Here is a 144,179-nt window from a genome sequence, read left to right as displayed (position 1 = left end):
GTCTTCCTCGATCTCACGTGGTCGTAGACTTTAAGACAAGTCGCCTACGAGAGAAGACATTCTCGCACTACACTCATGTAATATCGGTATTGCTTTTAACTTGTGGAAGGAGATATTTGTCAAATATGTCACGTCGCTTCTTCCATATCAATTATAGTGAGCACGGTTGGGTCCTATTCGTATACTAATGCAGCATTTCCCGTAAACCGCCGCATTGTTACGACCTGCGGTGAAGCTCGTTAAATCAAATTATGTCCGACGCTCTCATGTTCTAATGAGGCACCAAGGTACGAGTGCGCAGGCTGACGTCCGGCCGAGAGACCCTGCCTGCATACGAAGGCGCTGCGATGAGTTCGCTTTCCTGGTCAGTAATGTCCGCACGTCAGTGGTGGACAACTTCGTTCTTTGAGGTTTGACGCTAATCTTTCGAATCTTGTATTGTTTTTGCTATGGCAGCGGCTGTCAGAACAGGAAGAAGTGGTCTACTTTGGAACAAGGCAACTGGCAGCTTCTGCTCAAAATGAGACGTAAATACGGTCGGCATGATTGTGGGCTATAGCACTTTGTGCTTCAATTCCAGCTACTGGGTGGAATTAAAAGAACAGACGACGACCCTTGAGTTCGGCACCTACTTGAGGCTTTCGTTGTCGCCTTGTCGCGGAATACATCATAGGCAGCTGTCCAAGATTTGTTCATTTAAGTGGAATTTTGTGGAATCAATATTTAAGGTCTTCGCAGTTGTCCATCTGCGTCGCGGCCCACAACAGTTCCTGGGCATTGCGATTACTGTGTAATAACCGATGACATTAAGCACATATAAAACACAGCCGACAAAAGAAGCCACGCGTTTTCTTCCGCCATCTGCCGTAAAAGTACTTCTTTCAAGCGAGCGTGTTCGCTGGCATTCGGCTTAGCTTTTCCTTATGATGTGCCGAGGTTTACCGATGTGCGGCGCCACCGCTAGAGCATCTCAAAACTAAGCACACCACCGTGACTAAGCATGTCATGCGTCACCCACTGAAAACGCGCCATTCGGCACGCAACACCTTTTTTTTTCGTTGAGCGGCCGTGGTCGAGCTCGGGAAACACTTTAGTCCGGACAGCGCCTCCTCTATTTTTCTGTGCCTGGGCGAAGGAGCGGAGCGCAATGGGAACCGACCGTCGGCGTTAGTGTGGCTTTTAGCCGCCGGGCGCCGCCACCGAAGTAGACCCGCCGACGCGTCGTCGCTCGCGGAAACGAATGCCGTGGCTGCATTCGAAGCTGCTATATGGTTCAGTTTTCGGCTGTATTCGCGTTGTTTAAAGTATAATGAAAACTTGTAAACTTAAATCATGAAACGCTTGTCTTTCTGGGCAACCAGCCCATTTCGAAGGCATGTGTCTTTCGCGGCTATTTGATCGAGACGCTCGCGCCTCGTCTGCTAGCCCGATAGCGCGCGCATGCCAATGATGCGAGGAAAATTGTTTTGTCACTGTTACGTTCGCTTGACTGAGAGTCGGTTTTTGACTGTCTGAGAGTCGATTTTCGAAAGCAGCATTTGCTAAGAGCTAATACTGAAAGCTTGGGCGCTTAAAGTTCCCCGATGCGGGCTACCATCTACTGGTGTAGCACACTATACGCCAGCCTGGAGTTCATGCGCTAAATAGCATGAAATGTCACGAGACTGCTTCCAGGGATATACGTGATCGCCCGTTCTTTTCGTAAAGCTTTTGAGAATTACATTTGTTGCCACCAGGAGAAAGCAACAGCTGGTGCCAGAAAAAGAGGAACTATGACAAGTGATTCCACCATTTCAGAGCTTCAACCACTTAAATCATGGTGGTACGAAAAACAAACAAAAACAGCTACATATGCCGCGCGCTTCCTGCAACACTGACCGATGTGTGTGAACAGACGCTGTCGTTCAATTAGCCCTATAAAGCCGTAGTGCCGACTCTCAACTTGAGCGAATGTGAAATGCTTGAAAATGGCGCGGCCTGTTGTCATTTGCTTGAGCAAGTCGTTTGTATTCATCGACGGAATGTTGTAGCCTCAGTATCTGGCTCCTCAGGTATCTATCTTTTCTCTTCCATTTACCCTTTTCGGTAGTGAGCAAAGTATAGAGGCCGAATGGCTGTCGACCTGGACGCTTTTGTCGCATGGGGCAGCCTGCTCAGCCTTGTGCACTCATCTATTGTGACACTGTACATAATGATTGTCGTTTGTTTCGCCAGTAGCGCATTTGGTGTCCATGGGCTCCGATTTTTCAGCTTCGGGACCTAATGTTAGCGCTGCATGCACATGGTGGCGATCGCGAAGGAAGCGTTGCTACTGGTACTACATGCATTGGTTGACTGTTCGGACGCAACACGATCACGTTTAGGGATACTTGGCACGCTTTGTTGAGTTGTTACCTTCGGCTGCAAACGTGAAGAGTAGTCTGCAAAGAGTGACGCTACTGCATCCTTCTTAAGCCGCCGCTTCTTATTTTCTATGAAATCTTCGCGTCGACGGCTGCATATTCTACTGTAGTTTGAAGATGTATTAGGAGACCAATTATCCCGCCTAATTACTGTAAGCAACCTCTACCGAACACCAGCGGCAGCTGAAATTTCATGGAACGACAGCCGAACAATGTATTAAGGCGAAAACCTTAGATGCCTAATCAAACGCGAAAATTGACCGTCGGCGGCGTCAGCACGAGTGATTCAAAAAGTAATTACGTGATGACGTCATCATATGACGTCATAGATAATAAAATTCTGTGACATCATCGTGACGTCACATCACGTGACGTCGTCATATTACATTTTCGCTTGGTCAAAATGGGCCGATCATGGAGGCAGTGCATGCCTCCGCTGATGTGCCGAAAGCTTGCACTGCCTCCGATCCTTGAGGCTGTAAGAAAACCACGTTAAGCGCAGAAATATCTCGGAAGGAGGCAGGGAATGGTCAATACATTGACTGGAAGAAAAAGAAGATGGCTTTCTACTTTCAGTCGTCTTAGGTGAATGCATAAGGGACACTGTGAGATTTTTTTTTCTTTAGCAATAAAGGTAAATAAAAACAAGACAATCGTGATTTCTTTCAGTTCCATTTGCAGAGTGGAACACAACAGTAAGACATACTAAGGCATTGGGGTGGTTGCAATAGTCTGAAATAGAAAATAATACGCGAATACTATCAAACTCGAGTGCAAGTATCGAACCGGCAGCACGGACTGACAGACTGCCTGCGGAATACGTACAGCGGGGATGGAAAGACACGCGAACATGCGGCATCTGCATTCTTTGCTGTTTCGCATTTATTTTCAAGTGGTTATAGCTTGGATGATTGATGAAAAGACGACGTCATCCACGACACAATAAAAGACCATCTAGCATCTTTTTATTGCCACCGCGGTCAGAGCGTGATGAAAACAGCGCGCCTCTATGTTCGCGTTTCTTTCCATCCCCCTGTACATGTGAGGGCCTGCAAGAAGCACCAATGCAATTAAACTCGGATGCAAACACGAATTCGCGAGCTTCGTGATACGCGCGGCCGTTCAGCGCCAGCTTCCCGTAGTCTACTTGCACAGCGCCACCACGCGGCAGCGGCGAGCGGACGCGGAGCGCGCGCTCGACGGCGCGAGGAGAGCGTTCACCCGGGCACTGAAAAATAGAGGAGGCGCTGGTCCGGACCACGGAGCAAGTGACCCGGGCCTAGACTCATCAAGGACTTTTCATATAATCTTTGGAATCATTTACGCAACAGAGTGATCCGACAAGGCTTTATAATTTTATTTATCTCGTAGTATTTCGGCTAAAAGGCTTGCGCCCTGTATGATGTGTAACTGCGTTCCGCGGAATAAATCGTTGTTCGTTATGGTTTGAACAGATGTAAAAATCATGAGCCGCTTTTGCTGTCAGTCCCATTTCGGAGGTCGCGCAATAAGGTGTAGACGTCGTGGATGATGTAATGTTCGGCTCCTATGGCGCTTTTGTCAATGCCTCGAATAGGACGGTTGTACACGAGGTGGGCTACTGCTCCCATAGTTGAACTACTTTTTCTAAACGCAGGAAACCCCGAAGACGTCTTTCCATTGCCCTATTTGGATGAATACTGCGCGAGTTGGTAAACTAAAAGGGAGCTTTCCTGCGAAGCACGGTGTCCTACCTATATCTAAGCACACAAGCTTCTAACATTTCGCGTTCATCAAAACACAGCCGCCGCAGCCGTGATTGAAATCCCGCGGCCCTCGGGTCAACAGATCGGGCACTGCAACCACAGACAACCGCGGCGGGTACCCCTCTGTGTACTTGAAGTACCATCGATACTGCTCTGTTGAATACCGTTAAGTTCTGGTATTCCTGGTGCAATTTTCTTATTGACCCCTTTCCGCTCTATTGGTTTCATTGCACATGTTTTCTTTATCATTTTCTAGAAAGAACTTTTGTAGAGCTAAGAAGGCAACAAGAAAGAAAGGTGACTTTCGCACACTTTTGTGCAATCTCTCTTTGTGTGTATTTGTAATTTTCAGAAGCGCCACGCGGTACCATTTCGTCCGAACCGCCACCATTCTGAGCTGTCTTTTTTGTAAGTAAGTGGTAGTGCGCCTGTCAGTAAAGGGCGGTCTGAACGCGACAGCGTTAAAGAGCTTGTTTCGCAGAAATCGTGGTCTCAGCTTCGGCGTCGGTGTCGTTGTTTGTGAGCGAAAATTCAGCGTTTTCCGTGACCGAAAGAACGAGAAGGGTGTAAATAAATTATATAATAAAAACCTTCGGTTTGAGTGAAAATTGAACCCAGGCCTTCTTCGCGACAAGGAGGTCGGTCTGCCACAGAGACACGCCCGTTTTTTTTTTTATTCTACAGAGCCACGCTCTTACTTGTAACTGCTTCGGAAGAAAACACTGTATCAAGGTAGTGGGAGGAAGGGTTGTCAGCGTCAAAGAGGCGCAAAATAGCGATGAATTTAGAAAAAACCAGCCAAAAAGTAGCCAACATGAGCCAAGGGCTGTAAAAGTAGCCAGAAGTAGCCACGCGTGGGTGAAAACAACCGCGACGTTTTTACTTAAATGAATAAATGCAAAAGTCTTTGGTGGAAATGCACGTAAGTTCTGGAAGAACCCTTCGAAGTCATAATTGCTGAGATTACAGCATAAATTGTTAACTTCAGCAATAATTTCGTGCGGTATGACGAAGTTTCTTGCGCTACTACAGAAATGGCACTCTCTTCACATGTACTGCGTAATTTTCCTTAAAAACATTAGAAGTACTAGCCTTGTGACAACAATAAAAATTAGTGCTGCATCAGTGTGCTCAAAATCACAGTTGCTGTTACTGAAGCATAAATTGTGGTCACATTCGCAATCGTATCTCGCGTAATCACGGGGACTGTGTAGTTAATATTTCCGAGTTGCAGTATGTGGTGTCGTGCACAGTGCATGCCTACTTGTGAGCAATTACGAACAGAATTAATCGGATATCTGGTTTCTAATGTAGATAGCTTCCGGGATGATGCAGAGCGCTTTCCATTGTCCTGTGGACTTCCAATTAGATTATGTAGTCACGTTCAGAATATGTTGTCTGCAAAATGAGGCGCCATGCTACAATTCATATGTTTTTTTCCTGAGTCTCAGCCACCTATTCAAAAGTATTTTATAATAAAGTTTGGAAGCTGAAATTCAATTTTGGGAGCTGGAAATACGCCTTGGTCCCCGTGTTTTCATACCGCTTAATTGAAAGCGAACTTCTGCGACACCCCAAGATATTGATAATTTGATTCAAATTGAGCGAACAAGAAAGTTGCCAAAAAATAGCCAAGTAGCCAAGATGTTTTTCGGCCACCACCGGCCTATAAAGTAGCCAAATCGGCGCAAAGTAGCCGAGCCTGAAAGCCTTGGTGAGAGGAGTTTCCTTAACCTATGTTATGTTGCGTAGTGGCAGAAGCGTCGAATCACGCCAGGCGAGAAACAACTGGATTTGCGCAACGTGCGGTTGTTTTAATGGTCCATCCATTACAAAGTGGTCTGAGATATTTCATCATTATCAACATCAGCAAAAGAGTCAAGAAACTCAACAGCTGAGTAGGCTCCCGTGTCTCCTTACGAAGCCTTAGGGGGTCTTTGGATGATTCGAAAAGAGATGGCTGATCCATCTATCATAGGAATCGGTGTAACACGAATGTGAAACGTGTTGTCACAGAAGTAGTTGATTATTTATAGTGCATTGGTATATGAGAGCTTGTACAATGTCTACTATTGTTTGGCAGATATAGCACCGGTTTATGTGGACTGGAGTTACTGTGTATGCTACCTTTAGGCAGCAGAGTTGCGCATAGGTCTGGCTAGCAACCACAGCTGCGCGATGATGTCGCACTACGTTTTTGCATGCGACATGCCTACCGTGTTGCCGATAAACATGTTTGGCGTGGAGAAGACTGGCGATAATAAACATTGGCTGCCGATGAGTTGTGTTGATTGAGTTCGCTGCAGCGGCGGCGTCGAGAAATACAAAAAAATCACAGCATATCCACGTGCTGAATGATGATGAGTGGGGCGAAGCGAAGTCGCGCTGCAGCACGGCGATGGCATTGGCGCGAGAGTGGTCCTTCTTGATGGAAGTTATTGTGACTAGATTGTTTGAGAACCACAATCTGTTGCACACACCGCAACTATGGCCGAAACTGTTATCAAGGAAGTCCCACTGAAAGCGAGCCCGCCTGATGCGTTTTGCAGCCACTTCACGTGCTCGCACAGCCTCGGGCTCTGCCTGCCGGTACGCGCGCTTTCCCTCCGCTTCACGGTCCTTCACATTTTGATGATCCGATTCGCGCCGCAGCCGTGCAGTTTCGGCCTCGCAGGCTCGAACGGCGAGGTCTTCGCGCCGCAGCCATTCAGCTTGTAGAGCAGCTTGGCCTGGCGGGCTCGAACGGCGGGGTCTTCGCGCCGCAGCCGTACAGGTTGTCGAGCAGCTTTGGCCTCGCGGGCTCGAACGGCGGGGTCTTCGCGCCGCAGCCGTGCAGCTTGTCGAGCAGCTTCGGCCTCGCGGGATCGAACGGCGGGGTCTTCTCGCCGCAGCCGTGCAGCTTGTCGAGCAGCTTCGGCTTCGTGGGCTCGAACGGCGGAATCTGCTTCGTGGCGTTGACGTGCAGCTTCGGCCTCGCGGGCTCTCACCCCAGGATTCTGTCTGCGAGCGCGCGCTACCGCCGCCTTCCGTGCCTTCCGTTCCGCAGCCTTGTCTTTTATCTGGCGACTCCGAGCTAAAGAGAAAGCTTGCCAAGAGGGAGGCTCATGGCGCGTTACTTCTGAAATGTTGTCTTCGGGTGTCGTTGAAAACACGAGACGTTGTAAAGAAGAAAGAACGCCACACAGGCGAACACGCATGAGAGTGCCACTCGTCAACGTAGTCTTCTTCTTCTACTGCGTACCAGAACGCGCGCTTCTCACAAGCTAGAGGTGGCTACTACAACGCTACAAACAAACGGAGGATGGGCAGACCCATGGCATAATGAGCTTCGCCCCTAAAATTGGCCCGAGCGTCAGCTTCTCCGCCTTTCATGGTTGCTAGCGGCGCTTCGAAGAGAGATGCGCAACTATGCTACACAAGGGTAGCATATACAGTAACTCTAATGTGAACGCACTCACGTTGACTCCTAGTGGCACATCTCCGTATCGACGACTAACGCCCATGATCATGATTTAACCCTTGCGGTAGCTGAAGTTCCTAACATATGCGTGGACATTGCATATGGTGAATGCTGAGCAAATATGACATCAACAAGCACATAAAAATTCGGCAGATCCCACGTACCGTGGAAATCGATGTTATGCGAAGCATGCGCGGGATGGTGACTGTGGCATAATTTTTCATGTTGAGCGAAACGTTACGGAATGACACTAGAGAAATGTGGAAGTGGTATAAACACACTCATATGCTGGAGGGTCGCATATGTAATATATAACCAGTTCTTTACATTTCCGTAACGATGCCAACAGCAAAATGGGTGCTACCAACACCAGACTCCGTTAGCTGATATGTAGGGCTTATATTCCTAAATACTGGATAGTGCGAATCCCAACAGCACAAAGAAGAAACACAAAAGCACAGGACAGGCGTTACTCGCAACTAAGCTTCATTCAGCAAAGTTCCCCTGGATATACAAACAGCCGAGCGGCACACGCAGGCGCACTGCACGTACGTCACAGTCACAGTTGCAATTGTTAAAGCTGCGTTAGAGTTGTTATGCTTATACTTATCTGTTATGACGGGAACGCACGCACGTTTCACGAACCTGTGTTTATCTGTAGAACGGATTCTTGACAGCTCTCGAACAAGGTTATCATCACCGTGATCAGTGAGCACCAGCAGCTGGATCGGGCTTGTTAATTGGATCCGTTCGTGATCGCGGCTATGAGGGGTCTAAGTGTAGTGAAGTCTCCTGGATGTCTCTTACGATGAAATGATCTATTGACGCCTCCTGTCCTGCACGTTGCAGCGAGGTCTTTTGATGCCCTGTCCACATTAAAGCCGTCTTTCACGCAGTATAAAAACCAGACGTTGTTGGGTCTTGATAAATCAATGTTGAAAACACCGGCAATGATGAGAGGCCTGGTTCTCTCGGCAGGTTTATTGTAGGAAGCATTGATTCCGGTTTTGGCGTAATCAACGTGGTCCGCGTTGCGGACCGTGCGAACGAGTGCATGGTAGTTGAGTGTCATCCAGGGGTGTTCTGTCGTCAGATTCCGCACTTCGCTTGTGTCCGCCACGGTGGTGTAGCGGTTACGGTGCTCGGCCGCTGTCCCGAAGGTCGCGGGTTCGATCCCGGCCGTGGTGGTCGCAATTAGATGGATGCGAAATGCTAGATGCCTGTACTGTGCGATCTCGGTGCGCGTTAAAGAATACCAGATGGTCAAAATTAAAGTCCCAACAATTATTATTATTATCACTTTCCTTGCGTTTCAACGTGTCTGTTCGCGTTTACTGTGTTGGTTGAGACTTTGTATGACCTGCGGCACATACCCGCATAACATAAACTATGGTATGCGGGTATGTGCCACACGTGACCGAGGGAAAGGGTTTCATGACGTACACGACAGGTATTTTGCGTTATTCATGTCATGACCAGTGAATCGTGTTCACCATACACTGATCCTCTGCTATGCGAATTTTGGTATATTAGAAGGTATGAAGGATGACCAGGAGAGCGCCCAGACGTAGGCGGCTAGATAGATAGATAGATAGATAGATAGATAGATAGATAGATACGTAGATAGAAACGCCCAAAGTGCCTGAGGTTCGCTAAGAAATGCTTCGCATTTAATAAACACTGACACTTCATATGCATTCCTTCAGAGCATCGCGGAACGCAAAGAGAAACGCTACGCGCGTCGTGTCTTTCCTCTAGCCTGGCCGTTAATTCTCACAGGGCGATCGGGGAACGCGGTGTGACAGCCGATGTTGAAGTACATTGTAGCGTTTCATGTGTTGGCCATGGCTACGCGCGTGAGTGAGAATAATAATAGGTGGTGGTTGTGATGTTGCAGCAGGCGGGGTTAGCCTGGCCAGCATGGCCGGCAATTGTTCCGACTGAGCATCTCCTGACTTGTAGTTGTCTCTCACCACGTGTTCGACAGCACAGTGTCTCGCAGGAAGACCGCCAAAATTCGTTGCACGTTCCTCCTCGTTGCCGCGGGCCCTTCAGGAAAAATTACGTCTTAAAATGTCCAGGGCCTATGACAACCTTTTTGCAAGCTGCGGACCATCGCTGCTCTTTTCACATCAAACTGCGGCCAAAGCCAAATAAAATGTTGAATGTGCTCGATGTCTCCACAGAAGGCAGAAAACGGGAAAGCGTATCACCCAGTCTTGAATGACCAAGCCGTGGTGTATGCGGAACCGGTTCTGATGCAGTACAACAGCGTCGCTTGTTCTCGAGAAAATCGATAGATTACACATGCTTGGTGTGGAAGCTTGTAATAATATTGATATCGGTAGTTTTACGTCCCAAATCACTATAAGGTTGGAGCGATGCCGTAGTGGAGGGCTCTGGAAATTTCGACCTTCAGCTGTTTTAAGCATGCACTGACATTGTGCAATACACGGGCCTCTCCCATTTCGCTTTAACCGAAATGCGACCGCCACGGCCGCAATTGAAACCGCGACCTTCTGGTCAGCAGCCGTATACCGCAACTACTGAGTCACCATGGCGAATATGTGAATGAGAACGCGCGTCGTGTCTTTCGCTTGTCCGGTCATTGCGAACCACGTGAAACGCTAGACTTCACGTAAGAGTTGCAGCATGTACGGGACGCACCGCCATTGTGTCTGAATTTTCGTATTGCAGGAAAGCTGCTTTGGAATGTTTTGCAACTCCAAACCCAGTCGGGACAAGAAAGTTTATCGTGTTTTATTCGTTTTTTTCTCTCCGACGATGATTGCCTTATGTGACAGAGGGACAGGGAGACGGGCAGTTTCCTCGTTGACACGTCATACAAATGTATGCGCAATTAAAAGGCAAGGGATGGTTTCGCACTGTTCCATAAATCATGTACATAGATGGAACACATTAGCATCGCATTTATGCCGTTATCAAGATCAATTCATATGGAAAGTTGTCACGAAAAGCGGTGGAAATCATATTGCGCTAGATATGAACACTCGGCTTACGAATGAAGCGTGACTGAATTAGATGGGGACAAATTATGAAAAAGTAGAAGCTAATGGACATAATTTCTCTAATACAGTAAAACTTCACTTCAACGAACTTCAAAGGACTCCAGGGAAAATTTAGGTAAAGTAAAAGTTCGTTGAACTGAAATAACAATTTTGCAACTTGTTATGAGGAGCTAAAGAATACATCAGTTGTTGAAATCAAATTCGAACCCTTTTATTTGCATTCATGCTTATTTGAATGTGAATTCCTGCCTATTTGTTATGTTTTGAAGAATGTAGTTTACTTTTTCTGTAATTGTACACTTAGGACAGCAGAGGTCATGAATTGAGTCACTGTGTCAAAGCTCTTTGAATTTATTTCCGGCACAACACTCAGCTGGGCAGGCAAGGACTTCACTATTTCCAAGTACATCAGTGCTTCTTTAGCTGAAATTCTTGGCGCTTCCTCTACAAGGGTCACTTCTTCCTCCACATCTTCTTCTTGAGGTAGGACACTTGCTACAATCTGCTGAGTAGACATAGTGGCGCAAGTCAACGCGAGAGTCACAGGTGACAGTTCTGAAAACGAAAAACGCTGTCTACGTTGCTAGTGTACTTGTATTAGTAGCCACAAAGAGAGCTTATAATGGGCTCTAGAAATGCCGACCTTCCAGCTTTCGCTGTGACTGTGCTGCACTTTTCTCACAGGCCTGGCGTTTTTTTAGCTTGTGTATGTGTACTAAGCGCACTTTTGAAGATGAAGTTGAATGTGAGTGTTTCCTCTTGGAATGCCATAGCGGTCCCGGACTAGGGAGCATGTTTTTTCCTTGTCATTCGCAATATCTAAACGTGAGACTTTGCCGCTGAATGAAAAATAGGTACGGCCTGCCGAACGCTGTTGTGCGCCGGTGATCGCGACAGTTGTTCCTCCCTCCGCCATGGCGCCGAACAACAATAAAGGCAACCCGCTAGGATAGGCGGCGAGACGTGCGCGCGCATTCGTTTCAAAGGTCTGTGTAGTCTCCTCTCCGTGACCTCTGACTTCATTCCGGCTATTTATAAGAAGACAGGCCAAGTGACATGCCAGTATGTTCAATATGAAAGCTTTATCAGCGTGCACACTTTCTTTTCCCCAATAAACTGAGCTGTGAGTGTGACGCTTGTTGGCCATCTTTCCCCTCGTCCTTGTCTGTTGTGTGCAGGCTGAGAACGGTTCCTTGAAGAATCGATACCAACTCGGCCAGTTTTCTACACATTTACATTACGGGTCTAGTACGTCATAGCTGATATACGCATAAAGTAAGGTTCAGGATAATACAGATCAACTTACAGGCGAGCTGCGTTGAGCTGTTGCCAAAGTTGTTTCTTGTTTCAAATGGAACAAAAATGGTGTGAAGTTGCTTGGTGATATGCTTAGGCATTTGAATCCTCCATCTAGTGCTGTGTACGCCGATAACTTGCGTGGCGCGGAGACTTTCTTAGAATGCGTGATTACTTCCTCTGCCTCAAAGGAAACCAGAAAGAAGAATTTTGCGCTACATAAAATACCTGTGAGTGAAATTGCTTAATTTGGTTTTGTTGTTGCTGCGCATTAGACTAATCAACGCACAACGAGGCCACGGAGTATGTTAGGTACCACCGCGCTACGTTCTTCAGCCCAGTCAGTGACATCGATGAGTCCGAAAACTTTACCCATTTTTCGATCGTAAACCTATTTCTATTCGATCGGCATGTCATTGACTGTGAAGCTGCAGAATTGCTTCTTTTCTTAAGGTAAACGGCATCATTCCACCAGGAGCCTTTCGAGCATTGAGCTATAGTAACTGCAGTTTCACAAGTGGATGAGCCACAAACTTCTGAAGATTGCTCCAGCAAGACTTCCCGAAAGCGTTCCTTGATCTCAAGTGGTCGTAGACTTTAGGGGAAGTCGCCTACCAGAGAAGACATTCTCGCACTCCACTCTTGTAATATGCGCCTTGCTTTGAAATTCTGGAAGGAGAAAGTCGTCGAATTTGTCACGTTGTTGTTTTAACCTTAATTATGCCGTACACGGTTGGGTCCTATTCATACACTAATCCAGCACTTGCTGTAAGTCGCCGCATTGTTACGACCTGCGGTGAAGCCCTTTGAATGAAAATATGTCTTGGCGCTGTCATGTTTTAAAAGGCTCCCAAGGTATGTGAGTGCGCTGGCTGACGTCCGGCCCAGATACCATGTCTGCATTTCAAGGCGTTGCTATGAGTTCGCTTTCCTTGTCAGTAACGTCCGCGCGTCAGTGGTAAACTTCGTTGTTTGAGCTTTTACACTCATCTTTTGACTCGTGTCTTGTTTTTGCAATGGCAGAATAGGAAGAAGTGGTCTACGTTTGAACAAGGCCACTGGCAGCTTGTACGCAAAATGAGACTTAAATACGGTCGGCACGATTGTCGACTACAGCACCTTGTGCTGTAGTCGAATACTTCATAAGCAGGCATCCCGGTGTTCATTTAAGTGGAATTTTGGAATTATCATTTAAGGTCTTCGCTGTTTTCCATCTGAGTCGCCGCCGACAACAGTTTCTGGGCACTGCGATTACTGTGAAATGTCTGATTACATTAAGCACGTATATAATGCACAGTCGACAAAAGGAACCGCGCATTTTCCTCCGTCGCCCGCCGTACAAGCACTTCTTTCAAAAGAGCGCGTTCGCTTGCTTTTTCTGTTTAGCGTTCCCTAATAATGTGCCGGGATTTCCAGATGCGCAGAGCCACCGCAGTAGCGTCTCGAAACTCAGTATATTACCGTAACTCGGCATGTCACGCATTCCCCCACTGAAAACGTGCAATCCAGCAGGCAACACTTTTTGTAGCGTCAGCTACACTTGCCTAACCGGAGCCGATTTCGCGTGGAGCGTCATGAGCCGTGATGCGCATGCGCGAGGATCAGTTATGTCACACAGCTGGGTCACCGGAGCTGGCATCTCACGCGCTCTCTGACACCGCAGCGCGCGGCTCGCCGCTGCTTGTCTGCGCGCTCAGGAGGAGTGGCGTCGTAGCCGCGGCAGACAAACTGGCGCCGGCGCGCGCAGAGTCCGCCACCGCCGCGCGCGACTCGCCGCCGCTAAAGCCCCTTGATTTCGAAAGTAGCGACATTCTCCTCCGCACGCGCGTTTTCCTCCTCAATTCTCCTCGGATTTCTCCCCTCTCCTGGCCGGCGCAGTGCGCACGGCACGCTGAACCCTCCACTGGCTCGCCGCAGCCGCGTTACAATCACTGCGCGCGCTTGTTTATTCGGCCCCTAGAAGCATTAAATGAGAATCTGTCCCTTAAAAACCGTCTTGACAAAAGTGGGCTTCCGATAGGACATAGTGACGAATATATTTTTTAAGACGCTGCGATAAATAGAAGCGGATGCGCTTCGAAAAAAAAAAGAGTATACCAACTGGCGGCAGAGCGGTTTTCTCCGTCGCCGCTTCGACCGTTCGTAACGCGGAGGTGTATTAAACGCATATAATGTAAGCAGCATATAGTAGAAAATTTCGTTCCTAAGTGTTGTCTTGATGAGCTCAAAGCAGAAAAATGAGCTCAAAGCCAAGAAAAAATGTGATGGTTTACTTAAATTGAAATGGTCGAAATGAGTGGGCGCGAAGCCTTTTTGTGCCAATGCCGCTGTCAGACACGTATGCCCACACGCACATACACACGCGATACACACACACGCGCACATATACACGCGATACAGACCAGACACACACGCACATATACACACGCGCACACACGCGATACAGACACGCACGCACGTACGTACCCACTCACGTAGACACGCGATACAGACACACACGCACATACATACACACGCGCGATGCAGACACGAACGAACGCACATACACACACACGCGCGTACACACGCGCATACATGCACACGCGATACAGACATGCACGCACATACATACGCACGCGATACAGGCACACACGCACGCCCGTACATACATACACACGTACACACGCCATACGCTCACCCACACACATACACACGCGGGTTACAGTCGCGATAGACACGAACTCACGCACATACACACGCGCGAATATACACAAGCGCACACATACACACACGTGCGCGCACGCACACACAGGCGCGAAGACATACACAAACGCACGCACACGATGACGCATACATACACAAACCTACGCACACGCACGCGCGCTCATGCACTCATACACACACACACGCAAACACGCGCGCACACGCGCCTACACACGCAAGCGCACACATGCACACATAGTGCTCATGCACCCGCACACACACGCCTGGAGGGTTCATGGCGTACGCGAGCAACTAAAAGCGCGCGAAGCTTTCTTGCGCGCGCTTTTCGTGATGTCAGGGTCACCTGACTGGGAGGTATCGCGCGTCGCAGCCACTCAGCGTTGCGGATGCGCCGGCTCCACGAAAGAGAGGGTGTAAAAAGAGGAGGTTTACGGCGCGGCGAGTTTGCGGCGGCGTGGATAAAACAGCGCCGCTACTTTCCAACATCAAGGGGCTTTAGCCGCCGCCGGTCTGCACTTTCCAGAGTTACATCGTAGCCTTGGCAGACGTATTCGCGCCAGCGCGCGCGCAGCTATTCGCCTTCACTGTGCAGTTGCCGTCTGACACTGTGCTGGAGCCGCTTGATAGCGCCTCTGACTGGCGTTTGCAGGTGGGTAACGCCTTGGAGAAGGAGAGAGCAAATGCTGCTCAACGGCGCAGAAGAGCCGAGAAGCTTATCTCATCGGATCCCGAAGTAGTTGCCTGGCAATTAGCGGTTCAGCATACGAAGAATGAACAGTTTTATCCTAGACAACCTGGAAAGGTAAGAATAATCAGCTGAACCTTTGCTAACGCTACGTATATCCTAGCATACCCGAGCTAAGCCACTGCAAATTTTTCTTTTATTGAGCGGCCGTCGTCGAGCTCATGAACAACTTTTACCAGGGCCTAGACTCCTCGAGGGCTTTTTATAACATCTTTAGTATCATTTATGCAACAAAATAATGCGACTACGGTTTAAAATTTTATTTATCTGCTCTTATTTCGGTTAAAAGACTTGCACCCCGAATGATGTGTAAGTGCACTGTGCGGAATAAATCTTGTTTCGTTATGGTTTGAACAGACGTAAATATTATGAGCCGCCTTTGCCGTCAGCGCCATGCTGGAGGTGGCGGAGTAAGGCAGGATGCCCTGGCTGTTGTGTTGTTTGGCTCCATTGGCACTCGACAACTGCTTCGAACGGTGTTGTAGACCTCATTCACTGCATTGGTTAATGCTCCCATAGGTAGAGAACATATTGTACCCTAAATATTTATTCCAAGACACACCGCGCCCCAATTTACTGCCGTATTATGTGAGGAGAGCGTTGTGAAGCGATTCAGTGAATTTAGGAACTGCTTTGCGCTCTTCTGTCGTAGAGTAGCCTACATATTACTCTATGTCGTGAACTTGTTTTTCTCAACTCAGAAAAGCCTGAAGACCTCTTTGCAATTCTCCATTTGGATTAATACTTGTGGACTTGGAAAAACTACAAGGCAGCTTTCCGACAACACAAGCACGGTTTCCAACTTATAAGCACACGGGCGTCCAACATTTCGCTTATATGAAAATACGGCCGCCGCGGCTGGGATCCACCCTATCCACAGACAACCGCGCTGGTACCGCTCTCTGTACTGAAGTGTCATCGATGCTGTTTTGTCGACCACCGTTGAGTTCTAATCAGATCAGCAGCTTCTTTTGCGAGAAATGTTATATTCCTCGAATATATGCGAGCAACATTTAAATAATATGTAAAATGTGATTTGTAACAATATACAAGGCTTTGGCAGCAAAAAATTAAAACAATTGCTAGTGCAATTTTCTGATTGATCCCTTTCCGCTGTATTCGTTTCAATGCACATGTTTTCTGTAACATTTTCTAAAATAAACCTATTTAGAGTTAAGAAGATAACAAGACAGAGAAGTGACACAATCTTTGTTATATTGTTTATCTAGTCTCTCTTTCAGAGTATTTCTAATTTTCGAAAACGCTACGCGGGGCCATTTCGTCCAAACCGCCACCATTCTGAACTGTGTCTCTTTTGTAAGTCAGCGATAGTACGCCTGTCACGAAAGGGTGGTTTTAAAGGGACACTAAAGAGGAACAATTAATCGGTTTAGATCGATAAATTGTGTTCTGAAAACTCTAATGTCATCAATTTCGCCATCACACGTTTAATAATACAGGAGAAAATCGCGTTCAAATTTCATTTTTAAATTACGCGCCGAAATCTTCCCGAGTGACGTCATGAATTTCAAAGTTTACTTATCGCATTTTGGCGCCATTGGCTGTAAAAACTTCCCCGAACATGGTATATTAAGTCTATGGCCCCCTCAGAGGACAATGTACATCATTTTTCCCGATTAGGAACTACATAGTCCCTAGTAGGCGCCGTCAAAACATGTGACGTCACGGCGAATGGTGCGGAAACTTAAAGGTGGCCTCGCCACCCACATTTTGTTTTTGCGCGTTTTCCCGCTTACTAAGCGTCTTTTCGCAGCAAGTGTGGTGTTTTTGGTATCGTGAAAGAGTACTTTACTAATATGAGAAAAATCGTTTTGCTCTTTAGTGTTCATTTAACGCGATAGCGTTAAAGAGCTCAATTGGCAGAAATCCCGGTGTCCGCATCGTTGGTTGTGAGCGAAAAATCAGCGTGGCCCGTGACCGAAAAATCGAAGATGCAAGTAAAATAAATAATAAAAATCTTCGGTTTGAGTGAGAATCGAACCCAAGCCTTCTGTGTGGCAAGCAGATGTTATGCCGCAGAGCCACTCCCCTACCTGTAGCCGCGTTTTAAGGCAACAGTGTATGAATGTCATATGGTGGGAGGAACCTCCTTAACACATTTATATTGCGTGGCGGGAGCGTCGAATCGCGTCAGGCGGGATTTATAGCGTAGTGAGTCCCTCGCAAGTGCAATTCTGTTGGTTGCCAAGGAGGGCCATAAGGCCCCCACGATCCATTTCCTCAGGGTCTCAATAAAGTTCGTCTCCCTCTCTCTCTCACGTTAACGTATGTTATATAGCGCGGTGGGGAGAGTGAAATAACGACCTGGGGTCACACAATGCGAATTACGTAACTAGCGGGTCGTTTAAAGATACCAACCCATTATAAAGACCCGGCATAAAACACTTTAGTCTTAAAGTTACAGACCGATCAGCTTACTGTCTGTTGTCTGCGAGCTGTTTACAAGCATAGTAGCTAATAGAACTAAGAGAGGTTAGAATGCATCAACGAAAGGACCAAGCAGGATTTCGTACGGGCTACTCGACAATAGACCACATTCACACTTTCAACCAGGTGATACAGAAATGCGCGGAATATAACTAACCCCTATATCTAGCCTTCGTAGATTACGACAAGGGATCTGATTCAGTCGAGATAGAAGCATTGCAGGCAAACCGGAATCAGGGTGTCAACTAACGATATATAAACGTACTGGAACAAATCTACAGCGGCTACATATGCACCATAGTCCTCCATAAACAAAGCATATATGCCATATGTGCCGGGCATCAGTGAACAGCTCTCCAGGATTCTTGAAAAAAAGGGGGCCGCGGTGATTCACAAGCTTGCGCCGACGCTCACCCGCTTGCGACCGCGGCCGAAGAATCGACCCTCTAGGGAGCAACACCAAGGCGTAGTGTACAAGGTGCCGTGCTCGGAATGCCCAGCCAGCTACATAGGTGAGAGCAAGTGTTTCCCAGAAAGAATTCTGCCCACCATGAGAACGACGTCAGGAAGATGGAAGTGCAACGCAGCGCTCTTGCAGAGCACTGTGAGAAGCATGACCATAAATCCGACTTCGACGGCGCTTCTGTTCTTGAAACGGAGAGGAATCTGGGAAGGAGGCTCTTGCTCGAGTCTTCGCACATTCAGAACACACCGACAAATTAGAACCGGTCCCTCAGTATACGTTCACGGCCTCCGAAACGTGAGGGAAAGGGAAATCCGGAGCCGTGGTGAAACAAGACGGGGAGATGCTTCCATGACCAACCTAGTCACCCCCTGAGGAGGGACCGAATCGGCCTCGAAACGTCGGGCTCTCTACAAATTTGGCTGGAGCCATTTCAACCTCCTATATCCTCCACCCAGCCAGAGAGATTTTTGTCGAAATGTTTACATTTAGGTCACCAATATCTTGTGATTTTCAAATGCGCAGTATGCTGTGTTCTGTGAAACAGTAAACAGTAAACATACGATTCAGTTCTTGATAATTACGCAGTTCGCATTACTTGCAATACGTGTTTAATAAAGATAACTGATACTATATCTCACAGCATTTTGCGTGCACCGCAGCATGAGCTCATGCACTTTTTGTACCCGGCTTTCCAGTTTGCATAACAATGAAATCGCGATGGTTCAAAGTAAGAACTGTACTCGCGTAATCGCGTTCTTTCAGCCATGTTAGCGAGATAAACGGTAACTCATTTGTATAGTGCGGAAAATATTCAGCCGTTCAGCCGGTAAATGCATTTTTTACTATAAGTATTCATCTCGTTTCTTCGGACAGTGCAGCCGCATGCACAGCTGCAGTGGGTGACGTCATTTGCAGTTTATCGCCGTCGCTACCAGAAGCATGTGTACAGGTACAATTTACGAAAAATACAAAAAGTAAATTGTACCTAGGCACATGCTTCTAGCAGCGACGGCAATGCCTAAGAGTAGGATTTTGGCATTAAAAAAAAGTCGACTTATGCGTGACAAAATTATGCTTAGCAAACTCTCACCTACTCTCTGCAAGCGAGACCCATCCCAAAGTACCTGCCATAGTTTTACATGTGTTTTTTGTTTGCTTCTTTCTATTTCTCCCACGTTAACTCTTTGTAACGGATATTATAACAGTACATGTTTCCTAGAAGAAAACGAAGCTTTGAAAACTACCCTGTTTACGACTAACGGCAATATTATGGGCGAACATGCATTAAATTACTCCACTACGTGCGCCACCTTCGCACAACGTGAATAATTTCCACTGTGGGAATACTGAAAATGGTTAGAACAAGGTGTGACTGTTAAGCACGTTAAGCAATGTATGAACCGTTGGGAATAAGTAAAAAAAAACACGCATCTTGTATTACCGCGTGCCATCACGTTGATTGCTTTAGTTTTATTATTACAGAAATAGTAGGAGGCGCTCATTATATGCATAACGAGGTTTTTTTCAGTAACGACGACTGAGCTGTTTCTTGATGGGACATTTCTCCATGGCTACCTTTGAGGTGAATATGCTGTTGCTCCGTGTGCGTTCATCTTGCATTCTTCTTAAAGGTGTTTAACTTCGAGGCAGGGTAGTATATGAACGACAGGAAATTGAATGAGCCCACAGAATTACACAAACACGCTTCATCTCGAACATCGCGGAGTCGAGAATGAAAACCGAAGGATGCCTTTCATTCAACATCAAAATAAACACTTTTAAGCGGTCAACCATACACAATGCCAAATGAAACACTGCCATTCTAGCTGTAGGCTACAATGTAGTTTGTTTGCAAGACAGACAACATCTTCACCACTTTCGATGACTCCCCCTGCGTTAGAGAGACGGAGTGCGTAAGTGTACGTTTCTGCGTAGGAAGTAGATGAGCGTACTGATCTGACCTTCATCCACGCGCCGCGAGTCACCATTAGTTCCATTCAGCGAAATCGCGTTCGCTTTGTTCACCCACTTACCGTTCGATGTCTACTTATGAAGCAAGCGAAAAGTGTCTTGTGCTCGGCGAATGTATATACTTTGCTTTCACACGCTTCCAAGTCTTCCTTGTTACTCCTACAAACGCGTTCAAGACTAACTGATGTCAGAGGTACCTACTATAGAACTTAGACTGCTCTTGGACATATTCAAAAAAATATGCAAGACACCAACATGGACACGAGAAGTAAACCCTTATGAAAATGTGAGACGAGTTCAAAAAGAAAGTCTAATGACTTCTGACATTTCAGTCATTTGACGCTCTAATGTGTCCCTTTAGAATTTTGTAATGTATTTGAAATGCCATTCAAAAACATATTGGCCAATTATTCTGATGCGTATTAACATGTGATAGTCTGATGCGGATTAACATGTGATAGTCCGATGCGTATTAACATGTGATAGTCTAGTGAGCATGAAACGACCTTTGACATCAACACTAATTTGATTCTCTAATGTATTTCTTCAGAATTGTTTTAATGTACTCATAATGTCATTCAAAAAACATATTGGCCACCGTCATTCTAATGTGTCCTTATGAGTGACTTTCTTGTGAGTATGAAACATCCTGTTTGCGATGACCCTCGGCCAAGCTTGTGCTTCGTGGCCAATGACATTCATAACATTCCTGAAACAGAACTATTACAGTGCATGATAAGATTTATGATATGTCCGGATGATAGTACGGAATCACATATTAGTTGTGCCTGACAATGTGTTTGCTGGTTGATACACATGCAGCCAAGCATCATACAAAAAGTGCATGTATGCACCTTCTACAACACTTGTGCTGTACAAAGACATTTCTCAACAAAAGAAAATGGATAAAAACATTTATTGACTGGGAAACATGCAGAGGTTAAATGAAAAAAAAATATGGTGTACACCTGTCATATCTTCGTTTCGTTTAATCTGTCTACTTAACATTGATGACAGATTGCTTTTGATGCGCAGGGTCCTTGTAGGGAATCCATGTATGTGTATCCATGCATGTGTATCCTGCACGAAAGATCGCAGTAAATATATAAGAGTTGCAAAGAAAACTTTATCCAACACATCGTGCACCTTAGAACACTTAGATGTACTGCCAAGGCCCCGTGCAGGTAGTTGACAAAAACACTTTTGTGAAGTTAGAGTTAGTCAAAATTGCATCTTATATCGCATTTCCAATCGAAACTTTCAGCAAATCCTGTTAGAAAACAGGAAAACAACACAGAAGGTCAAGTCCAGCATCAAGTATACATTAATGGAGTTACGTCTAGGGTCTTGTTTCTTTGATCTTAGAATTCCCTCAAAAAAGGTGCAATAGGTTCATGAGCAGGCGCAACATGTCCAAGCTTTTTGTAAAGATTGAAACAAATGCCTACCATAAAATATAAACTCGACCAGGCTCACAGGTAGAACGCTCCCATCTTCTTCTGCAAGCTGTCGTCTGCTTCAGTTCCACGAACAGGTGAGATCACCGGGTACATATGTAAAGGATACCAGAAAACATTCATGAGTTGGCGCACCACACAGACCTTACAGCTCACACACAATACATACAATGTATTCAGGCAAGTCTATGTTTATATACCAACAAGGGCCTTGAATGATGGACTCAGATTGCGCTATAAGAACAGGTATAAGCTGAGCAACGGCTCATGGCAGACAACTGTAATGGTGCCATTGCAAGCCGAACTTTCAGAAAGTTATGTACTTAGTAAACGCTATGTGGTTGGAGAACGCAGATTACCATATAGGTCATTTAAATGACGAAAATTACATCAGCTCTGCTACACAATATAAAATGCATAAATTGATAAAATAAGAGTATGTGTGGCCCATGTGCACACTCCATAATGCCGAGCTTTACATATTGTATTATATGATGAATTTGAGCCGTTTAGGAAAGTAATTCTAGTCGTGTTAAAGCCAATCAATGCCTGGAATATCGGTTTGAATTTGTAGTGCTGCAAGCCATAAAAAAAAACCGTTAACCACTTTTGCCAGCCTTCTCTCAACTTCTGGACACATAGTTACATATGAGAATTTAGATTTGTTTCCCCTAATAATTACTTCATAAAATTAAAGTAGCACTCTCACAATGAATGCTACGTCTTAGTCGCACAACCTGCAAATAAGAGCGCTTTTTCAGTTTCATGCTCCCTTAAGAAAAGCTCACAAAAGAAACATGAACTTTAGATAAGCACATAATTGAGGTGTGCTGTTGCCACCTCAGCACAGTGGATAAAAAGCTCTTGGAACAGTGCTGCTTAACCATTACAACAACTTCTGTTAATATAAACCAGTATGCTTCAGGAAACAATATAACGACGGGAAAAATATTTCACATCATTTTTCTCAAACACAAATATTGCAACAAAAGGCACCTTGCCAAACGCAACTAACTGGCATATTTGTCTTGAATTGATAATTATAAACATCTTGTGCTACTTCGAATTAATGTACACATGGTGTTAGTACCAGAATATAACGTAATTCACTGACTTGTATTATCTTCAAGTGGTTTCACCCAACGCAAGTTCGTTTCTCGTAGCAACGACCTTGCACAGTCAGATTAAAATCCTAACCATAGTGCAACTAACTTCTAACAAAAACAAGCGCGGTGCAGTAGTCGCGGAGAAAGCCACAAACACACGCCACTGCAGAGCACCGCGCGCGCATGTGCAGCCGCAGCGTGTTTTGATATCTTCCTCCCCGCGTACTACATGCCAATTATTACTGAGTTTCCTGAAGAGTTACTTCATTTGTACCTGCATCATGAGAAGGCTAGGCGATGAACGTTATGTTTAAAGCAGTTTTATTTCCGAAGTGATAAGCCATCGTACAAGTAGCTTCAGGCGATGATCTCGTGCAGTATACAGCTGTAGTCGATTTCAATAACTTTCGACGACGCTAAGAAGTTTACTTACGGAATCACAACTGGGCTACAAAAAAACTTGCAAATGATTCTTATTTAGGTTTACGATCGCTTCTGAGCGGCGGAATCCAAGAACGGGCCACTTTCTCTCCTCGGTCGCGGCCGCCTCCCGTCTACGAGAAAGGGCCATGCTGGCCATGCTCTCAAGCACTGCAGTCCTCCCCTCCTTCCTCACCTCCCCCACTCCGGTCCCCTGCGCCCAAAAGGACAACGCGAGTGTGACCCTCCCTGCGACACACATCGCGCAGGCGTCCCCAAGGTCATCCAGCTCCCGGAGAGAAGCGGCAGCGGCGCTTTTGTATGCCCCCTCTACCCTCGCACTCCAGCAAGCGGGAAGCGGGCGGGCCGAGCGACAGGCATTTTTGGAATAATCGAACAGCCAAGGAAGAAGAGCGCCATTACACGAAACGCTTGCGTTACAGAAGCGGAGTATCGCGCAAAGCAACGCGCCTTCATCCACCCGTTGCAGTTGTAGGTAGTGAGCACACATGGTGAATGCTTCATACGACCGTATAAAGTGCACAGAAAGCATTGAGCATAGCGTAAAACATACCTGTCTATCATCCTTCCTCTGGCCATCATCCCCGCAGAGTGAACACACCGCCCAGACGATCACACTCGGTTCCTGCGTAAAAGACGTCATGTAATGAAGTAACCTAGCTGTGTAATTCAGAAATATTCTAGAACTTACCAAATCAGGCATCCACTGCGCACTCTTCAGCTTTACAGTCCACAATGTACCGTACACTCGGCGACAGTCTTGTCAAAAGGCTGCTGTACGTCCGCACTCGCCGTCAGTCACGAGACTAGGACCTAGATCGTCTTGGAAGGTACACTTGATATTGAATCACGTAACCAACGTGCATAATCGATAAACGTGGTAACGAAGCATTGTAGAACACAGCATGGCACACACACAAACCGCGCGCACCCGTCAAACAACTAAAGCGCCCCCATCCCAAGGACAACTTTTCTTGGCAATGAAGGGAAGGCTACGGGGGCGGAGCTACTGCACATGTACTGCTCCGCGAAATAGTCCGGTTCGGCGCGCGTTTCGAATTTAGTTTTGGTTTGTGAACCTTCCGTACCTCATGTGACGGCCATTTCATTGTTCGAGCGGCCGCCCAGGCTTACACAGCCATTTGCTAGTGAAATTCGTCAGAAGCTCCCTCGGCGAGTCGTCGGGAAAGCTGGAGGGTGACGAGCGCTCACTTGAAGACGAAGGCGCTATTTGACTGTGAGGTGCACGTAAAAGGTGCGACGTTTTCACAAGTGCAAAAACGCGAAATGACGCTGCTTAAATCAGAACAAATATAAATATCTCCTTGGTGCGTGCTGACCCTCTCTTCAAACAGCGCTCCGTAGAAAATAAGCAATGTTGTTTTTATTTGTCACTGTACATACAAAAGTGTATTATGGCTTTTTTACACCCGTGTGTGCATGTTGGGAATGTGTTATGGCTGTTCGATTTTGTTATACAACTATACATTTTGTTTGGGGGAAATGAAAGTTAGAAATGGGCAGTTTTCAAACTCGCATCCCAGACGATGGTCCATCTCTGAGTCCTTACTCAAAGAAACGCTTTTTTTGTTTCAAGTTACTGCCCTCTCCCTGGATAGAAGAGGTAGGGATTATGATGGGAGGAGGAAATGGGTAGGGTGTGATAAGCGACACCCAACGTTGCACACAGAGGAGGTGAATGGGACAAGGAAGGAGTGAAGGGAGAGAGGAGTTGACGCCGTGGAGAGCGGGAGAGTCGCGTGGAGACGACATTACGAGGGGGGCGGGGCGGGAGAAGTCTGTACGCGACGTTGGGCCAAATCGAACTTTGCTTGTCGGCTGCTTCTGACCAGCGGTTGCAACAGCGAGGAGAGATAGAGACAGTAGTTTGAGGTTGGGAACAACGCTTGTCCGCGTATCTTTGCAACCACAACATTCTGTTTTGGACATATATGTAAGTGCACCATGCATAAGAACAGTCCCTAATTTTTATCACAACAACACGAACTTTTTTTTCTGTACGTCACCCATTGTCCACAGTTCCAATTCTTCTCCGCCCCCCAAAATCCTTCGCGACGCCGTGCGGGTAATCCCCACTCTCCTCCGTTAACTTCTACTGGAAAAATGGGCAACACGGGCCCCTGAGCGAGTGTTCGCAGTGTCACTTGATCATATCTGTTCATATTTGCATATGTGATCGACTCATGCCTTTTAAAATAAGGAAATGCTTACTTCTATATATGCGGCAGGTATGTAATGAACCTGCTGGGGTCGTCAGAATTCTTCGATCGCCGGTGCATGGGCGATATATGTAAAATATTTACGCATTCTACTGAAACACGATATTTGTGTACATTGCAACACAAATTGTTTATTGCTTGTAGTCTATTGTGATAAACTGATTTTACGGTGGCGATTAAGGCTTTTTAACTTCTTTGTTGTGATGCGCGTTTTGACATTAGGAACGGCAACTGAAAGTCTTGAACACTTCAGTCACCAGAAATTAAAGTGCACATGGTCATTTGACTCTCCGATGTACACCTAATGTTAAACGACATCAGGCTTTGCATGTCTAATGTCTGTCTAGTGACTCATTAGGAGCGCACCTAGTCGACACTAGACACTCAAGACTCATTTTCATAAGGGAAAGTAACACACCACAGCGTTCATTCTACTTCTTCTGTACCTGTCGGTATTTTGCGCTATGTTTTTTTAATATGGTCAAGAACTTTCACAAACTGACCCAGCTTTCGATTCTTCTGCAGAACTTAGACCTCGCCTGTGATCGTGCCGCGCAGCATATGAATAGTACGACGAGCTCGAAAACTCCGCAGTTTCGAAAACTCCGCAGACGAGCTCGAAAACTCCGCAAGAAACCGACTGAGATGTAACTGACGCCGCTGATGAGTCTATTTTGAGCTTAAGAGAGCGAATACCTATGAATGCGTATTTTCGTTTTTTGTCAATCCTCGATTTAATATGCAGTCGTTATTTGTCTGCAGGTGGCTCGCTATACAGGCTTGGCGATTGGCCCACAGTTGGTGACAGTAAGTTAGTTCACATACATTTCTGAGTGCCTGAAATTCTAACAAGAGAGAGAGAGATGTAATGCGGAAAGGCAGGGAGGTTAACCAGAAAACATATCCGGTTTGCTACCCTGCACTGCGAAAGGGGTAAGGGGAGACAGAAAAGTAAGAAAAAAAGGAATGGGATAGGAAGGGGGGGAGCACACGCACACACACACACACACACACACACACACACACGCGCACACACACACACACACACACACACACACACACACACACACACACACACACACACACACACACACACACACACACACACACACACACACACACACACACACACATACATGCTCATTTTAAAGAAAATAAAATAAAAAAACTCCGGTCTTAACTTTGACGACAATTTTTGATCGACGAGCGCTTACGCCAGTGAAAAGACGCTCTTAATATCACACGTCCTCATTTGCTTTGTTCACGAGGTACAACAGGCCAAAATGGCCCTTGCTGTTTGTGCTCACTTCAGTGCGATTGATGGTTGTTATCAGCTCGCATTGTGCGTAAATCTACAGTTTTAATTATTTTGCTGCCGCAAAACTTTGCTCTGGCGTCTTGTCGTCAAGCAAAATGTGTTCTCAGATTTTGTTTGTGTCTAGCGTGTGCGAAAGTGGACTGCTGACGCCCTCTAAAGGGCTAATGTGTACACAGTGTGTAGCCTGTAACCTCGCCTACAAGCATCAGAGGAAAGGTGGGTGCACCTGTTCAAGATATCAATCGCTTCTTGTTCCTGAAGAAATGCCTGGTGTACCTCATCATGGTTCTCACAGATGTAGGCAGGTTTTCATTGAGGCGCGTTGATCAATGCTAGCAGACCTCGCAGGTGTCGCGAAGATGCTAAGCCTATGATAATAGCTTCTGGAAGCAGGAAACAACAAAAACAGCAGCGCAAAAAGATTGACGCAACGAAAATGTTTTTCTCAGCAATCTTCTTTTTGTCAAAACGTAAATAGTCGGCACAGAATACTCGGACCTAGCCATGGGCCGTGTCCATCGCGTGCAGTGCACAGCAAGACCAAGTCGAAACATTTATATACTGAACAGCGCCGCACACACTCTCTCACTTCTGCGCTGCTGTCATAATGAGTTTCCAGCACTGCTCACGGTTTCACATTTTATGACCAAGAGTGTCTAAACGCTTTGTGCAGTGATAATTAATTTGTGCGCCGCACTCTTTGTCAGAGTTAAGGATAACGTCCATCTGGCGCCACCAGTGACATCGGGTGTTCCTGATGTGAGAAAGCACTTTAGTAAAGTGCAGACAAAACATCGTTAATTGGGCAGCTTCAGCCACTTATGGGTTAGTCACGCCGCACCGCACGTTTTCTGGCTGCTGAAATGCTGAGGTATAGGTTGAGATGATACAGGAAGACGTTATCTGCGACACCGAAAACATGTGATAGCGGGAAGCAGTGGCGCAGCCAGGGGGTGGCACACCGGGCCCTTGCCTCCCCCCCCTCCCGAATTTTTTTTCCCGTGGGATACAGTGCACAAAATGACACTCGACTACACTTATACGCCCTGCCCCATGTGGGATCAAGGAGGTGCCCCCCCCCCCCCGCCCCCGAAAGAAATTTCTGCCTACACCACTGGCGGGAAGGGAAATGAACGGCGGGAAATGACTGAGATATCTTTTTTACAAACGTTGTTTCGGCACAGTGTGCGTCGAATGGGGAAGATGGTTGGAGCGTACAATGCGCGTAATGGAAGGGAAGCAAGCAGGTAATGAGAACACACTGGACACAAATAAAATCTGAGAATGTATTTTTCTTGTCAACAAGCCACCAGAGAAAAATTTTCCTTCACCAAAACTAATTAAAACTATAGATTTACGCACAGTCCAAGCTGATAATAACCATCTATCCCACTGAAATTAGCACACACAACAAGTGTCATTTTGGCCCGTTATTTCTCATGAACAAAGCAACTGAGGACTTGTGATATTAAAACAGTGTTTTCACTGACATAAGTGCTCATTGATATCAAATTTTCGTCTGAACTGTGACCGGAGCTTTTTTTCTTTTTTTTTTGAAACTGAGCTTTTTTGAAAAAACTCGCTTCATCAACTCTTTTCTTTTCTTCTTTTGCGCTGCCCGTAGGATAACTATCTTTCGTAGAAATGTTGCAAGGGCTCTTTTCTACATTTGACTCTGTTTTCAATTTGCTTTGCGAAATAGGAAACACGCCAAAGCGCACCAAACTTAGCAAACTTTTAATGTGGGCACTGCTTGGCATTTTTTTTTTCAATTTTCTTTCGTTTTGAGTATGGCATAAAGAAAGCATGGGCGTAAATCAGAGTAATGCGTACTAAAACCAGCAAAAAATGTTTTCAACACAACGTTTCTAGTTCGCGTTAAATTCGGCCGTGAAAACCGAAAATATTACGGTGAGCTAAAACAGGACGCCCGCGAGGCCATATATTTTTTGGCGCGCTGGGAGCTTTCATTGGAAATAAGATTTCCTGTTCCGCGCACTTCGAATGTGCCCACATAAGACATAAAAACCAAGGCAAAAGAAAAATATAAACCGGACAGGCATGTTCGATCTTTCGTGACGATATCATCTTTCGAATGATTGCCTGATACCAGTACTGTGACTTGGGCTTATAAGTTTATTCATTCAGTGTTGCTACAGTACAAAAGGCTTGCGCCCTGTGTGAAGTGCTACTGCTTTCAACGCAAGAAGTCGTGGTTCGAAGGGCTCGAACTTACGTAAAAAGAATGAGCTGCCAGTGCGTTCAGGGCCATTGTGAAGGTTGCGGAATAAGGCATAGATGCAGTGGCTCGTGGATTCTTCGGCTCCATAAAATGTGCGGTTTCCGGTTTCGTGCGGATTAAATGGCTCGTTAAGCACTTAAGACATTTTTATGATTGCCGGAACACGTTCAACGATGCTAAGATTTCTCTTTTCTCGAATTTAACGACACTTGTAGTCTGAATCGTTCACATTTTGTTCTAAGCACAATGCGTCACTTTAAGACCATACCAATATGGAATGCGCTACGAAGCGTGCAACCACGATTCATTGCACTTAGAGAACGCTTGGCGCTCTCCCATTGAGGAGTACATAGCACTCTCTATCGTCAACTACTTTTTTTTTCTAAATACAGGATACCGCGAACCTAAAGCCTCCCAAAAAGACTGCATATCCATTAATAATTAGAGACTGAATACTGCTCTGCCACAGTAGAACATATAGACCACACAGGGCTCTAAATCATCTATTTTTGAGAACCAAATTACAAACAAATCCACGCAGACTCTCCCCTGGGAGATTTCTAAGGGATGCGTAATGAAGGAGTTTTATTCTAGGTTGCGGCCTTCACTAGAAGGCTGTTTTCTTGCGGCGTCGCCATGGCAGCTGCCGTCATTCTGATCACTACATTACACTCCCACAACGTCGAGGTCGGCCGCCGCTCTGTGCAACTCAGACGTCGGCCTTCAAACCTGGTCAGGCGTGCAAGCCCGTCAGGTGGCGTTGAGGCAAGGCCTTGACGTTCCCCCGAAGCAGACCTAATCCCGGGTTGCGTTAAACATTACCGGACGTTCGATAAAGTTGTATCCGTCCATCCACCATCAACCTGGCTTCTGCCATCTTCATTGTAGCATTCGGAGGCGTTTTGAACGGCCCCATGGTAGGCTCATACCGCAACCACCGATACGCGAGTTTGGCATTTAATTTTCGCGAAGTCGCAATTTTCCTCACCCGAGCAGTTCTACAAGTCGGCTTCACACGGCGTCCTACAGAACGATTTTATTCCACCAACATGGGATACTTATTTGAAGCACCATTATAGCAAGTGGTCTGCTTTTCAGTTGTTTTTAACATCAGCGCTGTTTAAGCTCGCTGTTTTGCCGTTTCTCGTTATCAAAAATTAGATCATCATGAACGGCTTCTGCCGTTCTAATGCGTGCGACGCAATAACACAGCCACCTCGCGCTGTCTTCGTCCTCTTCTTCATCTTCGGCTTCGCTCCCCGAACAAGTGCGCCCGGCGCGCGTACTCCCATAGGCGGGTAATGTCATAGTGGTGCGCAAAACGTCCTTCTTTTTTGGAAGAATAACATGACGGCGTTGAGGTTAGTATTGTCACTGTAAACTTATTGTTTTAGGCGTTTAAACAGTTTTCGCTGAACTAGTCTTCGTCTTCGCACTTCACTTTTCTTTCTGTCCATCGGAAAGCCGAGGCATCCGTCGACAGACAGGTAGCGCGATGGTGACACTCCAGCTAACTCCAGCCGTATAACCCACTGTCTGTTCACGAACGGAACTCGTTTATCGTCACTTTAAGCAGTGAAACTGTGCTCAGGGTTTTGATTGAGATGGCGGCGTCCAAGGGAGCGTTTTTCTTTCGAAGATTTAGTTGTCCTCCTAAGCGTCGTATGTTTTAGAACCATGGATCATACATTCCTTTTAGCCATTCGTTCGCGCATCCCTTTATCGTACTTTTGAGCACAATATTAAAGAAAATTGTATTAAGGTCAACACCTCATTGGCCATAAAGCCAGTCAGGCTGGAAAAGTAGCTCTCACTTTTCATATATTATCGATCTAATTTCAAGCGTTGGTTATGCGCCTCAGATTGTAGAACTGCGTGAAGCTCTTGTCGTGGAGCGCATCGCTCAATGTCTTTGCAAATCAAGAGCAATAGTTCTCCACGTGTCCGTAAGCACGTCGGAGTTATGTTGTTGCGTGTGGGTATATGTTCCGCGTCCGAATGTTCAATGCTGTATTCATAAAACTAAGAGCATGCTGACTGGACATTCTTTGTCCTGAAAAAGTGAAAAAGCCGCTGCTTGATATGTTTTTCGAGGCACGTAGTGAGGCAGTGCATTTCTTCGGGCAGTTGGCCTCCCCTTCCGAGCCTCTTTTAACTTCCGGCCACGCTGAAAACTTACAAGAAATAACGGGCGAAATGTGAAACGGAGCTTTCTAATTTGACTGCAAGGTACGCTATCCTATGAAGAGTTTAGTTTCAAATTGTAGAACTGTGCTGTTACTATGCTTAAGCTTTTATTGGCTATGCTCATTAGTGAAGATGAAACAAATCTTCGTCGGAGGGCCGCATAACGTGAAAAAATACTTGATGTACGTGTCTTTGCTTTCAAGAGCTAGAAAGCTTTCATGTTCGGGCAAGAGATGCTACATAGTCCATCGTGTTCAACAGTGTTCTGTTGTGGCCAGCATTGCAGACAGTCAACCAGACAGTTCAAAGACATCTTGAAGCAAAATAATAGCACATCAGTGTAGCCGTCTATACATAATACCACTTATGTTCCAATGCGAAGTTTTTTTATAAAATACGTCACTGCTACGTGACGCCACTTCACGTCGCAAAAAAGAAATCAATAAAAATCTCATCTCTTCACCTACATGTAGGGTTTTTCAAAGCTTGCAAATTTTTTAAAGCAAACACTAGTTTTCTTAGGCGATAAATGGGACACCGTTTTTAAGTGTGCAGATGTTCTTCACGCAGGATTTGCATACACTATTTTTAACCGCTATCCTGTCTGCAGAGGAAGGTGTTTTGCATCGGTTAATGAATTTGACAGTGCCTTTGATAATTCGCTTTCGGTTGATATTTAAACACATTCCAACACCTTAGCGCAGCCCAGCGCTTATTTACATTTGTTAATTGGAACATGTATGTCACAGATCTTAATATTGCTGTTCGAGCATAAAATTGTGTCATCGTATACGACGTCACATTCTTGCTTCTTGATGTGCCGCACAGCAGTGCGCTCCGTAAATTTTTCTTGAGAGCCAACATCACTTTCAGTGACCAGATTCATCGCCACAAGGCATGGTTATCACGGGAACTTGCAAATACGCGTTATCATACTTCAAGTTCTCATGTCACGTTTAAATTCATGCGCACTATTTATGAAATATGTACAACAATGTGCTATGAAATGTTGGGAATAAAAGGTGAGTCCGCATTTCTCAATCGCCACTTCCCCCATGCTTGGTCGTCGCACAGCTGCTGTTATTGTTTGAATTGTTCCCATGAGCCGCTGATTACAACAAAAAAGCGAAAATTAATTACAGTTGGCTACAGTATTTTAAATATATTCGTGCCTTAGAGCCGTAGGATGATCAAGCGACGGCTAGTTGCGACAGTGTAGACGAGCTTGTATCAGAAGAGGAGGCGGCATGCACACATGGTGCACACGGACGTGAACGCTGGCAATTCACTTGGCAAACGTTTGTGGTATTCGTTTTCTATGTAGAAAGCGGCAGTAAAAGTGGATTTCCAGATTTGTCAATACTTGAAAGCGAAATATTTTACGTTTCTTTAGAATTGTGTGAAAGTGTCGCAGTGGGTCATAGAACGGCGAAAGCCGAAAAGTACGTCCTGAATAGTGCGATGGCGGACGCTGCTCGAAATCCGATGATCTCTATTTCGGCAATACGAATTATCCACGAGCATCCTCCCAATTTTATATTGTCTTCCGAGCAAAAGTGTATGCGAGCCCCAGTCACACATTGTGAAGCTACGCCTGATAAGATTTGCACATGCACGGTCGGCTTGTGTTAACTTAGGTGCAATGGTTACCTGGATGCTATAGCGCCTTGCTTCACGTCTTTGCCTATTAAAGCCGCTGGATGATGTGCGAAGCGGGATTCCGTTGACGGAAGTACCGACCATAAGAAGAGCGGGGAACCCTTTTACTTGAATCATTGAGTAAAGACTTCGAGTTGCTTTACGGCCTCTTTTTGCATCCAACTCGTCAGTAGTCTCTTCAGCTGGCCGGGGTTTTACTTCATTCTAAAAAGACAGGGCGTGCAAACACGGACACAAGAAAGAAGTCAGGACACCACAAACGCCGACTAACAACTGAGTAGATGCACAACGGCGGAAAAGGAAGAAGGCACGAAAACTTATCTGCGCATGCCCATGCAACAGGCGAGCCTATCAATCCGGCACGCGTGGGGGCCTACGCGAAAGATAACTGTTAAGGCATTTGACTTCATCTTTATGCAAGTTCATCGACGGTTGGCTCACGCATGCACTACCACTATTCTCGATATGCCATGCCTCAATCATCAGACGCGTTTCTTCATTCCTATGTCGGTACAAAACTGCGCATTCATTGAATTTTGGCGTACACTTACAATCTCGTCAATGTAACGATATATTAGAAGGTGAGCCTCCGGTTAGTGATCTTTTATGTTCCAATAATCTCTGGTTAATGCAGCGCCCGTCTGTCCTACGTAGAAGCGGCCGCAGCTTAAAGGGACCTTATACACCACACTCGTACGGCAATCAGTGAATTTGTTGGTGTGTTTTACGAAACAAATATCGGTCCGCTTCTTGTCTTTTACTCGCTCATTCTTCCTCTGCACAGTGGCACAAATCTTACCTAGCTTATTGGCAGCCGTGAAAACAACATTAACGCCGTATCTACTTCCTACTTTCTTTAGCCTGTGAGATGCGCAATGAATGGACGGTATACCTACGACGCGTTTCTTCCTATCGCTTTCTGCAACCATGCTCGGACTTAACACAATGTATTTCTTTAAATGCTCAGCGACAGTGGCCACTGCATCACGGGGATAACCTACATCTAAAAGACGCGTAAGCTGTGCGTTAAAACTATCACTCATTTTGTGCTCACACGACTTGGTGAGGGCAGTCTTAAGGCAAGACATGGCAATACCGTTTTTGAAAACCTTCGAGTGCTTCGACGAAAAATTTAACTAGCGGTGTCGAAGATCTAGGAGCATACTGCCAGCACACGTGGTTCTTCTGAAACGTTAAGGAAATGTCTAGAAATTGTATTCCATTATTCTGAGGCACCTCTTTAGTAAAGGTAAGCCCTGCTGCATTTAATTCAAATTGTTCGCTCACTGAGGTTACCACGTTTTCAAAGCCGTCACCACAACAAAAAAATCAAGTAGTCGTCTACATAACGAAATACCGTAATGACAGAATTACCTAAGGCACCTTCCAAAAGATTGTGAATCTTGCTAAGGTATAAATTAATAAGAACCGGAGCAACCTTACAACCAATACATATCCCTGATTTCTGCACATAAACGCCTTCCTTCCAACATACAAGCGTCGACTTTAAATGCATGGAAAGGTTTTCTAGAAATGCCCCGGTAGAAACACCACATTTATCGGTGAAAACCGTCTCGTGCCCTTGTTCGTTAATACATTCATTAACACATTTTAACAAGTCCTCATGCCTTCACTGTCCTCATGCATTCACTAATTGCCGTACATGTGTGGTGTATAAGGTTCCTTTCAGCTGCGGCCGCTTCTACGTAGGACAGACGGGCCGATGCATTAACCAGAGATTGTTGGAACATAAGAGATCACTAACCGGAGGCTCACCTTCTAGTCTATCGTTACATTGTCGAGATTGTAAGCGCACGCCAAAATTCAATGAATGCGCAGTTTTGTACCGACATGGGAATGAAGAAACGCGTCCGATGATTGAGGCATGGCATATCGAGAATAGTGGTAGCGCATGCGCGAGCCAACCGCCGATTAACTTGCATAAAGATGAAATCAAATGCCTTAACAGTTATCTTTCGCGCAGGCGCCCACGCGTGGCGGATTGATAGGCTCGCCTATTGCATGGGCATGCGCAGATAAGTTTTCGTGCCTTCTTTCTTTTCCGCCGTTGTGCTTCTATTCAGTTGTTAGTCGGCGTTTGTGGTGTCCTGACTTCTTTCTTGTGTCCGTGTTTGCACGCCTTGTCTTTTTAGAATGAATACTTACCAACTAGCTCCGCTCTCTGTTATTCTAAGCGGTTTTACTTATTTGTTCCATTCATCTTCGCGAAGTGTAATTTAGGCTTATTTTAGAAACATCAAGCCGCCCCTTCTGGGTTATTTTTATGGAAAAAGAAAGCAAGATATTTTAATAGCGGCGTGATTGCCGAGAAAAAACGAAAGGTCAAAAAAGAAAAACAAAGAACTTGGAGGACTCATGGGCTACGCCTTCGAGAGCACAACGCGATAACGTAATCGGGTCTTCTTCATAACGACTTCTGAATCGCTACCCAGACTTCGCTACTCGATCGACATGTGAACTGTGCCATAAGAGAGAAGGAGAGAATAAAACATTTGTTCGTAAATAATTCTTCGTCGTTCTTGTGTTTGGACCTCGTATTCTGGAAGATCATTGGTTATTGCCGGCTTCCGGGCTCGGCTAACCAAAACTTGTTGCTGTTCTGGGTCCGAGCTGAACAGGACCGCACCCTACTCGACTATCGTAGGACTTTGTTTGGCCGATATTTTCGGATGCTGTTGGGCCACCATGTGGTACAACGTTCCCCTCTAGGGACAGTATTAACATTGCGGATTTTACGCTGTTGAATATATTTTGAATACCACATATGAATTAACAAATGCAAACTTTATAATTGTCGCCATGCGACCTGCATTGTCCTATCTAATTTGAGGTCAGGCAGGTGTACAGCCTGCGTCTATTCAGACAAATGGGTCGCTGAATTCCGAATATGTGCCGCGAGGGAAGGAACACCTGCGCCTGTTTCAAACTCTCTTGGAATGCGTGCATACTGCGAGTACATTTGCGAAGTAACCACTACGCCGTAATTTGTCATTCTGCGAATTAGCGAAATAGCCACTACGCGTCCGTAAGGCAATACGCGCACCTACGCAGCTGCGCATTTTTGTGATTCTGCTGCTTCGATCATGATTAACAATGTCCGATCACTTTGTAATGAGTGGGCCTTTCATCCACCCACTAATTGCGCAATTCACATGGCGTAATTGTACCATTCTGCCACACAATGTTAGCTGTTCAAGATGGTGGTTTGCTAGGCCAGTTGGCGCAACACATTGTGAAAATATAAGCGGAAAAAATGGCTAGAACATAAATTGACAGAGGAGACGCGCGATAAGAGTCTTTTCTGTGAATTCCTTTCTGTTATTCAGTTTTTTCCTCTGATAATTGCACAATACTAAATATGTTAGCTTGACTTCTTACCTGACGAGAAACCTACATAACGAATTTTTCCGATGAAGTTCCAAGCCCAGCGTTGCTCTGTGGCAGAATACTTGACTACCTCGCAGAATGCCTGGGTTCGATTCCGGATAAAACCTAGTTTTTTGTATCATTGCACGCGTTAGTTGCGACGGGAACCGGCGGTGGCGGTGGCCGCGGATGTCACTGCCTCTGAAATCGGCTGTTGTTTTGAGCTCATAACTGACAACGCTGTAGAAAAAGTTGCTGTTCATCCCGGTGGGTGATACATTCGGCTTTTGTGTTTATGGTCATAGATTCAAAATCTTCCATTGCGAAGGATTTTTATTTATTTAGTTTCATAAATTACTTATGTATAACGATACGTCATGTTGGGTGTCCGGATGAATCTACGGATTTCCGCGTTAGGTTGGGCTTATATTGCTTACGCAATTATTGCGATACCTTAGCTTCATTATTACTTGTATGCTAAATTTCATCTGATGTTATGTGCACTGCAAGCACAAGCCCCCTCGGAACTAGCAAAAATTCACCCTACAATGTGCGAGCATCAATGCTCAACAAAGGATCATGAAACGTAGCTTGCCTCTGCGAGGTGTCCTCATGTAGGCTGCAACACCGCATTGATGAAAAGAAAGTGTGCAAAGCTCTGTTTCTTAGATAATGTAGGTAACAGAAAAAAGATGTGAGGCATTGACACTTTGTCTCAGACAGACTTCTCCACTGTCACTCTGCTGAAAAGTATTTCCAGTACTTGAAAAAAACATCAATCTGGAAGCTCGCGCACCTACGGTGGTCCTGTAAGGTAACGAGGACGCACATTGCGTACATGTTTCTGGCTCCACTCACACTGACGACTCTTTGCTGACCCTCAAAGCGCGCAGTGCTCTCCCATAAATGAGCACTATCTCAGTTAAATATAAGAACAAACAAAAAAATACCAGCATATCCATGTGGTGAATGATGATGAGTGGGGCGAAGCTCCGGAGAGAATCGTCGGTAAACCGTGAATGTTCTGTGTAACGCCCCATCAATCATCATATGAAGAGTGAAAAACACTGTGTGTATATTACAAACATGAAACTTTTATTTTTCCTAATTAGATGATGCTTAGCTTGCGTTGTCCCTTCATAATCACGGCTTTATGGTCCGTGAAGGGAAGGGACAGCGGTTCTTGTACGGGTTGCAACTGGATATTAGAAAATACCAGGTCTATACACGTCCCTCGGATGGTCTTCTCGCCGCAGCCGTGCAGCTTGTCGAGCAGCTTCGGCCTCGCGGGCTCGAACGGCGGGGTCTTCTGGCCGCAGCGGTGCAGCTTGTCGAGCAGCTTCGGCTTCGCGGGCTAGAACGGCGGAATCTGCTTCGCGGCGTCGACGTGCAGCTTCGGCCTCGCGGGCTCTCACCTCAGGATTCTGTCTGCGAGAGCGCGCTGCCGCCGCCTTCCGTGCCCTCCGTTCCGCAGCCTTGTCTTCCATCTGGCGACTCCAAGCTAAAGAGAAAGCGTGCCAAGAGGGAGCCTCATGGCGCATTACTTGTGAAATGTTGTCTTCGGGTGCCGTTGAAAACACGAGACGTAGTAAAAAAGAAAGAACGCCACACAGGCGAACACGCACGAGAGTGTCACTCGTCAACGTCGTCTTCTTCTTGTACGACATACCACAACGCGCACAGTAAAGAAGAAAGAATGCCACACAGGCAAACACGCACGAGAGTCTCACTCGTCAACGTCGTCTTCTTCTTCTACTGCATACCAGAACGCGCGCATCTCACGAACTGGAGATGGTTACTACAAACAAACCTACAAACGGAGGATGGACAGACCCACGGCATAAGGAGCTTCGCCCCTAGTATGTTTCCGCCTCAGAAGTGCACTTCACCGGCATTTTACCTTTCGTCATTCAAGCTGTCTTTCGCTCAAAGCGTAAGTACTTCGGCTGGTGCTAATATTTACATTACACAAATGGAAGATAAAATTCGTCATTTCGGACTAATAAAACTTGGGGGTCGCTTAAGCTTCACCTTCAAGAGTGGAACGCGTTAGCGTATTCGGAACCCGTTCGCATCACCTTCTCATTTGCTTGCCACGCTCCACTCCTGGGAGCACACCTCAACTGTACCGCGAGGATAGGGACATCTGTGCCCGTAACATTGCTTGTTTTAAACTCTCTAAGAAGGCCTAGTGCAAGTGCAATTGGAAAGTGCCCTCTACGCCAAAATGTTTCATTTTGGCAAGTGGAAGAGTACCCAGTACGCGTGCGCAAAGCAATACGCGCACCAACGCCGCAGCACACTTGGTTTATGTCGTAGGTGATGATGACCATCAATTATGCCTGAACGCTCTGTAAATGGTAGTCCTCTAAACTACCCAATCGTTCCGCAGTGCACATGTTGTGATGCCTGCGGCGATATTGCGCTTAGGCCTCGATAGTATAAGTACAAACGCGACTGCTCGTTAAAGGGTTTTATTTTTCCGAAGCAGTTTCAAGCACTGGACTTGTAGAACATCTGACTGTCATGTGTAGTACTTGGGTTCGGTGCGGGCTTCGACCTCTGATTTTTATTCCTTGAATGCACCGCGATTTTTCGCTCACAACAAAGGCCGCCGACGCTGAAGCTGGCAAACTATTTTCGGAGGCATGGCCTGTTTCGCGCCATCGAATTAAGACGCGCAGGGTTCCCTATGCGTTCACTTAAGATGACTCGAAGTCGAAAGCCATGTTCTTTTTCTTCTCATTCGATGTATTTATACTGCCCCGCCACCCTCCGAAAGCTTTCTGCACCTAACGTGCTTTCCACTGCCTCCAGGATAGGATGCACCTCACGTGATATTGCAGTAATCGGCCCATCTTTGACCAAGCTACGTTGTCACGCAATAATAATATCTGGGGTTTAACTTCCCAAAACTACGATATGATCATGGGAGACGCCGTAGTGGAGGGATTCGTAAATTTCGACCACCTGGGGTTCTTTAACGTAGCTCAGAACAGTAGCGCAAAGAATCACACGGAGGGCACCTAAATCTTTAACGTGCCCCTAAATCTGAGTACACGGGCCTCAAACGTTATCGGCTCCATCGGCGTTATAATGTGATGTCGTCAGCACATAACATCACAGTAACGTCATCCTGACATCATAATGATGTCACAAGCTCTGGCAATCTGTGACATCATGATGGCGTATTATGATGAAGTCATCATGTGATGATATTTAAATGTGACGCATTTCTTAGTGAACCCAAGGCACTTTGAACTTTTATCTATCTATCTATCTATCTATCTATCTATCTATCTATCTATCTATCTATCTATCTATCTATCTATCTATCTATCTATCTATCTATCTATCTATCTATCTATCTATCTATCTATCTATCTATCTATCTATCTATCTATCTATCTATCTATCTATCTATCTATCTATCTATCTATCTATCTATCTATCTATCTATCTATCTATCTATCTATCTATCAGAAATAATCATATGCACAGTTTGTGCTCAAAACGCGCGGGGAAATACAGGCGACATACATGGCGTAGTTATCTAAAAAAAGTCCATTTTCGTTAATAAAATGTACGGCTACAAATTACCACCGTACAGAGAGCATTAACCAAACATAGCACGAATGGACCAAGAGCTTCGCGTAACTGGAAATTGTACTTTAATGTTGTACTTGCGTCACCGCTCTATTTCATTGAGTATACTTACAATTTCTGAACGGAAGAGAAATATACGAAAGAAGAAATAACATGCGCTGTGTCTATCAGAAAAACCAAGGCACTACATGGAGAAATGGTGCACACGTGTTTTGATATTCCGCGGTATGATAAAAAAGGCAAGGGTAGTTCTTTCCGACCGTGATTGCGTCTGGTAATTCAATGGTGGTATGGAAAACGTCCATCCTTTTGGGAAGAAGAATACGTAAGGGTTCCGGGTTCTAGTGTAACAGTGGGCTTCTGTGTTTGTGTGTTTCAACGGTTTTCGGTCAACTAGTATTCGTCATCGCACTCCACTTTTCATTCTGACGACCACAAATCCAAGTCATTCGTCTGAGAGCAGTTATACCGAGATGGTGACTCTTCCGCAGTCTAACTCAGTTCCGTTTATCGCGGAGAATTCGTTCGTCATCCCTTCAAACGTTGAAATTGTGCTCACGGTTTTGCTCGAGACTGCAGTGCCCAGTGGAATGAGTTGCATTCAAGGATTAAGGTGTCCTCGTCGGGGTCGTATGTTTTTGAAACAACGCTCGTTCATAATTTTTAGCCATTCTTTCGTGCACGCTTTCTCTTTGGAGCAAAATATTTTAAATAATAGGAAATCCCACAGCTCATTGGTGATAAAGCCGGTCGCGCTAGAAAAGTAGCTCTCCCTTTTCATATTTTGTTGAGCTCATCTCAAGCTTTAGTTCACTGCGCCTAGTCCGCCTTGGTGGAACAGTGGCTACGGGGCTCGGCTGCTGACCCGAAGGTAGCGGGTTCGCTCCCTGCGCGGCGGTCGCGTTTAGATGGACGCGACATGGTAGAGTCCCGTGTGCCGTGCGATGTCAGTGCACGTTAAAGAACACCAGATAGTCGAAATTTTCGGAGCCCTCCAGTACGGCGTACCGCATAATCATGTCATTTTTTTGGCACGTTAAACCCCAGATATTATTATTATTATTAGTGCACTGCGCCTTAGATTGTAGCATTGCGTGAAGTTCTTGACGCGGAACGCATCACTCAAAGTCTTTGCAATTCCTCTCGACGTGTCGATAAGCCCGTTAAACTTATGATCCTGCGTGCGACTATGCTTACCCCGCGAGATTGTTTAGTGCCCTAAGCAGAAAAAACGTTCTGGCTGTATGTTCATTTTAGTGGAGAAATGAAAAGGCGCCCGCTTGATTCGTTTTTGTAAGCGCGTATCAGGAAAACACATTGATTCGTATTGCGGGCCTTCTTTTAATTCGTAGCATCTTTTAATTTCCGAGGATGCTGAAAACTCACAAAAAATAACGGGTGAAATGGTAAAACGTGCTTTCTATTTCAAGGACTGCGATTATACTATCCGACGAATTGTTTGGTTCCAAACTTCAGCGCTATGCTGTTATTAAGTTTAAGTTTTTAGTGGCTAAGTTTACTACAGATGATCAAACATTTGTTTTTCCGCTGGCTGCACGACGTAAAAAATACTTGGTGCTCGTGTATTCAAAATCAAGAGGTAAAATATATATAGCGTTCACGTTGGGGCAGCAAACGCCATACAACCCTTCGTCTTAAGCAATACACTCTTCTGACAAGCATTGCAGACAGTCAACATCTAGATTTCAAAGGCATCTTGAAGCAAAACTAAGAGAACGTCAATGGCAATAATAATATTATCTGAAGTTTAACGTCCAAAAACAACGATATGAATATGAGAGATGCCGTAGTGGATGGCTCCGGAAATTTCGAGCCCCTGGAGTTCTTTAACGTGCACCTAAATATAAATACCCAGGTCTCAAACATTTTCTCCCCCATCGAAAATGCAGCCGCCGCGTACAGGATTCGATCTGGCGACCTTCGAAAAAAAAAAAAACATCAATGTAGCTGTCTATAGGTAACTTTTCTTGGACTCCAGTGCGAGGTTTTCCATAAAAGGCACCTCTGCAACGTGACCTCACATTTTTCCGCAATAAATAAATAAATAAATAAATAAAACAAGGCATGCTTTTCACCGAGTTAAAGGGTTTTTCTAAGCGTGCGAAATTTAAAGAAGCAGTAGTTGTGTTAATGAACATTCGCGGGAAAGTGTGACAGCCTTTTTGAGTGTGCAGATGTTCTTCGCGTAGGCTTTGCATGCACTATTTTTAACCACCATCCTGTCTGCAGAGAACAGTGTTCTGCATCGGTTTTTGAACTAGTAAGTGAATTCGTGAATTCCCCTTCAGTTGATCTCATTGCCTACACAGGAGCGGTATGTACAACCGATTAGCTACCCACTTGGACGTCAAATGACGCATATTTAAACGCATTCGAACACTTTAGCGAAGTCTGGTGCTTATTTTCATTTCTTAGGTATGACTTTTACGTCACAAAGGTGAACTTTGCTGTTTTTCCATTAAATTGGCTCAATATAAGAGGACAAATTCTTGCCCCTTGATGTGCTGCGATCAGAGGGATCGTATCTTTTTTTTTCAGACCCAACATCCCTTTCAGTGACCAGATTCGTAGCGACAAGGCGTGGTTATCACGAGAAATGGCAAACACCCTTAGCCATACTTGAAGTTTCCATGTCGCGTCTCAATTCCGGACCAGGATTAATCCAGACGTAGAACAATGTGCTATCAAGCGTTTAGAATAAAAGCTGAGTCCGCATTTTTCAATCGCCATTTCTCCCGTGCTTGGTCATCTCAGAGCTGCAATTATTGTTTGAATTGTTCACATGGCCCGTTGATTACAACAAGAAAAGAGGTTAGCCAAATTATTTGTAGCTCACATTACGGCTTTTATATTCATTTGTGCTTTAGTGCCGTTGGATGATCAAGCGACGACTAGTTGCGACAGTGTAGGTTAGCTCGTATGAGAAGAAGAGGCGGCATGCACACATGTTGCGCCCGGACGTGAACGCTGACAATTCACTTTGCAAACGTTCGTGGTATTCGTTTTCTATGTAGAAAGCGGCAGGAAAAGTGGAGCCATTTCGAGATTTGTCAATACTGAAACGCAAAATATTTTGTGTTTCGCTGGCGTTGGCCTGAAACTGCCGAAGTGCGTCATAGAAAGGGGAATTCGCAATGCCCACGAACTATAGGTGGCGCGCCGTGCTTTTCAAGATGGCGCCAGAAGGAGGCTCAACCCGTTTGTTAGCACCGGAACAGATAGGACGTACGGCCCGTGCCACTTTCACCGGATGAAGTCTTGAGCTGCTCTGAAATGGATATGAGACTAAAATACTTTCCCAAACCATGGAAAGTGCTATTGTACTCGCCACCTAATTATTTGCTGTGGTGTGAAAGGTTATATTCCAGCTCCGTTACCGTGCATAACGATGCTCTGCGAAATCCTGTGCGTGCTCCATAAAACCGCATGAACTAGAATTGACGTATGAGCTGAACGGAGCTCCGAGGTAGTACGTTCCGAGCCTGCCTGACGGATTTGCGGCAGTAGCAGGCCGTCAGCGAGTAGCGCTATCGCTTCTGCACGGGACGACACGTTTAACGTGGTGATGATTTGCAAACATAATACGCCGTCGTCATTACTTGCGCAGTCTGGAACGCGGAGTTACGTCTTCAACGGAACACAAGCATTTAGCATCCCATTCAGTAGCGCTTGTGTCACAGCCATGCTGAGACTCTAGCCGTGTGCAATTCACTTCACTCGCATGTTGCAGGTTCGATCAGCACGATCGAAACATGTATATCGAAAAGAATGCACACGTATGCTTTTCGCAACGTCGAAGAAGTTAGCCGAGAGGCGTGTATTGTGGCCGTACGTTCCATCGCTCTAACCATTGCGCTTCGCTGGTCGAGCTCGAGCGTGTTGGCGGCATGCGGCGCTCCATAATATCCACAATAATTGTGATACATGCAATGCACAAGAGGAACTATGCTTTTATTTTGGTCTCGCTCAAGGATATTATACATTAAATACAATCAAAGGGACTTACGAGCGTGAAAGAACATTAACGCACGAGAGCACGTGAAGTGCAACTCGCTCCTCGTGAGTTAGCAGCTGATCGTTCATCGTCGCTGTCACCCTCGGTTCTTTCTCAGTCATTTACGTCCAGTGAAAAATCCTCGTCGTCAAGATGGTTTCTTTCAACACCACTGCTAAAAGCAATCTGAAGAATTTCCTCCGCCGAACGACTTCGACCACTCCGCGTCACAAGAGAGACGTCTGGGCGCGGAGAACGTTTTGATCTCAGACCGGTCAACAAGCAAATCGCTTGCAGTGTGCTGCCACCGATCAACAAACGTACAAAAACAAGCGGCGCAGCGGTGGCTATGAAACCCAACACACTGGCGAAGGACGTCGTGGATGGAAAGCGTTCGCTCCATGAAAGGCGTCGAGCAGACGCGTCCTCTAATGATTGAAACGTCGCTCGCACGATTCGTAAGAACGCTTTGCTGGCCAAGGATAGAGGCCCTATTTTAATGTATCGCCAACTTGAGATTGCTCAGTTATACAAGAATACATCGCGAGCCCGCGCGACCTCCCGCGTATAGTGTTATGAGACTCATGCACTACAAGAAACACTGACCAATGCTATATGCAAGTAAAACAGGGTGAGCTTGAACTGAATATGTCAGACGATAACATTTAACTAACCTACATGACTACAGAAAGCCTCGCGAAGCTGATAGTATGTGTACGCTCTGGGCTAGCATTGAAAGCGCGAGTTGCCACGTATTTTCACGAAATCTTCGCGCCTCGCAAGAACGAATCAGATTTCTCGTGTCACGGAGGGCGCGGTTTGTTCAATTGATGCAGGGAACATGCAAAGTCGTAGTGTTCCTTTCTTGCCAACGCGTTAACACTGAGGCTAGCACAGCCGAACAAGGGAGCGATTGCGTAGTGCTGCCATTTTGTCGTCTACTAACCCTCCTCGAGAGGACGCTTCTGAATTCCGCTTGGCGGCGCGACAGTCTATGGGCATTGCGAATACCGAAAAACACGTCTATGCACGGTACGGTGGCGGGTACTGCACGAAATCCGATGATCTCCCTTGCGGCAATACCCATGTTTCACAAGAACCCTCCCATTTTATACTGTCTTTCAAGCGAACAATGTACACGAGCCTCGACCGTACATTATAATAATTGCAAATGCACGGTCGGCTTGTGCCAACTTTAGTACAATGGTTCCCAGACCGCTGTGACACCTTGCCCTGAATCTCTCTCTTGTATAGCCCCGAGGTTAAGTACGAAGATGGATCCCCTTGGCGGAATTACGGAATATAGGAAGAGTGGGGCCCCTTTTAATTCGACCTTGAATACAAGGGTCGAGTTGCTTTAAATGCTTCCTGTACTTCTACCTCATCAGTAGTCTCTTGAGCTGACCAGGGTTTCATTTATTCGCTGTATTGATCTTCCTGCTGTGCTTTTGACCTTACACCTTTAACTGTGAGTCGAACTTGAGGATGAGTCATACACCATGGTAGAGCTGGAACTCTTGCTGGAGCATTATATCCTGTTGGTAGGCATGGAGGGTAGGACAGGACTGTCTGACAAAATGAGGCACGAGGTCGATGTTCTGGCAGTGTGGCTAAATGATGAGTAGGGGCGCGAGGAAAATGCCTCACATGAGCTCTGGGCGCTTTCATTACGATATGCGTCTTGGCCGGGTAGTCGTTTGCAATCGCCATGGTGTTAGCTGTTGAGGAACATCCCGGTAGTCCAAGACAAACTCTAAGAGCCATAGCTTGAACGCTTTCTAGTGTGCAAATATTGGTTCTGCAGGTATTGGTCAGTACAGGCAAGCTGTATCGCAAATAGCCGAGAAAAAGCGTCATGTACAGTTTCATCATTATCTCTACTGAGGTCCCCCAGGTTTTTCCTCCAAGATAATTGAATAAATTAGCAATGACTGTCAGACGTCTCTTAGGTAGGCCACGTGATGCCCCTATCGATGATTACGCCTTGAAATCTGTGCGTCCTGACATAAGGTATGACTAGGCCGTCGATAGCTGTAGTGTATGGTCTCAATGGCTTTCGGCTTAAATCAATCATGCACATTTCGCTGGCGAGATCTTGAGACCTTGTTCATTGTGGTACACGGATACCAACGTCGCACCTTTCTGAAGCCTTGCGAGTACTCGAGGCCGTGTCACGCCAGATGCACAGACGCAGATGTTATCAGCCTACATTGATAACTTGACCACACTAGTAGTTGTTCCACAATACCAATGAGTACGAGATTGAAGAGAGCTGGGCTCTAGACGCCACGTCGAGGAACTCTACGGTACGTGTGATGCAGGGCTCTCGTCTCGAGTGCTCAAGCAGCTTTCTCTCCTTTTGTTGTACGAGACGTAGAGAGAGCATAGTCATCTATATTGTCACGTGGTCGTGACGAAGAAGACAGCAGTCAGCACGTTCGAGATGAAACTGTTTATTTGGCCGAACTTGTGGCCGGGAAACTATAAGTCAATCTACAGTAACACACTGATAGCGGCGGACAGAGCGTCGACCGTCGATCAACTGACAAGCGGCGAAGTGCGTCGGCTTTTATACAGGTGCTATCGAACTTTCCAGCGATATCGCTGTTGGCGGCGTTATCTCTCGACAAAGCTGGAACATTCTCGTGCGGCGCGCAATCTTAACGGATTGTTCCAAAACAATCGCGAAGCTTCCTACACATCACGCCGAGGCCTGCGCAGCGCGTTGCCCACACTCTTTGTGGGTGAAGCTTCAACTCATGAAATATAAGACTTGCGTCAATGCCCCCCTCTGAAAAAGCATCGTCTCGATGCTTAAAAACAGAACATGAATACATGCAATACTAAAGAAAACTAATAAAGAAAGCAAACATTAGAGTCCTCAGGTGCGTTAACGAGCATAGTACGGTTTAAGGCGCACCACATGCACGACCTCGGGTCGAGCTCGGCGCCTCTGAGAGTTCGTGATGCCGTCGGGGACAACCTCGTAGTCGAGTGCGCCGAGACGTCGAAGTACCCTGTACGGTCCGAAGTATCGTCGAAGAAGCTTCTCGCTTAGTCCGCGTCGTCGTATTGGCGTCCAGACCCAGACACGGTCGCCGGGCTGGTACTCGACGAAGCGTCGTCGAAGATTGTAGCGACGGCTGTCGGTGTGCTGCTGGGTCTTGATGCGCAGGCGGGCCAGCTGTCGAGCTTCTTCGGCACGTTGTAAGTAAGCGGCGGCGTCGACATTTTCTTCGTCGGTGACGTTGGGTAGCATGGCGTCGAGCGTCGTCGCCGGGCTCCTTCCGTAGACCAACTTGTACGGCGTCATCTGCGTCGTTTCTTGGACGGCCGTGTTGTAAGCGAAGGTCACGTACGGAAGGACGGCGTCCCACGTCTTGTGCTCAACGTCGACGTACATGGCGAGCATGTCGGCGATGGTCTTATTTAGACGCTCGGTGAGGCCATTGGTCTGCGGGTGGTAGGCGGTGGTGCGGCGGTGGCTCGTCTCACTGTATTTTAAGGTCGCCTGAGTTCCGCTGTAAAGGCGGTACCTCTGTCTGTGATGAGGACCTCTGGGGCGCCATGACGCAAGACGATGTTCTCCACGAAGAACTTGGCTGCCTCCGCGGCAGTGCCTTTCGGCAATGCCTTTGTCTCGGCGTAGCGGGTGAGGTAGTCAGTTGCTACGACGATCCACTTGTTGCCGGAAGTCGACGTCGGGAACGGCCCCAGCAGGTCCATCCCGATTTGCTGGAACGGCCGGTGAGGTGGTTCGATTGGCTGCAGAAGTCCCGCTGGCCTAGTCAGCGGTGTCTTCCGTCGCTGGCAATCTCGGCAAGTCTTGACGTAGTGGGCGACGTCGGCAGCAAGGCGTGGCCAGTAGTACTTTTCCTGTATTCTGGCGAGCGTGCGGGAAACACCGAGGTGTCCAGCCGTCGGGTCGTCGTGTAGGGCCTGGATGACTTCTGGTCGCAATGATGAGGGCACGACAAGAAGATAGTCCGTTCGAAGTGGCGAGAAGTTCTTTTTCAGGAGAACGCCGTTCCGTAAGAAAAACGACGACAGTCCTCGCTTGAATACCTTCGGAACAACGGCGGTCTTGCACTGGAGGTACTCCATAATGCCCCCCAGTTCCGCGTCGGCTCGTTGCCTTTCGGCGAAGTCGTCGGCACTTATAGTTCCGAGGAAGCAGTCATCGTCGTCGTCTTGCGGCGGCGCGTCGACGGGGGCACGAGAGAGGCAGTCGGCGTCAGAGTGTTTTCGTCCGGACTTGTACACGACGGTAATGTCGAATTCTTGAAGCCTCAGACTCCATCGTGCGAGACGACCTGAAGGGTCCTTCAAGTTCGCTAGCCAACACAAGGCGTGATGGTCACTGACAACTTTGAAGGACCTGCCATAGAGGTAGGGGCGAAACTTTGACGTAGCCCAGATGATGGCGAGGCATTCCCTTTCTGTTGTGGAATAGTTGGCTTCTGCCTTGGATAATGACCGGCTAGCATAACTGATAACCCTTTCAAGCCCGTCCGTCTTTTGCACAAGGACGGAACCGAGTCCTACGCTGCTTGCGTCGGTGTGTATTTCAGTATCGGCGCAATCGTCGAAATGCGCAAGTATGGGTGGCGTCTGCAGGCGTCGTTTAAGTTCCTCAAATGCTTGCACTTGCTCCGGTTCCCACCTGAATTCCACGTTAGTCTTCGTGAGAAGCGTGAGTGGTTCGGCGATGCGTGAAAAGCTTTTGACGAAGCGTCTGTAATAGGCGCATAAGCCGAGAAATCGGCGGACGGCCTTCTTGTCGGTGGGAGGCGCGAAGTCGGCGATGGCCGCTGTTTTCCGCGGGTCTGGGCGCACTCCAGACTTGCTGATCACATGACCGAGAAACAGGAGCTCGTCGTATGCGAATCGGCACTTTTCTGGCTTCAGGGTCAGTCCAGAGGTCTTGATTGCTTGAAGTACTGCCTCAAGCCGCCGGAGATGCTCGTCGAAGGTCGAGGAAAACACGACGACGTCGTCCAAATACACAAGGCACGTCTGCCACTTCAATCCAGCCAGTACGGTGTCCATGACGCGCTGGAACGTCGCAGGTGCCGCGCAAAGACCGAAAGGCATGACCTTGAACTCAAAGAGGCCGTCGGGTGTTATAAAAGCGGTCTTTTCTCGGTCTCTTTCATCTACTTCGATCTGCCAATAGCTGGTCTTGAGGTCCATCGACGAAAAGTACGTTGCGTTGTGAAGTCGATCCAGGGTGTCGTCTATCCGTGGGAGGGGGTACAACACGTCCTTCTTCGTGATTTTATTCAGGCGCCGATAATCAACGCAGAAGCGCAGTGTCCCGTCCTTCTTCTTCACTAATACCACGGGTGACGCCCACGGACTCTTTGAAGGCTGGATGATATCGTCGCGTAGCATTTCGTCGACTTGTTTCTTTATGGCCTCACGTTCTCGCGTCGAAACTCTGTAGGGGCTCTGTCGGAGTGGTCGAGAATTTTCTTCTGTTATAATGCGGTGCTTAGCAAGGGGCGTTTGTCGGACCCGCGAGGACGACGAGAAACAGTGCTTGTATTGCAGGAGCAGGGTTTTGAGCTGGTCTTGCTTGACCTTCGGAAGGCTCGGGTTGACGTCAAAATCCGGTTCGGGACATCTATTCGTCGAAGCAGGTTCGGCAGCATCGAAGAGGGCGAAAGCATCGCTGGCGGCTACACATTCGTCGATGTAGGCAACCGTCGTACCCATGTTGAGGTGCCTATATTCGTGGCTGAAGTTTGTCAGCAGTACCTTTGCTTTACCGTCATGCAGCTCGGCGATACCTCTTGCGACGCAAATTTGACGATTCAGGAGTAGTTGCTGATCGCCATCGATTACGCCTTCAAGGTTTGCAGGTTTTTCAGTGCCGACGGAAATAATGACGCTGGAGCGCGGCGGAACGGTCACCTGCTCTTCTATCACATTCAGTGCATGGTTCCCTGGCGTCGGGTGGGGCGGGAGCGCTTTGTCTGAGGTTAGTGTTATCGACTCAGACCTCAGGTCGATAACGGCGCCGTGGTCACTTAGGAAGTCCATTCCGAGTATCACATCCCTGGAGCAGTTTTGTAGGATCACAAAGCTCGCAGGATAAGTGTGGTTATTGATGGTGACTCTCGCCGTGCAGACACCAATCGGTGTTATCAGGTGGCCTCCAGCTGTCCGGATTTCGGGTCCACTCCAAGCGGTCTTTACTTTCTTCAGCTTGGCGGCGAATGGCCCACTGACGACGGAATAGTCGGCTCCGGTGTCGACGAGAGCTGTGATGCTGTGGCCGTCGATAAGGACATCGAGGTCGCTAGTTCGTCGTCTTGCGTTGCGGTTAGGTCGTGGCGTCGGATCACGGCTTCGTCGATTTGTCCCGCTGTTTCTACGTTGCGTCGTCAGGTTTTCTTCGGGCCGCGAAGTTTCGTCGTGAGGGCTCCGTCCGGTTTGCGTCGTGTTCTGAAGGTCTCGTCGTGTTGTCGTCGTCGGCGGCCGCGGAGGATCTTCGGCATTTCGTCGTACAGCAACCGCACCTCCATCGGTTGCTGCCCTTAGTTTCCCGGATACGGGCTAGGCGACCGGCCCCGGTTTGGGCCAGTGTACTGCCGGCGGTGCGGTGACATGTAGCGGCCGGGCGACGGCGAGCGGGAAGCTCGTCGTTCTTCCCACTGTGTTCCGGTGAGGTAGTCGTCGATGTCGCGAGGCCGTTCGCCTGGCTGCGGGCGCGGCGCGTTAACGGCGAATCCGCGTAGCCCCATCTGTCGATACTGGCATCGGTGGTATGTGTGGCCGGCTTCCCCGCAGTGATAGCAGAGCGGCCGGTTGTCAGGGGCACGCCAAACGTCGGTCTTTCGGGGGGCGCAGCGTTGTCCTGTCGGCGGGCGGTATGGCGTCGGTGGTGGTGGCGGCTGTGCCTGGCGGCGGAACTGCTGCGGCGACGCGGCGTCTTGACGTGGGCGAGGGGGTGGGGCGTTGCGTCGGGCTGCAGCAGCATAGCTCATTGCTTCCGGCTGAGCCTGCGGTGCTTCGGGAATTCCAAGCGATTGCCGGACTTCCTCGCGGACAACGTCGGCGATTGAATGCACTTGATGCTGCGGCGAAGGTAACAGTTTGCGCAGCTCTTCCCGAACAATCGCTCTGATGGTGTCACGCAGGTCATCAGACTGCAGCGCCTGAACCTCCCCGTAGGTCGTCGTAGGAATGCGGCGGTTGTACTGCCTAGTGCGGATTTCTAGTGCCTTTTCGATTGTGGTGGCCTCTGAAAGGAATTCCCAGACCGTCTTCGGCGGGTTGCGCACAAGTCCGGCGAAGAGTTCTTCCTTCACTCCCCGCATCAGGAGGCGAACTTTCTTTTCTTGGGACATGGCTGGATCGGCATGGCGGAATAGTCGAGTCATTTCTTCGGTGTACAGTCCGACGTTCTCATTGGGGAGCTGTACACGGCTCTCGAGAAGGGTTTCAGCCCTTTCTTTCCGGATGACGCTCGTGAAGGTGTTGAGAAATCCGGTGCGGAAGAGGTCCCATGATGTTAGCGTGGACTCTCGATTCTCGAACCAGGTCCTTGCGCCATCTTGAAGGGCGAAGTAGACATGGCGTAGCTTCTCGTCGCAGTCCCAGTTGTTGAACGTGGAGACTCGGTCGTATGCCTCCAGCCAGCTTTCTGGATCCTCGCATGGTGATCCGCGGAATGTCGGCGGCTCCCTCGGTTGATGCATGACGACCGTTGTAGGCGCCACAGCGGTTGTCATTGTGGCTGTTGTCTTCTTCGTTGTGATCCTGGTCTTGTCCGGTAGGGGTCCGTATTGTGGGGGTCACGTGGTCGTGACGAAGAAGACAGCAGTCAGCACGTTCGAGATGAAACTGTTTATTTGGCCGAACTTGTGGCCGGGAAACTATAAGTCAATCTACAGTAACACACTGATAGCGGCGGACAGAGCGTCGACCGTCGATCAACTGACAAGCGGCGAAGTGCGTCGGCTTTTATACAGGTGCTATTGAACTTTCCGGCGATATCGCTGTTGGCGGCGTTATCTCTCGACAAAGCTGGAACATTCTCGTGCGGCGCGCAATCTTAACGGATTGTTCCAAAACAATCGCGAAGCTTCCTACACATCACGCCGAGGCCTGCGCAGCGCGTTGCCCACACTCTTTGTGGGTGAAGCTTCAACTCATGAAATATAAGACTTGCGGCAATATACTGACGCCTCAACAACTGTGGATGAGCCCGCAGAGTCGGTGACCTTTCCAGCAAGAAGAACCACTGCGAACGTTAGGCTATCCCACCAGACGACATCGACATCTGCGGAACTTGCTGCTCTACGTAGAGCACTTCGAGTAATTCGCGATAAACCACCCAAGAAACGGAGCATGTTCCGGACTCTAAGGCAGCTTTGCAGTGCCTGACACTCGCCTTACGCCGGGGACCTCACGAACAACCAGTGTTGGATAGTAGAGAGCTGCTCCATCACCTTTTCGTGAATGGGCATGACATCACGTTTCAGTGGCTTCCTAATCATTGCGGCATATTTGGCATTCGAATATGCCGACGCAGCCGCTCGATCTGCACACGAGGACGGCGTACAAGAATCCTACCCGTTCTCAAGAACAGATGCTCTAACAAAAATTTGAGAGATCGCTAATGATGAAAGAAAATCCCAGTGGAACACACCAAGTTTACAGTACATACGACTGCATAGACTGGACCCGCCTCGTCGACTTCGGCCTCCGTCCGGACTCTGTCGACTCGAGACAACGGTACTTTGCCGAATGTAGCTTGGTATCGCTTTCACCATATATTTTACCTTCCGAATCGGCATGGAAGACAGCGCTGCTTGCAGCCACTGCGGCAGCGATGAAACGATAGACCACGTTCTTTGTCGCTGCCCTCGCTACAGCGCGCACAGACTACCGGTAGTTTCTGTGTTGGCCTGCCTTGGCAATGGACCCCAGTTGGAACAGTCAGTGCTAGAATGTCGACCTGAACTGTCTTCACATCGAAAATCAATTAGGGCCCTGCCAGTGGCGTATTGAATATACTATAGTACTCGCACTCTGCACCTTCCTTTTATTTATTTGTGTTTTTTTTATCGCGCGTCCCCATTTGTCCCCTTCCTTTCCATCTTTCTTCCCATTTCCCCCTCCCTTTAGTGCAGGGTAGCGAACCGAATGCTAGAATCCTGGTGGACTTCCCTGCATTTCTTTCATTTTATTATCTCCTTCTCTATATTCATCTTACCGTAAGGTGATTTAGTTTTATCTCAGACACAATCAAGGTGCCACTTCTGTGTCTTTTCTAAGGAAAAAATAAATGAAGATGTTTTCATAGGGTCATTCTTTAGAAAAAAGAGAAGGTAAGGAAATAAAATAAAAACTTGGAGGACTCTTGAGCTACACCTTTAAGGGCAGAACGCGACAGCGTAATCGGGCTTTTTTTGTATCAACTTCTGAATCACTAGCCAGGCTTTGCTACTCGATGGACACGTCAACTGTGCCGTGAGAGAGAGAGATAGAGAGAATAAAAGATTTATTAGTAAACAAATAATTGTCGTTCTTTTATCCGGACATCCCAGTCTGGAAAACCATTGGCTTTTTCGCCGTGCGGGCTCGGCTAACCAAAGCTTGTTGCTGTTCTGGGTCTGAGCTGAACAGCGCCGCCTCGACTGTCGCAGGATTCGACTATCACACACGACTATCCCGAACAGCACTCGACTATCGCAGGATTTTCTTTGGCGAATATTTGCGCATTCTGTTGGGCCACCATGTGGTATAACGTGGCCGTCTAGGGACAGTATTAGCATTGCGGATATTACGCCGTTGAATCTATTTTGGATAGCGCATATGAACTAATAAATGCCAAACTTTATAATCATCGCCATGGGAGCTGCATTGCCCCATCTAATTTGGGATCAGTGTACAGCCTGTGACTATTCAGCCAAATGTGTGGCAGCATTTCAGAATATGTGCGGCAAGCGCGATGCAAGACATACTTTGTTGGGGATTGAGAGCCGGATTAAGTTCTCGTTTTCCGTGTGCCGAGAGATGGCGCGCCGGACTAAGGACCGTGGCGGGCTGCTGGCACATTCCGCAAAGCAGCTCCGGCACGTTGGCGACGGCTTCCAGATCTGAGAAACCGAGTTATCGCGAAATATCGACCACGCGACACGTCGCGCGAACGGCCCTTTTTGTCGCTCATAGCGTCGCTCGTCGCTGTGCAGGGCCTTTGTGCACATATGCGTATTGAATATTGTATATTTGTATATTGGTTCTTTTATATTTCTGTATATGATTTCCATACTGATTGTCCATTATTACTAAGCAAATTACATTGTATAACTTTTTGATAACTGCACTGGATTCCTGCTTTTGTTTTGTTGCACTTGCATGTCCAACCTGTATGGCCACCTGCTATGGTCTCGGAAAGAGACTGGCAGTATTGAAAACAAACAAACAAATAAATAAATAAATAAATAAATAAATAAATAAATAAATAAATAAATAAATAAATAAATATGGGGTTTGGCCTTCACAGTCCACGTGCTACGTTAGCCGTGCATTGCACGCGCTTTTTCCTGTTGCTGCCATTGCTTTTCGAGCTTGTTTTTGAAAATGTCATTGCGGCTAAGTGTTTTTGCGCTCCGGAAGAATGGGCGAGTACTTTGTGTCCTTTTGCAACAGTGGCTACAAATCTCTCAAAGAGAAGTACGCGCTTTTCACGCCGCCAGCCAATGAAGAAAGGCTTCATGCATGCAGGCATGCGATACTACGGAAAGACCGCGTGCTCCAAAGGACAGATCCTGCGTGCAACACCGACTCGCATACCGTCCTCGCGAGCTTGTACGCTAGGTCGCGGAGCTTCTTCACAGTGATAGAAAAGTTTCACCTGAGATTTACTAAGTTCTTCAAAAACAAGGACCCATAGGAGCGGAACGCTCCTTTAAAGTGACAGCAACATTGGCATGCGTCTGTTTGGGTCTACATGCGAAGTTTAATGTTACAGGACTTGAGAGTTGGAGATATGTTGTGGCATCTTGAGTTTCTGAATTAATTTTCATTCCTTGGGACTCTTAGGTGCGCCAAAAATCAAAAGAAACTGGATATTCCTGCATTCCACTCGTTTTGAAGTGTAATCGCCGAGGTAGCGAACGTGTGACACATGGATATGCTTCGCCTCGGCGATAGTATCAGTTGACTGAACGTGATAAGAAGGTGCTGTTTCTTGCACTAAAAAGTTCAGGCACCGTTGTATTCGTCATATTCGCTATATGCGCAGAAGTTAAGGTGGTAGGCCACCTTCAAAAGTCGAATTTTTTTTCGCGTGGTCGATTTTTAGTTTTTTTATTTTTATGCACGCCCTAACATTCAAAAATATGTTGCAACAAAAAATATCTTCCTAACAACAGTAGTTTGCAAGTTACAGCAAATTTTCCATACCCCACGCAAGTATAGCGAAGCCTAAACCACATTGTGTTTTTTTCGAAAGTAAGTGTTGTTTCTTCTGTTTTAATGACATTCAAAATACTCTATAAATTTTATTCTTACTGTTACGTAAGAAGATATCAATAAATATAAATTTTTGTTTCTAATTGTTTTAAAATCTAAAAAAAACGCCAGGCCTGCGCTGAAACCGCAGCACAGTCACAGCGAAAGCTGGAAGAGCGGCGTTTCTAGAGCCCGTTGTAAGCTCTCTTGGGGCTACTAATACACGCACACTAGCACGGTACCCACTACGCCATAAAGCACAATTTTTGTAAAGTTCGGAACCGCCCACTAAGCCATTATTGGTCATTCTGCGGAGAAGCGAGGTACCAGCTACATGTCCGTAAGGCATTATGTACACTTTGTTGACGCAACGACTGATGACGATGAAGAATTATGGCTGCGCCCTTTGTAATGGGTTGGAAGCTTTAAACGGCCCACTATTTATGTAATTTGCATTGGGTGACGCCCGGTCACTATTTCTCAATTCCGCCATGCTGTATAACATACGTTGACGTGCGAGAGAAGGGGGGGGGTGAACTTTATTGCGACCCCGAGGAAATGGATCATGCGCTTATCGGCTTCCTTGGCAACCACTACAAGTGCGCTTGCGACGAACCCACTACGCTATAAATCACTGTAATTCTTGAGAAGTAGGGAAGCAGGTACTATGCCAATTTTCGTCATTCTACGGAAAGCCGTGGTACCTGCTAAACGCATGTAAGGCATTATGCGCACTTTGTTGATGATGTGCCTGATGATGATGAAGGATTATGGTGGAGGCCTTTGTAATGGGTTGGAAGCATTCAACAACCTGCTCGTTGGGCAATTCGCATTGTGTGGCGCCTGGTTACAGAATTCGCGTTGTGGAACGCTTGGTGCTTATTTTACTCTTCCACCACGCTATATTGCATATGTTAATGTGGTTCCTTCCCGACATGAAGCCTGTACAGGACCTCTTTGCAAAGAAGCTTCAAGCACCGGCATGGCTCAGAGGTTGAATAGTGGGCTCCCACGCAGAGGGCCTAGGTTCGAACCTCGTTCCATCCTGGAATTTTTTCTTATTTCGAGCGGTAGTGGTTACGGACACCGGTAGCTGCGGCGGCGGCGGACAACTACGGCACCAAAACGGCCGATGAAATGATTTCATAACAGCTTTCGCTGTGAAAAAGGCACAGGGGGTCGCACACCTCTTGCAAGCTCTGAAATATTTGTTGGCGTTTTTCACAAAATAAGAATTTGCTCCAAGTCGTGTGACGCCAACTTTCATAACTTTTTCTCAGTGTGCACATCGAACTGAAATTTTGTATAATACACAAAATTTCAGTTTTTTTATAATATACAAAACGTTTATATCTGTGCAATGAACTAGAATAAAAGAAATTGATGGAATATTTTTAAATTCAGAGCTAATTTTTGAAACACGTTCAGTCTAAATTGGCTCTTTTCCCCGTCTTTTTTGTTTTTTTTAACATTACTTCCTTGATATTTGCTGCATAATATTTATCCCAGTTCATTGCATAGCCCCAACCATTAGTTACGCAAACACCAAAGCTTTACTGAATGAAGCCACCTATTAATCTCTTATCACGGCCGGCGTGTCTACCACTTATACGGCAATGTTTGACAAAGATCACCTCCGAAAAAATAAATAATCAATATTTTGCACTATGAATGGCTGGGTAAGTTAATTGAGGCATGCTTGTTTTGAAGAAAAAGTTATTTCAACGCTCGCTGCTCCGAAAAAAATTTTTTTTGAGTGGCCTACCGCCTTAATTGGAAGAGCTGCAAGAGCAGACGCAGGCTCTGGCCGCTGTGCGCACGGTGAGGATGCGTCCGCTTGAACGGGTGGTACAGCGCGTCGATGCGCGTGGTAGTCAAGGAAGCCTACCAGGTCTAAGTTGGTAGCGTCATCTCTGGGGCTGCTTCGAGGCATAACCTACTCGCCCAGCGGGCAGTCCTGGCGTTCGCTCACTTAAAGTATTTCTTGCACCGTGCCCGCAAAAAAAAAAGAAACGTTTGCGGCCGTTTCAAACTCTCTTGGAATGCACGCATACTGCGAGTACAGTTTCGAAGTAGCCACAATGCCATAATCAATCATTGTGGGAATTAGCGAAGTAGCTACTACGCGTCCGCAATGTATTATGCGCACTGATTCGGCTACATTTCCGGGATTCTGTTGCTCCGATAATGATGTATTATGTCCGATCGATTTGTAGTAAGTGGGCATTTGATCCACCAACTCGTTGCGCAATTCACGTGGTGGGAGGACTGGCGTTATTGCACCCTTCTGCCAAAGCATAGTTACCTTTTCAAGATGGTGGTCTGCTAGGCCAGTTTGCGCAATATAATGTGAAAATATAAGCCGACAAAATGGCAAGAACATAAAGTAATTCACAGAGGAGACGCTCGATGAGCGTCTTTTCTGTGAATTCATTTCTGTTCTTGCTGTTTTTTACGCTCACACTTTCACAATACTACATATGTTAGACTGACTTCTTGCCGAACGCCAAACCAGCAGCACGAATTCTTACGATGAAGTTTCGATCACAGGCGTTGCTCTGTGGCCGAATACTTGACTACCTCGCAGAACACCTGGGTTCGATTCTGGATCAAACCTAGTTTTCTGCATCATCGTGCGCGATAGATGCGACAGGCCCCGGCGGTACAGGAGGCGGCGGATGTCATTGCCTCTGAAATCGGCTGTCGTTTTGAGGTCATAACAGATCACGCTGTAAAAAAATTGGATGTTTATCCCTGTGGGTGAGACATTCGGCTTTTGTGTTTATGGTCACAGCTTCGGAATCTTCCTAGGCCAAGGCTTTTTCTTTTGAATTATTTTGTTTTTTACATTACTTATTTATAACAATACGTCATGTTGAGTGTCCGATACGTCATGTTGAGGTTGGATTTATATTGTTTACGTATCTAATGCTACTTCTTAGCTTCATTATGACTTGTATCATTATTTGCATCTGATTATATGCGCACTGCAGGCACAAGCCCCCTCCGAATTAGCCAGAAATGTGCCCTATATTGTGCGATCATCTATGGTCTCCTAAAGTAGGCCGGACAACCGCATTCAAGGAGATAAAAAGTACAAATGTGTGATATTCTTTTTTAGGTAATGCAGGTAGTGGATAAAAGATGTAAGGTATTAATACTTTGACTCAGCGGACTGGTCCACTGCGACCCTACTTAAAAGTATTTCCAGTACCTGAAAAAAATATCAGTCTGGAAGCTCGTGCACCTGCGGTGGCCGTGTAAGATAACAAGGACGCACATTGCAACCATGTTTCTGGCTCATGCACAAGTAAGTCCCCAGACTCTTCTAGGTGTCATAAGAAACGTCGCAGTGCTGTCCCATGAATGAGCACTATGTCATTTAAATATAAGAAAAACATAAGTTTCCGCCCACCTTGTTTTCGCTCAAAGCTTAAGTACCTTGGCTCGTGCTAGTATTTGCGTCAGAAAAATAGAAGATAAAATTCGTAATTTTAGACTAAAGAAACTTGGGAGGTTGCTAAAGCTTCATCTTCAAGCGTGGAACGCGTTAGCGTAATCGGACACCGCTCGACTCGCCTTCTCATTTGCTTGCCACGCTCCGCTCCTGGGTGGACACCTCAGCTGTTGCGCGAGAATGGGAACATCTGTGCTCGTAACGTTGTTTGCTTTAAACACACTCAGAAGGCCTACTGCAAGTTAAGGTGACAGTGCCCGCTGCGTCAAAAGTTTTCATTGTGGTAAGAGCGGTGAAGTGCGCACTAGGAGTGTGTAAATCAGTACGTGCATTTACGCCGTTGCACAATTTGTTGAAATTGTAGGTGATGATCCTTATCAGTTTTGCCTGAACGTTCTGTAAATGGTGGTCCTTGAAACCACCCAATCGTTGCGCAGTGCACGTGTTGTGATGCCTGCTGCCATTTGGCGCTTATGCCACGCCACGCCAAGTATAAAAGCGACTGCCTGCGCTACAAGACGCCTTTAAAGGGTTTTATATTTCCGAAGCAGTTTTAAGCACTGGTCTGGTACTACACCTGAATACCACGCGGAGTGCCAGAGTGTGGTGCCGGCTCGAACCCATCATTTTTAATCCTTTCATCATCCGCAGACAAGGTAAATTCGGCGGATGATGAAAGTTTCGCATCATCGCACAGGGTCCCTTATGAATTCACCAATTACAATTGAATCAGAGGCACCTCGCCTGATATTGCAAAGCCTCAGTGATCCACCCAACTTTGCGCAAGCTACGTTCTCCTGTGATGTCGTCGTCACGTGATGTCTCTGTAACGTCATGCTGACGTCATAATAACGTCATAAGCTTTCGGGATCTGTGACACCATGCTGCCGTAACATGGTAAAGTCCTCATGTGATGATGATCTTTAAGTGCGAAGCATTTCTCAGCGAACCCAAGGTACTTCGTGCGCTTCTATCTATCTATCTATCTATCTATCTATCTATCTATCTATCTATCTATCTATCTATCTATCTATCTATCTATCTATCTATCTATCTATCTATCTATCTATCTATCTATCTATCTATCTATCTATCTATCTATCTATCTATCTATCTATCTATCTATCTATCTATCTATCTGGCCGCCTACGTCTGGGTGTCTCGTAATCGCCTCTTGTACTTGGTGTAGACCAAAACTGGCTAGAAGGGCAAGAGGGTTTGACGAATATGACTGCGTGGTCATGACATGAATCACGTTAAAATCCTGTCGTGTACGTCCCTTTCCTCTAGACACGTGTGACACATATCCGTATCCCACGGGCCGCGGTATACGTCCACGGGCGATTAACAGTTTAAATCTACCCAGGAACACCGAGAACAAATTGATAACTTAAGTGCAAGAGTGCCAAGAAAAACATCAATGGCGTTGACCTGACAAATGCAAACAATAAAAAAAATTCACCGATGAAACCAATAATTGCTAATGCGAATTCTGAGTATAGCTGTTTAGCTGTTTTGATTTTGCGATAAGCTGAGGCTACCAATTGTATGTACTGTGTCGAAATGTTGGTACTATTTAATGGGTTGCGCTCTCCAGAGGCTTCTAGTGGGCCATCCTCTTCTGAACGCCGGCCCCGCCACGGTGGTCTAGTGGTTATGGCGCTCGACTGCTGACCCGAAGGTCGCGGGATCGAATCCCGGCCGCGGCGGCTGTATTTTCGATGGAGGCGAAAATGGTTGAGGCCCGTGTACTTAGATTTAGGTGCACGTTAAAGAACCCCAGGTGGTCGAAATTTCCGGAGCCCTCCACTACGGCGTCTTTCATAATCATATCGTGGTTTTGGGGCGTTAAACCCCAGATATTATTATTATTATTCTGAACTCCGCTCGCACTCGGAGACGGTGCTTTTCTTTTTCCTTGACTGTCGCCACGGCGTATTGCCGCTGATTGCCGTCCAAAAACTCCTTAACAAATTGGTGGAGAGTGCTGTGCCGTCACAACCTCGGTCCTCATTCGATGCCCCTGGCGCTTCTGTCCCGTACCTTGACATCTACCATGCCTCACGACGCCACCTAGCAGACGCTTCCGCCTGCACCGACCGCATGTCCCGGTGTCCCTCGTATTCGCGGCCCCCCTATCTTCACTGGAACAGATGGGACCGACGTGAAGGATTGACTCGCGATTTATTAACGCGTGTGCCCAATAGATGGGACGACGCAGGAAAATTGACCAGCTTGATTTTCTGCATCGCGGGTGTGGCAGCCCTGCGGTACAATAACCACTCCTCAGATTTTGCGACGTGGTCCCACTCCAAAACCGCCATTATCAACGTGTTTGGCCGCCCTGCCGTTCGTAAGCTGCTGGCTGAACAGTGTTTACGCGTACGAGCTCAGCAGGCCGGTGAATCCTTCAGCAGCTACATAGAAGACATCCTCGATTTATGTAAGAAAGCCGACGCCACCATGTCTGAAGCTGACAAGATCAGGCACATTATGAAAGGCATCGATGGCGATGCCTTCACGATGCTCCTCGCAAAAAAAACCCAGCACAGTGGCAGGGGTCATAACGCTCTGCCAAAGCTATGAGGAGCTGCGCCGGCAGTGGTCGATGACCCGTCGCTCTCCATCACGTGATGCCGAGCTCACTGGCTTGTCGACCATAACAGACCACTCCGCGTTGCTCGCAGAGGTGAAGTCATTCGTGCGCGAGGAAATCGCGCGCCAGTTGTCTCTGCTGGACTTTGCTCACCCTCAGTACGTTCCACAGCCGTCAACCACTCTTCTCCCTCTTTTCCGTCGAGCAATTGAGCAGGAAATCGCGGAGCTTATGCCTGAGTACTACCAGCACCATTTGGCTCCTGCACCGCTGAGGTACGCCCAAGTTGTCGCACGACGATCCCCAGTAATTTCTCCGGCTGCCCCACACAGTTACGCCGAAGCCGCCGCTAAACCTCAGTCCTTCGAAGCGGGTGTGTCGGCGACCTACGCCGACGTCGTGCATATGCCCCGACTGCAGCCCACCATGCCGTCATATCAGTTGCCACTCCGTCAATCACGTCCTGCGCCATGGGCGGGCCCTGCTCCAGCGAACCGACGGCGCAGATCTGACAACCGCCCCATATGCTTCGCATGCAGTTACGCCGGCCGCATGGCGCGTTACTGCAGTCGCACGCAGCCGCCTCGAGTCGCTTCGCCCGCCCCCAGCCGGTCGAACCGCCCATTTTACGGCCCATTTACGCCGCTGTCACCGACATCACGCCAAGCTCCATCTACTCTGCGCTCTCCGTCTCTACGACGTCGTTCACTGTCGCCAGTGCGGCCACTAGCCGTCGCAGTTCATGAGGCAAGGGCTGCGACGCTATCGAGCTGCTAAAGCCCTCAGCGAAGCCCATCGAATGTGATAGACGTGTTTGCCGACGGTGTTCGCGCATCTGCCCTTGTCGACACTGGAGCCGCCGTATCCGTTATGGACAAAACATTGAGGCGATTACGACGAACAGTGACGACGCCACTATCTGGGATGTTCCTCCGGCAATATGCACAGCTCGCATCGTCATTCAGGACGTTCTGTACGACGTCGAGTTCATCATTATTGCTGCATGCTCCCTCAACGTCATCCTGGGATGGGATTTCTCTCCCGCCACGACGCCGTAATTCATTGCGCACCAGCCGAAATCGAACTCTCTCCGTTCTCACATTTGACGCTGGCAGACAGTCCATCGGCATTGACCAAGATTCTCGTCAAAGACGATACCAAAGTTCCTCCGAACTCGTCAGCGGCCGTGCCAGTTTACTGCGCCGGCCTCTGCGACACCATAGCACTCCTTTCGCCATCTGACCGCGTTTGCACTCGGAAAGTGTTGCTGGTACCTTTCGCGACTGTGCAAGTCACTCAGGGTAGCACCGCTGTTTTTGTTACCACCCCATCCCCGCACATTGTTACATTGGTGCGAGGGGAATGTCTCGGCAGAGTGGAGCCCCTCGAAGACGCACAAGTTCTGGACGCACCTGATGACTCGCACTGCACCAGTTCCCGTACCATCAGTACCGTTACCTCGTCTGATTCATCACCAGCGGATGTATTTGGTCCTTTCATTGCTGACAACCTTACGTCGGTCCAGCGTTCCCAGCTTCTGTGCCTGCTGGAAGAATTTCGTTCTTCTTTCGATGTCGGGCAAACTTCTCTCGGCTGTACGTCCGCTGTTACGCATCGCATCGACACTGGCGCCCAACCACAACTGCGGCAATGTCCATATCGCGTGTCCCCCACAGAACGTCGGGTAATTTATTTTTTATTATTATTTATTTATTTCCAAATACTGTTGGCCGTCATGGCCGTAACAGGGTGGGTACAGTGATTTTAATGCTAACACAGAATATAGTAAGTAGAACATAGTATAATGAAAACAAAACTGTAGAAAAGAATACATATTTTTCAAAAACCAATAATAAACTGTAGGAAGAAAAAAAAACATATAGACAGACATTTGGACGATGTTACAGTATGCAATATGACAAAAAAAAAAAAACTACAGAGTTTCGAACGTTATGAGAACTCATGACAATGTACGTATAACACTAGTAATAATTATTTTTGTTATAGATCTTTAATTCGCTCTTCAAAACTTTCAATGCTCGTTGAAGTCAATACAGACACTGGCAACTCGTTCCACTCTTTTATCGTTCGAGGAAAAAAAGAATACGCGTACACATCAAGACAGCATTTTGGAACCAAGAACAAAAATTGATTGCTTGATCTGACGTTGCTGGTTTGCCTGGAAACAAGATAAGGCTTAGATTCAATATTAAAGTGTCCTTTTGATAACATAAAAAGAAATTTAAGTCTAGCAAGTTTCCGGCGTTGAGCCAGCGTAGGCAATTCAAGCAATCGAAGCATTTCAGAAACGGAGTCATTTCGAGAATACCGGGATAAAATTAGCCTAGCGGCTTTTCTCTGTATTTTTTCAATGCGATTTGTCAACCCCGATTGGAACGGATCCCATACTGCACTGGCGTACTCTAGCGTTGGTCTTACGTAGGTCAAATATGCAAGCAGCTTAACGGATGGTGTTGCTAGCTTTAGTTTGCGGCGAAGGAACCATAACTTTTTTTCTGCAGCTGTACAAATCCGGTTTACGTGTGGTTTCCAACTTAAGTCATTTGAAATTGTTAGGCCTAAGTATTTTACCGTGTCCGCTTCGGTGAGAGTGGTGGAATTCATTTCGTAATTACCTTTAATAACGTGCTTTTTTCGCTTGGTAAGCCTGAGCATGACTGATTTAGATTCATTGATTTTCATTTCCCATTTAGCGGCCCAACCTTCTACTGCTATAAGAGCTCGCTTCAGTGACGCCTGATCATTATGATTATTAATTTCTCGATATATTAGGCAATCATCTGCGAATAACCTAACAGTTATGTCGTCGCCTATGTCATCAGCAATATCGTTTATATAAACCAAGAAAAGAAGGGGTCCTAAGACGGATCCCTGTGGTACGCCTGAGGTTACTTTTAACAGATTGGATTTGCTACCATTTATTTCGACGTATTGTGTCCGACCTGTGAGGTATGAGCGGATCCATGCAACAACTTCATAACTTATATTCATTTCTATTAACTTATTTATTAATTTCATATGCACGACCCGGTCAAAGGCCTTGGAGAAATCTAAACATATAGCGTCTATCTGTTTTCTGTTATTCAGTGCAGTTGAAAAGTCATTAATTGTTTCTACCAATTGTGTAACGGTGGATAGGTTTCGTCGAAAACCGTGTTGATGAGAAAAGAAAGCCTTCTTGTCTTCAAGGTAACTATAGATTGACTTTGATATTATATGCTCAAGAAGCTTGCAGCACACACACGTCAATGAAATAGGCCGATAGTTTCCAATGTCTTGCTTTTCACCAGATTTGTGTACCGGGACAACTTTTGCAACTAGCCAATCATCTGGAATCTGTTTTTGTGCTAGCGATGCCTTAAATATTATCTCGAGATATCGGGCTACCCACTCCGCATACCTACGTAAAAACGCATTTGGTATACCGTCTGGTCCGATAGCTTTCTTGTCTTTAATATTAAGACAAAGTGCTACAATGCCTTCATATGATACCTCTATATCAGGCATCTGTGAAATGTACGCGGATTCTAGCGCGAAGGATGAAAAACCATCTGCAGAACTCTCAGTAAAGACGGATTGAAAAAAATCATTAAAGCTAGTTGCAATGCGAGAGTAGTCCAACACAAGTTCATCATTGATGACAATGTCCCTGGGGCCTTCGTTGTCCAGTGACAAATGGCGCCAAAAACGGTGCGGATCATCCTTCATAAAATTAGGCAATGTCACATCATAAAAAGTTTTTTTAGCAGCAGTCATCTTCGTGCGCAATGCAATGCTTAGTGCGGAAATTTTATTGTGATCTTTTCTTGTCTTCTTTCTTTCACGGCTAATTTTCCGTTTTAAATGTATGATTTCTCGTGTTATCCATGGGTTGCGTTTATTTTTTTTCTTCTTTTTCATGGGCACAAACCTATTGATACAGTGAAATAAGACTCCTTTAAATTCGTCCCACATTGCATTGACGTCATTCGTCTGACTGAAGCTATCTAAACATAGCGAAAGGTGATCAATAATGCTTGTGTCATCGGCTCTGTCAAAACATAGGACATGCGTACTTGTGCTATCAGCTCTTGGGCATACGGTGGTCTGTTTTATCTCTAAATAAACTAACTTATGATCTGAAAGACCGGCCTCTATCGATACATCATATTCTTCAAATCGCCCGTCTAGAAACACTAAATCTAAAATCGACCCTGTTTTCCCAACTACGCGTGTGCACCTTTGAACTACCTGTTGCAAATCATGACTGAAGGCTATCTCTAGTAGTAGTTCACATTGGGTTTTCTCGCGAGAATGTGCGCTAAGCTCAGACCAGTCGATGCCTGGTAAATTGAAATCCCCAGAAATAATAATTCGAGAGCTACGGATCCTTAAGCCTTCTAAGTAAAGCTGTATGTCTTCGAGATAGGAAATGGGGGAGTTAGGCGGACGATACACAGCGCCAAGAATGATCATTGTGTTATCTAGTTTAATTTGGCACCAAACACTTTCATGTGTTGGGATGCCAGGCATTTGCACACAGTCGATATCAGCCTTGATCACTACAGCAACTCCGCCCCCACGCGCATCGCGGTCTCGACGAATGATTTTATAGTTCGGTGGTACAAGCTCTTGGTCTTGTATTTCGGGCCGTAGCCATGTTTCAGTAATCGTAATCACATGAGGATCGTAGTTAGCCAGGATGTATTCCAGGTCTCCAACCTTGTTAGTCAGACTTCTTGCATTTACATTGATCAAGCGGAATGCACTAGAATTATATTCTTCTTTCCGTCAGTCATCCTTAGCAGCAGCAGCACGTCTTTTAGGACGCTGAACCTTTACACGACTGCTCTTTGAATGATCCCACGTGTAGACGTCAGAGTCTACATGCAGTTTGTCGTAATTCAGGCGCACATGGCGCCCGCTGTCTCTTTCTTGTTTCGCGGAATCCCAGAGCATTTTACGCTTCGCCAATGTTTCTTTCGAAAAATTATCCGATATTGAGATGCCGCTGCCTTTCAGCTTCCTGCACTGTTTGTACACTTCGGATTTTTCCCTGTAGTCATACAACCTGAGAATTACAGGGCGAGGTCGGGCGCTCTTCTTCCCTATCCTATGTATTCGTTCTACGGTGCTCAAGGTGACACCAAGCCTTTCTCGGAAAACGTTTACTAGCACTTTCGCTTCAAGATCGGCTACAGATTCCTTCTCGCTTTCTGGTATTCCAAATACCATTAGGTTATTCTGCCTGCTTCTGTCCTCAAAGCTGTCCATTCTTTCCTGCTGCTTCCGAAGAGTAGTCTCTAATTCCTTGACTGTTTTTGACAATTGAGCTATTGTGGTCGCCTGTTCTTTAATAACCTTCAGGCTGTTTTCAACTACCTTCAGTCGCTTGCCTAAGTTCTCTAGATCGGCTTGTATTGCCTTTTGGCCATCACACAACTCTTTCAACATTGTTTTTGTTTCTGGTCCGGGATTCATTTCAACGTCGCCAGAAAGCATTAGACACAATGATGCAAAGCCGGAAAAGATCACTCTTGGGCACGGCAGCACAACTACAAAGCGGTCATCATTCTTGTAGCCGTAATAAGTGTAATAACTAACCTGTTCAAGGAACAGAAGGCGATTAGACGACATTGCATGCGCTGTGCCGCCGTGCCCACTGAGGCTGTAGGTTGATGCTCGCTGATTTATAGTGTCAGCCATGATCCGTGTCGCTTGCCGTTGGTCACCGTGTCCGAGAGTGTCGTCGATAGCGTGGTCCCCCTGAGTGCCGATCCGTTCCGCAGACGGCCAGACGGCACACTGGTTCCACGCGTGCAGTTGGTATGATGCGGCAATCAGCATTACCTGTTCAAGGAACAGAAGGCGATTAGACGACATTGCATGCGCTGTGCCGCCGTGCCCACTGAGGCTGTAGGTTGATGCTCGCTGATTTATAGTGTCAGCCATGATCCGTGTCGCTTGCCGTTGGTCACCGTGTCCGAGAGTGTCGTCGATAGCGTGGTCCCCCTGAGTGCCGATCCGTTCCGCAGACGGCCAGACGGCACACTGGTTCCACGCGTGCAGTTGGTATGATGCGGCAATCAGCATTACCTGTTCAAGGAACAGAAGGCGATTAGACGACATTGCATGCGCTGTGCCGCCGTGCCCACATTAATGAGCAAGTCGACGATATGCTTCGACGCGACGTTATTTGACCATCGGACAGCCCATGGACGTCTCCTGTTGTTCTCGTTGCCAAGAAGGACGGTTCTGTGCGGTTCTGTGTGGACTACCAACGGTTCAACAAGATCACTCGCAAGGATGTTTATCCACTGCCGCGAATCGACGACGCGATTGACAGCCTCCAAGGAGCAGAATAGTCTGCGTTATGTTTTGACGCGTTTGCCCAACGCCGGCCTCCAACTGAATCTGAAGAAGTGCCGATTTGCAGCACGGCCGCTGACAATCCTAAGCTACGTCATGTCCAAAGAGGGCATCGTTCCCGATCCGGCCAAGCTTCGGGCCGTGGCCGAATTTCCCAAACCTACGTCCGTCAAAGAACTGCGCAATTTCGTAGGACTGTGCTCATATTTTCGACGTTCCATGCGCAACTTTGCCACCATCATATCGCCGTTGACGAAGGTCCTTGACAGTAACGCAGTAACGGGCCCTTACATTCGTGGTCGTCCGAGTGCGACGACGCGTTCGCAAAGCTTCGTCGTTTGTTGACGTCTCATTCTATACTACGCCACTACGACCCTACGGCCCCAACGGAGGTACACACGATATCCAGCGGTGTAGGCCTCGGCGCTGTTCTTGCGCAGCGCAATCCAGGGTTCCCTGAATATATTGTAGCATACGCAAGTCGTACGCTTACTAGAGCCGAGTCCAATTACACCGCCACGGAAAAAGAGTGCCTGGCGATCATCTGGGCCCTTACAAGCTTCCGACCTTATTTGTATGGTCACCTATTTGGTGTCGTCACCGACCATCATGCACTATGCTGGCTGTGGTCATTGAAGGATCCCTCGGCCCTTCTCGCCCGCTGGGCACTTCGCCTGCAAGTCTACGGAATCCGCGTGCTGTACCGCAACGGACGCCAGTATGCTGATGCCGACGCCCTGTCGCGCTCCCCCTTGTCTGACGACAATAGCTCCCGCTCAATATCTCACATTGCTGTTTCTTCCATTGACGTTCACACCATCGCTACCGAGCAGCGCAAGGATAAATGGATGGCCTCGCTGATAGACTTGCTCACTGATCCGTCGGCAACACCAACCACTCGCGCGTTGCGTCGTCAAGCCCACCATTTTGCCATTCCTGACGACCTTCTGCACCGGCGCCATTACAACGCCGACGGCCGCCAGTGGCTACTTGTGATACCCCGAAGTCTGCGTGCTGAAATATGCGAGTCTTTCCACACTGATCCGCAAAGCGCGCACTCTGGGGTATCCAAAAGTTACCACCGCATTCGGCAACGATACTTCTGGCGAAGGATGTACCGCTACGTGCAGAAGTTTGCCCGCTCCTGCCTCGATTGCCAACGCCGAAAACCTACAACGCACGTGTCACCAGGCGGTCTACAACCATTACCTTGCTCTAACCGTCCGTTTGGCGCGTGGGCATCGATTTGTATGGACCACTTCCTCTGACGTCGGCTGGTAACCATTGGGTCATCGTCGCCATTGACCATCTAATGCGATACGCCGAAACCGCTGCCCTCCCAGCGGCTACAGCGCGCGATGTTGCCTCCTTGCTGCTACACCGATTCACGCTGCGCCATGGTCAACCCCAGGAACTTTTCAGCGATCGAGGCCGTGTCTTCTTGTAGGAAGTCCTCAATACCATTCTCAAAGAGTGTCATGCTGTTCACCGCAAAACTACCGCTTACCACCCGCAGGCGAATGGCCTAACCGAACGCTTTAACCGCACGCTCGGCGACATGCTCTCAATGTACGTCGCCGACGATCACACGAATTGGGATGCCATTCTGCCCTACGTCACCTACGCCTATAATACCGCCCCTCAGAGCAATACTGGTTTTTCACCCTTCTTCCTATTGTACGGAAGGCACCCGTCGCACACGATTGACACGATACTACTCTACAAGCCGGATCCACCTGAATGTGTGCCTATTTCTGACGCAGCCAGGCTTGCTGAAGAGTGTCGCGAGCTTGCAAAGACTTTTACAACGCACGAACATGAGCGGCAGAAGAGCCTTCGCGGTGGCACCACCACTTCTCAGTCCACGTCCCTCCCCGGAGCGCTCGTACGGCTGTCGGTCCCTACCACTGCAACTGGCCTCTCTTCAAAACTACTGCCGAAATACGAAGACCCCTACCGGGTCGTCGAGCACACATCCCCGGTCAACTACCTGATCAAACCCATCGAACCAGCTTCGGACATGCGCAGTCGCGGGCGTGACATAGTCATCGTGGAGCGCCTCAAGGCCTACTATGACCCACTCATAGTGACGAGCTATTAGGTCGCCGGACGGCTCCCTTTTCGTACCCTGGGTAATTGTGGCGAAGCCTTGGTACTGTTTAACGGTTGCGCTCTCCAGTGGCTTCTAGTGCCTCGTCCTATTCTGAACGCCGCGCGCGCTCGGAGGCCGTGCTTTTGCCTTGACTGTCGCTATTGCGCATTGTCGCTGAGTGCGCCCAATAAACAGCTTAATAAACAGTAATAATCAGTAATATGCGGGCCAGTTCAGATCTTGGCATATCGTGACACCGAGTGCACGCCGAGCGCACGCCTATGACTGCACGCCTACGAGGTACCACTAGCAATACGATTCTTCGGATGATTAAGCCTTGTATGAACTTCACGGCGCCCTGCTTCTTGAATCCACGTCCTCTATTAGCGAACCTGTGCAACAGATATGTAACCGGTGTGACGGCCATTTTTCTGAAGTCGTCGTAATGTGTCAAGAGCCGCTCGAATGTTTACTTCAAAGAAAGTGCAGAAGTTTGTCTGAGCTAGCGTTCGTAAACGTGTATATTTCGCCTTAACTTTTACATTTCCCAACGTTTAAAATGATTTGCCAGAGATGCAGCAATAAGCAAACATTCCAAATCAGCGCAGTGTGTCGAGTAAGTCAACACAATCATAGACGTGAAGTGGTGCTCGCTCAAACCTGCTTGCCCAAGTAAACTTACTGTTGCTGTTTCACAAGAGTTTAATAACTTGCCCGCAGCTCGTTATGTTTGTGTTGCTGCGTTACCCAAGAAATTTCGGAGCCCATTGATGTTGCCGAGTTGGCACCCGCAGCTCAGGGCTGCGGGGACGCATGATTGAACAAAGAAAAATAATTTCTTGTGTAGTCCTCAAGACTACGCCTGCAAGAGTTTATGCATCTGAAGTGGTGAGGTTATGGGCAACTTGTTGTTTTAAAGCGCCGCTCTGAACCGTCGTTCGTGCGTTTCGTGTAGTTTCCGGGCGTCACCAAGCGAACCTTTCGCGTCAGTGCTGAATAAAGGAAAGTGAATGCGCAGCGCAGCGGAAATAAAAATAAATTGTAATGGGAAAAAAATTCAGGAGATGTTGCCCTCTTAGTCACGCAGACGTCAGCGAAGCGCTGCGTCTGCACGCCTGACGTCCTATTTTTCCTTACTGCTTTCTTGCTTTCTTTCGCACTACGTAAAGCTCCCTCCTAACGTTTTCCTTCCTCCATGCCGGGTATTGGGCCGTCATCCACGTGCTTAGCGGTGCAACACTTCAGTTGCTACAGGCAACAACGACGGTCGTGCCTTCATAACCAGGCAGCAATGAAATGCAGTAACGTGAGAGGACAAGTCACGTCGATAATCTCGATTGATGATCCCATTGCCGTACCGGAAACGGCTGATCGCTGACAAAGCCACAATCGAGAGACCAACGATATTGGATAACGGTGCACAGAAGTAGCCTTGTCACCGGGGCACCATGAGGGCCGAATTTCTGTACCCTTGCTGGCGGCGGGTATTTTGTGTACGACGCCCCCACAGAAATTGGTCAGTTATAACGGCCTTGCTTAAAGGAGCACTGACACAAAATTTCGAAGGCGAGATAATGAGTGAAATAGATGTATGTGGAGCCGTAGACAACGTCTACGAAATATCAAGGGCCAATATAGCCTAGAACATATTTAAAGTCAATTTTAAAGTGCATGCCGCGCGGCTGAGCGAGATGCGAGCGCTTCGCGACGCCGACATCAACGCGGGGGGTGTGTAAACAAACCTACGTCACGAGTTTGTGTTGGCTGGTGGCTGGTTGTGCCCTTGCGCTTGCTTCATGGAGGAAGGAAAAATAAGAAGAGGCCATGACGTCACATTCGTGAAGCCTCCACATCGCAAACACCCGCATCGCCTCCTAGCGAAGGAGCCTCAAAGAAACATTTCGCGATTTCCGTCGTATCGTCTGCAAGCGCATGCGCGATTCGAGACTTTTTTTTTTTTTTTTCGCCGTGCCAGCGGTGCCGCGGCGCAGTCGATTCACGCGTGCTGCTCCTTGTGTGTGTTCTTTAGGAAAGCTACGCAATGCCCAGCTGTTGCGTATGGTTGCGTATACCCGGTGCAAATCGCGTGCACTGCGTAAAGTACAGGGTGTCACTTTTCATGTGTACGTACACGTTCGCTTCATTGCTGATCACTAATGCATGGTATTTGCATGCGAAGCTCTCGGATGTGCGCTCTGTTGCTTCTTACTCATGGTGTCAACTCAGAACACACGTGAACTTTTGTTTTTGGCGTCTGACGCGCCGTACATAACATGCGCCGAAGGCATCGTACGTTTTTGGAGGCTGTGTCGTTCAACGAAAGGGCATTATGTTGTTATCGGACTACGTGATGTATGTATTGTGCGGTGTGCGCTCGCACACCTGCTTGTTGTTGTGTGCGTACTGGAATTACAAACTTTACGTGCGCGATCGCGTATACAATACAGCGGTGTCCTCTTTTCGACGTGAAGTTACGTCAACTATAGGTTGGCGTTGCGCCGAATAGCTACTACGCTCACTCCATATACACGAACAAAGAACCGCTAACCCGGCAAAAGATCGGGAAATCGGGCTACGAGAAAGGGAAGGCCCAACGCCCAGCAGAACGCGTAAGTCACTGCTAGGTGAGTTCGAATACGATGATGCAGGGGCTGAACGTTTTTGATCACGGCAGGTGCCGGTATTCTGTAGTGTTGCACAAGAACGCTCCACGAAGAATTTCAGCACGCAGCGCTCGGGCCTGCCACGCACGAACAGCCTGGTAAACGTCTGCTTGCAATATTTTACTGCGTGCGAACCGCAGAATACGCGCTAAGTTTACGCCGGGACTACAAATCTGCGCAGAAGCTAACCACCGCGGAGAGCACGCCGCGGGGCGTCTGCTGTTTTGTTTGCCCCATACCGGTTTGTTTGCCCCATAAATCTGACGTCATTTCCGCCACACTTTTCGCAATGCATTGAGATACGATAGGGCCTCTCCTTAGTATTCCTTTCTCCATGGCTTGCTTGTGCCGTGCTACCTGCCATTTCTTCCTCCGTGCCTGCTGCTTGGCGTCTTCTAGTTGTGTTCTCTTCCGCTGTTCGCTCGTCGTGCCCGTTGGCAGATGTTATGGCCCGCTCACGCTAGCGGCAAGCGTGCCGCAACGGCGCGGTGCCGCAGAACATCGGCCGTCGCCGCCAGGGCCGTACCCAGGAATTTTTTTCGGGGGGGGGGGGGGGGGGGTTTGCGTGTAGAACGGCTGCCATTTTTTAAGATTTATACTGGCTTATTTTCGTGAATAAAACAAGTACATCGCTTACTTGTAATAATTCGATGGTACTTTTCAATTATTTGTACCCAAATAAAGAAATTGGTATGTCAACCTCAAATTCTGGTTAAAGCAAGAAATAAGTTTGGACAATAGCACCACCAAAGCCGGGGACACCGCGACCAACGGCTCCTGATGAAGTAACACAATGTAACCGCAGTACAAAAACGGTATGTATGTGTTACAAGCTGCCACTCTAGCGTCGCCAGCGCGAAGTCGGCGACGGGAATGGCAGCAGGTTAGGTCGTTCCGTACGTAAGCAGAGACAGTGAAGAGATCAGAGACGTGTGGGGAAAAACAAAACTCTAGTGATATTGCAGCACTGCAGAGGAATCTAGGAATATTGCAGAGGAATCTAGTACAACACTTAATACCAAATAACAAAATACATATAAAATCAATAAATCAGCTTACAAGAGAGAAGTATTACAAACTACACAAAACTAACCAACAATAAAACTACAGATGAGAAAGTCCGAAGGTATAAACAGGTGAAGGGATACCTGTGATGACCGGCAGCGTTGAGTCCACGACGATCGGATGCGAGAAGTCAGAGAGAGTTGTGGCACAGCTGCGATGTCGGCGGTGTTGCAGCGCTGGTGTTTCCGGGAGGCTAGTGCTTGAAGCCGATCTCGGGCAGGTTGAGCTTACTCGAGATTCAAGTACCGATGCCTACGTTACAGACGTTAATTTCGCGTCACAACTAGACGAATGGCTAAGTTTAGGTGGCCAGCCGATACGGAGCCACAACCACTTAAGGGATACTCCGTCCGCTTCATCGGTTCGAACTTTCTTGAAGTAAGACGCAAGACTCCTTTGCTTCGTAGTTGCAGAGTGTCTTTTCATTTTGCTGCCGCAATCCTGTGCACGCACACAGAAGTGGCCAGTGGCTCCAAAAAGACGTTTGCGACTGCTTCGACTGCCTGGCGTGAACGGCGGGCGATGTTTTCTTCCTCTCTTATCCACTTTACAGTGGCTAGAATGTATAGAAGTGTGATGAACGCGCCGGCTCCCGCGTGGCGCATGTGTTTTCTGAACGCCGCTACAGCTGGTGTGCATGCAGGCCCATTATTGTACTCCAGCTGCAGCAAACTGGATTAACGCTACTTAAAGACCTTTTCACAGAAGACTCCATGGGCACTGCATACTCCCCTTAATATACGTGAACCCCCAAGAATGCACTGCCGAGACATTTGCACTCCCGTGGTACAGTCCAGAAAGGAGGTGTTGCTCCGTTCCTGTGAAAAAGTCACCTTTTCACAGACGGCCCCCTGGGCGCCTGCATAATTCTCTCTGGGCTGCGCTAATTAAATAGCCGTGACCCCTCAAAAATGCACTTTGTAGGCTGTGACGTCAGCCTCTGTACTCCCGCGCGCAGCCCAGCTTGGCGGCGTTTTTTCTCTCCTGTGAAAGTTGACCGCTGGTGCCGGATTGTGTGCCGGCTGTATCCTCGCTTTGTGCGCTTTGTAGGGAGGCGCATATACCTTCTGTGTACAGAAGAGGTAGATTTCCTTGCGTGTGGTTAAGGTTGTTCGAAGTTGCTCGGATATGCCAGTCTTTCAGTAGATGTCATCTTCGATGATTCGTTTCGGTGGCGAGGACTACAGTTTGAGAAAAGTTTACCCTGCAGCCTGCGTCCTCGGAATGCGCCGCTGAGTTTTTCCGCTTAGGGGTTACGTCGTGTTGGTGTTGCCGTTGCTGTCGAACTGTTTACCTTCACAGAAAGAGACGCGCTTTTCGTAGGAACCCAAAGCCGACACGTGCGGTCCGCACAGACGGATAACTTCTCCAGCGGCAATGCACAAGGAAAGCATCTGGAATCAATAAAGGAGCTGCCACGGGGTGAAAGACGAAGGAACGCGAGGGCGAAGTGCAAAGCTGTACAAATAGGGCAGGTGCGGGGGAGGGAGCGCTGAGGTGTTCTGGTAAAAGGGTAGGTTTGAAGAAAGGAAGAAGAGGGAAGCAATGCCAGGAAAGTTGCAGTGTAACTTTGGCAGCTGGTGGTCGCTGTGAAGGCGTGTAAATATTTTAGTATCAACCGAAAAGTTAAAGCATCAAAAAATTTCGGGGGGGGGGGTCAGAACCCCCTCAACCCCCCCCCCCCCTAGTTACGGGCCTGGTCGCCGCACGCGCGAGAGCTGTCCAACTTGCACGGCAAGCTTCGCCGGCGAGGCATTCGCGCCTCCGAAAAACATGGCAGCACTGCCAAAAGCGGTTGTCGTCCACTTCGAACATAGAGTTAATATAATATATTAACTCTATGACTTCGAATCTATCAAGTGGCCGCCGTGCGCTCTGTAACGTGTAAGTTCCGAACTGATGCTTCCATTTGCTTTAGATTCATGTCCTTAAGCTTCGACAGCAATGTATTCGTCCCGATTCGGCGCCGTTTTTGAGAGCCATAGTCAAATAATCGATGCTGTAAGCTTAGCGAGTCGAGATGGGTGCTTCCGAATGCTCGGAGGACATAGATTACGCGTTTGTTAGTTGTTTCTAATCCTCCATAGCTGGCCTGGTTCGGCGCCCACCGCACTTAAAGTGACTTTAACCGCACTCACGCTCGCGCGCCGCCTACGTGACCATTTTGCGTGTTCACGTGGCCAGCTGTGGCTACCCGTCCTCCGGAAGTAGTGCTGCCTAGCTCGGTGCTCTTTGAAACCGAAACTGCAACTGGGCGCTCTAAAAACGTCTCTAAATAAATAACCGTCGCGCACTCGCGCAAACGAGGTTTGCAGTCGTGATAAGTGGATCATAAGCTATCTATTGCAACAATAAAAACAAGGTGCAAAATTTTTGTGTCAGTGCTCCTTTAAAATTCTTAGTATTAGAATTGATATTAGTGACGAAAAATGGACCGTAACACGTCGCTTTCCTTTACCGAGTCTTCTTACGTAGTCTTGAACACCTGCATTCAAGGATAAACAAAAGAAGAAAGCTGTTTTTTCGTTTAAGTAATGAAACTTTTCGATAAAATATGTAAGGTATTTATGCGTTGACTAGGCAAAACTGTTCGACATTCACCGTTGTGGAAAGCATTGTTAGAACCCGGGGGAAAATTTTTGTACGAAAGCCAGGGCCACTACGGTGGCCCTGTAACATAGCGAGCACGCACACTGCAGTGTTCAATTTGGCTCCATGCGCACGTTCCTCTTTGCCAGGTAGTGGCTGATTACTGAACTCGCTTGGTGAAGTCATGCACACTTTGTTCTGAAAAGAAGCAATGCGGAATAATAGTTGTCATAGCAGACCATACTGTACTCTATATTGTCCGTAATTTAGTACCACAGGCGAATCCCCAAGCAATGACGGCCGCTTCAACGAAATTCCCGCCAATATGAACCACTTGACGGCTGCGTCTCCATTTCCACAATCTCTTCGTATAGCTAATTAAAATTGTCAATAGTGTTTTCTTATGCATTGAAAAATCATCGACCTTAGTACGATAAATAAAAAATTACAGCATATCCACGGGTGAATGATGAAGAGCTTGGGCGAAGCTCCTGAAGCAATCATGGTCTCGGGATTCGCTTCTCGTTGAGCCCGTTTCGCAGCGGCGTCCTTGGCGGGCACCTTCTCGGGATCCGGCTGGCTGCCGCCAAGCGAGCGCCCGCCGCTGCGCATCGTTCATGCTCCACCAACGATCCGACACGTACGGCGATGATCGAGGAGAATGAGAGAGGCGCTCGCTCCCCGCGCATCCCCGCGAAGCCCGAGCAGCAGCCAATCGGAGAGCAGCGGCACTTCTAGCGCCATCTAGTGTCGATTCACACAAGCGCCATATTGCATACAATTCTATTGGACCAACGCCATCTAGGAAATGAGACGAGAAATGATGATGACGACACGGATTGTGTACAGCGGCATCTAGAATATCGTCCCTGAACTGCAGTTTGTATGTACGTCTATGAGACAGCGGCACCTGCCGTCTACGCCGGACAGAGATACTGCCGTTGACGCCGGACAACGGAATATGACAAGGTTAGACTAAGAGGAGCTACGCCCCTAAAAACGCATGGGAAGCTGCTCGGTGCAGGTGAACCGGCTGGGACTGAGACTCACGACGCAATAAACAAAACAGAAAGCCGCCATGCCGCAATAGTGCTTGCGATGCAAAGCGCCCTCATGGAGGTTCAGCGGAAATGTTTTGAATCATGTGTCTGAGCACAAACAACACGCGTTAGTTCGATTTTTACAGTATTTTTAATCGTTTTTAGTTTCAAAACCATACTTTGATCGAAAGCGGTAGTAAACCTCAACATCCTGGGATCTATTGTGTCTTGCAAGAACACAGTCCCAGCAAGACACAATAGATCCGAGGCTGTGCAGATTTACTAACACTTTTCTTTCAATGCCTTCCAATCTGAGATTGGTTTGGCACTAAAAACACAGAATGTAAAGTTGCTGACACTCTTCGGTGGAATTTTCTCGCGTGTCTGCATGCTGCTACGACGGTAACCTGTCCCACAAATGACAGTAGTGATACACTCGGCTGGGCGCTGCCATGCTTTAACTCGGATTGCAACTATGTAAAACCAACTTTCGATTCAGGCCTGAAAATTCTCTTCTTTTTGAGTGTGAATAATAATAATACTAATAATAATAATACTTTATTAACATTTGGCACAGTAACAATGTGATACAAAATTGGCCTGCCAGAGCCTCATTGAGCTTGAAGCGCAGAGCCGACAGACAGCAGACAACAGGAATTCATTTAACTAGGACCACTAAAATGCAGACACCTTTTTTTTTTCTATCTAACTTTTCGCGCATACATGCAAACAATAGACGCGCATGTACAGCAGTGCACGACGAAATAAAGCTTATGGTAATACATATAACGTCACCTAGCCTTACATGAGTTCACCATTCGTACATGCAATGGCATAAATACAATAACAGCTAGAATATCACATTTTCGGTGAAGTAATAAACAAATGCGGGAAAGCCATGAAAAACAAAAGGACACATGCTAAAGCAATGTAACATCATTCTTACCCGTAGAGAAAAAGAAAACAAAAAATTCTATTGCCTTTAATACACCAACAGCTATGCGCAGCCTGAAATATGTGGTTACCTTAAGGTTTTGATACCACAGCGGCATTTACCGGAGGAAAAGTACAGATATCACAGAGGAGGCAAAGATTAATGCGACGAAGAAGTTGCTTCAGCTTGAATTTTGTTTTTGCACTTGTGTGTTTTGTATTCGCACTTGTGTCTGTTCTTTTTATCCGTGCATGTTTTCTGAGCTTCTAAAGAGTTGTCTAACAAACGCACTCTTCCGCTCTTAAATTATAGTGTAAGGCAGCAGTAGCGTCGACTGCACCTGTTTCTACTCAGCCGCACACACGAAACCACTTCTCCATAACTTTTGTTTCTCTCACTTACCTGGCTGTAGTCTGATCAACATTTCAATCGGTAAAACTCTGTCACATTACTTCTCTGCGCACTGTATTGCCGCGGTCAAGCTCGAAATGTTGAGCGAGCCCCGAATCGAGCAGAAAAGAGGGTCACATACATTCAAACAAGCACCGATGACATATACAAACAATACCGACTCCAGGCATTCAAACGAGCATCGACGGCGTTAAATCAAAATGCCGCTGCTTCAGAGTGGCTCTACGCAGAAGATGTCGTGCTGTCACGAGAAAAGGGCGCTGTGGGAGAAGCAGCGGCAAAAATGAAACCTAAAAAATTCGGCAGATCCCACGTACCATGGTAATCGATGTTATGCGAAGCACCCGCAGGAAGGTGACTGTGTCCCAATTTTTCACAATGAACGAAACTTTACGGAATTCCTCTAGAGAAATGTGCAGATGGTATGTATACGCATGCACATATTTTGACGAGTCGCACATGTGTTATATAACCAGTTGTTTAGAGTTGCTTAAAGATACCAACAGCAACATAGGTGTTACCAACACCAGAAGCAGTAAGCTGACATGTAGTGCTTATTTCCTTTAAAACTGGAAAACGCGAATTCGAATAGGACAATGAAGGAAATCAGATGCACAGGACAGGCGCTACTCGTAACTAAGCTTTATTCAAAAAAGTTTCCATAGATATATACACAGCCGAGTGGCACCCGCATGCGCACTGCACGTACGTTATAGTCACAGTTGCAGTTGTTAGAGTTGCGTTGCAGTTGTTATGCCTATACTTATCCGCTATTACTGAGAACGCATGCACGTTTCACGAACTCGTGTGCTTGTGTGGAAGGTGTTCTTGGCGGTTCTTGAATTAGGTCATCATCACCGTGATCAGTGAGCGCCAGCATCCCGACAGGATTTGTTATCGGATCCGCTCGTGATCCTGGCTACGAACGATCTAAGTGTAGTGAAGTACAAGGCATAGTAGAGCTGGTGGAAACTGTGGATGGTTTTACGAATAAATGACCTATGATGCCTCCTGTCCTGGACGTTTCACCGAGGTCTTGTGATGCTCTATCCACATCAGAGCCGTCCTGTATGCAGTCTAAGAACCAGGCGTTGTTGGGTTTTGATAAATCAATGCCAAAGTCACCGGTAATCATGAGGCACGTGGTCCTCTCGACAGAGTTATTGTAGGAAGCATTGATCCCGATTTTTGCGTAATCCACGTGGTCGACGTTGCGGACCATGTGGACGAGTGGATGGTAGCCCTGCGTCTTCCATAGGTGCTCTGTCTTCAGCTCCCTAACTTTCCTTGCGTCGGCCGCTGTGGCGTAGTGGTTACGGTGCTCGACTGCTGACCCCAGGGCCGCGGGTTCGATCCCAGACGCGGCGGTCGCATTGCGATGAAGACAAAATGCCAGAGGCCCGTGTACTGTGCGATATCATTGCACGGTAATAAATACCAGATGGTCGAAATTTCTGTAGCCCTTCACTACGGCGTCTCTCATAATCATATCGTGGTTTTGGGACGTGAAACCCCAACAATTACTATAATTATCACTTTCCTTCCGTGACAACGTGTATGCTTACTGTTACTGCGTTGATTGAGAGACTGTTGTCACCTGTGGTACATACTCGCATAAGATCAACACTGGTATGCGGTATGTGCCACACGTGACTGAGGGAAAGCGTTTTAAATGCGAAGCATTTCTTAGCGAACCTCAGGCACTTCGGGCGTTTCTATCTACGTATCTATCTATCTATCTATCTATCTAGCCGCCTACGTGTGGGTGCTCTCCTGGCCGTCTCCGTAACCTGTAATATACCAAAATTGGCGCAGCAGGGGATAAGTGTATGACGAATACCATTCACTGGTCATGACATGAATAACGCAAAATACCTGTCGCGTACGTCACGAAACCCTTTCTCTCAGTCACGTGTGGCACATACCCGCATACCAGAGTTCATGTTATGCGGGTATGTGCCACAGGTGATACAAAGTCTCAACCAACACAGTAACCGCGAACACACACAATGATACGGAAGGAAAGTGGTAATATTAATAATTTCTGGGGTTTTGTGTCCCAAAACCACGATATGATTATGAGAGACGCCGTAGCAAAGGGCTCCGAAAATTTTGACCATCTGGTATTCTTTAACGTGCACCGGGATCGCACAGTACACGGGCATCTAGCATTTTGCCTTCATCGAAATGGGACCGCCGCGGCCGGGATCGAACCCACGACCTTCGGGTCAGCAGCCGAGCACCGTAACCGCTACACCAACCGCGCCGGACGCAGGCAAAGTGAGGAAGCTGAAGACATAATACTCCTGGAAGACGCTCAACTACCATGCACTCGTTTACGTGGTCCGCAACGTGGGCCACGTCGATTACGCAGAAACCTGGGTTAATGCTTCTTACAATAAATCTGCCGAGAGAAGCAGGCCTCTCATCGTTACCAGTGACTTCAACATTATTTATGAAGACCCAACAACGCCCGGTCGTTATACTGCATGAAAGACGGCTTGAATGTGGACAGGGCATCAAGAAACCTCGCTGCCACGTCCAGGAGAGGACCCATCATAGATCATTTCATCGCAAGCGGCACCCAGGATTTCCACCAGCTGTGCTATACCTCGCACTTCACTACACTTAGACCCATCGTAGCCGCGATCACAAACGGATCCGATTAACAAGTCCGGTCCAGCTGCTGGTGCTCACTGATTACGGTGATGATGACCTTGTACAAGAACTGTCAAGAACCCCTTCTACACATACACACGGGTTCGTGGAACGTGCGTGCGTGTCCATCATAAAGGACAAGTATAAGCGTAACAACTGTAACTGTGACTGTAACGTACGTGCAGTGCGCCTGCGCGTGCCACTCGGCTGTGTGTATATCTAGGGAAACTTTCCTGAATGAAGCTTAGTTGCGAGTAACGCCTGTCCTGTGCATCTCTGTTCCTTCTTTGTCCTGTTCAGATTCGCGCTATCCAGTATTGAAGATTATAAACACTACATATCAGCTTACCGCGTCTGGTGTTGGTAACACTCATGTTAGCATCATTGCGCAACAGTAAACAACTGGTTATATAATACATATATATACTCTTCAACATATGAGTGTGCGCATACTACTTCCACATTTGTCTAGCGTCATTCCGTAACGTTTCGGTCAATGTGAAAAATTACGCCAGTCACCATCACGCGCATGCTTCGCATAACATCGATTCCCATGGTACGTGGGATATGCCGAATTTTTTTTTGACGTAGGCGACATGTATTTTGCGTTATTCATGTCATCACCAGTGAATCGTGTTCGCGATACACTCATCCTGTGCTATTCAAATTTTGGTATCTTACAACCTATGCGGACGACCGGGAGAGCGCCCAGACGTAGGCGTCTAGATAGATGGATAGATAGGTAGACACGTAGATAGATACGCCCCAAGTGGCTGAGGTTCGCTAAGACATGCTTCGCATTTAAAAAAAAATTTGAGGAGGGGCGAAGCATGTAGGGAAGGGTGTTTCAGCTTCAATAAACTGAAACCTGTGGAGGGGCGAAGCATGCTGTGTGCGCCGGTGTTTTCCACAGCAAAATCACTGCAAACGGGCAATTAGAGACACAGGAAAGATTAGACAGAGGGACCCGCAGCCCGCTTTTAGTTAACGTGCACGCTGTGAATCTTTATTGTGTAACTACGCACAAGAGAAATCTCGCACCGGCACTACATTGCAGGTGATGAACCAGTGCATATATATATATATATATATATATATATATATATATATATATATATATATATATATATATATATATATATATATATAGACGAAGTGGCCTTTGAATGGTTCTTTAGCGCAAGCAGTCGGTTTTTTTCAGTCAAGAAGCTCGCCAGCAGACGTTGCCTGCGTCGGCATTGCCTCGAGGACGAGGGCGCGTTCTGGTTCCTTGTTAGCTTATAGTTCAGCGCTCATTGCAAAAAGAGCGTTTCCATAGTCAACGCGCCGCGCTGAGGCGGTGGTGCCATTTCTTGCGCTCAAGCAAATGGACCTTCGCGACAGCAGACGACGATGCAAGCCGACACGCCTAGACACTGAGGTGCTTAGCCCACAAAACGCTAGGGGAGACTTAAAAACAGGCGCAAAGGCAGCACCGCTCGCTGTTGCGGAAGCGTACACAAGAATTGCGAAAGGCGAAGTGCAGTGAAAATTTTCATTTCGAACTCTCCCGTAAGCCGAGATGAATGCTCGCTGGAAACGTTGTATCGTAGGATGTTGTTTGGCTGATATTTTCGGATTATGGTGGACCACCATGGGGTATAACGTGGCCATCTAGGGGGAGTATTAACATTGCTAATTTTACGCCGTTGAATCTATTTTAGGTAACGCATACTAATTTAGAAATGCCAAACTTTATAATCGTCAGTATGCGACCGGCATTGCCCTATCTCAATTGAGATCAGGGGTGTGTACAGCCTGCGTCTGTTTAGCCAAATGGGTCGCAGGGTTTCAGAATATCTGCCGCGAGGAGAGCAACACCTGCGGCCGTTTCAAACTCTCTTGGAATGCGTGCCTGCTTCGATTACAGTCGCGATGTAGCCATAGCGCCATCATTATTCATTGTGCGAATTAGCGAAGTAGCCACTACGCATCAGTGCGCCAATACACTGGGTTAGATTGTGGATAAAACCTAGTTTTTTGTATCATTGCTCGCCATAGTTGCGACCGGAACCGGCGGTGGTGGTGGCGGCAGATGTCATTGCCTCTGAAATCGGCTGTTGTCTTGAGCTCATAACAGCTTAAGCTGTAAATAAAGTGGATGTTTATCGCCGTGGGTGAGACATTTGGCTTTTGTGCTTATGGTCATAGCTTCGAAATCTTCCATGGCCAAGGCCTTTTTAAAAATTTATTGCGTCTTTTTAAAAAATTACCTATTTAGAACGATACGTCATGTTGGGTGTCCGGAAGGACACACAGATTTCCGCGTTAGGTTGTCCTTATATTGCTCACGCATTTATTCCTATTTCTTAGCTTCATTATTACTTGTATGGTAGTTTTCATCCTATGTGCACTGCAGGCACAAGCCCCCATGGTACTAGCGAAAATCTACCCTACAATGTGCGAGCATCAATTGTGAACAAATGACCATCAAACGCAGCTTCCCTTGACGAGGTGTCCTCACGTAGGTTGAACAACCGCATTGAAGGAAAAAAAGTGCAAAGCGGTATTATTCTTTTTGTAGACAATGCCAGTAATATATAAAAGTTGTAAGGCATTACCAATTTGACTCCGCCAGACTGCTCCATTGTCACCCTGCTAAAGACATTTGTAGCACCGGAAAAAGAATATTATTCTCAAAGCTCACGCACCTACGGTGGTCCTGTAAGGTAACGAGGACGCACATTGCACACATGATTCTGGCTCCATCCGCACAGCCCATTCTGACACACTACTCGTATGGCATAGTGCTCTTCCATAAATGAGCATTATATCAGTTAAATTCAAGAACAAACATCAGTTTGCGCCCTAGAAGTGCACTTCACCGGCACTTCACGTTTGGTTATGCAGGCTGGTTTTCGCTCAAAGCGTAAGTTACTTGCCGCTTAACACAAATGGAAGGTAAAATTCCTCATCGCAGACTAAAGAAACTTGGGTGGTCGCTTAAGTTTCACCTACAAGAGTGGAACGCGTTAGCGTAATCGGACACCGTTCGCATCACATGCGACCACTGTGCGACCACCTGTCCACCATCACATGGACCACCTGTCCACCGTGTAGCGGAGTTTGCTTTGCAAACTCCGCTCCACGGTGGACACCTCAGCTGCAGCGCGAGAACAGAAACATCTGGGCTCGTAACGTTGTTTGTTTTAACCTCTCGAAGAAGGCCTAGTGCAAGTGCAATTGGACGGTGGCCAGTACGTCAAAAGTTTTCATTTCGGTAATAGTGGTGAAGTGCCGCCGAATGTGAAAGCAGTACGTGCAATCTACGCCGCTGCCCACTTTGTTCAAGTTGTAGGTGACCATGGCCATCAATTCTATGGCCATCAATCTAGACTTGTGGGGCACTACGCCACGCTCCACTTTTTTTTCTTTAATGCATGGAAAGATGACCTGGTATTACTCTGTACCGCGCACTAGATTATTCGTCACATTAAAATTACCACGCACATCACCCACACTTTTGCCTACATTAGGAGGCATTTCCAACACACCGCTCTTACCGTAAAGAGACCAGTCAAAACAAAGCTCACGGCTTGGCTTCATCGTTATGGGTTGCACATTGAAGGTAGACGCAATCTTCCTTTACAATAAAATTCGCGTCTCTATAAAACACAAACAGCTGCCGATCACGAATGACATTGAATAACCTGTGTTTTCTCACGCAGTCGAACGATACACCATGCAGTACAGCGGCTGTTTCAATGTACTGATTTGCATCTCTATCGGTAGCTGCAACTATATATCATAACCGATAAAAAAAACAGATTGAACGTGTATGAAAGTATGTCATCATGTTAGTTCAACAAGGCGTACTAATTGACCAGTCTGCGTCAGCGAAGTGCTGGCGAGGGCGCCGGCGTCTTTCGGTAGCTGCCTTGGTGCATTTTCTGAAAGCGCGTCGCAACGATGCCCATCGCTTTTTGTACGGACACCGTACGCAAGAAAAAATGGTTCGTTCAGGTTACCCGATACCAGTGCTCCACTGTACACTCATTCTTACACGTCGGAATTGCGTATCCTTAAACCTAGAAGCGCCGACAGCACGTAAACACGGACTCGGCTGGTGCTCTAGGCCTACCTTCGCTGGGAGTCGTTCAAGTCATATTGAGTGCGACCGATCACGGCGCAAGTCGCTCACAAAAGTTAAAAAATGCGCGTTTTAGCGTCGAAAGTTTTTCACTGTGACATTAAAATACAGCCGAGGTAAGCGAAGGAGCGAGAATTGCCAGAGATGCGTTTGCGTTGTGGTTATATCGACGGGCGTTGTTTTTCTGGAGTACATGCCCCGCCTGCCGCGGCACCGTATGTCGGATTGGAAGCCAGATCATAGCGTCGTAAAGTATTCATCAGCTAGCCCTGGTAAAAGATCGTCGCAAGTGTATTTGTAAGCGCGTCGCTACAACTCTCAGACTTGGGCATGAGCGGCTGCACTGTATTGAGCCGATATGATAAGAGTCCCGGCTAATATTTGGAATTTACTAATGAAAACGGCGTTGAATATTATGCAATTTTTTAGTAAAAGGTCGATGTGCCAACAGTATCCCTAATGATAATGAGATATTTACACGTGTTCCGTGTGTTTTTGCTGTTTAATACGCACAGCAGAGCTGTTGCCACCGGTACTGCAAAGGGGGCAAAACACCATGGATATATATACCGGCTACTGCGTGTATGGTTCTGTGTAGCGCCAGCCGTGTGTATGTTCAGTGTGGCTGTGTTGTGTATGACTGAGTGTGCAGATCTGTGTATGTAACGTAAGCTTCAGGCATTCCAGTAAGGTTTACTGCTACATTGTAAAAAACGCACGACGGTTTTCTTTTTTCTATTTTTTTAGTCGTTAGTCCTAGCAGCAATAGTGATTCTACTCTTGGAGGGAGTTCCATACACTCTAGCCCAACCAGCATGGTAAAACCACGGCCGCTACATAAAAAAACAGGTTCGGCCTGCTGCGTCGCGTCGCCGTCAATGGGCGAGCACGGGTCGGCTGAGCGGCAGCTGTTTTGGGTGAGGGCGCCACAAGCACGGTCCGCGGTCCGCAAGGCAGACGCTGGTTCGTGTTACTATGTGGTCGCCTCAGGATTTATGCGTGTCCGTGTGCTTTCTCGTGTCTTTCTTGTGTGTGACTGCGCGTGTGTGCAGCTTGCCTCATGTTTCCTGCGCATGAGTACGGTTTTTTGGTGTGCGCGTGTGTGGCGGACGGTTTTTTTTGGCGGTGTGATGACGCGAACCTGTTGTGTGCCGCTGTGCAACTCGAACGTGTGAAAAGACGCTACTGTGAAGTACCACGTATTCCTATGGGATCTACAGTGTCGGGAAGCGTAATACTCGTAACAGAGCACTTCTTTCTGTCACAAACGAGCGCTAAAACAGCCGCGCGCCGCCGCATCCTGACTACAGCATCAAGCCACTGCGCTAACTGCTACCCCCAACGGGTGCGGGCAACGAAAAAAAAAAAAAAAGACAAGCATCAAAAGGCGCCCGGGGCGAACCCCTACCCTCTCCACCGAGAACGGCGTCGCGGTCGCGACAGCCTAAGAGCCACGCAGATCGGGAGAATTCAAGAAATCAAAGTGGAACCGACCGATTCCGCAGACGAACCGGCGAGACGAATCCCTTTCCCCTAGCTGTCGCTGCGCTACGTGCTACGAGCCGAACAATCACTTGGAGTGTTCGCGAAACCGGGAAGGATCCAAACGAGAGACGACGGACGGTAGGACGGTAGGGTGAAGTCGGCGAAGAAATTATGTTGTTCGTGTGAGTCGTGTAGTGCGGTCAGTTGATCTTGGATAATCGAGTGATGACACCCTGGGAGCACTGTTTAGAAGAGTGTCGCCGAATGACGGTGACCAGAGCTGGATATTGTTTGTTTCATGGAAGAGAAATATACGAGAAACGTTCGAAGAATTGTGGGCTGCACACGTTTGGTGAATATTCAAGGCGTTTAATTGTTCTTGGATAGTTTCTAATGGATGAGAGTGCATTTGTAGCACGGTAAGTTTGTTCCCGTTGTTTTAAACGTCATCTAAGTGTTGTTGTGAGTTGTAATTGATACCTACCGAGTGTGGATGTTTGCGTGGTGCTTGTACTGCCTTAACTCAGAATATATTTTGTTTGTGTCGTCAACTCTTAGCTCTAACTCTTGCTTTGGACCACAACTGGCATTTGTTGGCGCACTAAAATGACCTACATTTAAATTGTGTGTGCTTTCGTGGTGCGTTTCGGTGGGCCGATAAGTCAGCCCTTGGAACTTTCCCGGCGACTGCCTGTCCATTAACGGGATCAGTCACTGAGTGACACTTTTCATTTCAGTTGAGTCAAACGGGCAGCATTCATTGAGAGTATTGAGGCCCACTCTACAAAACATTGGCACTCCAAGGCAAACTGTTCACAAAAGTGGGGTAATCGGCAGTTCTAATAACGGCTTCACTATTCAACCTGTAATGTGCAACTATAAAACGCCTTGTCTACGGCCTGATTGGAGTAAGTGTCGGGCGTACAAACGCGGCTGTCGAAGCGCTTCTCCGTGAACAGCTGGACCGTTGTGGTGGCGCCAGAGCGGGCGCAAGGAGAACTAAGCCCCGGACGCCGTTTCGGCGCCACGCAGCAGGCCGCACCTGTTTTTTTTTTATGTAGCGGCCGTGGTAAAACTCTATGAGGTAGTAACGTAATTCCAGCCGAGAGTGTATGTACTCCATTTAAGAAGCGTGATTTTAATATGGCGAAGGAGCTTGTTCACTCTCGTTCAGCCAGAGTACCATAACTCTGTCGAGGGAGTGTGCCTACTCTGTGCAGCAGAGAGTTTCCAGCACTCCTGAAAAGGGAGTGAAATATGAGACAAGCGTTTACTCTCGCAAAGAGAGTTGCTAGCACTCTCTTGCCGCTGTGGCACTTACTTGCACTAATTGTTGTTTATGCAAATTTTCGCTAATATTATTTTATTTGAAATTTTTATAATTTCGATTTTTTGACATACCTGAATGTCCATTCTATCATAGAGAGCACTTAGCCTAACGCCTTCCACCCCTTTTTTATTTTAAATGAGGCGCACATCCAGGCCCAGGCTGTTGTATGCTGTCGTATGCTGTCTTATGTTCTCGTATGCAGTCGTCGTCTCATGTAGATTTGCGTAACAGCGGCAAAACCACGTACAGCATAGCCATCTGTAGCATATATGGGCGTGCTCGCAACAAGGAGAGGTCTTCTTCCTCTTGTTCTTCGAACGCCTTGATGATGATATGAAGTGCGGAGCATTTTAGGGGCTCGGGCTCTCGTATGCTGTCGTATACTGTCGTAGCTGGGCATAACTCAGGCAAAACCACGTATATAAATTGAACAAAAAAGATGAAGCACGTCAGAAATAGAACGAGAAAGAAAGGGAAAAAATAAGAAAAAATATACAAATAAACAGAATTAAAGTGACAAAGAAAGACAGGAAACACTGGAAAAGAGGAAAATAAGGAAAGATAGGAGGGAAGAAAGAGAAAACCAAAGATAAACAACGAAGGCCGCCCAGCTCCGCACGTCCTTCAGGCTCGGCACCACTAGTGCAAGGTTGCTTTAATTTTTTACTTTTATCAAGGATTTTCATATTGCCCTAACTGTATTGTATTTCATTTATTATTTCTTACACTTTATTTTAAGGCATACTTTAATGTCCACTCTATCCCGTACAACGCTTAGCTTAACCTATTCCATCCTTTTTTATATTTTTAATATTTCTATCAAGGCTTTCGGACAACTCAAACCGGCACTTGAAACTTTGAAAGTATAGTATTGAAACATAGCAAGGAGTGTCACTCGGTACTCATACCACTGAATAAAGAAAGAAGACCAAAGCCAGTTCCGTCCCAAGTGAAAGCTGCGTGAACTGAATGGCATTGATTCGCCTGTATTTAACTTGTGTTTGTCTTGTATTTACCTGCTCTTTTGTGTTGTCTTCTCTTGTTTATTAAATTCGAAGCATTTTTTAGCGACCCTTTGGCGCTTTGAGCGTTTCTATCTATCTATCTATCTATCTATCTATCTATCTATCTATCTATCTATCTATCTATCTATCTATCTATCTATCTATCTATCTATCTATCTATCTATCTATCTATCTATCTATCTATCTATCTATCTATCTATCTATCTATCTGTCTGTCTGTCTGTCTGTCTATCTATCTATCTATCTATCTATCTATCTATCTATCTATCTATCTATCTATCTATCTATCTATCTATCTATCTATCTATCTATCTATCTATCTATCTATCTATCTATCTATCTATCTATCTACATGCCTACGTATGGGTGCTCTCACGATCGCCTCCTTAACTTGGTGTAGACCAAAAGTGGCATGGGAGGTTACGAGAGTTTGACTAATATGATTGTTCGGCATGGAATGAATAACGTGAAAGTCCTGTGGCGTATGTCAAACCCTTTACTCCAGACTCCTGTGACACATACTCGTTTAACACAGGCCGTGGTGTACGGGTATGCGCCACAGGTGAATGAATGAATGAATGAATGAATGAATGAATGAATGAATGAATGAATGAATGAATGAATGAACTTTATTAAAATCCGGGCGAGGCAGGGAGAAGAAGGGATTAACCCCTGTCCCGTCCCACTCTCCGTCGATGATGATGGCATCAGGTGACGGCTTGAAGCCCTTGGACCCGGGCGGAATCCTCGGCTTGCCGGACGGCTTAAAGTTGGTTGGTCAGCTTGTCACTGGTGAGTGCCGCCTCCCAGCGGCAGCGATGTCGACGCAGCCGATCCGCAGCAGTGACCACAGCCGCAGCGGCGGTCGGCCCTTGCCCTCGCGCGGTGGTAGCAGTTCATCCCTGCTAACATGCGTCGCGAAGTTAAGCGGCGGCAGCGAAATTAGCTCTCTCGGCACATTCCGAAAGCATGTGCCGCAATGTGGCTCTTTCTCTGCACGCTTTACACGCGCCCGTCGGGTATATGCTCGGATAACAGATGCGTAGGATCGCCGGGCTAGGGAATGTGTCTGTTTGTAGTAATCTCCAAGTTACGGCCTGTATTTTGTTTAATTTTTCGTGTGGTGGAGGGTATTTGCGTCTGTTTAGTTTGTAATGTTGTGTGATGTCGCTGAATGTGGTCAGGCGATCGCTCCATGACCATTCCGGTTGCTGTTTTTGTGTTCTTACACTCTCTGAGGTGGAGGCGGCCACCGAATCGGCCGCGACTCGGTGAGTGAGACCTCGAGCCGCCGTGTGGGCCGCCTGGTTGCCTGCAAGCGGGACGCTGGTGTGTGCCGGGGTCCACAGGAGGAAGACCGTGGCATTTTCGGTTTTGAAGTGCAAGGACGGTGACGTCGAGGCCATTGCTCCTCCAAGGTCGCCGCCGTCCCTGCTGCCATAGCGAGTTTGAAGTATGCGGCCCGCCTGCCATGAGATGTGCGCGCGCGAAGCCACGGACGGCAGCCTGCGAGTCGCTGATCACGACCGCAGCTTCCGGTGCCGCGACCAGTGCCTCTTCGGCCGCCTCTATGTGTTCCGTACACACCGTGGCGCTCGCGCTGCATTTGCCCGTGTGATTCAGAACTGCGATCGCATGAGCACACCTTCCCTCTGGGTATCGCGCGGCGTCCACGTACACCGCCTCGTTGCTGTGGGCATACAATCTTTGCAGGTCGCTCGCTCTTTTGTTGCGGCGCCCGACGTGGTGCGTCGGGTGCATGTTCTTGGGGAGCGGCGGGACCGTGAGACGGTCGTGGACTGTGATCGGAACCATCGTCTTCTCCGCGCATTGTGCGTGGTATGTTCTGCCGAGTGACTCGCACAGGTGATTGACAGTGTATATCTGCGCAGGATCGGCGAGAACAGACGTTGGTAATTTAAATGCGTGAGCGTAAAGAAAAACCGACACCGTCAGCGTTGACCTGACGAATGCAAAAAATAAAAATTTGGATCCCAAGAAGAATCGAACACAATCATTCTGCGTTGCAGTGAGAAATACTGCCATAGAGCCACGCCAGGTCTAGAAACTGCTTTGGAAAAACAGCCTATGCAGGAATATTGTCGGTGCAACGTCAGTTGTGGTTGTGGTGCTGGCTATCTAATTTTATAAGAAACCAATAACCACTTTACCTGTGCTTCTACGATACAGGCGTCATATCAGGTTAACGTCTGTGGTTCCAGTGTGGGCTCCGCTTTTATAGCAGTCTAATAAGAATTACATTTGCATTCATATCATTCAGCAAGCTATGTCGTAGCGCTGCTCGACACCGGAGGAACACAATAACGAAAGTTACGTATGATTTTTCACATTATTACACTGTAAAGTGCACTTCGTTTCGATAATACTGACGTACGGTCTCCAACGCGAGTGCTGACGTTACGTCACACCATAAGTTACCCATTAAACGCTAGTGTTGTAGACAGGGTGTCGGAACGAAATGTTTTTCGTTTCGGTTTTAGTTTCGTTTCAGCGCAAAAAGTTCCGTTCCGTTTCTGTTCCGGAACGGAAAAAAGAAACGTTCCGTAACGGTTTTTTTTTCTTTTGTATGAAAAAAAAATTGAAGGTAAGGCAATCCTAAAAAAAACATAGGATTTGTGATGTAGTTACTTGCCCTCCTCTTAAGAAAGTGGGACAAGGGTAAAACACGTTCTTCAGAGGAGCGGAAGTAACTGTACCACGAATTTCTACCAACTAGCACAAACCAGTATTCATTTCAAAGTCATAGTATTTATTTGCTCACAAGACAAATACAAATTTTTTTAGTGGGCTCAATGCTTTGTATCAAGGCAGTGAGCACGATCTCAGAAGCAGCACGTCATTGAGTGTACTCTGTGATGTGCGAGGTCGCTGTTCTGATAAAACGATCGCCAGGCCTGCGTGGAACATGCAGAACTGTCACAGCAAAAGCTGGAGCGGACTTTGTAGAGCCCGTTGTTGCCTCTTGGGGCAACTAATACAAGTACACATGCAAGGTACCCACTACGTCATAAATCATCGCAATTTTTCTGAAGTAGCGAAGTTCCCACTATGCCATTTTTCGTCATTCTTCGGAGAATCGCGGTACCCGTTACACATCTGTAAGGCATTATCTGCACTTTGTGCTGTGGCTGATGAGGATAAAGAATTATGACTGAGCACTTTGCAGTGGGTGGGAAGGAGTGTTGCGGAATGGGCGCCTCCATTCCATTCCAATTCCATTACGGGGAATTAGAACTTGCAGCATTTCCATTCCTTTCAATTCCTCGGAATGGAAAAACTTCCCCCATTCCCACCCCGGGGAATGGTCAGGCAGTTCAATTCCATTCCTGTAATTCCTCAACGTAGGAAAGGCACCTTGGTAGTTTTATCGAGTTAAGAATGAACGCCCGATAAAGCTGATGTCATCAGATGCATTAAGAACTGCAAAAGTACGCAAGACACGTTACCAAGGCCGAGGGATAGTAGCTTGGTGACATATCTCGTGCAGTACAACCACCCTACCAATTCCCATAGGGGCAGTCCTCCCGCTACCTATAGTATTTGCATGGTCAGCATGGTTGAACGAATGGTGATGCTTTAATATTGTTTAACCTTAAATGCTTTAATACTAAATGACGACATATGGTATTTTTATGCTGGCAGAAGTTGTATTCAAGAAAACAAAGCAGCTTTGCCATGCGCCTGGAGCGGTCGTGAATATCGAGAAAGCTAAGATTTGGTTAATGGGGAACAAAACCTTCTAGATCTGTTGGTATTAGTTGGAACAGTGCACCTCTCGCGCACCTTGTGCCTTTGCATCGAATACAGAACACTGGGCCGCACTGCTCATCAGCACTCTCGCTTGTCAAGCGCGCCTCGCAAGCATGGATGGGGTGAGGAGAACTGTCTGTGTTCGCCTGTGCGCAGGCATGCAATGTCTTCCTTGTCGCAAAGGGTATTTACGTGTGTCAGGTACTAAACTGCTCGTGAGATAAAGATCAGGCTGTGCATAGAGTATTCACCACTTTCGTGTGGGGGTATCAATGGGAACCAACGCGCAGCGGTAATTTGTTTCTCCCTTCGGTATCTGCTGGGATAATGCATTTGTTTGTACAGTAACTTATGCCTCGGTTTGTAGTAGGCGCGTTGCTTATAAATGTACCGTGCTTGTAATCAGCCAAGCCATTTTAAAAATACTGTTTTACTGTTAATTTGCGAGGCTCTGACTTACTAACGTTTGAAGTTTGAAAAACAGCACGTAGACGAAAACGTGCTCTATTTTCGGAAAAAGACGTAATTCCATTCCCATTCCATTCGGTGGAAAGGGCGCTTAATTCGATTCCCATTCCATTCCTCCGAGCGTGTCCCCATTCCATTCCGGGATCGCGAAAATGTGGAATGATTCCGGAGTCATTCCAATTCAGGAGTGGCAACTCCGCAACACTGGTGGGAAGCATTAAACCACACACTCTTTGCGCTATTAGCATTGTGTGATGACTGGTTGTTATTTTACTCTTCTGCAACGATATACTACATATGTTAACGCGATTCCTTGCCCGACATGACGCCTGTATAGAGTATTTTTGCGATGGAGTTACAAGCACCAGCGTAGCACTGTGGTGGAAGACCCGACTGCCACGCAGAGGCCGCGGATTAAAATGCCACCCGATCCTATAATTTTGTTTCTCATTTAAGTTTTTCTTATATCACGCAAAGCGATCACGTACACCACACCGGCGGCCGCGGACAACTATGGAGCCAAAATCGGCTGTTGTGATCTCATAACAGCTTTCGCTGTAACAAACTTCAGCGCCGACAATGCCCTCTCCACTTCGGCCTGCTTGACAGGCGCGCAAAAGTCCACTTGCGTTAATATAAACATCTCTGGTTGCCACTGTTCTCGTTTTTCGGACAATTTCAGCATATCTTTGCTTTGGTCTGAGGTACGCGCTAATACTATACCCTGAGATATGCTCACATTGCATGAGCTCAGTTGTTCCGGATTGCGAAATTTTCTCGTGAACCGAAAAACGATTGAAAAAATTTCGGTTTCACTCCGGAACGAAATAATAGATAAAGTTTCGGTTACGTTTTTGTTCCGGTCAAAAATTTGGTTTTTTTCGTTTTTCGTTTTCGGTTTTCGTTCCGTTCCGACACTTTGGTTGTAGACGTGCCTGGTAAGTCCACGATATGCACACAACTACAGTGAAACCTCAGTGATACGAATCTCACGGGACTACTAAAAATATTCGTATCATCCAAAATTCGTATCAGCAGAAAGCATGAAAAATTAGCATGCGACAAAAGAAAGCTGGCGTACATTTTCATTTATTGTTTTTCAGGGCCGCAGCAATGTCCGCAAGAACCCTGAACGATTGTCAGTTAAGTTTTTAGATGTCGGCAATCATACAAGTATTGATAAATATATGGCCCATGCGCGCATATTTAATTAATGAACCAGGTGCATTGTGACCCGCGACAGCAGTAGCCCCTTTAAAATTTTAGTATGTTTTTTTTTTCATGACACCGGAGTACTGCAGTAAAAGTAACGAAAGAAGCGCTTTGACGCCATGGATCAAGGCCACAAAATTACAGAACCATGGTCTTGTGTTATGATTTTGTTATCGTGGAGGTGTTGGGGATGTTTTTGGGATATTTACGGCCATGCCCGCACAAGTGCGAAATCAACGGTCGTGCATGTTGACACTGTGAGGCATGACTCCTTCGCAAAGATCGTCCTGGTCTTCTTTTGGTCCTCGTCCACCTTTCATAGGATGTCTGATGCATGAGGCACACACGTGTAAACACAGTACAACGACAGGAGCCCGCATCGACGCATTAGAAAAAGAAGCATGGCACTAATATCCTCTGTAATCTAAATGCGAAGGCACACGGAGGCACTTAAGAGCTTCAAAGATTCGGGCACACAATCTCGGAAGCCGTGACGCGTCTCTGAGGGTTTATTGTGACCGTAGGAAAAGTGTTTTCTGAAACCGTGATTCTGACAATTTGGCGGTGCGGCGCGCATGCCCACGCTTGCGTTCCCGCGCTCGCACGTGCTTGGTGCATCTTCCAGGACAGCACCAACAGCACCTTTTCGTACCTGTGCGGTAGCATACGTTCGTATCAAACGTCACTGGGTGAAAATTGATTCGCAACAACCGTACTCCATTGCATTGCAGGCTAATGGGCCTTGGCCGGGACCAACGAAAAATTCGTATCACCCCGAAATTCGTATCAGCTGTGATCGTATCACCAAGGTTTCACTGTACTACACTTACAAAAACATGTCGATCAATCTCGTAACGCTTGGCTCAATAAAGCCATAAAATACAGCATAAAAGTACTCGCTGGCTGCTTTGCATGATACCGATTCCCACAACGCTTGGGATCTGCGGAATTTCTTGCTCTTCTCTGCTCTTTTCTGTTTTTTTCGTGTGATTATGGCATATTTTATATTGGTTTTTGTCTTTTGTTATGATTATCTGATTTATTTCGCGATTATCTACTTTATGTTCTATTATATTTTTTTTTTCTGTCGATTGACGCTCCGAGCGCGGAGCGCCTTTTTTTCTCTCCATTTTTCTCTTCCGTTAACTCCCGATGCGGGCGTTTCGATGTCGCTTCGCTTTGTCGGGTAGACGAATTAACCCTTCGGCGACGCTGGTGTTCTCGGGCGAGCAAGAGCTGGTGCTCCAAACGTTTAGCCTGTGCGCCTTTTGACCTGCGTGACCCCAACGCGAGACATCAGCAGACGACAGCGTGATACCTTAGAGTGCTCAGAGATTAAAAGACGATGTAGGGCACCGTTTACAGTGGTGCAGAAGTGCTCTGCATTGCTTCTTTTCCAACACACTTAAAAGAGAGGGGTCATTTGAAGGTGGCTACCGAGTTCTGATGTGTTTCAACGAAGAATGAGCCATTTTGACTATTGTCTCACAGCTACCGGAAACGGGGAGAAACACTTTCATTATTAGAAGGATGAGTGATCTTCCTCGCAGGGCGCAGCCCTCCATTCTGCCACAAAGTCTCTCGCCACATTACATGCCCGAGTGATGAGCCGACGCTGCTCCTGCGGCTCAGAGCTGAGAGGTGGGTAAGAACTACGTTTCGGAGTTTATAGACATCCCAGAATAAGCAAGAGAACTGCTGCTGGATCCAATTGCTGCTTGAAATGTACAAGAATCCCACAGTAAGCGACCACCTCAAACTCTTAGGTGTTCTCTCAAACTTTTATGAATTTTTCACTAACATTTACTGCCGCACTAAGTGGTGATTGGACAGAGTAACTTAAAAACGTTAGTAGCTTATGTCCTTTAACCCGTGATGTTAAACGACGCCAATATCGCGTGAAATTTTACTCTAGCTATTCCCCATGCGCCCAGAATGTGTGAGACAAGTTCCAAGCGGAAAGCGACATTTGGATCCCCCTGATAGTACACTCTACCGCTGGTAATCACCAAGGCGGTTGAACTTCTCGGTAACCCCTCACACAAGCTTAGCAGTTTGGCCGGTAAACGTCAAAGGTCAGCCATTTCTAGTGTTACAGCTCATTAGCATTCAACAGCTAAGGCACTTGGTATTTCATGAAGAATAGGGAACAATATCCTTTAAATGGTTCATATCGTCATCAGACGCCATGTGTTCGGTACGATATTAGCACAAGAAAGCGAAACTCACGGGGTTGCCTATGCATTTTCTCATGACGACTCGAAGGCGAAAGTCATCTGCCGTAACTCTTTTACCGTCCATTTTATATTGCCACACATGCTTATTTCTTTATTTTATTGCAATGGCAGTTGCATAGACATGTTCGACGAGTTTTTGCCGTCGCCGTCATTTTCCGTATCAAGCCCAAATTGAAACATCACACCGAGCATCGTAGGTTGTTCCCACGAGTGCTCTCGACGATCGCGGCTGAAGCAGAGATTAAACTTGCCGGCCATCTCCGTCGCACGGAGGGCGCATGGGTGGCCTGCCGTCGATTGCTCCTCAAGCAATGTGGAAACTCCTCGGCCGTCTTTAATTCGTAACGACCAAAAAGGGACACCAAGGGGAGGGGAGGGCGTTTAGAGAGCTGGCAGCACGAAAACTGCTTCGGTCCCTGGTGCGGCCGCATTCCCTTGAACCAGCGTTTTGTTGCGTTACGCAATATCGGATGCAAAAGGCTGTGCTGCTAGCCTTACTTCGTATAATGTTACGATTTCTTGCTACGCCATTCATTGCATAGTCCTAAAAGCGACACTGCTGTGTACGTGCGTGCGTGCGTGCGTGTGTGTGTGTGTGTGTGTGTGTTTGTGTGTGTGTGTGTGTGTGTGTCTGTGTGTGTGTGTGTGTGTGTGTGTGTGTGTGTGTGTGTGTGTGTGTGTGTGTGTGTGTGTGTGTTATAAAGGCTGCCGGGAACCCTTGATTCTGCATTCTGAAAACTGTTTAATTCCTACATTTACCCCCGGCAAACTGAGCACTAAGGGCAGGCCCTTCTGAGAAGAACTTAATAGGGAGCTTTTGAATAGCGTACGCAAAGCTTCGCGAGCGCTTTTCGCGCAACTGCGCATGTGTCGTACGCTAACCGCTGGCGGGCTCCCGTTAAGTGACGGAAATAGCGGGCCGCAAACGCTAACGCTAACTTAGCGTACGCTATTCGAAAACTGCCTAATATCTTTGCTTTAATGTTAGCAGCTATTCAAGCTTGTTTAATTTTTTGGTCTTGACTAACGAGGAGGAGGGGGGGGGGAGAGAGAGGGGTGTGCTGCGCTGAAAGTTTGCCCACAACACTGCGCTAGTCTATGAGTCCGTCAATACCCGTAAAAATGTCTTTCCAGAGTGTGCGGGTCCTGTCCTTTCCCCCAGCGCAGGACAGTATAATTTCAAATGGTCTTGGGCATGGAGATGCGTAAAACCGACGGGACCTTTTCGGGCAGGCATTTTAAAGGGTCTCACCATTTTGATTTGACGAGCGCAATGCATACACTGGGCGTTTACGATTACGTCTGCCAAAATTTCCAACGCTACGCGCCGCGGAAATAGGTTAAATTTCAAGTTTAATGCCGCTTTCTCTTCGTCTCGCGGGCGCACGCCCAGAGAAGGAGCGGATGGCGTAGTACTAGGAATGGCCCTACGTAGATCTCAGTGATTTGACATTGCTCCTCTACGTAGACATGAGTGCTCTGACGTCGCTCACAGCAGCACGTGGCGCTGCGAGAATTATTTAACGCGACATGTGTAGCTTGTGTAATTTGTTGCTTGAATAGATGAAAGAAATTTGAGAGATATAATAAGACACAAACGGAATGTCTGCGTGTTTTTCTTTCTTTTTACCTGCGAATCGCAGCGAGATACGGCACTAATCTGCCTCCGTTTCGCATGCGTTCTTGTTCTCGTGGTTTGCGCGTCGAGCCGACGCCAGCCCTGATAAGGCAACAGTGTAATTTTCTACCCTGTTCCAGCGCTCATTAAGCTCATTTATCCTCGTCCGCCTACCTAAATGCTCATGCGGCACTGGCTCTTGATACCACCTGTCTCGTGCCCGTACAAATGTCGCAGCTTTTATGCCCGTCCCGCATAAACAGGCAGGCAGTACACCAGAGAGAACGCCGACACAACGCCCACGGCCGCTACATAAAAAAAAAAAAAGTTGGGGGACCCTTAAGCTTCGCCTTTAAGAGTTGAACGCGATGGCGAAATCCGGCCCCTAGTGCGCACTTCAACCACTATGTGAATACTTATTATTGTGTATTGTTACACACACACGCAGACAGACACACACGCGCGCGCACGCGCGATGTATCTATAGTAATGGTACAGGTTTTCGATCTAGAGCAGTTCCCTGCGCTAGAGTCGAGACATATTTCTGACAATGCCTCACAATGTTTGCTGTGTGCTTGATCAACGCCTCCTCTAGAAAAAAGGAGTTGGCGTGGTATGTTTTCTGCTAGACGAACATAGTTGTCCATTTTTGGAGCTGTTTGAAAGTTCGTATGTGTTTTTAGCGGCGATGGCTGCACTATCCCGGCTTTTTGCGAAGAATGGTGTCGCGCAAAAAACGTAGTTTGATGGCCTCGCGAATGCGCCTACAAATCGCCGAATGGGCTCATTTTCGTCGTGACACCTGCCGAAAAAAATGCGGCGAGACTCCTTCCACTACATGGCATTTATGTAGTTTTTTTTTTTTTTCGAAGCAGTTGTACGTAACATTGGGGCTTTGAGGTAGGACACCTGTTTGCCACGCAAACGGCCCGGGTTCGATCCTCAATGGGACCGAGGATTTTTATTATTTATTTTATTTGCATCTTTCTCGATTTTTCGGTCACGGACGATTTTTCGCTCACAAGCGACGTAACAACGCCAACACCGACGGCGGCATTTCTGCGAAACGAGCTCTCTAACGCTATCGCGTTAAAAAGTGGCAGCCGTGCAACGCTGCTCGCGTGCTCAGGCTGGCTCGGGCACGTCATGCGGACGTGACCATGCATGCGCGTGACGTGTTCATGCGCATGCGTCATGCGATCATCCGGCTTCTATGTCGGAGAAGGCAGGAAAGGAATTTCGCTTGCGAAGGCTACACGAGGTTATAGGCAAAGGTTTTCAAGCTCGACGCCTCGCATCATGATTTCACGCCGCTACAAATTGTTGTTTTTCTGTGCTCGTATAATAAACCGACTTCAAAACTTCTCGCGGCATAATGCTCTTCATTCGGCGCGCAACTTCCAGCGTCTAACTAAAATTTGCTATGTGGCCTGGTGAGGGGCCCGTTAAGGCCCCAAAATCGCTCCGTAAAAACCTTCCGAGCGATTGCCCGTTTCAGCTTCCGCAACTACTTTGCGTACAACCACTGCTTACTTCCGCGCATTTTTGCACACTCACAAATATGAATCTTCGATAAGAAGCTCCCTAAATATGCGCCTAAAAATTACGCAATATCTGCAACTTGCATGGAAGTTGTCATATTTATGCCAGTGCTTGCGGAGAATGATAAAGTAAGTATCTTGAGATTGGTAAAACTAAGGAAGAAGTGCTAGAGCTGCTTTGCGTCGTATACAAGGGAGAAAGCTGAGACGAACGGAAAATTAGAGAGGAAAGAAAGGGCGGAGCGAAAGTAGTTCCTGGGGAAACAAATGAAGCACTCTGCGGTGTGCACTTTCTCGAGGCCGACGTGGGAGGCAAAGAATGCGGCAGTCCTATCGCTGTTGGCTTGGCGTCCTGCCCGACTCGAGACGTGAGCGCGCATCTTTTGTGGCGGTCGCACGCGTCATATACATCTATACACGAAGCACGGGAAAGTTGCTGCTACTAAGCACGCATGCGACCGGAAGAGCCCTTAATCTTGAAAGGGAAATACGAAAACGTCGGAAGGGTTGGGGAGCATCTTTTCTGAAGTCTCTTAGACGCTGCAAGTGTCTCAGAGGAAGAGCTGTTCGGAGATCCCGCCTTCACTGTCGCGCTAAGCAAGTACTGCTTGCTTCTCAAGGATATTCAGTTTTCGAGTTCTGTCTTATAGTTGAATCCCCTAGCTGAAAAACACCCCCGCGCACTTCCATTGCTACACGTCCTGACTAAGTCTGTGTAAAATGGAGATGCTACTTTTCTTCTATGGAAGTTTTGAAGAGTAGAGAGTTTAGGGTTTGGCAAGAAAAATGTCAGTTTATCGCTGACATATGAGTGTCTGTTTGGACGTCACCAAGTATGGGCTTCTCTACAAAATTATTTTCGAATCGCGTGAAGGATGTCTCGTGATTGGCGCGTATACATACAATCATCTTGGTACATCTCACGTGTCGAATGTTGAATGTATACGAAACAGTCGTTTGAGTAGTATCACTAGCACACCATAAAGTGTACAAGTAATTTATTAAAACAGAGGTATACAAGAATAAAGGAGTGTGCAATTCGTAAGACTCAGCTTAGCAGCTTTGTGGCTAAGGTTTCGCGCTGTTAGCTCTTTGACACGGTCCTTGAAACGAAGCGGCATGCCAGGACAAATTAATAAATGCGCGACACAAAAAGTTCTTCAAAGCTTCGTTTCTGTTTCCGAAATACCGGACAACATTACAGGGTCACATTTTCTACAAACTTGTTGACGCACACGTGACATTCATTCATTCACATGAGAAACAATTACTCCGACAATGGCACAACTGTACATACTACGATAGAGAGGCATTCGTGCGGGGACAGAGACACGGGGCATTTCATTTCATTTGGGCTGTAATAAAAATACACTGTACAAAACCAAGATTTAGTTATTCGACAGTACCGAAAATATCACTTTTCCCGTACGTGCAAAACGGCGCAAAATTGGAAACGGTTCGATGACATCGTTTTTCGTGGTATATACAAACACAACGTCAGTTGGGATGATTCAGTTTGGGCAGAAAATATCGGTGAGCACCGAGCACAAGCGACGATTGACGAAATGATTCACAAAGTGAAACGCTTTTAAAAGGAAAGCGACCTGTGCTAGCCTGTAGTGAAGTAAGGCTGCGCAAACAACGGCTCTTGCAAGCTCATCCAGCAAGCAGGACGCCGCTATGCGGCTATTGCGGAACGCAGGTCAGATATTCAAGGTATTCCATATTTTGGGCACGATAAACACTAAGGGCACACAATTGAATCATCAACATTTTTCGTTAATAAGTAAATAACTACAAAGGAAGGCTCGTTGAATCTAATTGTGAACTTTCAATATCCAATTTACCTTGCACAAAGACCACACGCGCACAATTCTACGCCAATTAGACGACACCGAATACAACTTTCGTGTGACGGGAAAGAGATAAAGAAATAAAAATGCGGATGACACTGTATATAGCAGACCTCCAAAATGTTACCGTAACCTAGGAAGGCTTATTCGCTCTTTTTTCTTTATTTTCTGAGTTATCACCAGATTGAAATTGACCGGCCAATAATTTCCTCAACAGGTGACGTAAATGCGGAAAGCCTTTCATGGTTTCACGGAGAGACGTAAAATGATGATTGTGGCACATTTAAATAACCAGTGCCGATTCACGCAATATTTATTTTATTTATTTATTTACTTGAAATTCTGCAAGCGAACAAGTTGGCTCAAGTAGGATGGGCTTCACGTACAATGCAAACGTACATATAGAAACAACGCAAGACATGAACACGTGAAACAAAACATGCGCTAAAACGATGGCATGGGAATCATTTTACAGATGAAATGCTTTAGAAATGTAATAAACGATGACATACTCTGTGAGAAGTGTTTGTTTTTTCAGAACATGGCATCGTGACGCTGTGAGCTTCCATCATCCTTAAATATGAAAGTTGTAGTCAACATACAGGTTGAAAACTGAGCAGGTTCTTTTCCTGCGCTCCATACAAAATTCAGTACACTCACTTGACCTATCGAACTCGGCATAGGGCTGCAGCTATGTACGTCTGCGCTCCTGAAAACTTTGAGAGAGACTGTACGTTAAAACGCTCATCTGCTTATTGATTCACATAAAACACTATACGTTGATTTCGCCTACTATTTTTACAGAATGATAGATCACTCCATAGACAATTTTTCAAACGAACTTTGTTCTACAGTTTAAATGAACAACGCAGCGAATCATAAGTGACTGTGGCGTATTTATACTGGCCGTGCTTCGTACCAAATATTTTGACGCAACGGCTAACGCGACCTTTATTAGGCCTCAAAGGCACAATGAAGCGACCACACCCGAGGCACAGATCTCACAATTAAGCAGCGTTCCCACCACCGCTGAACACGACGAACACCCATGAAGATGAACATGCATGAAGAGGGTGGATGTGTCTAATGAACGCCCACAATATTAAGCTTTCTTTTTAGCAACCGTAGTGTTTATTTCTTCTGCCGAGGACCATATAAACTGCGATGTATGAAGACGTACACTCGTGGGCAATCCGATATGGAACACCGGATTTAGAATACCGCATCAGTTTCGAACCTTTCCACATTATATTCCACGATGAATGCATACTATTACCGCATACGGTAAATACATACAATAAATGCATATTACATAGCCGTCATTAATATTCTTTAGCAATGAGATGTCTTTAGGTTATCGCGTGAACACGAAAAGGCCCATTTTTTTCTAACGGTAGACTCCACACAGATGTTCGTTCTAGACAGAACGAATACGGCCAACTATCCACTTCAGGGTCCCTCAACAGAACGTAGGACCTGCAGATATTAACTTGATCGCAGATATAGCAGCTCCTCAAAATTTCATTCAATAAGGCGCCACTGCGTCTCATCGCATTTCGATATTCTCCTATTTTCTTAATAGCTATAAAATATCCCGAGGGCGACAAATAGGCAACGCTTTTTACAGTAAACCAACCCATGATTTCCAATATTGTGACTTCTTTTTCTTAATCTGTTTAAATAACTTGCGAAAACTTCAGAGCGTGACACTGCGCTAGCCGGGCTTGGCACTGCTTCAGGAAAGTTATAAAGGCAGGTTTCACAGACAAAACAAAGAAAACAAAATAAAACGGCGCCAGTGATCGCATATCAAATGATATAGCATAGCAATCCTCAGGAGGTGCTCCCTGATCCGGAGCTGTCTTCCTCGCTATATCGCATCTGTACCCGTAATCCCGAGATAGGACCACGTGATATTGTTCTTTTTAACATGCGCCAAAAATGCTAACAAAAAAATATTCGCTTTCTCACAGACGAGAGGCATGTCAAGACGATGTCAAAGCATAAATTCGATGTCAAAGAAGTAATGTAGCTAGCACTCTCGATTTAGTACTTACAACGCATCCTGACCTCGCCTCCCATATCACATACTTACCAGGAATCAGCGACCACCTCTCGTTAAACTTTGAAATCAATATTAGTCCTATTAAAAAGACTAAACAGCGGAAAACAATACGAGACTACCGGAAAGCTAACTTCGAAGCAATAAATAATGAACTAACTCACTTCTACGATGATTTTATTGCCAATTTCGAATCTCGCTCAGTTCAGTCCAACTGGGACCTGTTCGCATGCACAGTCCATAAACTAACCGAGAAATACATCCCTAATCGCACATTCATTTCCAATCTCCAAGCACCATGGTACTCCAGTCATCTAAAACGCCTATCTAACAGAAAAAAGCGTTTCTTTCGTTTAGCTAAATACTCACCTTCACCTTCGCGCTGGGAAACCTACAAATCTGCTTCAAACACCTATTTAAGAGCTCTAAAAACTGCTAAAGACAACTACTTAACTAGAACGCTACCTGAAACACTAAAAACTAATCCTAGAAAGTTTTGGCAAATAATCAACCCAACCACTAACAACACTATATCACTAGAAGATTCATCTGGAAATAGTGTTCCTGATAACATGTGCGCTTCAGTTATCAATGATTCATTTACTAGCCAGTTCTCTAAATCCGGTAACATCAAACTTCCTCATGCGTACCAATACAATTTCATGCCAATGAATGCCGTGATCATCGATGTACCTGGAATCATAAAGTTAATAGATAACTTACCATTGCACTCCGCTCCTGGCTATGACTGTATTAATAGTAAATTCCTTAAAAGCACTAACGTCGCCAGTTCTGTGATATTAACTAAAATCTTTGAACAATCATTGAGTTCTTGTCAACTTCCAAAGGAATGGAAAATAGGGAAGGTGGTTCCAATCTATAAATCCGGCTCCAGAAATTCACCTCTTAATTACCGACCCATATCACTTACAAGTAATTGTTGCAAATTATTAGAACATGTAATCTTCACGAATCTCGCTAACTTTCTAGAGTCTAACTCATACTTTGCTAATGCGCAACATGGTTTTAGAAAATCTTACTCCTGCGAAACTCAGCTGGCTTCTTTCACTCATCATCTGGATCAAATCCTGGATCGCTCATCCTGCGCTGACAGTATTTTTTTAGATTTTAGCAAAGCGTTTGACAAGGTTTGCCATAAATTACTGCTCTTTAAACTAAGCTTGCTAAATATCGACACTAACCTTCTTAGATGGATAGAACATTTTCTCTCTAATCGCTTCCAATTCGTAACTGCTAATGACCATCATTCGCCATTCACTGAAGTACAATCAGGCGTTCCTCAAGGTTCGGTATTGGGTCCTTTATTATTTCTTATATATATTAATGATCTGACTACTTCAATAACCTCTAACATACATCTGTTCGCAGATGACTGTGTTATATACCGCGAAATAACTGATGCTGATGATACTAAAACACTTCAAGCTGACCTAAATAATATAGCTAACTGGTGCGATAACTGGTTAATGGAACTTAATATCAGTAAATGTAAAAGAATGCACGTATCCAGAACTAACTCGAATCCTAACACCTATCATATAAACAACATTCCCTTAGATTCCGTCATCTCCTATAAATATCTTGGTGTACACATCACAAATAACTTAAGTTGGACAACTCATGTAGAGTACGTCATTAACAATGCTAATCGCATGCTCGGCTACTTACGACGTAACTTTTCCAAAGCACCCTCTTCCTTAAAACTAATGCTTTATAAGTCTCTCATACGCTCCAAACTTGAGTATGCATCTGCCATATGGGATCCCAGTCATGCTAACCTTATCACCTCTCTTGAACTAGTACAAAATAACTCTGCTAGATTCATCCTCTCTAACTACAACCGCACTGCCAGTATAACCTCAATGAAAAATAACTTATCACTTATTCCATTGGCTCACCGACGCAAAGTCGCCCGTCTTTCGCTATTTCATAAAATTTTCCACCATCCAACACTTAATAATGACCTCATACTCCGGCCTGTGTACATTTCAAACCGCGTTGATCATCGTAATAAGGTAGGAATCGCGTCATGCCACACTAAGTCTTTCTTTCAGTCGTTTATTCCCCGTACATCTCAGGATTGGAACCATCTTCCCTCAAGCGTCGCAACCATCACTGACTGCAAACTTTTTCACGAAACATTACATAATATTGTATAACAAGGAAAATCTGTTACCTGTACTCACTGCTCCTGTTTGTTTATTTTTATTTTTTTCTTTGAAATAACTACTATTATTTGTATAACCTGGAGAAATGTTCTGTTACCTGTATTAATTGCACTGTTTTATTTTGTATTTTTCATGTATTGTATCCACTCCCCTCTTCAATGCCATTTGGCCCTGAGGGTATTATAAATAAATAAATAAATAAATTCGCCGTCGTTTCCGCACAACTGTCCCAACACTCCCATAAGGCTTCGGTACCATGTGCACTAAGAGATGGCTGTCACACCGAGAAGTTTTTTTTTGTCATATGCGTCCTGTCTTGTCACCTAACGTTTTCTTAACGTCGTGGGCGTTTTCATTGCTTGTTTTCTGCGTTTTTCGTTTTTTAACACGAAAGCGTTTTATGCCAGGGTACACCAAGACTTTAGTGACGTATTTCCGTCACGGAAATAAAAAATGAACGAGATCAGATAGCAATGAAAAACGTGAAATAAAGAAGTTCCACCAGCTGGAGTCAACCCCACGTCCTCTTGATCCGCTACAACAGATGCCGGGCACGCTTCCACTGCGCCACAATCGCACACAGTACAAGCTTTGCACACGCGCCTTCTTATCTCCAAATTTCATAGTACTCTTGGTCGGCGTGGTGGCGTCGCCGTCTGCGAGCAGTAAAGTGAAGTAATGCATCATGACCACGGCCTCCGCGATTACCTCCTGCAACGTGTCGTTGCTACGCGTGCATCTCATTCGGTGTGTTTCCAATAGAAGTGCAATTTTTTCAAACGCCTTAACACGCCGCCAGATGGCGACCTCAGTCCAAGCCTCGGCCTCGCTCAAAGCATCCATCCATACTAAACATAGCTCTGCAACGCGTGCCTGCCTCCCCTGGCTGTAACACCACGCTCCCCGCATACGCTCACACCGCAAAAAATCGCGACCGGGCTAAACCGTAGGCACGACGCGCGCTGCGGTTTGCCTATCTCCGGCAGTGGTGTTGAATAACTCTAACATGCCACGGGATGGCGAGCTTAGCTCATGTTCTGCGTATATTCAGCGACGCTCTTCTGGCTGTCACACCACTTTCTCTGATTACGCTCTCAACGTTAACTGCTACAGCTACCACAAAGGCTTGCTTAATCATCGATTATGGACGTTATCGTCGGGATGGAGATGTGCGACCAATGATCAACGTGCGTGAATCCGTGATAAACGGTGCTATTGCTGCCAAACACCAATAGACATTGCGGAAGCTATCGTATATCAGTGTTTAACTACGCATTCAACTACTTCTGCGAGGACGAGTTTCACTTTCGTGTTGTACCGATACCTATGATGGAAGGATCAACCATCGTTTTTTTTTTTTTTGTTCTGTCATGCGACGTAGTCAACGAAGCATGCTGGAGACATGCAAGACAATATTTTTCACACGTCACGGTCGAAGATGCATCATTTCCCGCTTCTTCTTGCTTTTGTTTTTTGTTCCTGACAAGATGGGGGCGCCACTTCTTTTATTCAGCCCGGCTGCTTTAGATTGCACACTCATCTCGACTTTCGTGCCCCTTGAAAGTGCAATCTGTCATCGCCATTTCATTTTTCTTTCTTTATTATGCTTATTTGTTTATGTCGGGGAAGAGGTACGTCCCTCAGATTTCGTATTTTGCTTGTTCCCGTACGGGCTCGTCGGTCGATGTTTTTGAACAGCGGACGCCTCTCGCGATGTCCTGTATTATGAACCCCAGATATCCGTCTCCTCGCATTGACAGAGTTTTTTTTTTTTTCTGTGTGTGGTCGCGTTTCTTGTATACTCGGATTCAACGCCCCGTTTTCCAAAGGTGTGTTTTTCTATTCAAACGTAAGGAGAAGAGGATGAAAACAGCGGGAAAGCTTTTGTCGCATGGGCTGGTGCGCCGAAAAAAATTCACGGACGATTACGATACCGCCTAATGCGAATTCTGAGCACAGCTTCGTGTTGGGGCAACGCCAACTGTGTTTGAAGTTCTGGCTATCCGCAGTTGTAGTAATATTATTCGTTACATATTTCCGCCGAAAGTACCAGCGCTTTAGTTCTACCAGAGTCATTCAATTCTCTTTATGGTCACGAAACTGCACCGTCACGCTATGGGCGAGCTTCATACGGTGCTCGTAAATACCGCAACGAGCCGCCGCTGCGCCACAGAGGCGATCGTCTTCGCCGTCCGCGTATTGAAATACTCGCGCAGTGCGAGACAAGCTGCTGGATAGGATATGTTTAAGTTTGCAGAAACGTTTTCTCAGGACTAGGATGACTAACAGATGTTGCGTGCCGGGGTGCCGTTCCTGGCTACAAGGGAACCAGAAAGGTATCGTTGTTTTCTTTACCATTAGACAAGCAGCAGCGTGAGAAAGGGCAGCGTGAGAAAGGGCAGGAAAGTGGCGATTTTAACTTTGAATCGAAGTATACACGTCTATGTGTGAACTATTTCGACGCCTCGGACATTATCACAACGCATGACTTTAACATCAACGGCGACTCCGTGTCCCTGAAACGCGACAAACCAACGCTGAAGGCTGACGCAGTTCCAAGGATTTTTGAAGCACTTCATTCGTATCTCACGAAGCGCAAACCTCGATCTCGCTCATAAACAGTGCGACCATCATGCAAACGACCACGCGAGTCGTCCCGGGAAGAGCTCCACGCGTCGCCGACGCCCTGTTTATACCGCATCGTAGCCACAAGAATGGGCGCGTAACAGCTCGTATATTTGCCTATGTTTACAAATGGCACCGCTGGCACTTTGCTGCGAATGCACGGTGTTTAATTTGACGGAAACGTTAAAAAAAATCACAGCATATCCACGGAGTGAATGATGATGAGTGGGCGAAGCTGCGGAGGTTCATCGGTAAACCGTGAATCTTCCATGAATTCTGCCCAGTACATCATCACCGACGTGAGATCGGGCGCGTTTATACTAAAGGTTCGAAGAGGTATGACGACTTGCAGCTCACTTTAATTTTACATGTACGCTGTGAATTTTCATTGTTTAGAAAACCATTGCTTTAGAAAACATCTGGCGTCTTTCGTTAAGCAGCTGGCGTCTTTTCGTTTTGCTTTAGAAACATCTGGCGTTCTTTCGTTTTGCTTTTACAAAACATCTGGCGTCTTTCGTTGGTTTATTTCATCAATCAACGGCGTTTTGAACAAAATTTTTATTGTTTAATCACGCACAGGAGAAATCTCACCAGGCACTACCTTGGAGGTAAACAATGGCTGCTAATGGGAATGAGAGACAGAAGAAGTCGGCTTTTAGCTAACACTTACACTTCTACTTCTACTAACGTTTCCTACTAGAACATGGCAATGGCTGCTAATGGGGAATGAGAGACAGAAGAATTCGGCTTTTAGTTAACGCGCACGCTGCGAATTTTTTATTGTTCAACAGCGCACAGGAAAAATCTCCCACCGGCACCACCTTGGAGGTCAAAGCGTAAGACTGGTTATGCACTACGACTACTACGACTACGACTACGAGGGACGAACGGGTGCCGCTAAGGAGCTTCGCCCCTAAAAGCTGTACCTATCGTAGTGTCATAGTGTTGAGACGAAAGGAGCGCACGAGGCCACAGCGGCCGCATTTCGATGCAGTCGACATGCAATAACACCAATGCGCTGAGAATATGTATACATCTGAAAGGACCCTAGGGCGCAGAAATCATTCAGAAGACCCCTGCTTTGGCGTTCGTAATTATATCTTGGTATTCTTTCGTTAATCCCCGAATGTTCGTAGTTTTTCGGCTGGTACCACTTCGAGCTGCATGTCTTGAGCTGAAGGATAGAAGATTACTTTTAGGGGCTCGTTTTCCTTTGTTAGACACAATAATAATGAGAACTAACGGCCAGCAATGCCTACGAAAGTATAGGGGATGTTATTTGTAATAATTGGGATATAAATGTGAAGAACGTAAAGTGGACGAAAAGAAAACTTGCCGCCTGCAGGGACCGAACCTGCGACCTCCGAATCACGCGTCCGGCGCTGGTTTTTTCCCTCCCCAGTGCTCATTTTAAAACATAAAACGCGTTCAGGAATGTATTTATGCATGCTGAGTGCTAAAAGTAAAAGCGTGATAGCAAAGCGACCGTTGCGGAAGTTTAGAAAGCTAAAACACCAAGGCTGTCCCACACACAGTCCCAGCGATAGCAGCGTTTGAATCGCCTCTCAGGCACAGATGCGCCTCTGGCGGCGGCCGCTGGCTCCATATGAAACTGACGCGGCAGTTTCGTGACCATAAGAAAGATTGAATGACTCTGGTCCTACGCACACCACTCTGTGCATCGCAGGAGTCGCAAATCAAGCGAAACGCTGATAGCCCCGTTACGACAAGCGAAGCCAGCTGCAGTGCACATGCCAGCCGAGCATGCGCGTGAGCTCCGACCGAGCGGCCAGCGTGCGTGAAGGAGGAAGAAAGCGAGGTTAGAGGCCAATGGCTCTTGATATAGACAGACTCCGCATTCGCACTGTCAGTTACGCTGACGCCGACGCCGAGCCCGCTCAACGCAGGAACTGGCGCCTAAGAGCTGCGCTTAAAAGCTCAGTTGGTTGCCTGGATATATAGCGACGTGCAAGTCATGGACCGAGTCGTTCACTTTCAGATATTGAATGAGATTCAGTTTTAACAAGAACATGCAGAAACCAAGGAAAGGCGACTTAGCTTTCTGGAGATCATGATGGTGATCACGAAACATATACAAAGTGAAATGAAAGAAGCAGCCGGCGATAACACAACACTGGTAGTATTCATTAGGTGAGCGTGATGCAATAATGTATTATGGGACAACATCAAGTTCAAGTCTTCTCAAGATGATGGTGATGATTATGTTAATGATGACTAAGATGATGATGTGTGATGATGATCAATGCCTTTACTGAATTTTGAATACAGAAGGAGCCTGATGTAACACAGCAAAACACTATGTATATTGGGACAACGTCAACTTCCATTTTCTGCCTCATGCTGTCAATCCTGAGGTGAAATGATTGGTGAAATGGATGGATTGGTGAAATGAATGGCGAAATGATTTTGTTTCTCTACAATGATAGGCATATTGCAAATTCCTCATGGCAGTAAGCATGAACGTCCAGTGTTTTTTAAGAAGTCGCGTGCAAGGTGGTTGGAAGGCCAATAGAACGAATCGCAGTTTTCGCTTAGAACTCTTTGGTAGTCGCTCGTCTCGTTTTCTTTCATGTTACGAGTGTTTGAACTGTTGCTTTTTTAGCAGCTAATCGCATTCACCAAGCAGAATAGGATTAGGACTATAACTAGTCAGATTGCTGCGTTTTTGCCACGCATAACTGTTTTGTCGGAATGCCCAGGATGCATTTCACCCAAGCGTGCCACAACAATTCTACACAGCTGACGCAAACATGCTGGCATATTCCAGTGCCGCTTACTACAAGGCAGCTCAGGTATTACGAGCCATTAACCAAGGCATCACTTGGCGGCGCGCGACGCATTCTCCAGATTTGGCTGGCGAGCGTGACATGCTTAACCCTTCTCGCCGTCTTTGCTTCCCGCTGCTCCTCTGCTCAAACTAGGCGTGCTTTCTTTCGTTTCTGCATCAAGGCTGGAGTCAGCTTAAATGTTGAGATAATATTTCTCGCTTCTTGCTCTTGCAACTTACTGTCAAGTTTTTTTTTCTTTTTTATTCTCATAATCTACGAGCGTAGAACACCTTTTCACACGCTCTACTGTGTTAATATTTTAACACGAAAGTGTTTTATGCCGGGGTCCACCAAGTACATCCGTCACGGATATGACGTTGATAAAATGGAAGCCAACGGGTGAGAAAGAAAAAAACCAAAAAAAAGATACCCTGCTGGGAATCGAACCCACGACGTTGCGGCCGCGACGGTAAGCGCCCGACGCGCTACCGACTAAGTAATGCTAGGCACGGCGCGAACGCGCCTTATATCTTTCACACATTCTCTTTCGCGGCGGGCGGAGCGGGGCGGTGCCGCCGTCTGTGAGAGGTGAAAAGAAGTAATGCTTCACGATGGACACTTACTAGCGCTTTCTCCGAGATTGCACGCGATATCGGAGGTCATGGTTACAGCGTCTCGATACTAGAGAGGTAGACTGGCCGCACTGGCGTCGCCGAGGCACCCTTGACGCAGTTACGTTCGTTGCCTTTGGCTTCGTGTTAGCGTGCGTTGGCTCATCGGAGTAGTGCAGCTTCCACGTGCACCAACGGGATATCTCCGCCGCCGACTGCTTCAATTGCAAGAGCACCGACTAACAAAACTGCTGCAATATGCGTTGCAGAAAGGACGCGATTTCGACGGGCGAATATCGTGCCTTGGTGGAGCGAGAGCAGCGCCTGCGAGACAGAGGCCAGCAGGACGCACGCGTTTGCGGCTCAGGCTACGAACCTCTACCCCCCATGTTCCTGAAGCGCAGTGTGTGTTATGTATGCATGAGCACAGGCGTCGGCTACCCATTACTAGAAAGCGCACACCGTGCCGTTTCTCTCCTTAATTGACGACGCTTTGAAGAAGTGCATACTGGGTACCAGTGTTGATAATGAGCTTGTTGACATCATCCTTAAGCGGGATTCACGATTCGCTGTGTCCAAATATATGTTCACACCGTCAGCTATTACAACGGTTTAATCATGATCATGGGCGTTAGTCGTCGCGATAGAGACATGCTGTCAACATGGGTGCATCCACGTCAAACGGTGCTATAGCTGGCAAACACGAATAGCCATTATACAAGCTCTCATATATCATTACACAATAAGCACTACTTCTGTGAAGGCACGTTTCACTTTCGTGTTATACCGATTCCTATGACGGAGGGATCAGCCATGTTTTTTTTTTTTATTGTAAAAATTTATTGACAATTACGATAGTGCCTGATGCGAATTCTGAGCACAGCTTCGGGTTGGGGCAGCGCCAACGGCGTTTGAAGTTTTGCCTATCCGCAGTTGTAGCAACGCCACATTCGTAACGCTGTGCACGAGCTCTGACTGAGAGGCCAGCGCGCGTGACGGAGGAAGACAGCACGGCTAGAGAGCAGTAACTCGTGATATCGACAGGCTCCGCGTTCGCTATCTTTGGTCTTCGTTCGCTCTATCGGTTACGCCAGCGACGCCAACGGCGACGCAGCTCAACGCAGCACCGGGCGCCTAGGAGCTACTCTCTAAAATCTCAGCCAAAGCAGGGCGTCTGCTATATTGTTTCGTCATATTTTAAGCTTACTACAGATGTTGACTGCATTAGGCAAGGAAAGCAAAACGCGACCCACGTGGGGGACAAAATCGTGTAAAAGCCATCTCTGGAAACAACATACAAGGCGAACGCGTTGAGAAGCACGGAAAAAAGGAAAGGTCTTCGTGTAAAGTCGCTCATGATGTCTATTACATATCATCTCTTCACAATACACCACTGCAGTGGCCACGCCAGGTTCACGTTCTCGAATATTGATCCTTCTTTAAGGCACATAGATAGTAGACATCAGGGGCGTAGCAAGAAATATTTTCTGAGGGCGGGGGGGGGGGGGGTTCAACCATAGTTTATGTATGTTCGTGCGTGCGTTTGTATGAGTGCGTGTGTTTAAACGCAAGCAAAATTGACAACTTTCCGGGGGGGGGCGGTTCGAACCTCCCAACCCCCCTTTGGCTACGCCCCCTGGTAGTCATAATGCTTTAGATTTCATTGCGCGCACACACCCACACACAAAAGGGCACGCAAGCATGTACGCATAGGTGATACTACATTAAACATTGCTTCTCTTCATTGTAAATATTCAGAAACTGGTTAATCAGCGCGTTATTTATTCTTGGTTATTCGCTCTTTTTTGACAATAGAAACTTGGGCATCACAGCTGCTGCATAACTATCAAATGCATGCTAGACTGCAGAGGTATATTATATAGAAGTTTCGTGAACCATTCTTCAATATTGCGAGGACGTAAATCGATGAAGGCAGCCGACATCGTCAAACTTCCTGTTTTGAAACAACACCAAAATTATCCTCTAATTCGGACGCGTATTTGTAGTGGCAACCTTCGCATTTTCCACCATGAAATAGTTCGTAAATACCGCATTTATTCAGACACAGTGATTAGACGCTCTGTCTTCAAGTCTGCAGCAAAGGTACATTATTTAAATTTTTGTGACCGTCTGGAACCATTATGTAAACTGCGGCCTTAGCTTTTGTTCAGGTGTCTTCTCTTAAATTCACTATACACATTCGAGTTCCCTACACGTTAGCAACGTGTAGGAAAGAACAATCTCTCGTTTAATGTCGTATTGTACGTCTCTTATGGAACAGGAAGACCGGCAAGAATAGCAAAATCACAAGAACGGATTTTAACAAACAGGGAGTCACGCATTGCTCGTCGTTTGCACGTAAGCACCATTTGACCAATGTGTGCTTTTCCCGTTAAAGCCGAAACGGTGATAGGTAAAAAAAAAACAACAGCCACCCTCTAGAAACAAGATCAACGCGTGTCCCTAAGAGAGCAATCTTCAAAATTGGAGAGAAATTTGCTCTTGTCCAAATATGGTGTCATCTTATTTTTAGGTGCAGTCCCCTCATACCTACACGTCTAACCAGGATGCTAGTAGAAATGAATATAAGACGAGACAGAGTAGTTCGACAAAAGAAAAATAAAGAGAATGTCCCACAATATTTTCTGTTGACTAAATAGCGAAATATCTGCTCACTGATACAAATAAAAAAAAATGGCCATCAAGAAAAGCCAGTGTAGATAAAACATTTCTTTTTCGGCGATCGCGTCCTGTCTACCGCAAAACAAGAAAGTTGACTGTTTGACCTCTCAGATCGGTCTAATAATTCTCTGCTCATCACCATACAGATGTATATGAATTGCGGTAAGTTTAACGTGGCGGGCGTTCGACATGTCCTGCAAAAAACGAACGGTACAGTATTGGTCTGAAAATATTCAACAGGTTTGAGGAAAAACCTGGTCGAGCACACCAAGAATTCTTCCACTTAGAAGGAGTTGTACAAGACAAAGAAGAAAACAATTCTTTTTTTTTTTCAGATTTGGGCAAAGCGTCATGCCTCCAGGAAGAAAGAAGGATAAAAAAAAGTAAGGTGTACTGACCCGCTGAAATGCCAGCAGATTTTTATTGGCGAGCGGCGTAGGTAATAACGGTGATACCGAATTGAAGAGATAAAAATTCACTAGGTAGAGCAAGGGGGAACATATTAGGCTCTAGGCGTTTCCAGGTCACAAAGTTTCGGAAGTGAAAGAAAAAGGAGCCTGATGAAGTTGCGACTTCTAGGATCTCGTCTTCTCCACGGGGTGACGTAACTTTGATCTTCAGGTTGCATAATTTCAAGAAGTGTCGCTCCTTCTTGATGTATCTTCGCCCTTTATTCCACAACAAGAGAGTCAACTTGCTTTTATGTTATGGTGGCAAAAGTTTCTGCTGAAATATAATTTAAGAGCGCTTCTTCTGAAACCTAACACAGCAAGATTTAAAGACATGTTTGATTTTAAAGGTACGTACGCTGAAACACGGCAAGACATTTTTTTTTATATTTTAAATCTTTGCTTTCGGAAATGTGAGAAGAAATTTGAACGCTAATAACTCCCATATATGTTTTATATGCAAAGGTCTTCGTATATGCACTTCTATCATGTTGTAGTCAAGGTAACTTCTTGCAGTTCTATAGATCCTGGGCTGCATTCACGACAGCGACGTGAATAAGAGAGAAAGCATTGAAGACAGTTCTATTAGAAGCGCCGCGTAAACAAAACTACAGTCGTTTCGCCCTGCGCGACAGACTGACTGGACATAGACGATCAAAACCCATAACGGGATAATGCCCGAAGTTTCCAAATTTGACTTTCGGTATAATATGGCGAAGCCGGCACAAGGTACCCGTGGTAAGTGATCCGTTCATGTGCCGCATCTTTTGTATCGGTGGCGAGATGCGTAACTTGGCTGCATGCGACCGAGAAGAAAATACTATTTTGCAGTCGCCAAGCTGCTCGCGCACTGAGTTTATATAGGAATACAATGAGATTTGAACAGTGAATGTGCGAATGTCCTTCAGAAGGGATCCCCGCTCTTTGATCGTATTATTTCTGCCGATGTCGCGAATAGCGCTGCCTGCGGAAAGTAGTCACTTTATTCATGTTTTTTTTTTTTTGCTTTCTGTATGTGTTTTATTGCGATATCAATTATATGGACAATCTCTGCGCATTTTTGCTTTCGCCGTCATCTCCTGTATATGTGTATATATGTATATATAAATAAGAGCCGCAAATAAAAATAATTCAGACGTAAAATATTCCGAAGCGCGCGAACGGCGATTCGAACCTGCCACCCCTTGCTCCACAGCGCGCTGCTTAGACAATTAGGCCATGCGTCATTCGTTCTCCGGGATACTAACGGCAGAATACAAACGCACGGGGCGTTGGGTGAAGCTCACTGGACGCCACACGTTGCGAAATTAAAATTATGCGAGAGGCGGTTCATACTGTATCGTTGCCCGCACTGCATTTACGTCGAATGCACGCAAGTTTTCTATTTTTGGATTGTCGCGCCGCGCTAGTCGTGGCCAGTCGGCCAGGAAAAAAGAAGAGTGTCCCATGGCTTGTGGCGGCACGAGCTAGTAGGAACGCTTTGGCTTGTAGCCTTATAGGGAACCCAAGCTCAAGATATGCGTTACTGGGGGCAGACGATGCCCGCGAAGGTGGTTTGACGCCGGATTTGCCAGCGGTGGCGGCAAGGACATGTGCGCGCATGCGCTCCTCATTCGGCCCAGAGCACTGCTAGGCAGCATTAGCTACATTATGACGCACCGCAGATGGAATCCGAGAGCTTTGCGCGTGCGCGGAAGCGGCAGTTTCGCGGCCGTGTATGCCCCCTTTTGCGATAAGAGCAGTGGCACCACTCGACGTTGCTTTGGAAGCCTATTCCGCATGAGGGAAGAAACTAGACGGCTGAACCAGAATCATAGTATAGGTGACGAGCAAAGCGCTGACGACGCCATGGCTTAGAAGCGTCGGCGGGTTCGGGCGAGCAGTGTTCCCGCGAGCGTGTACGCGAGTGCAGGGATGGATGTGCTTTTCATCGTGATTTAACGACACTGTCGGGCTTCAGCAATGTCGAAAAATAACTGCTGCGTTGTCCGCTGCTCAAACACATACAAAAAGTCGCCAGGAACGCACTTTTGCAAGTTTCCGCTGCTATTTCATGAGCCAGAGGGACGGCGGCGGTGGATTGCGGATGTCTGACGCAGAAGGTAAGCAATCGCGCTTTGTTTACGGCAGTGTTAGAACGAGTACCGTGTTTTTATTTCTCCATTTATATCGCTACGTCTTCAGCCAACGCTACTACGTTTACACTTGGTCGTCTGGCCTGCAGTGTAGACGCTACAATGCACATGAGGTTGTCATTACTGACAAAACTCGATGCCTAGGCTCTCTTGAAAAACGAATAGCGCGAAGAGCAGTGCCAGAGAATGTGGGGCAGGTGACGGCTCCTTTGCAAAAGCGCCCTGGAATCAAACGTGTGCTGCACGAAATCGGTTGCATTCTACCTATTGATGGCACTGGAATGCGATCATCGGTGCAGAATGTTCGCTGTGCGCTCACCTCAACGCTCATTCGCTTTATCGTGCTGCAGTTCATCGCAAGGTTATCGTTATGCAAGTTTATCGCGCTGGTTTCAAAGTTTTACCAACGCTGACCCCTCGCGTGGCCGCACCTGTGAAATCCATGCGCCGGTGCGACAGCGCTCCCTCAAAATCTACTATATAAACACATGGCACGTAAACGAAGCTACTGTATCGAGAAAAAAACGTTGGTTCACGCGTCAACGCCTGCAGGCATTGGTGATCGGGAAGTTATAAAGAAAGCGGTGTACTTACGATGAGCTCCACTTCGTAGGGAAGCTTGTTGACGATTGTCTTTGGCAAACACTTGGCGCGTATGGCGACATTGTCGTCCCACACAGCTGTGACATCGGACACATGTCCACTATTATGAAGTGCGGCTCCTTTGCGTCAACTATCACCGCAAAAGTGGTTATTTGGGACGTGCACAAGCGGCAAATCGCACGCGCGCACTTCCGTCATGCTTGCAGTCAAAGGAGGCGTCTGCTACGCGACCCGCTTGCGGTTCCAACGGCCGCCGCTACGCGGCTTCGGTGGAGCCCCCATTAAAGCCCCTTGATCTAGAAAGTAGTGACACTCTCCTCCGCGCGCGCGTTTTCCTCCTCAATTCTCTTCGGATTTCTCCCCTGCTCTGGCCGGCGCGCTGCGCACGGCACGCTGAACCCTCCACTGGCTCGCCGCAGCCGCATCGGAATCACTGCGCGCCCTTGTTTAATCGGCCCCTTGAAGCATTAAATGAGAACCTGTCTCCTAAGCAACAGTCTAGACGAAAGTGGACTTCCGATAGAACAAACTGACACATTTATTTTTTAAGACGCTTCGATAAATACAAACAGGAGCTTCGAAAAAAAAAAATGAGTATACCAACTGGCGGCTGAGCGGTTTACCTCTCCGTCGCCGCCTCGGCTGTCCGTAACGCGGAGGTGTATTAAGCGCATATAATGTAACCAGCATAAAGTATAGGCGAGAATTTTTTCATAATTGTGGTCTTGATGAGCTCAAAGAAGGCACCCAAGAAGCAATGTGGTAGTTTACTTAAATTGGATTTGTCCAAATGAGTGGGCCCGAAGCCTTTTTGTGTCAATGCCGCTGTCAGACACGCACGCACGTACGCACACGATACAAGCACGCAGGCACACACACACGCTCATAAACACGTGATAAAGACACGCACATACATGCACACGCGATGCAGACACGCACGCACATAGATACACACGCGATACAGGCACGCACCCACATACACACGCGCGTACACGCGTGATACAGACACACGTGCGTGCACATGCGAACAGACACGCACGCACTTACATACACGTGCGCATACACACGCGATATAGACACACACGCACATAGATACATATGCACGCGCATACAGACGCGATACAGACACGCACGCACATACATGCAGACGCCATACAGACAGGCATGCACTTACATACAAACATACACTCGCGATGCAGACACGCGCGCACATACATACATACACATGCGCATATACACGTGATACACGCATGCACATAAATACGCGATACGGACCCGCAGGCCCATACATACACAGCGATACAGACACGCACGCGCATGCACAAGTGATACAGACACGCACGCACATACATGCACACGTGCATGCACATGCTATACATGCACACACGCACATACATACACACGCGATACAGGCACGCACGCACATACATACACGTGCGCGAAAGCACACAAACGCACGCACGCGCAGCCACACACATACACACACTTACGTGCATACATGCGCGAACACCGCGAAGACACATACACAAACGCGCGCACATGCACTCACACGTTAACACGTGCGCACACGCACATACAAACACGCATACACCTGCACACACACCCGTACACACACGCCTGGAGGGTCGACGTCTGGAGGGTTCATGGCGTCCGTGAGCAGCTGAAAGCGCGCGAAGTTTGCTTGCGCTCGCTTCTCGTGACGGGAGGGTCACCTGACCGGGAGGTATCGCGCGTCGCAGCAATTCAGAGTTGCGGATGCGCCGGCTCCGCGTAAGAGAGGGTGAAGAAAGAGGAGGTTGACGGCGCGGCGAGGGTGAGGCGGTGTGGATAAAGGAGCGCCGCTACTTTCCAACATCAACTTTCCAACTACTTTCCAACATATGGGGGCTTTAGCCCCCATAGGCGCTGCGCATCGCGGATATATCTTACACCGTGACCAGAATCCTGAGGCTAAAATGACAGCGCAAACGCAAAGACACCCACGGAGAAAAGAAACGTAAGACACAAGCGCTGACTAACAGCTGCTTGATTCTTTCATACGCCAATGCATATATAAGCTCAAAGAAACCATACCGCAAGTGCGTACACAATTGCTCTAAACCAAAATGTGTAACAAGGATGATGATAGTGTAAAATACGCGAAGACATGAAATCATACTCAGATGGGTGCAAGGACAAAGAAGGAAGGAAGTAAGAAGGACAAAGAAGTGCGTTTGCGCTGTAATTTAACTTCAGGAATATGTACCAACTAGACCGAAATGAAGTTTTATTTTAGTGACCAGAATCGACGCCCGCAGGCAACGCGAGCCGTGGCTTCACGGGCCACAGGCAAGCGCCCTCTTTATCTTCTTCTCTTGAGGTCTCGCGCTCTCCGGTTTTGTTCGCCGCCCAAAGGAACGCGCTGCATCGTCTTGGGACAACCCGAGTGCAAGAGTTAAAGAGTGGCTTGCGTTCTGCGCATGCGTCCTGGCGCCACGCAAATTTATTGGGTCCCCAATTCTAAAGCTCTCTAGTGTTACGCCGGAATTTAGATGTGCGCCTCCGACCCGTACTTTAACATACACGGCGTGGGTGAAAGTGCTCGCGCGATTATCTTTTGAGGGATAGTTTTGTAGAAAAGGTCTTGTGCTTTCACCGCAAAGTTTGCGTTGAAGCTGTAGACCGCACGAAGATCACTTTGCTCGCTGCAGTGGCCGCGTTTCCGAAAGGACTGAGCTGTTAGCTAGAAGAACCAAAGTAGGGGCTAGTTGAAGTAACAAGTGTGACAGTTCGCGCTCATGCTGTGTATACCTGTGCGTTCTTTTTGTGCGCCGTTTGTGTTTCAGCAACGCGCTGCGAGTGTCGAGCTGTGACAGTCGTTAGTTTGCACTCGCCTTCTATGGTTTCTTTTCCTGCGTTCTTGTGCTTGAGGACAGAAGACGCCGAGAGCCCGAGCGCATAAGGTGCTTCGTACCTAAATATTTCGTGGTTAAAAGGATGAGTGATCTTCCTCGTAGGGTAGAGTCGTAAGTTCAACGCCTCATTGGCTCGCGTCACTCTACGTTCCCGCTGGAACAGCCGATGGTGCACATGCTGCTCTATGCTGAGAGATGTGTGTAGACCTGCGTTTCCAAGCGTTCAAAAAACAATGGTACACGATACACAGTACTGTGTAACATTCTACTAGGTAACAATTGCCATTTGAAATACCAGCACCGAGGAAGCGCTGCTGATGGAAACAATCAATACAGAAAATGTACAAAAGTACCACGATAAACAATCACCTGAAAGTCTCTTGGATTCTCGTAACTTTCCTTTATTGTTTCAGCAACGTGTACTGGCGCAAAAAATGGTGGCGGGCAAGAATAACTCAAAAACACGAGGAGCACATTCCTTTAACCACATAATAAATAGCCCCAAATATCGCATGGAAGTTTCCACTAACTATTCGCCGTGCGCCCAGAAGCTGTGGCAACACTTCAAAGCGGAAAGCGACATTCCGGACCGTGCTGGTAACCAAGCAGGTTCAACTTCCTCGGTAACCACTCACACAAGCTTAGCAGTTTTGCTGGTAAATGTCAAAGGTCAGCCACGTCTTGCTTTACAGGTCATTAGCAATCAAAACCTAAGACACCTGATATTTTATGCACAATCGAGCAAGTATCCTGTAATTCATTCATTCATTCATTCTCTTTATTTTCCAGAATAAAACGAAAACATTACATTCTGTATGGTCTCCTGGGCTAAAAGCTGTAATGAAACAATTTGACTAGGGAACAATTGGTTCATATCGTCATCAGGCATATATAGGATACGATATTAGCACGGAAAATGGAAACGCACAGCATTGCTTATGCATTCTCTGATGACGGCTCCAAGGCGAAAGCCATCTGCAGCAGCTATTTTACCGTGCATTTGATATTGATACTGGACTTTCGACGAAGGGTGAAAGAGAAGAAGGAAGAAGTGGAGTTGGATTCTAGGCTAAGCCTTCCGCGACCATCCATCATCCCGCCTTGTAAAATAAACATCTCTCACCGTAACAGAATTGGTGGAGGTGCTGGGTAACGCATTGGAGCCCCGAGAAAGTACGGCGGAAGACAAACCACTGGAGCTTCGCCGAAGCCGCAGACTCGCAGGACTTCCGCCACTGCCAACCATGATGAACACTGACGGTGACATCCCGCCGCCTCAGCCTAGCACCCCTGGACAACACTATAGAGAGCCACGCCCGTTCTCTGGGAAACCTGGAGAGGACGTCGAAGAATGGCTCAAGCACTACCGGCGGGTGAGTCTTTATAACCACTGGGACACTGCCAGCCAGCGGAACAATGTACCACTTTTTCTTGAGGGAACCGCGTTGATGTGGTACGAGAATCATGAGGAGAATTTGACAACGTGGGCAAATTTCGTCGACGAGATCAAGAAGTGCTTTGGCGACCCGACCATGAAAAAGAAGCGGGCCGAGCAGACGCTGAGCCAACGTGCTCAAGTCCCAGGCGAGACGTGTACCATGTACATAGAGGAAGTCCTCAAGTTATGCAAAAGTGTGGACCCAGTCATGAGTGATGAGGATAAGGTGGGGCATCTCCTCAAGGGAATTGCTGAGGATATCTATCACTACCTCATCGGCAAGGATGACTTGCAGTCGGCGAATGACATCATCCGACACTGTCGGACGTTCGAGGCCCTTAAAGCTCGACGTATTTCGGCAAAGTTCGGTCGACTCCCCAACGTCACCACTGTCGCGAGCATCGACGTGGGCCCTCCGTCCAGTGATCTGGCGTCCACTATACGACAAATAGTACGCGAAGAACTCGATCGACGGGACGCTGCTGCTACTTCGATAGCACATGTCCGCGGTCCTTTCACGCCGTGCGGCCCCCTTCCTGTATCCATCAATGCTGCGGGCTTCGACGACGCAAGGACGCCGGTACAGCCGCGTCGTCACACTCATATTTATGAGCCGCCAAACGACGGCATCAGGAGGTCGCCCACCGGGCGACCATATCACGCGCCATATCACGCGCGACACTGATTGACTCGCCCGGTGGGCATCGTCTGCAACGGGGGAACTGATACTGGACTTTCGACGAAGGGTGAAAGAGAAGAAGGAAGAAGTGGAGTTGGATTCTAGGCTAAGCCTTCCGCGACCATCCATCATCCCGCCTTGTAAAATAAACATCTCTCACCGTAACAATATTGCCACCCATGCTTATTTCTTTATTTCGTTGGAACAGCAGTTACATTGACACTCTCAACGGGTTTTTGCCGTCACAGTCATTTTCCGTATCAATCCCAAATTGATTACATCATCCCGCGCTTCGTATGTTGTACCCACGAGTGCGCTCGACGATCGCAGCTGAAGCAGAGAATAAAGTAGCCGGCCATCTCCGTCGCACGGAGAGCACATGCGAGGCCTACCGTCGATTGCTCCTCGCCCGTCTTTTACAAGGAGTAAAAATGGACGCCAGATGGATAGGGGAGAAGGCTCCGTCGTTCAAATGGCACGGTCACGAACGCTATCTCGACAGACATCATAGACAGCTCGAAAACTAGCTGTAGCCTCAGCGCTTACTTCGCCTGAATATACATGAGAGCACGAAAGCCGCTTCGGTCCCTGCAGCTGCCGAAATCCCTAAAACCAGCGCTTTCTTCAGTTTCGCGAGATCATGTCAAAAATAGTTTGCTGCCAGCCTTACTTCGTAAACAATACAGTTTGTTGCTACCGTATTGATTACTTCGGCCTTAAGCGAAACTGTGGTGTGGGTGTATGTGTGTGTGTGTGAGAGAGAGAGTGAGAGAAAGAGAGAGAGAAATCAAGAGAGAAATCGAGCTTCACCACAAAAAACTGGGCCCGTATTCACAAGAACGTCTGACGCTAAAAATTTTCGTAAGCGAATATTTGAGTCAGTCACGATGCGGGCATAACATTAATAAAGCCGGCTGACCGATGGGAAAAGGCACTTACACAAAATAACTTATGTTAATTCGGCCCCTGTTGCCAGCTAGCGCTCGGCGCAGACCACGCCTCCATGCTTGGGAAACTTCTTGAATGTATTAGGCTATTCTGATGGGATCGGGCATGACGCGAGTATTCGAGATTGTTCTAGAGATAACGCGAGCACGAGCGATAACGCTGGAATGATGCACCACTCATGTATAAGCCGCATTCAGAAAGCCGTCAAGCGTACCTTCCCGTCAACGCCACGGCACTGGTTTTCGTCTGGGTAGAAGGTTTCCGTGTCGTTTTCTTTTCAAAAACAGGTTGACGACGACGTATAGCGTTGCTCCATGCTTGCTCCGCGAATAATAAAGAAATCGTAGAAGGCGGTTCTATTACAAGCACAGCACAAACAAAACTGCCGTCGCTTCGCTCTGCACGACTGACATAGCCGAACAAAGAAGAAACAAAAAACTGGGGGACGCTTAAGCTTCGCCTTTAAGAGTTGAACGCGATAGCGATATCCTGCCTTTAGTGCGCACTTCGAACACTACGACTGTTTAACAGATTGCGCGCACTAAGGTGTGTACCTTATGTAATGCGTAGCATGCTTTAAAACAGGAGAAATTATGCGCAAGAAACTTTTTCGTAGCCGCGATGCACCCACTACGTGGTCTTAAGGGAATACGCGCAGTAATGTGTGTGCCTTTTGTAATGGGTGGCTGTCTTTAAACCACCAAGTCGTTATGATATTGACGTGGTGTGACGCCCGATGGCAATGTACGCTTGTACTACGCAATATTACTGCGATATTACATCTCGTACTGTGACACCTGTATACAGGACGCGTATTTTTTGGAAGCATGAAAGTTACTTTCAGTGCAGCTCCAAGCAGAGGCGTGGCTGTGTGGTAGAACACCTGCTTGCCCCGCAGACGGCCCGGGTTCGATTGTCACTCGGCCCCAACATTTTTATTATTTATTTTATTTGCAGCTTTTTCGATTTTTCGGTCACGGACAAGATGATGATTTTTCGCTCACAACCAACGGTGCCGGCGCCGACGCCGACGGCGGAATTTCTGCGATACGAGCTCTTTAACGCTATCGCGTTAAAATGGATAATGTCACAGGTTTCCAAGCCTGACCGAATCTACCAGGTCGACTTTCCGTTTACCCTTTTCATTCATTCATTCATTCATTAATTCTCTTTATTTTCCAGAATAAAACGAAAACACTGTCAAAGGCACCCGTGATAAGTGACCGTTGATATGCTACACCTTTTGCATTGGGGGCGAGATTGAAGACGTGGCTGTATGCGACCGAGATGAAAATACTATTGTGTAATCACCAAACTGCTCGCACATTGAGTTCTATAGCAATACGACGGGATTCGAGCCGTGACTGCGTCAATGTTTTTCAGAAGAGATCCCCACTCTTTGATCGTTTTCTTTGTGCTGGTGTGGCCAATGGCGCACCCTGGCAGAATGTAGTCGCTTTGTTCTTGATTTTGTTTTGTTATCTGCAATCTCAGTGTTTTATAATGCTCTATTGACTATTGTTTCTCTTCTTATTACACACAAAAGATCGCACGAATGAAGTCGTGAGCGGGGAAATGGTTTTGCTTTGAAAGGCGAATCCAGTTTATTACAAAGTTAGGCACTTTTGGGATGGGCTGCCACGGGCGGCCGCTTGTAACTGCGCCAATGCGAAACACAAATATACATACAAAAGCATGGGTATAGCTAAGGTATTTTTATGTATTTATGTCTCTTTTTCGTTAGGGCAACGTACCTCTTATTTTCTGGCCCATTGCCGGATCCCTTTCTGTGTTACCCGCGAATGCAAAATACAGCCTTGTTTTTGATTGCTATTGCATTATGTCGTCATATTGTCCACTTTTAAAAGAAAGTAACAGCTTAGAAAAACATCGCAGCATATCCACGGAGTGAATGATGATGAGTGGGCGAAGCTGCGGAGGTTCATCGGTAAACCGTGACTCTTCCTTGAATTCTGCCCAGTACAACATCACCGACGTGAGATCGGGCGCGTTTATACTAAAGGTTCGATGAGAGTTATGACGACTTGCAGCTCACTTTAATTTTACATGTACCCTGTGAATTTTCATTGTTTAGAAAACTATTGCTTTAGAAAACATCTGGCGTCTTTCGTTAAGCAGCTGGCGTCTTTTCGTTTTGCTTTAGAAACATCTGGCGTCTTTTCGTTTTGCTTTTAGAAAACATCTGGCGCCTTTAGTTGGTTTATTTCATCAATCAGCGGCGTTTTGAACAAAATTTTTATTGTTTAATCATGCACAGGAGAAATCTCACCAGGCACTACCTTGGAGGTAAACAATGGCTGCTAATGGGAATGAGAGACAGAAGAAGTCGGCTTTTAGCTAACACTTACACTTCTGCTTCTACTAACGTTTCCTACTGGAACATGATAATGGCTGCTAATGGGGAATGAGAGACAGAAGAATTCGGCTTTTAGTTAACGCGCACGCTGCGAATTTTTTATTGTTCAACAACGCACAGGAGAAATCTCCCATCGGCACCACCTTGGAGGTCAAGATCTGGTACTAGCGTTACGACTGGTTACGCACTACGACTACGAGGGACGAACGGGTGCCGCTTTAAGGAGCTTCGCCCCTAAAAAATTTTTTGGTCTGGGATATGGGAGGCAAGCACTTTAAAAGACATTCATGTGCGTATCGGATATGGCGATGATTTGGGCTTCGGTGCCACAAACGGCGGGGTCCTGTGGGCAGCGCCGACTAGCTACCACGTCGGTAGCGCGAACCTGTGTATTCTGGCGTCGCCGTAACTGAGCGTCTGTTCGGGCAGCTCATTTTGTCATAGCAGCACGTGAAGCTCTTCCACCGGTTGCGTCGATCATTGAGTGAAACGCTGACCGTAGCGTGGCTGGCGCGTTTGTCCTGTTTCATCATTCGTTGCGCAAATACTATGTCCACTGGTTTACTCTGTCAACAAAGGCTTTTAGCTTGACTTGTATTCCTTTATGCGCAAAACATTTTGCGTGCAGCGGAATACCGGGCGTGAAGTGCCCCTGTACATGCCTTACCGGAAACGCCCGAAACGGCTAAACCGCCGGCAGAACATGGCCACATCACCAGAAGCGGTTGCCGTGCACTTTGTAGCCCGCAATTACGAATTGGCGCTTTTATTTGCCTTCGTTTTGAACACTGAAGCTTCGACAGCAAAGTATTCCAGACCGTTGGGCACTAGTTTTGGGAATGATACTCAAATTGCACTTCACGTGTTATTGCACTGCCTCCGGTATCGGCACACCTATGAACATGTGTTCATATTGTGTGATGACATGATCACGTGATGTCACGATAACGTTATAATGAGGTCCCAAATTCTGGAGATCTGAAACGCCATGATGACGCCACACGATGGCGTCATCATGCGGCAGTCTCTGATGACGTTGCTTTTTCCACCGTTCGTGTCGACTCCGACGGTTACTTTTCTCGTTTTTTTAGTTTTTATTATGAGTAACCCCTTCTATTTTTCATTTTCGCTGCACAACTTACAGAATTAGAGTAGTCGAGGTAATATAAACCGCAACGTCTCCACAGCAAGACAGTCAAAACATAAAAGAAGAGAACAGGCATGAAAGGATTTTGCCATAAACATATAATTCTTCAGTGGAACTACAACCATCAGTGTCATTCCAGTTTGCTGAAGCACTTGCAATAATTGTTCTTTAAGCAAATTTTAGCAAATAATATTTTGCATAAAATTTTTATAATTTCATTTTTATGACATACCTGAATGTCCACCTATCATAGAGAACACTTAGCTTAACGCATTCCACCCTTTCTTCATTTTAAGTGAGGAGCACATGTGGGGCCCAGGCACTTGTATGCTGTCATTGCTTGGCGTAACGCGGGCAAAACCACGTAAAAAAAAAAAAAACAGGAAGCAGGCCAGAAATAGACAGAGAGACAAGGAAAGAAAACAAGAAATAGGAAGAAAAATGCAAATAAAAACGAAAAAAAGAGAAAAAAGCCAGAAATAACTGGACAAGAGAAAAAGAAAGAAAGAAAGAAAGAAAGAAAGAAAGAAAGAAAGAGAGGAGGAGGGAAGAAAGAGAAAACTGAATAGAAGCAAAGAAGGCTGCCCAGCTCTGGTCTTCCTTCAGGCTTGGCACCACTAGTGCGGAGTTGCCATAACTTTTTGTTTACTTTTATGAAGGATTTTTATATTCTATTAAATGTACTGTATTTCATTTTTCAATTCTTACAATTTTATTTGTAAGGCATAATTTAATGTCCATTCTTCCATATAGAGCACTAAGCTGGACCTATTCCATCGCTTTTTATATATATTTTGAATTTTTATAAAGGTTTTCGAAGAACTCGCGCCGGCACTTGAACGAATAGTTTTGAAAGATAGCAATGAGTTTCACTCAGTACTCATGTCACTTAAAAAAAGAAAGAAGATCAAAACCAGTTCTGCCCCAAGTGAAAACTTTGTGCACTGTGGAGCATTAATTCGCCTGTATTTAGCTTGTGTTTATCTTGTGTTTATCTGCTCTTTCGTGTTCTCTTCTTGTGTTTATTTGCTCTTCTGTGCTCTTTTCTGTTCTTTTCGCGTGATTATGTGATATTTTATATAGTTTTTTGTGTTTAATACTTTATTTCTTTTGGGATTATATATTTTCTGTTCTATTTCTCGTTTTTCTGTCGTTTTCAGCTACGAGCGCGTTGCGTCTAACTTGCGGCTCTGGCGTTTCGCCTCCACTTCTCTCTTCCGCATTTCTCTAAGTCCCGAAGCGCGCGTTTCGATGTCGCTTCGCTGGCTCGGGCAGAAAAATTAGCCCTTCGGCGACGCTGGCGTTCACGGGCAAGCAAGAGCTCGTGCTCCAAACGTGTAGCCCACTCGGCTTCGGACCTGCGTGACTCCAACGCGACACATGAGACGACGACAGGACAGTCCCTTAAACTGCTCAGAGGTTAAAAGACGATGTAGGGCACCGTGTACAGTGCCACAGAAGAGTACTTCGCTATTTCTTTTCTCAGCGATTCAAAAGAGATTGGGTCGCTTGAAGGTAGTTAAAGAGTGCTGATTTGTTTTAACGAAGAATGAGCGATTTTGACTACTCTCTCGCTGCTACGGCAAAAAGAGAAGAAACAATTTTATTTTAGGGACGAAGCTCCTTATAGCATCACCTGGTCGGTCGTCGCTCCATGCGGCGTGTCCCCACCGTCACGTCTCCCTTATCATTCAATAGATGGCGCTCTCCGATATCTAGAAAGATGAGTGATCTTCCTCACAGGGTAGAGCCCTCAGTTCTGCCACAAAGGCTCTCGCCACTCCACATTGCCCGAATGATGGGTGGACGCTCCTGCGGCTCTGAGCTAAGAGGTAAGTTCAGAACTGCGTTTAGGAGTTCATAGGCAAGAATCCCACGGTTAACGACCACCTCAAGCTCTCTGGGATTCTGTCAAACGTTTATGAATTTTTCACCAACATTTACGGCCGCACAATATGGTGCTTGGACAGAATAATTTTAAAACGTGAGTTGCTTATGTCCTTTAACCTGAGGTCTTAAACGACGGCAATATGGTGTGACGTTTTACTCTAATTATTTACCATGCGCCCAGAATGTGCGAGACAACTTCCAAGCGGAAAGCGACATTTGGGCCCCGCTGGTAGTACACTCTACCGCTGGTGACCATCAAAGCGGTTGAACTTCTCGGTAACCATTCACACAAGCTTAGAAATTTGGCCGGCAAGCCTCAAAGGTCAGCCATTTTGAGTGTTACAGCTCACTAGCATCCTAATGCTAAAACACTTGGTATTTCATGAAGAATAGGGAAATGTATCCTGTAATTGGTCCATATCGTCATTAGACACCGTATATAAGGTACGATATTAGCACGAAAAAGCAAAACTCACGGGGTTGCTTATGCGTTCTCCTATGACGACTCGAAGGCGAAAGCCATCTGCATAGCTACTTTACCGTACATTTTATATTGCCAGCCTTGCTCATTTTTTTTTATTTTATTGCAACCGCACTTACATGGGCGCCGAGTGGCCGTCACGCGCTCCGATCTTCCCTTTAACAGCGGACCCTCTGTACAGCAACGGCTTTGGCCGAAACAACGGAAACGTAGGTTCTAATGCAACTAGGACACTGAGAAACATCAACGTCAGGTAATACGCCACACATTCCCTCTAGATATCGTATGTGGGTCATTCTACATCAAACATTCCCGCCATGTTGTCGACCATCTCATATGTATTCGGAAAAAAATGGGCTCATTTATTACATTGAAAAAATTGCGGTGCTGCAATATTTCGGAGATGAAACAAATTTGGGTCTCGTGAGCGCATTTCGAATTTCGCAGAAGTCGTACTTGTGACGTTTATCAGAAAACTTATGCTCAGACTACCGTTTCCTGTTTCAACACAAAATTTTCTTTATGTATTAAGCAAAGGCGCATGCTTGAGGTCTCCGAGGCTCAATGATATTACTGCTATTATTATGCGATATGCAACTCTAGAGATTTTCCAAATTTTTTGTTTACAATTTTTCATTTAATAATTCGCCATGCATGAATATCTGAGCAATCAATAGTTCCTTTACGGAAAGTACGTTTCGCATTAAAATATTTCCACACCACTGATTTTTGAAAATCTTGGAAGAAAAAAATCACGAATTTGAGAAAAATCTTCGTTTTGGTTTATATTGAGACGCCATTAATACCATGTTATGCTCTAACTAAAAATTGGATTTATACCTCAATCGAAAGCAATTAAATTGTAGTTCTTATACGGGTGTTTTATCATTACCAATCTTTTAAGCAGAAAATAATTTTTCAAGTTCCCCATTGCTGTCAATAGGAAACTTCAAAAATTATTCTCTTCCTTGAAACAAAATTACAATAATAAAATTAAGAATAACTACTTATTTACATTCGATTGAGGTTTAAATGTGATTTTTATTTGGAGCGCCACCTGGCGTAAACTCAATGTCACAATGTGGACCGAAATGAATATTATCGGAAATTTGTGTTGCGTTCACGCAAAATTTATGAAGTTCAATTGTCTGAAAATAGATATTGATGCGTGGCGAAATATTACAGAGAAAAAAATGTAAACAAAGAACATTTGGAGGCGTGTATGGGAGAAGAATTTCTGGAGGTGTGTATGGGATAATAATTACAGTAATATTACTGATCTTCGAATACCTCACACATGCGGCGGTGCTAATTACCTAAACCATATTTGGAATTGAAACAATATACGATAGTCAGAGAGCAATAAACATCGCTCGTACAACATTCTGCGAAGTTCTGAATGCTGCCCGCGTGTCTCAACTTTTTTCTCTTCAGAAATATTTTAGCAATGTACTGTTTTTAATGCACTAAATCTGTGCGACTTTTTTCGGATACATTTGAGGTGGTCGGCAAAATGGATGGGGCGTTTGGCGTGGAATGACCCATGCGGGTTTTTTCCTAAACCGCTTCACCAGATGTGGCTAATGGCGTTGAGACACCTTTCTTTGGCGCCTTGCAGCATAGGCCAATGAAAATACTGGTACGCCAGGCGGTGCTGTGAAGTTTCATATCAAACTGGCCTTTATATATTGCTGCAGTCATTATTGTCTTGAATGACAACATCTAAAAGAAGTTACGACGCCTGATCCTCCAGGCCTGGCGGCGAGAAAGATGATGGAGCGCGTTCCTACGCTGCTCGCCTTATATAAAGCAAGCAGCTGCTGTCGAATTTGCGAAAATGAAAAGCGATGACATGGTCTTGTGCTTCCATTTTTCATATTGTCACGGGTAACATCCCCGTAACAATATGTACAGGTGTCGGACTGTTAAATGATCCGCATCTTCATTGCACTGGTGTATGGCACTGTAACCACATGGAAGCTTATTTTGCCTGGAGGCACGTGACAACGGAAGGAACATATCTGCAATAACAGTTTTATATTATGCCTTTACTTCGGGAAATAAAAAAATGAAGAAAATTGGGAATGCCAGGCTACTTCTGCGCTGCTTCTTTCGATACACCAGATATTTCGATTTTAATTATCTTATCAGGTGGAATATATGGTCCGGGGCCGGCTTCGCACTCTCCAGACAGTGCTAGGTCACGATTCATGCAAAGGTAGGTGCACGGCAACAGCTTCACTATGGAAATGCCTCTTGACGCTATTTCTTTCCTTCAGCCTCCGGACGTCTTCTACCAGGAATTGAAACTCATCAATACATTGGACTGGCGTTTGCATTACAGTTGTACTCGTCGGCCGAGAATGTGTTTGCAGGAGACAGAACCTTCTGTGTCATTTTTCGAAGGCTTAACGTCTCTGTGGGAGCAATTTCACGCACCGAATGGCCTCCACGAAACGTGACGATTTAGGATACTACTAGCCGTGCATATAGAGATGGACAAGAATCCGTGAACGAACGAACCTATATGCCGATAAGCGCAGACGTGAAACGTACAAACGGTAGACAACGATTAAAGTAGAAGCTGAATGTAGGAAGAGAAACAACTGGCGAACGCGTGATGCGCGTCAAAAAAAAAAAATAAATAACTCTCAAAATAAACACAATAAGTTGGCATTTTCATTCCTCGCTTATTGAAATCCTGTAACATGAATGGCAATCAGATCACTCGAGGTTCTTTCTATACCACCGTTCCTCGCCCAAGTATGGTACCTAAATAATGAACTTACCCGCCACGGTGGTCTATTAGTTATGGTGCTCGAATGCTGACACGACGGTCGCGCGATTGAATTCCGGCCGCTGGACCGCATTTTCGATGGAGGCACATTAAGTGCCCATTAGATTTAGGTGCACATGCAGCCCCAGGTGTTCGAGATCTCTGGAGCCCTCCAGTACGGCGCCCCTCACAATCATTAAACTCCTACGTTAAACTCATACATTTATCATAACAAATTAAACTTACATGTTGAATTTCCACTCTTTTATGTTTTCCTTTACGCCTAAATATAATTTCTGTCCTGTATGTTGGGTATATTTCTATAGTTTAACGATTTTCACCGAGTGGACAACGATAGATGAGAACTTCTTTGAAATCAAAGGAATCGAACAGCTCGGATAACAGCAAAGAATTACGTGTGTACTTGGTTCAGGTAACAAAAATGCTGCATGCTTAAGCTAATCCATTCATTTTGCAGATAGTGCCAGATAGTACTAACATTTTATGCTAATGGCTTCCTTGTACATCTGTATTCATGGCGCAGAAATAGATATCTCCACTGCTCACGTCATGTTGGATACCTCGGCGTATAACACATCTTCCTTCCATTAGCTACGCTCTTCTCTATAATGCTTGTCGCTTGTCATGTGAGCGTACCTTTTTGTCTTATCCCGGTTTCACATCGTGGTCTTGGGACGTGACACCTCAACACTTATTATAAATAATCATGTCCCGGTTCTGGCCCGTAAGTCTAATATAATTATTGGGCCTCCAAGCTGACACCTCCTATTTTATATTCTCATCAAACCATCCTTTCCCCCATTTAATGATCGTCACCAACACCGTCTTTTTCAGTTTATTATGAACTGATATTAACTGAGATTTTTACACGGACTTCAGTAATAGCTGATACAGGATATTGCAAGCTTTCCTTAAAAGGCTGCTTCAAGGAGCTTTCCACAAAGATATCTTTCATCATCTTTATGTTACATGAAGCGAAACAAAAACGTCAACAAAGAAAATGTCGCACATTCGTTTTTTTTTCTTTTTTACGTAAAATGACTTTCATTCCTGAATATTTCTCTATCTTGACGCAGCACGCGCGTGGACAGGCATCCAAAACAGGGCGACCACAGGGATAATGAGATCGAAGAAACCATCGATGCCATTTCACTCAGCAATGATTGTCTTGATTGTCATGGCGCACCTCATAGGCGCTCGTTCCTGCGTTGAGCTACCTCGCCGTTGGCTGGCGTGTGCGTAACCGATAGGGCGAACAAGGGCGAAAGAGAACGAACGCGGAGTTTGTCGGTATCACGAGCGGCTGGCCTGTAACCTCGCTTTCTTCTTCGGTCAGGTGCGCAGCCTCCTCGGTCGGAGCTCGTGCCCATGCAGGGCTGGTGCGTGCAGTCCGGCTGTCTTCGCTTGTTGTAACGGGGCTGTCGGCGTTTCACTTGGTTCGCAACGCCCGCAATGCACAGAGTGGTGTGCGTAGCACTCGAGCGCTGGCTTTCTTTGTGGCAATATGTAACGAATGTTACATCGCTACGACTGCGGATAGCCAAAACTTCAAATACAGTTGGCTTTGCCTCAACACGAAGCTGCACTCAGAATTCGCATTAGACAGTACCGTTATCATCGGCGAAATTTTTTAAATCTGTGCTTGGAGGGTATTGCCATATTTGTCATGAGTATGTATAGTTGCTCACATTTTCTATTATATTTATTGCGATAGCAGTTATATGAACACTCCAGGCGCATTTTCTCCGTCTCCTTGAAGTTCCGCATAAAGCCCAAATCGCCAACACCACACCGCGCGCCGTATGCTCCATGTACGAGTGAAAGTGCTCGAGTGCTGCCGATGGGCGCGCCTCAAGCAAAGAGGAGACGCGCCGACAGGCGGTCACCGTGGCGCAAAAGACGCATGGAAGGGTTCTTGCAGGCTGCGTGGTTCCGGAAGGAACTGCATACTTTGACCGGCCGGGCGTGGTCACCCGTCGTCGCGCGCGCCGTGTCTTGAGAGTGATCAGCACATCATTCATACATACGTACGTATTGCATTCCCATCGCAAAGTTCGCGTTGAAGCCATAGAGAGCAGGCAGATCGCGTCGGTTGCCGCAGTGGTTGCGTCTGCTTATTAAATGGTTTTGTTGAGTCCCGGCAGGTCGCATGATGAAGGAGTGAGCTGCTTGCATTACTTTTTTTCGGTATCACATTCATAAATTCGACCGTGCGGCGTAACTCTTAGGTTACATTTTCCTTATCAACCCACTTACACCGCGAGACAACGACGTACGCTTAGGCTTGCGTAGCAGTCTGCTATGAGACTGTTCCTTTAGTTTTTGCAGGTAGGAGGAAAGCGGCAAAAGTTAACAGCTTAAGACAGCCGCATTAAGCGCATCCGTAGCACATTCTGTATAAGGAAGTTGAAAGACGCCGTGCACGTGTCCCCAGAGTCCCAGGGCTGGGCAAAGATACTTTGAAATTGTATTGCAATACCATACAAGATACTCAGGCAAGAAGTATCTGAGATACAGATACAAGGTACCACAACACTGGTTGTATCCGATACGATACATTCCAATTGTATCTTAAGATACTTCGATAAATTCGCATATTTGTTATTATAGACCTAGATATTATAGCACTATAAACGCCTATGCACAAAATTGTTCGCCTGAAAATGGATTAACTGCGACCAATTTTGTTTAATTTCAATGAAATGTCTGTCAGTATCTCAAAAGCATTGTATTTGTTGCTCAAAGTATGTTAGTTTCATTACGAAAAAATTTATTCTTGCTGCTTTTTGCTGCTTAACATGACAGCTCTTTATACACTTCTCTTATCGCGGCTTCTGCTTGTTGTTGTGTAATTTAAGGCAGTCGCTGCTATGCTTGCCGACGAGCTAGCGGGTTATGTAATCACAAGGACTTCAATAAGAAGCCTCAGCATGATGGTGCAAATAGCACTGGGGAGTTCTACCTTGCCCGTAAACATATTACGGTTTTCGCAATACCGGATCACCGGGCAGGTGTACAGCAGTAAGAACGCTGGCAGCGACTATCTTTGCTACGCATCGTGTTTACGTAGAGGGCGTAAAACTGCAATGAATTTTACATTCTAATCATCTGCTGCGTAAGGCGTTCCTTAGCGACGTACTCAGTAATACGCCATTTTTTTACAATTTTTTTCTACGACAGAACATGTGCAGCCCAGAAACGTCTCAGACGTATTGTATAGCTGCACGAAGCGCCGCAGGACACCATCGCTATTACCATTAAACTGCTTCTTATAGCTTCAATTACCTGGTGATTAATAACAGTAAAAGCATTTAGGAAGTCTACAAAAAGGAAAACAAATATATCTAAGTAAAATGAACAAGCGTTTCTGTATCAAGCACAGTGAATAGGAATAGAAACCGATGCACGCGGCACCCCCAAGAGCTAATAATACTTCTTGCGTTTTACGTCCCAAAACCACATAATTGTCAGAGACGCCGTAGTGAACGGCTCCGGCAATTTCGACAACCTGGATCCTAAAACCTAACACGGGCCTCTAGTATTTTGCCTCCATCAAAATGCGGCCACCGCGACCTTCGGGTCAGCAGTTTAGCAACATAATCACTAGACCACCATGGCGGGTAACCCCTAATAGCTGTGGCAATTAAGCATTTAGGGTAAGACCGCAGAGCATTCAGTACATATGAAAAACAGCCACAAACCACTCTTTGGGAAGCTCATTAGAAAAACTGACCATTTTGTAGAACAATGTCTCTCTAGTCCCTTTGCCAACATCCGTAAGGTGGCTCCTAATAATTTACGTTATTGTAATGCAAACTCAATTTCGCTATTGTACTATGTAGTAAGCAGAATTCTTGTTATTGTATACTGCAGGCACGCGCGCATTATATATATTTGTCATCAACATCGCTTTGACATAACAGTAAACTCGAGAGGAATATATGTAAGCAAACAATAGCTGAAATTACGCACACAATAAAAAAATGCCCCCACCTCCCAGAAGGGAATCGTGAGGAAATGCGAACGCATTTCTTGCGCCGAGAGTACACGGCGTAGTAATTTTAATGGCGTAAAGCTGGACACATCGACGCGCTCAAATGTCTCTCTTTTGGGCGCCTCCTTCAACGAACGCTTCCTACGTGCGTTCGTAATCACCTCAGGGATGTTGCCACCGCCTTCAAAGCAGCACAAACGCGTTTAGAACACGCTGTTTTCAGGTTGTGCCGAGGCAGCACAAACGCTACAAACGCGTTTCAAACGCACTGCATTGAGGCGGTGGCGCAGGGAGGAGAGAGAGTGAACGCCGAGAGAAGGAGCGGCGAAGCACTGCACCTACCCTCTCCTACACTCTCTCCACACACGCGGGAGCTCCGCCGAGCTCCCGCGATGCGAGCGCCCTCACACCCCAGAGCGCGCTCTTCCTCTCCACTCACTCTCCGCTACTCCGCCCGCACCACCTCCTCCGGTTGCTAGGGGCGAGGATAAGCGCGCGCTCCCGCAGCTGTTGCTATGGGAGAGGGAGTGAGAGCGGAGAGGCGCGTGGACACCGACTCCTGACATAGCCCGACTAAGAAATGCATTCGCATTTGAAAGCAAGAATAAAGCATAGAACTTACCTTGGCAGTACGTTAAATACATATTGCAGTAAGCAGACGGGAAGAAACAATACAGAGACATAGGTAATGTATGGCATGGAAAAGAACAGCTTAGAAAGACAGTTGTGCTAACAATCAAATTATTATTTTGTTAGCTCATTGAATAAAAAAACGCCAGGCCTGCGCTGAAACCGCAGCACAGTCACAGCGAAAGCTGGAAGAGCGGCGTTTCTAGAGCCCGTTGTATCCTCTCTTGGGGCTGCTAATACAAGTACACTATAAAGGTACCCACTACGCCATAAATCACAATTTTTGTGAAGTTGGGAAGCACCTACTGTATCGATATGGTAATCAAAGCCTGTCACAATGCACTCGACACCGGCACTTATCGCCGCGCACACTCTGTACTCTTCTGCTCTCCTCTGTACTGTTCAACCCTCTTTCCCTTATTAGCTTTAAATACGAGCACTGAATAAACCAAAGCGTCTTTTCCTTGCTCGGAACCGGCCCGTGCGTATCTGTCGTAGATCAACAACGAAACACCTACTAAGCCATTATTCGTCATTCTGCGGAGAAGCGGGGCACCAGCTACACGTCTGTAAGGCATTATGTGCACTTTGTTGACGCGACAACTGATGACGATGAAGAATTATGGCTCAGCCCTTTGTAATGGGTTGGAATCTTTAAACGGCCCACCAGTTATGTAATTTGCATTGGGTGACGCCCGGTCGCTATTTCCCTCTCCCGTCATACTGTATAACATACGTTTACGTGGGAGAGAGACGGGGGGGGGGGGGGGGGGGGGAGGCGAAGAACTTTACTGAGACCCCGAGGAAATGGATCATGCGCTTATGGGCTTCCTTGGCAACCAATACAAGTGCACTTGCGAGGAGCCCACTACGCTATAAACCAGTGTAATTTTACTGAGACCCCGAGGAAGTGGATCATGCGCTTATGGGCTTCCTTGGCAACCAATACAAGTGCACTTGCGAGGAACCCACTACGCTATAAATCATTGTTTTTTGAGAAGTAGGCCAGCAGGCACTGTGCCATTTTTCGTCATTCTACGGAGAGCGTTGGTACCTGCTATACGCATGTAAGGCATTATGCGCACTTTGTTGATGCTGTGCCTGATGGCGAAGAAGAATTATGGCAGAGTCCTTTGTAATGGGTTGGAAGCATTCAACAACCTACTCGTTGCGCAATTCGCATTGTGTGACGCCTGGTTACAGTATTCGCGTTGTGCGACGCTTGGTGCTTACTTTACTCTTCTACCACGCTGTATTGCATATGCTAATGTGGTTCCTTCCCGACATGAAGCCTGTCTAGGACCTTTTTGCAAAGCAGTTTCAAGCACCGGCATGGCTCAGAGCTTGATTACTGGGCTCCCACGCAGAGTGCCCAGGTTCGAACCTCGTTCCATCCTGGATTTTTTTTCTTATTTCGTTTTTTTTTCTTATTTCGAGCGATACTGGTTACGGACACTGGCGGCGGCGGCGGCGGACAACTACGGTGCCAAAAACGGCCGGTGAAATGATCTCATAACAGCTTTCGCTGTAAAAGAAAGGGGAGGTACGCCAAGTAATCTTCTGTTAGTTGAATGTTTATTCTGTTAGATCCAGCATCTACAGATGTTAGAATCTTATGTGCACATAAGACAATCTCATTGCATGCAAGTCAAACGTACATACACGAGGTCCTTCCAGTTGCCGATGAGTGAAATCCACGAGTCGCAAAGCAACCCCATTCTTGCATTGTTCAGACGTCGTAACGAAGCACAACGCAAGAGAAACTTGGATAACGACACTACAGAGGCATCAGCATTTGTGCGAAAGATGACGCACGCAGTGGAGTGCGTCGCGCAGGATAGTGGCTAAGAGCCAAGTGTCGTGGCAGTGACACAACTAAAAAAAAAAGAAAGAAACGAGAAAACGAAAGGTCTGCTGGGCGTAGACACGCGAGCGCTACCACGTAATTTACTTCATCAGTAAGGACGCTCAGAGCTCATCGCCTGCCCTCGCTTGAAAACTCTGGTAGAAAGATAAAATGATTTCACTGCCTTGTCGTGGCTTGGTAGCAATTGTGGTGGCTTATCGCACGGTGGTGTTGCGACCGCAGTATCCTGTATCTTAAGATACACGATACATTCTTCAATGTATCGGAAATACAGATATTGGTAGACGTCTTGCGGGACGTATAGCGATACAGGTACAAGATACTCAAAGAGTATCTAAGATAGTATCTAAGATACATGTATCTTCGGTACTGCCCAGCACTGCCCCAGGCAATAACGTCACAGGAAAGGACGCAACCACAGTTTCCTACAATAAATACGTACGCTTACAAAAGCTAAATGCAGCGTTCGGCTGAATTACGCGGCCCTCGCGAGAGCTGACTGTGAACGTTATCTGCTATCTAGCCTATTTCACAGTCATTTTCCCTCAGCGCAGGGCACCAATCGGATACTTTTCTATCACTTGCTTCTCCTCCTTCGCGCGCTTTGAAAAAGCAACTTTGAGGAAACAGTGTACTCTCATGGCAGCAATTTTTCAACACCTTGGGCCTACTGCAACGTGTAGCGTAGAGACGTAAAGCACATAGGTTCCTCGTAAAATAAGCATTAAATTAGCGTTAAATTAGATTCCCCCCTCCTATTTTTTTTCGCCGGAGCGGTGGCTATCAAAAGGCAATTTTTCAAGGGTCCTCTCACATTCGTAATCTTCATCACTTGGCATTCACACGGGGCTCCGCTTATTTTTATTCGATTAAAGTATTACCGGTTTAACCTGAAAACCAGCGCGCGTTTTGACCCGGCACGTTTGTACTATTGGAATAGCAGATGTAAGCGAATAGCATTGTTGTCTATTCCTGGGAGAGTTCCACCCTTCGAAAATGTGCTCTGGTTGCTGAGAGAAGAGGCTTGTCAAAGTACGAGAAATAGGCTTTCGACTGCGAAGCCTCCCCCCCCCCCGTTTCTAAAAAAAGCATCAGTTGCGTAATGTGGGAAGACGCAGAGAAAACAGAAGAGAAGGCACACAGTGGGCGTGTTGCACATCTTTATTGAATCTCACTACATAACGTGGCTAGTGTGTCAAACATCATGTCACTGCAGGCAATGGTGATGTTTAAGCTTTGCAATTAGTCACACAAGCAAACATACATTGAGAACACCAAAAACCAGTGCACGCTAAAAGACAGTTGTCAGCGTAATAACTTTAAAGTTCCGTATAACAGCAAAGACATCTACAATCCTTCCACCCGGCTTGGCTACATTACTGCAGGAAGAAGAGAAACTGGCGCAATCACTCGGCGCTAAGCTTGTGAAAACCATAGTAAACGTTTTAGCAGAGTTGTCACCAGCTGAATACGGGCAGTGTTAAGCGCGATAACTTACATCCAATGAAACATGAAGTAACTGAAATAAATTGGACATTAAGGATATTAGAACGTATTTGATGATATGAGGCAACGAAATCCTTCCAATCTGATGCACGGTGACCAGCCACGGTGCACTGGTTAAAGAAACACTGGGAAACACGAGTGTTCCAGACTTATTATGGAAATAATGTGTGTGCGATGACGCCAGTCCCGAAAGCAGCAGCATATTGATAGTCTTGAGGCTACCGATCCCTTGCGTAGAAATTGTACACTGGCCCCTACCGGTTTGAAGTGTTGGAAAGAATATGTGTTGAGACGTGTTTATAAATACAAAGTGTAGCATGCCAACGAGTTGAGGCAGGATAAAACAGACAAGGAATGCTTCCTGACGATACCTACGCCCCTGGTCATGAAAAGAGAGATAGCAGTGGGAATGGTGAGACAGTTGGATAAAGAACAGCTGGACACAATTACATCATGTAAAAGGACGTTCAGAAGAACATATAACAATTGCACGCCCCCTTCCGATGGTCGAGTTCGAGAAGAAAACAAGCTCTGCAATGGATGCAAAAGCAAAAATGCAGCGATCACGTGATTCTCACACAGGCCTGTCATTTGTCCCCGGTATTTCGGGGTCGGGTAAAACGTTATTTGCTTGCAACATCCTGGGTGCTTGGTCGCCATTACAGTCCCAAAAACGTGCGTAACCATAACCTTGTGCATTAAAAAATAACGTGAAAGGTCTGACCGAGTGAAGTTATTGGTGTGAATTCGCACCCTCTTTTATATGACTAGGATAGGTGGCTGTTGTCCAAACCCTTCCTCCCCCCGCCGTGCTCATGCATATGTGCCGGCGTGGCATACCTTATTGACTTGGGTGGTCCCATATGACGTCTCGCATATTTCAAATTCCTACGCTATTCGAGAGAGCAGCTTGAGTTTGTTCGTACACAGCGTAAGTAGAATAGAGCTGGCTTAGGCACGCAGAAGGCAAGGCGACACTAGCGGTCGTAATACCTTGCCTTCTGCGTCCCTGTCTCAATGTTTGAGCTTTTCAACAGCTTGAATTATTCCGCCATAGTTAAACAATTCACAATCTTATTAAAACACGGCTTGAAGCCTGCAAGTTAATCGATTTTTATTTTTATTATTTGCCATATATCCTATATGTTTATCTGCTGCCTCCTATCTTATTACGTTTTGCATACCGTAATATTTTGAATATATTTGGCATTGCATGGTCTGCTTAAGGATTTTGCAGCTATGTTACCGAATTTTTAAGCAACAGCTGGTCCTTTAGGTGAACCGAGATACCTAAGAAAAATTATCACCATGCTTCAGACATCGAAAGTAAAGTCGAATACGCGTTTGGAAAGAGACAAAAAATGCTTTGTCAGACTCACATAATCTGTGCACCTGGATACTCCGGATTCTTTAGTAATTTGGCATTGCAGTGCCCCGCAATATCAAAATAAGCAAGCAGACAGCTTAACTCGCGTTCCAATCGACGCCTGTGACACCTGTCTCATAACTACCGTAAAAAGTACAGCCCTAATGGCGGCTACCACTGCGTAAGCTATGACAGAATGCGGCTGCCATAAGTTCGTAACGGCTTAAAGTGTAGAGTAAAACATGGAAATATATGCCTGAACGGATGCTTAGTTGTAACTGTTTGGGTTTAACGTCCCAAAACCACGACATGATTATGAGGGGCGCCGTAGTGGAGGGTTCCGGAAATTTCGACTATCTGGGGTTCTTAAACATGCACCTAAATCTAAGTTGACGGGCCTCAAACGTATTCGCCTCCAAAGGAAATGCGGCCGCCGTGACTGGGATTTGATCGCGCGACCTTTGGGTCAGCATTTGGGCCACTAGACCACCGCGTCGGCTGAACAAAAGCTTACTGTGAGGAGAGGCTCATTTGTAATCAACGCGAAGCAAGCGCCCTACCACTTGCATGATCGCAGGTGCAGGCTTAAACGATGCTTCTGGAAAGTAAAACAATTGCGGCTCTGTCCAGTATTGCTATTCCCTCCATTTCAGTCGTACGCACCAGCAGTCGCTGTTAAACAGATCGAATATTCATCTGGTTTCGCAATGGAAAAGAGTGTAGTCAAGACTGTATGCGATCAGGATGATCGCATACACTGCGATGTCGCACTGTATGCGATCAGGATGATCGCATACAGTGCGACATTGCAAAGAAAGGAATGAATGATGCAGAGCAATATTAACTCCACTATAGGAGAGCGATAAAAGCATTCCCAATTACTCACAGAGCCCCTTATTCATTTACTAATTCGGCGAAAGGCATCTTGTTTTTCTTCTCAGACGATGTACTGATCCTTCCCCGTCTCCTCCGATAGCTTTATGCACCTAGCGTTGTCTTGCATTGCCTCCAGGATCGGGAGCACCACCTGGTTTTGCACTGCCTTCGTCACCTTGCCACTTTTGGCCAAGCCACGATGTCATGCAAAGACGGCATCATGTGACGTCATGGTGACGCCACGAATTTTGGCTATCCGTGACATCATGGTGACGTAATATGGTGCCGTCATCTCATGATGATGATGATTTTTTGCATTACTCGACCCCGACGCCGCAAGACGCGAGACGCCGCCGATGCCGGATGCCGATGGTGCATTTTCAGCTTTCATGAGACATCTAAGTCCTTCGCCTGAGTGATATACAGAGGGCATGAGTTCTAAGTGGACTCAACCCTTGTGCGCTTAGAAATACTGGACAGTTTGTTCCACAAAACACCGGGCACAGTCACGGTCTGCCTGTGAAAACGAGCGACAACTACTTCGAACACCAGAACAAGGCAGCTGGTAGCGTGTAATATGACCAGCAGCACAAGAAGGCCGCTCATGTCGAACTCGGACTCTTCTCCTTCAATCTCAAATTCTCTCACATCCCAAACGATGAGTTTGTGCTCTTCAATATAGCGAAAGAATCTTTTCAGCGGTCTCTGTAGTGGATGGTATTTGTGCATTAGGAAACCCTCGAGCCAAGTGTTCAAGAGTTCGCTGATTGGTCTGACATTTCTAAGCGTTTGACCCGGAGAATCCCCCAGACTAGCGTGACACACGCGGTCCCGTCTAGACGAGCACTCGATACAAGAAGATATGTCGTTCTTAAAAACGTTTTCTTCGATGTCTTGTAAGTAGGCATGTTGAAGCTTTGTCATCATTGGGTGTTCCAATAAACGGCCGTGAAGTGTTAATTCTCGAAAAGTATGGATAAATGACTCAGGAACGCACAGAGCGACTTGGCCTCTGTCGAGGGCAGCTTCCAGTTTTTGCACCGTGTCTATGCGATCGGCGGGACGCCTGAGAGTTAACATAGCCGTCAACTCAGTGCGGAAGTACACGGAAAGTGGGAGTAAGGCGGCAATCCATAGGCCGAGAACTGCTTTCCAGACGACTCTCGTGCGACCAAAGACTGTCGGCAGGGCAGCCGATGTTGCCAGAAC

General features: G+C 46.7%; 1 long non-coding RNA gene across 1 annotated transcript; it reads right to left on the bottom strand.

Moving 5' to 3' along the window:
- Positions 1-21,211: 21,211 nt before the first annotated feature.
- On the bottom strand, positions 21,212-23,957 carry LOC125759752 (uncharacterized). Its single transcript, XR_007417387.1, has 3 exons — positions 23,823-23,957; positions 21,714-21,778; positions 21,212-21,345 (listed from the first exon to the last, which is right to left on the bottom strand). It is a non-coding gene; the product is annotated as an uncharacterized LOC125759752 (long non-coding RNA).
- Between the last annotated feature and the right edge of the window lie 120,222 nt (positions 23,958-144,179).

The sequence above is a fragment of the Rhipicephalus sanguineus genome, chromosome 9 (genome assembly GCF_013339695.2).
Source record: "Rhipicephalus sanguineus isolate Rsan-2018 chromosome 9, BIME_Rsan_1.4, whole genome shotgun sequence".
NCBI lineage: Eukaryota > Metazoa > Arthropoda > Arachnida > Ixodida > Ixodidae > Rhipicephalus > Rhipicephalus sanguineus.
This window is presented reverse-complemented; position numbering and strand designations above follow the sequence as displayed.